Consider the following 122,538-nt stretch of genomic DNA (forward strand, 5'->3'; position numbering starts at 1 on the left):
GTTTGACCTTGCTCATAAGTGTGCTGTTACCTCATTTCCAGAAATGCCTTTTTCTAAGATCCTAATTAGGGTTTAAAAAATGCTATGTTTCAAATGTGTTTAAAAAGTGCTATGTTTAAATCCACACTCTCTTTAAACATAAAAGGCCAGTGACTAACAAAATTTTACCACTATGCAAATAAAAATAAATAAACTAACCAAAAGCCAACAACAAAACCCCACCCACTTAATTGGGAATATAATATTGTTTGAAAGTGCAGTTTTGCTGACAATGTTCCACTGCTCATCTTGCCTAAATATGCTGTCTCAGACAAAAATCCCTCAAATGTTACTGTGTTCCTCTTGCTCAGTTTAAAAAGTAGAAGTGGATGGGAGGCAGTACCGCAGATCTTAGTGTCAAAGGGACTGGTTTACATATTTTGGGTTTTTTTTACTTCCTGACTGTCACAGATGGTTCAACTGCGTTATGTGGATATTCCACTGTGAAAATGGTCACACAAAACTCGTTGCAATTGCACAGGCATAGGTAATATTTTGAAATGCTGTGGAAAATTCAGAATTTGCACCACAGACCCCAGGAAGGTAAACAAATACACACCTGTGCAAACAGTTTGCTCTCCCAATCAAGCCTGCCTGGTGATACAAATAGAAATAAGCAGGACTAAAAATAAACCCAAACAGTTCTGTTGTGAGACACTACTAGGTATACTTGAGGTAAATTTAAGTATTTGTCAGAGGGGGAATCCTTTTTATCTAATTCAGAAAAAAAAAATCTTTTAAGCAGTTCTTTGAAATTTGCAGGCAAATCAAGATGGCAGACATGGATGATCTGACAAAACACTGTAAGAGGCAGTAACCTTTAGCTTAAATTTTGGTTGTCTTCAGAGTGATTCTTTTTTTCATGGCTAGGCTTTGCAAACAAAGATTTGGGTCAGAGTGATACCTGGAACAGGAAACTCTTGATAGAAAAGACAATACTGAATCTACCTTCTTGCCTTCTTAAAATGAGGAAATCAAAACACTTTACAAACACCCATCTGTTTGAAGCCCCTAGAAAGTCCTTCAAAAAGCTTGGCTTCAGTCTTTGATTTTGAACCATGCTGCACATCTTGCAGCTCCTGTTTCTGAAGCTCCTGTTTCTGAAGCTCCTTCCAAAATTCTTCTTTATAGATTCCTGTATTCACTACAAAAAAAAATTCAGAAATATGCTCTGTACTTGGACATTCATCAGACTGAAAATCATCAGCAGTGTAAAGATTGTGTGAGGTTCCTGATTCAGATTTCTCAGAAGAAACACAAGCAGAAAGATAGATGAAAGTCCTTTCCTGCTTTCAAGCCACTTCTGCTGGCTACCCTTGGCTGTGCATACCCTCGGCTGTGCATACTCTCCTGTCTGATATATAGAGGTTTTTCTTTTCTAATCATTTCATTTCTCCAATTAAAAAAATCCACATCCTTATCTTTTGGGGGTTACTTCTCCACGATTTGACTAGCAATCTCAGTCTCAGAGTTTGTAACTGCTGTCATTTATCCATTCTGGTTACTTTAACTTTGTCCCAAACGACATTAAATCTCTTAATCCCATACATATAAGCACGTTTGTTGTGTTGTTGAATGACCATATTATTCTTCCTGCTCTTCGAAATAGAAGAGTCTGCTGGGTCAGTGAAAGCACATCTTGGGATGGGCATGCACACCTAGTGAGATTACCTTTGTTAATCTTCGAGAAAAAAAGCATTTTCAAAAATTAGCCTATTCTTTAGCTCCGAGCACATTGGTGACAGTGTAGGAAGGACTTTACCAACATGGCTGATAAGAAAAGGAGAAAGAAATGAGACGCCCAGTGCCCCAGAGAGCCAAAATGCATCAGAGCACACAGCCTTGCCCTAAAGATCCGCCCATCAGTGGGGTTCCCCTGGGGAGTAAGCTGGCAGCCATATCACCGTAACTATGCTCGTCCTCAAAACTCCAAAATAGGATGCACTCATGTTAAAATCTGTTCTTGCATTATGATCTCTGTGTAGTTCATACAGTGACTGGAACTACCTACTCTGAGGTGATGATCACAAATATGTTACAACACTGTTTGACGTGGGAAGCTCCCTCTTTGGGTTAGAACACCATCTTCCAAGTGTTCATTTGTTCCTTAACAACCCAAGTTGTTTCAATGAAAAATGTTAATGAAACTTTATTTCTATGTCCCTGCAGACCAGAGAGCCCCTAGGTATGGGATCTGTTGATTCTGGTAATGCTATTTTTGAAGAAGCCATATGGACACCTTGCAAAACGTTAATGCCTGTGTCAATAGAGGCTAGTGAATAACCTTGTAGCTGGCATCAGGTGGATTAACTTTTTAACAGTAACAGAACACACAAGGAGCACAAACACTGGTTCATGCAAGAATGAATGTTGAGAGACTTGGATAACTAACTCTCTTCTCAGCCATTTCTATGTGCAAACTGAGTAACACCCAGTACAAACACTCGCTTTTCTTCCTCATAAAAATGAAAGATAGTAGCACCAGAAGAAAGAACATCTAGAAGTTCTGCCATTTGGTTTTAGTGTCTGGAGTGATAACTCTGAGGTATGCCCAGCTATAAGATAAATGCAGTAGGCAGAGGTCACACTTAGTTTTTGTGTGCTTATCAGATTATGTTCTCAGGTGGTTATAGCCTGGATAGAGTTAGAAAGTGTGTGCACGTTAGGCTTGCTTTCATAAAAAGTCAGGCCATTTAAAGCTCCTTCTCCGAAGCAAGAAGGAGATTCTGGGTATTCATCTCTGTGAATTCTCTGCTCCTTCCCAGAAACCCCCTCCCCTACTGCATATGGTGCTCCTCAGTGGGTGACCATCCCTGTGGAAAGCACCTTGAAGGACCCAGGCAGAAACACAAAAAATCTAACTCATGTCTCAGCCACTTCTGAAGGGTAACAAGAATGGTCCAGATGTGCTTGCAGTAGGACTTCACTCCAGTATTATTCATAGCAGTTATTTACCCTGAGTTGGTTGGTTGGAGTTTTTTGTTGTTTGGGGTGTTTTGTTGTTGTTGTTGTTGTTGTTTGTTTGTTTGTTGCCGTAGTAGATGATGGCAAGTTTTGCATCTTTTTTTTTTACTAAAAAATATCTTCTTCCACAAGGAGTTGAATTTGCTTACACTTTGAAACCATATACTAGGTTCAAAATGTATTCCATTCTTAGGTTAAAGGAGTGGTACCTAGTACTCCTTGATGGAGTGCACAGGAGGGCACTGACGTATCTCCTCTGACTGGATTCAATGCTCTTCACATGCCTGTAGTCCAAAAATGACTCTACAAAACTGACTCACTAGTTCTCTATTTTTGGCATTCTGGATTTCAGCAACTTCCAGATATAATCTGTCAAGTTAAGTTGTTTTGGGTTTTTCTTAAACTTGTTTTCCTAACATCAAACCCTAGAAGCATTGCCTGCCATCTGAAAGTTGCAAGGGGGTACCTCACGTCAGTAAAAGTAAAGTTTTGGCAAGGTTTTTAATGGTACATGAGTTGACAGAGCTCTAGAGAACCTACAAGAGGGCAAGAATGCTAAGACAGAAGTTATAGATGGCAGGAAACCAAAATTGGTATTTATTAGACATCCTTTCAATGTGTCACACCAAAACACTTAATCACGTGCCTAAGTAAAGCACTTTGTTGGAATACAAGGATGTTATTACATAGGAAAAATAATTTTAAAATAGAAATAAAAGGAAATAACATCAGTGTGTCCAGCCTTAAAGTTCCTGCCTTCTAACTGTAGACTTTCACTAGTTCAGCTTCTGCTTTTCGCTTCCATTTTCTCTCCCCCTTCTTTCAACTGCCTTCATTCTGGTTTTCACCTGATCTAGGCCTGTGGCTCAATTTCTCTTCTGTTATGAAAACTAAGCATGAAATGTATTGTTCAGACTTACAAATATTGTCTGTCACAGTATTGTCAAACCCAGAGGAGCGTAGAAACTCTGCTGCAAGGGGTTACAAAGAAAGCTCAGGCTACAAAAGGAAAAAGGCTACAAAAACTTATTTCCTCTCGTCCCATTCCTTTCACCTCTAACACGCAAACAGTATCACCCAAACTATGCTGTACTGGGATGGAAACTGCTCTACCAGATCAGCCTGGAATTACTCGGATGACGGGATATTCCACATTCTCATCTCTTGCGCAAATAATGTGAACTGAAATGTGGAATTCCCCAGACTCACATAGTACGTGATCACTTACAGGAGCTTCACACTGCATATAAAGGCTGTCCTTTCAGCTGTAACAGCAAGAACTGCAAGTGATAAAAGGGTTGACTACAGGAGTAACCAAAGAGACCTTCAAAGAAGAATCCCAGTGTCATTTTCCTTTTCCCTTAAGCCAAGATGTTTATGTCTCTTTTGACAAACTTCAGTGTTCCCTTTTAGACATTTTAGTACATTCAGGGACAAAGTTAATGAACGAGACAACAAGTTTTTAACAATGTGTTTTGATTTTGATCTCCCTTTTCATTAGGCATTAGGTCACCTGTATGCACATCCTGACAATGAAACTGACTGTAAGCTGAATTTTCATTACATTGCTGACAACTTTCCATTTTGATAAGCAGCTAACCTTGTAAACTATGAGCATATCCCAGTACTCAGCCTCCTTTCTTGAAAAGGAAAGCAAAAGTACTCATTTTACACTTCTTCAAACCTTAGCCAACTTCTTTGATTTTTGCACCATAAAGCAGAAGCTCTAAAATAACCTGCTTCAACTTCCACCCCCCCAACAAAGGTACCCAAATTTCAAAGCTGCTCCTCATTTGAATGACTGCTGTCTCTGTTGGTCTTTACTATGGCAATGACATGTTCCTCACCAAACTGGGTCTCACTTGTGTCAGATACTATGTTGGGTGCCAGGGGAACTCAGCACTGTGATAGTGTCAGGAACTAAGTTTAGGTTGGAAAACCCTTGTGATGACTGAAAACTCAGTTTTATGGTCTGGAGAGTGACATGCCTACTTCTCACAGCTGAAGAAGTATTTGCATTAAGAGACCTTTTAGACTAGGCTACAAAAATGCTTGCTGTGTGAGGACTTCTTTTTCCTCTTTAGAAAAAAGACAAAAAAAAAAAGTTACTTTAGTACTAGCTGAAAAGAAAAGACCTTGTTTAATAATTTGAAGGGACTCTTTGCCTGGCATTGCGCCTTTAGTGCATTTAACTCAATGGACTCCTCTGAAGGAGGTGTTTAGTGTTCTGTGGTAGGGTGAAAAGTTTAGGTTTTTCATTGAAGTGGAAATAAAATAAAGAAGCTACCGCTTTAAAAATGCATATTTGTATCACTCCCATCTGTACCCTCTCCTTATGGACACCACATTAGGTACCACCTCAAGCTGCAGTTCTACAAGAGGACGAACTCCTCGCCAATGAGTGAGGCCATTACTAGGCAGGTGTTACCTGTATGTTATCAGCTCAGACCAAATAGTGTAAATGAATAAAAGTCTGGTGATTGGGAATAAGGCTTCCCACAACAGCTGCAACTATTTTTTTTTCCTTTTTCCCTGAAGATATTATTTTAGGATGAGCATAGCCTTGCAGATGCAAAGAAAAAGTATATAATGGCCACCCTGGATACCACTTCAAAGTGACTTAATATCATACTTGTTAGATGCTTCCATGAACAGGCATTTCTTTTAAAGGTTCTTCTAATTATGGGAAAATATCAGCAGTGTGGAGATGGTAATTTCAATTAATTTTGTTGCACTCCAATTTCTTCTCTAAGTGAATTAATCATAAAAACACGCAATGAGTTTGCCCTAATTCGCAAGTACTCAGGAAGCAAAACACCTTTCCTTTTTTCATCTATTCTTTTTGAATGCAGAGGTGACACCAGAGCCTTTTTGCTTTGTCAGAATCATCACTGGCCTTTCTTCTGCTTTGCCTCCCTTTTGCTTTGCTGCCACTGATCCTATCTTCCCTGCACCCATCTGTGCTGCTCCTCCAGCCCGTGTTTCTTCTTACCCACGGCAACGCTGCCTTTCTCCTGTGAAAACCAAAACTAACTGACAGGCGAAATGGGTGTGTCACATCGGACAGGGACAGTCTATCGCAGCCTTCAGCATTCCTTTTCGCTCCTGGGGTTTTTCGCTTTTCACTGAGCGTGATGTCCTCCTCATAATGGCTGCGAATTACGGCACCTTTGGGAAGCCTGCTGCCTCCCAGGGCCCAGCGAGGAGCAGCCGGCATGGTGGCTGGGACAGCAGCCCTCTGCTCCAGGGCCCAGACCAAACCACAGGGAGGCAGCCGAAGGGAGGGCACTGGGAGGGCAGCAGCTCTGAGTCCAAGCTCTGGGTTTGGTGCTCCCTTGAATCGTGGGAAAGTGGCACGGCACAATCTGGACTCTTCCCAGCATAGGAGATTTCAACATCACAGAGATTCTCTGGGGGAAACTGACGCAAACTCTCCACTGGATTCGAAACGCCTGCCTGCGCTCTGGTTTTTCCTATTATCTATCCCTCCCACTCACCTGTGGACTTCCAGCCTTTCCCACCTGCCACAGGGCCGAGGCACTGGGCTCCTCCAAGGGACCGCACACCATGCCCAGAGCTCTTTGTCGGGCTCGTTGAGCCAAACCTCACGTTTCCTTATCACTCACTTCATTACCAAAACCCAGCAGCGAGAACCAGCAGCTCCCTGCTTGCCAGCTCCCATCGAGTGGCGCGGCACCACCAAAACCCAGCAGCAAAGAACCAGCAGCTCCCACTCCCTCAGCTCCCGTCGGGTCACCCGACACCACCGCAGGACGGTCATTTAGGACGTCCTTCGTGCTGGGACTCCCCTCTTCCCCCCACGAGCTCCGCTTACCCGAGGGCCTCCAGCTCCTGGTCCAGCGGCTCCCGGCGCTGGGTCATCCTTGCCCCCGCTGCCGCTTCCCCGCTGCCTCCGCCCCGCCAGGGAACGACTCCTACCCGCGACCGCCCCCGCGGGACGCCGAGGAAATGCGAGTGGCACCTCCCCGGGCGGGTCCCGTCTCATCCCGTCCCGCCCCGCCGCCGCGGGGCGCCCCGGCCCCGAGGAAACGACCCCCGCCCGGGGCTTTGCGGACCCCTCCGGCCTTGTTCTGTCCCTACAATAATTCGTATTCGCAATCGCTTCGGTCTTTACATTCCTGAAGTGCACATTCCGAAGTGTTTCGTTGTACGTTCTTCTTTTTTTTTTTTTTTCCCCCTGCAGTCAGTGAATGTCCCTCACCTCTTGTTGTGTCCGACAAAGTACTCCGCGAGGAAATCTGTGGAGGTGCGCTCTGTTTGCAGCTTGCCCCTCCGAGCGCAGCTCTCCGCGGTCTAGTGCTGCCGCTGGCTTGCCTGGGAAGGGGCACTCTTCCTGCCCGGGGCCTGCCCTGCCACAGGCACCTTGAACTTCTCTGATCGTCACCCCTCTCCGTGCAGGCTTTGAAGAGGTCACGGTGCCCCTCGGACACAGTGATAGGAACATCAACTGCTGATAAGATACTTCTGAAGAGGGAATGAGGTTGCATCAAGAGGATGAGATATTTCTGAGTGTTGTCTGCCATCCACCCTTTCCAGTGCTTAAAACGATTTCCCACAATAATAGAGGTTTTTTGTATTCCCCGATACTTGACGGGCTGTAATTACTACAGGTGTGGCAAATTCTTTAACGAATTTCTTTGGCAGAAGGACAGTCTCCAACGAAAAAAAAACCAAACAACAGAATGCTGTTTTCCAGTCACACTAAAGTTTTCACCAGGTATCCAGTACTGAAAACATGTTTTTTTTTCCCAGAAAAAGTGGTAGTTAAAGAAGACGGAACAGCTACTTATTTTCTCATACACTCAGTGTGAACTGCTCAGCGGTTCTCACACTCTCATTGTGGAGCCAAGAGTCACTTGAAGCAGGCATGCTGCCTCCTAAACGGGAAAAGCTTCAGAGAGATTCCATGTGTCAGATCAGACTATCCTGTTGTTTGAGCTTCCGACTGCGGCTGCAAGGTGCTCTGCTCCTGAACTTGATTGTTCATCTTGAGAACCAAACATTCTAAAGAGTTTGCAAATAAGCTGGCTTTGCTTTTCCTTATTAGGAAAAAATATATTTTTTAATGGGGAAAAATATTTTTTTAATGGGGAAAAATATTTTTTACTCCTTCTGAGTTTGCTCCTTCCTCTGTTGTTTATTGAAAGCTTGTAATCTGAAAATGTCTTTGGTAACCTGACCCTGAAATCCACAACGTTTGGTTAAATAGATGCTTTTAAGGTCTTCACTGTTTGCTTCTGTTTGCTGGATAGATTTATTTAGATTTATTGAAATAGATTTATTATTGTTGATCTCCTGTTCTGGAAGATGCTGTGTTTGATTTCAGCAGTGATGAAATTGGTTATCCTGAAGGTTTTCTCAGTGTTATTGATAGAGGTAGAAAAGCAGTTATCAAAATTTCTGAGTTACAGAGGGAAGAGAAATTAAAATTAATTAAATTCCAAGCAATGAAGAGCCCCGACTAAATTTTAGTAAATTCCAATTACATCACATATGGTCTAAAAGTTTACCAGTGCAGACTCAAAGGTGGTTTCCAGCCGTTCTGTACACCATCGTGTAGAGATGTGTACATGTTTTGTGCACTGGTGTGTTGCGATGGGAGGGGGTTCCCATCTAGGAGCAGGTGCTTCCTCTTGCTCTGCACCTGCAACGTTTCCTCTTCATTGCAGACAAAAAAAAAAAAAAAAAAAAAAAAAAAAAAAAAAAAAAAAAAAAAAAAAAAAAAAAAAAAAAAAAAAAAAAAAAAAAAAAAGGCAGAAATTGTACTCTCGTGCAGCACAGATCCACCTTTCCCTTTAAGGAAATCTGCTCGATTTGGGATCTTTAACACAGGTTAGCCGCAGGGCAAGAGAGGCTACAGACTGCCAGCTTGCGTTTCGGCAGAGTCAACATACTTTAGTGTCAGGGTTTCGATCCCTTTCCCAATCGGGAGCATCCCGGCGGGAGGACTTGGTTCCGTGTGCGGTTTGAGCGCTGCGCCGAGCAGACCTGTAGGCAGCAGCACTGCTCCAGTGCTTGCTGCTCGGCCCGGAGCGCTGCTGAGCACAAAGCATCCCCAACAGAAATGGCAGGATAAGGTGCCTCTTTGAAAACCAGCGGGCACTCGGGCTTTCTACTCATCCCCTCACAGGTGTCAGTTATTGTAACAGTGTGATTTAATTTTTTAAAAAACTGGTCTCTTGAAGCCTTGCTTGAATAATTGAATCTCAGGGGAAACAAAACAAGCAAACAAACACATGGACACCAAACCCTATCGTTTTAATTTCAGATCGCGAAGAAACAGAGGGAAAACTATGACCATCAAAATGGGAAGAGGAAGGCCAATAATGACTGATATATATGCCATTATTCCTTGCCTTATGTTTTACACTAAGTTATTCCAGAACTACACATTAACCAGCAGATTTTAAAATCCAATAAATGCTCTACATTGCAGCCACCAGGTCTCTCAGAGCAGCGTGTGCTTGCCTTTATGGTAGTGCTTTTTGAGATTATGTGTTCTGTTTGGACAGAAATTGTGGGATTGCTAGGCAAGGTTGCATCACATGTGTCCTGCAAGTGGTCAAGTCCCAGGATCATGGTGGTTCTTCCAGGTTTTCAACTTCTTGTGCAGTAATGCTTAATACTGAAAGTTTAAATTTTTTCAGGTGGCTGTAATTTTGTACTTGAGTTTTAAGATATATTAAATTGATAAAGGAGAATTAGGATTAGACAGCCATGTGACTAATAAATAGACATGATTGTTGCAAAGCATAATTAAACAACTCCGGTTAATTGACAGAATTTGGTAGGAAAGAGTTGAAAATTTAATTTCTTTCCTTTTACCATTCCACCTTCTGATAACCTGAATAGATTACAGATAGCTGTGAACCATCCAAACTTTAACCTAAAGGGAATGGCTTCATCCAAATGAAACTAAAAGGAATGGAAATATCACAAAGCCATCATTAACACTATTAGGATGAGGGCCAGATTGGGATGGAGCAGAGTGGGCACCTGCAGAGCACAGGTTTCCTATACAACACTGAGCTGCCAATTAATTTATTCCCTGTAAGGTAATTGCCTCTGAAAATTTTGCAGGGTCCAAGACATCTAATCGCTATTACGCTCAGGTACAATCTCATACTCTGAATACTGTGAAACCCACTAAAGCAACTACAGAAATCTTTCCACTGTGTTCACACACAGGATGCACTAATATCATCTTCTAAAATTAACCTCATTCTTCCCTCCTGAATGTGTCACAGATTGTCTCAGGGTGTTTATTGAAAACAATTTTTTTGTTGGAGAACATTTCACATACTGGATATCAGCCTAGTGATAAGCTTACTTTGTGGATCTTGAGGCACATTTATTTAATGTGTTTCTAATTTCCATGGTCAACAAATTTTCAAAACATGACAGGTAGCCTCATGTTGTCTGCAATCTATTCAGGTAGGAAACACAGAACAGAAGTAAGAAAAGGGGTTTGAAATCAGCTGAGTTCCTAGGGAAAAAGGCTTGAAGACCAATTGTGCAAAAGGAAGGGGTGTTCCTGCCCCATTTTCTCCTACAGTTTGGGCTGGCCAGTGCTTCTGTATTTAAGATCATATTGTGTTGCTGTGAAGGTTTATTCCCCAGACGTGGAGTAGGAACATGTCTCCACCAGGCACAGCAAGAGATGCAACAACCATGTCCTCTCAAGCCTCTGTAGAGTTTCCTGCCAAGCAGGATGGGCACAGCCATGTCACATATGAATATGATTACATATAGGATCCCAGAGATACTTATTTAATAATTCAGCTTTTTAAATCTCTTAACTCTGTCCTTAGTAAAAATGCTAGTGCTCTCCATACTCTTAAGGATGTGTCTTCTGGGACCAAACATAGTTAGCATTTCTAACCAAATACACTTTCTCCTCTTGTTTGCTCTAGGAAACTCAGCTACCACTCTAGAGCTAAACAAAGGAGGATTTTTCCTGATTTGTGAATTTACACAGGGACATGGGAATAAGTACAGGAAGTTGATGCTTGCTAAGTTTTTTCTTAGCCCTTGCTTGCTGTGTGCATAACCAGGAGCTGGAACATGTATATTTTGAGATGATAGTGGGAGATTAAATGCCTCTAGCTAGAACAGCTGTGTTATTGCACGTGGTTTGGTTTTCACAGTTTCAATAATGTGGATAATGATGTGAAGGTTATCTGTTTCCAGTTTCAGTTCCACAAGGAAAACTTTCTAGGAACTCTGTCAATCCGCTGTTTAACGTACATGTGCGCTTGAAGCCTTCGACATGTTTATCAGATCTCCTGAAACATAAAGTCTCTTTAAAACTCCCCCTTTAGAGCAGTGTTGTTCTCTCTGAGTAGATTATGTGTGTTGCAAATGCTTTTTCTGTCCAGCCAAACCCCAAGATAATCTCAAGAAATAAATCCAAACATCTAGAAATTATCTTTAAATTAGAAAATGCGAGTTTCGGTGGTTATTACTGGCAGCACACACGGGGAGGTGGAGGAGAGCGGCTCTTGTTGCCAAAGGTCAGGGTGAGAGACATGGCTGGAGACAGGCAGCTCCTCTTGTGGGCCAGGTGGAGCCTTGAGCCAAGTGACCTGCTGGCAGTTAAGCCTGTGGCCAAGAGGAATCAGACCTGGTTGGCATGTCTGTGCGCTGTGACTACCCAGCAATTAAAGATGATGAGAGGAAGAGCCTCTCCAGACTCCCTCAAATCTGGGTCTGTGCTGTAGTGATCTGGGGCGAGGAGCAGCTTCAGGGTTGGAGACCCGAATGTCTTCACACCCGCAGTTCCTCCAGGGATTTCTGCTCCTCTTTTGCTTGCATGTGAAGCCAACCCATAACTCTGCCCTGCAGCAGAGCCCAGGGTTCCACCTCCACATCTTTTGTGGCTCCCACACGTGGGATTACAGTACCTGTCTGACAAGCTTAGCTAGAGACTGCTGGTGCATCCAGAGCATAACTGACCACAAATACTGGTGTCCAACCATATGTGACAAAACTGATGGAGATACAGCACATGCTTTTAGGCTTAGGTAAAAGTGTCTTAAAATACAGAATGAAACTAGAAGGGAGGTTAGGGGAAAAAAGCTGGGAATAGTTTTACTTGCTGTTTTGTAAAACTGTTTCCTATTACATCTCATAAGTTTTTTATTTATTTCATTTTGGCTTTTTTGCAGCTTCAAAGTTTGCATTCAAATAGCATATGAAATGTATACAGGCACTGTCAAACTTGATAGCCCTGTCACTTTATGCAACTGTTTGTGGAAACAGGGACGAACTTTAAGAGTAACACTGAGAACTGAGAAGAAGGGAGCTAAGGAGAAAAATTATTTTACCCAAATAAAATTACATTACATCAGTAGCTCTGAAAACATTTGAATGTTGCATCATTTTGCATTTTATGACACTGCTGATGCATAAGCAGGATACTGAGAATCTGGGTCAAAAAGAGGATGCAGATTACTTTTTGACAACAGTGATTACAATTACAGTGCCTTTTCCTTGCTGCGGAAGCATGGGTTAATATGTTATCATAATATGAGCAAAATATGTTATGCTCACATCTGCATCATAGAAAACCAGAAGGCATCTTGCTGGAATTATGGTGGGCATTTTCCAGTGCCTTTTCAAAAGCACAACTCACTGCCAGTTGCAAATGTAAAGATGTATATGCCCTGTGGCAGGTCAGGGTTTTTTTTTCTAAAATAAATAAGAACCTAACCTTAGAAAAGGTGCAGGTGCTCTACAATTAATATTTTGTGGACCCTAATTGTTTTAATTGGTGCTGGGTGTGCTGCCAATGCCCCGTGTGGATGGCTTCTTCTCTTACCAGCACATGGCATGAATGACCATTTGCCAGCCAGCAGCAGTTTCATCTTCCATTCCATGTTCAGGCATTTCAGCGACTTTAAAAACCAACACTCTGTCACATTAACACCCAAGACCAGTCTCCTGTCGGGGTCCAGGCTATAAATAGAGATCCTCTCCAGAAGCCTAGTCTTACCTGAGACATCCATCTGCTGGTGCTGCCAGGCATGATCCTTGCATGTCCATTTCGGGGTGATCTCTCCTGCAATGGTGGGGGGAGAGGTTGTGCAAGTTATTGTGCATGGCACGCTCTCCTGGCTCAAAGGGGAGAGAGCACGTGACCTGCTGGTTTTGATAAGTGGAAAGTCGAGCTTGGAGAATCTGTGGAAGATTGCATGTGAAGAGGAGAGGGGAGTGCAGGCAGGCAACCGTGCCGTGCTTTCCTACAGAACCTTTGACACGCACCAGGCCAGTCATTTTTCTGCCATTAAACTGACCTTTTTTTATTTTATGGTTTTTTTTTTCCCTACAGGGCGAGTGCATTTGTCCAAGTAGCACAGTAGGTGGTATTAAAAAATCCTGCCTGACTGCGCCGCTTCCCTATAGCTATTTATTGTACCACGGACTCCAACAGCTGCACTGGGCTTCCACGTGACATACATGTCTGGTCTGTGCCAACATATCAGCCCATCAGGTCCTCTTATTTATACTGCGACTTTCATAGCAGCAATCTCACCCCACTTCACGTGTTATAATTAGACCTTGAAAACCAGTTGCAGATAAACATAACTCAAATGTTAAAAATCTCCAAACTGATTGACATAAACAAGTAATGTAGTGAGGGGCTGGAGAGTTTGGTTTTGATGTGTCCTTGTCACCGTGACTTTGGCAGAGTGGGCCAGCTCTGGTTTGAATGAAATACAGCTTTCAGGTAGTGCTCTTTGGTTCTATTACCTTAAAGCAGAGCAGGGTTCACTCATGTTTAGCGGCTGCAAGGCTGATACAGCTCAGACCTTGTCAACACTGTGGATGTGCTCCAAGTACAGCCACTGATCTAATTTCATTGCAGATAGGCAAAACTAATCAAAAGACAGTTGTATCCTGTCATAGAGGTGCTTGAAAGACAAGCTGTAACAAAGAGACAGTTTGTGTATGACCCAAGAATGAACCAATGAGGATTTTTTCTGGTTAAAGAGGAAGAACTAAGGAAACTGAGATTTGAGACACAGCCTTGATACTGCAAAGAAAATGGAGGAGACTCTTAGAAACATGAGTGGTTTATTGTTATTATGGCCTGGTTTGGTTTCAGGAAATTAAGAATCTCCTCTTTGAACTCAGAAATTCAATTTGCATGTTTATTCAGTCAAGGAGTTTGCTTTCTTTCTCAGTTCTGACATACTGTAAGTTGTAATACCTGAAACCAGAATTTGGGACCTCTTGTTGACCACTTTTATTTCCTGGCATTTCTCCAGTTTTTACATTTAGGTCATGACATGGGTTGGAAGGGGAGTGAACCATGTGTGAGCTCTGAGGAAATCCTAAGTTTGAGACAAGAAATTCATAAGACACTAGCTTCTACATAATTATTTTTATGAATGTTAAAATTTAATTAACTTCTTCCTTGCTTTGAAAGGATTTGATGGTCTGGGAGTCTGTTTGCCAGACATGGAAAAAAACCCACCCCTATGGCCTGAAATCTATTGAGAAGTGGAATTACGCACAAAGGCAAAAAAACCCCCACCTTATATCTAGGAAATTTCAGTTATTTAAACTACAGTTCTTGTCTAGAGTAACCCAGACCTTTGCAGACTTAAAAAAACCCCATAGATTGTCACTTCAGCTGGTGCCAGCCAAAGTAAATATGCTATACCCACAGAAAGCATTTTACTGACCGGTGTAAAAATTATATATTGCACACGTTTAAGTTACTGTAAAAAGCGTAAGAGTTTCATATAGAAAGCAGAAGGCTTCCTTGCCATATTTCTGTAAGTATTATAGGATTATGCCCCCGGGAATCATCCTCACAGTCTTGAGAACAAGATAGAAGTCACACTCTATTACAATCAATAAACGTATACCAAAGCAAAAGGCTTTACTGCAGAGTAAATGTATGCACCACATACATGTTGCTGTTTTAATTAATGCATCCAGAAATATGTCAACTGGTGTTTTCACAGGGCCAGATGGAAATCTCTGAGGTTTTGTACCTGTGGCACAGTTCAAAACAGTGCATACTCAGAAAATGATCTGCATGGTTTGGGAAGGCCAAGCAACCCATACCACAGCTGGGAGCAGAACTCAGGTGCTTTTACAACTAAATCCCTTTCTGTACCACTAATGAAAGTTTGAAAGTCTTTGACTTCAGGGAAGGAAATGGTATGGCAGAGAAAGGTATTGATGAGGTCAAAATTATTTTTAAACTGCCAAAATGAAGTTCAGTTGTTTAGGAAATGCTGATGAAATTCATATTTGGGTTAGTGCAGGTTTAATAGCAGTCCTGAGGTGACAGAAATAAATTGAAACTCTGTAAAGGAAAAGCCAATTGAACAAAGCAACTGCATAAAAAGATGCAGAATTGATGTAGAAATCTCAGAATAGGGCAAAATACTTATCTGCCTGAGTTAGTGAGCAATATTTTGACTTTTGTATTTGTTGTTGCAGGTCATCTCAGAGTGTTCCTGGAAAAGGTGCAGACAAGGAATTTATAGCAATTCATCTGGATGCAGCAAAGGTCCAAGAAGCTGAGCAGCAGTTATTCTGTGGTATATTTTGCAAGTGATAAAAATCCTCTTTAATAACATTTACATGTTCATAATCATGTTCATCAAAGGAGAGATGCACATCCAGCATACCTTGGAGATGTCTCACCAGTGCACAAATAGGGATCTCACTCAGCATCTCCAGAAAAAAAAAACCTGTGGAGTCAGATGCAGGGGTGAAGGTGGGGGCAGTTTAGTTGATGCCAAGAAGGAAAATGTCACTTTGATTCTTCCTCTGCTATCACGGTTACATGAAATAACCCAGACAGCAGCAGCCTCTGTCAGCACTCTGAAAAACAAGCTTCTGCTTGTTCAAGATTCAAGGTAAAAACTGGTTTGGGGTTTATAAGCAACATGTTCTGCTCACATTTTTTGGCTGCTTCGCATTGTGGGAAGGTCTGACTGGCTGCCCTGTGCTACCAGCATGTAGTTAAGTACTGAAAGCTTCCTTTAGGATCTAAATAGAGGGAGTGTAAGCTATCCTCCTTGCAAGTTAAAAAGCCAGACACAAAAAAGAACCCTTTTTTTTTTTTTCCCTGCTTTTAAGCTCCATTTTTTTTTAACATTAAAAAGGTATAGAAATACAATACATCAAACAGAGCTGTCTCAGGGATGTCCAAGCATAAACACATACAACCCCTGGTGAGTAACAGCAGCAGGGGAGGAAAGAGGAAATCTTATCCAGGAGGAGCTGGAACATTCCTGTTATGAGTACTGTGGGTCTGTCAGGTCCTTCAGACTGATTCAGAGCAGGTCATTATCTACAGGAGCGGTACACTGCAAAGAAAATACTGGCTGCATCAGACCTTTCATGATCAAACCCCATGGTTTCAGGGAGCCCTTGTACTGTCAGGCTGATAAATAGATTTTTCTTATTACAGATTTTTTTCCTTGCAAAAAAAAGTAGCTGTGAAAATGTGCTCTGATGCCCGCTGCAAAAATGGGCAGAAGACGGCTGGGACTGAGATATTTTGGAAAGCTCTCCTGTACTTGCAGGATATTATTGAGCATGCACTGCAACCAAACCAAGGCAAAGTAAGCTGGTGTTGTGGCATCTTAGAGAAGTGGGCTAAGAAGCTATCTCTGTCAGAGAGCTCCTCCAAAGAGCTCTCCCACTGACTGTACACTGAGAAGCAAGGGCCTCACACAGAGCTGGGCTTGGTTTTGACTGTCTTGGTTATCTTCTAATAAAGAGTTTGGACTGCCAGATTACCAGGGAGGGAGGGTCCTTAGCCAGGTTATTAAGTGAATCAAGCCAGGACAGATTGAAAAATGCTGTTTGCACGACGTAATTTCCGTATGTCCTTCCAAATGCAAAGAGATGAGTAGTAATTATAGTGCTTTCCAGCACCATTACTCTATAATTAGTAGAATATTCCTTTGGAAGGGCAGAAATAACTCAAATTAGTCAAATGGTAATAATTCCATAAACCATGGTAAGATTTGCTCTGTAAGTGCAGTCCCATGCACTCCTCTGTTTCCACTGCTGCAGGCACAAAGGGGCTCCCAAATCCCATCTTACTGTCCCAAATCCAGTCTTACCCTCAAGAACAGTTCACTCCAGCCTTTTCAGCTGTGCAAGAGGCTCTGAGGGAGTGATGAAAGGTAGTTGCTAAGTATTTAATCTGTGTGCTGGGGTGCTGCTGAGAAGTCCAGCTCCCTGCAGAGCAGAAGAGTCCAAAAAGAAACCATTTTTGAGGGAAATTGCAGCAAGTAGGTATGCTCCTGTAGCAGTCATATTGCTTCAGAAAAAAATACAGTATCCTGAATGGAAAAAGTAGAGCAAAGAGCCCTCTTTTCTCTAGCAAGGAGGGGTACTCAAGCATTGTTAGAAGAGATGGGAAGAAGCTCCCCTAAGCCAGAGGCGTGCTTGCAAAACCTTGTCGCAAATCCCCTTATTTTGTGATGGATTCGGCCCTGCATATGTTTCATTACAAAGGTTTCATTTGGGAATAGAGAACTGTGATTTATTTATCAAGAAGAAAGAAGTCAACATGCAAGGCTCATGTTTCAGATTCTCACTGACTTTACTGCTGAAAGTCAGCTGTTAAAACAGTTGAAAATACTTGCCTTTAATGCGTGTTGGGAAGAAAATAAACGTGTGACTGAGGGATGCACATCCAGGAGTTTTTCTTGAACAACCATTTCCTTTTCCCTTGAATTTAGACCAGTTTCAACCTGGTGTCTTAAAAGCCCTGTGAGTGGATTTTTGAGTGAGAATATGAACCTCTCCACTTTGGGAACAGCCACGGGTATCTGATGCAAGGTAGTTTCCCCTTGCATGGATTTCCCCATCTGTAAGGCAGGGGTGACAACTCTAACCTCATCTGCTGAGTGCTGCAGGCTGGCAGGCGTGAGCCAGATCATCTCTTTAGAAGAAATAGTTACGTGTTTACTGTGCTTTATGCAGTGACACAGAGCGCTGTGGTTGGAAACTCAAATGAAGGACCTTACGGGCTCAAGCAAAGGGCGAGGAACAAGCTGTCAAAGGGGAGGGCAAAAAAGAAAAATCAGTTCTTTTAATCTTCCCAACTTCTAATCCATGGCAACCTGCTGCTGAGGACAGCTGAAGGAGATGCACTGAATCAGCACGTCTCTCAGCTGCTTTGGCCACTCACCCTCCTCGCCCACTCTTTGGGCTTTCCTGGCTATTGCTCGGTCTGTATTTATACCGCGCTCCCCAGATACTGCAGTGCCCGCTGGGGTATAAATACTGCTAGACAGCTATATATCATCCCTGTCACTGAGAGCTCCCAGTATGGCACAAGTATGATTTAGCAATGGGTTTCTGTGGTGGGAGAATTCTGAGCTGCTTTCTGACATGGTGACTTCTTCCATTGCTGAACTCCCACCTTGGGACCTAGTGCCTGCATGTTCGTTGGGGGGAGCTGGGACAAACTTGGGACAAACCTCTTCTGTTAATGACAGCATGTTTTGAGCTGTGCCATGATAGATGTGAACTGTAAGGCTTGCTGCTCCTATAGCAACTTTACATTGAAGGAGAGCACTGGGCTTCATGGGCCTGCTTATATAGCTGTTTAGTTTGGGTCCAGAACTGCCTTCCTTCCAGGTGGTGCAGAGCATAGGCTTGAGGCAGTCATGCTTCATCCACCTATGCTTTTGCAACTGGACACCTGGGGTTGAGCAGTGACAGTCAGCGCTGGAGAGTGGTTACAGGCTTCTGGATGGGTGATGGTGGTAGTGGCGGTGATGGTCAGGAGCTCTCTGAGCTCGTTTTTGGGGAGCATTAACCAGAAAGGCAAACAGTGTATGCACAAATGAAGGTACTTGCTATTTTGTTAGTGACCCTGAATATCATTTTAATATAGCCATATGAAATGAAGTAAGTCTAAAGGGAACAGACATAGAGTAGAGATAGCAATGACAGTTTGTAATTTCTGTGAAGGCTGTGAAAGTCTTGAAACTCTTCAAGGCAATACCTTCCCTTTCCCTTGGGATAGCCTCACAGCTATCCAGGTGGCCTGTCACTTAAATTTAAAGATCAGATTTAAATTTCTGCATCTGGGGTTAGCACATGACATCTGAAGCCAGAGGAGTAGAAAAACAGAATTGTCCTTCTTGGCAGGGCCTTGTCTGACAGCTACAGATTTGCCTGGTTTTTCTCATCACCTAGTCTGGATTTTTGTTTTGTTTTATGCTTTAATGAAGAGACAAAGACAGAATTTCAGCTAGCAGTTGTGCTCTTTGTGCAGTTGTCATATCACAGCATCCTTACCTCATCCCAACATCCTGTGAGCAGGAACAGAAAATAAAGGATGCATACTGCAGCCCAAACATATGTAACATGGTTGATGCTGTTCTTGGGTTTTCATCTAGACCTCCAAACTGCCTTGCTTTGGGCCATGAGAGGTTCAGAGGGTCACATCCATGACTTGGGCATTAGCCAGGGACTTCTGGTTTACCTTTTTAATGAAGGGTGAGCAGTCCTGCTTGCACCAGGCTGTGCCCCTTCCTTCTCCCTAAAGACCAGATAAAGCATGCCTTTCAAGTCAAGCCACCATAAGTCATTCACCAAAAACAGCACAAGCACCAGCCTTGCCAAGGGGGGGGGGAAAGTGTTATGCTCTTGCTTTTGTGCAAAGATTTTCTTAGAAGAAACTACCTGACAGGCATTTTGAGAAGGAAAAGCACAGTGAGCAGGTGCCAGCACAGGATTCTCCACCTTGCTCCCCGCCAGTCAGGAGTGCTCACAGGAGCCTCTCTCTTTCTCTTGATCCCCAGTAAAGCCTGCATGTGTTGGCATCTACAAAGAGAGCTCAGGAATCTTTCCTCTCACACAGTCCTGTGGAGTTGAGTTGGCTGAAGGGGCTCGTGTTTGGAGAGAAAGGCACTGGAATCAAAAAGGCCTTTCAGCTCAGTCACAGTTTTACAGTAGAATAGCAAAAGCCTAAGCCCAGAGCCCAGTTGTGCTCCTAGAAAGTACTTTTTCCAGAGTTTATTTAAGCAGCTTTCAGTATCAGTGGGTCATGGTATGAACAGCTCTTCCTCCTCCAAGCTAATGTCATTGAGGAGAAAGAAAACAAAAAAAGAAAAGGCGAATTTGTAAAAACATGTCAATCTGGGGGATCCTAGTGCAACCTATGTGCAACCCACGTGTTAAGAATATCTAAAGGATTTGCTTCTGGTTTTTTAAGTAAGGAGTAGCATTATCATTTCCAGAATGGCAGTAGGGAATATGTATTTCCATTAGAACAAGAGTTGAAATCCTAATCTTAGGCTTAACTAAAACACTAAGGGTCTTAACACTAAGGGTCTCTGGAACAGCACACAATCTGTGGTAGAGAAACTGGGCGTCCAGTGCAATCTGCAGCTTACAAAGTGATGTAGCATAACAAAGAAGTGGGTGTGTTCATGTGTGTGTACCCAGGAGAAGGTGCCTACACCCATTGGCACAAGTTGTGGAAAGTCATCTGAGGAAGATCCACAAATACCAGCCTACCTCTGAAGTGCTGCCTGGGTGCTGGCCAGGTAATAAGCTTGGTGGATATTTGGAACACGAGAGTTTGCTGGTTTTGGAGTTTATATGTCCAAAATGGGCTGTACCTTGGAAAACACAGGGACTACACAAAGCTTTATTGCTTGCACTCTTGGGAAGCAGGACAGGGATGGCATTAGCTTAGTATGATGTGAAAACAGGGCCCATCATTCTCCATGCCATGCTGCAGAAGGGCCTATCTGGACGGAACCATCACTTTTAACAGAGGTTCCAGAAGACAAAATGACATCAGAGCTCTTAACTCTTAATCCCCAGCATTAATATTTGATTTAAACCAGAACTATAAATCCCTAATGTTGCCCACTGATATTTGTGGGCTTGTATCTGGTCTTTTGGTTAAATACTCAAAATATGTTTTATATTCAAAATTATTTACGAAGTTAGAAAACATGCTGCCTTATTGAGTCAAATAGTGCTTGTTCACACTGGATTTACAGATCTTATTTTCCAAATAGTGAAGAGGCTGTGGAAAATGTTAATTTTTTTACAGTAGAGAAAGCATAATTGCAGAAACTTGCACCATGAATAATATGGTCATTTTGGGAAAGGGTCAAACTGTCTTTTAAGACAGGAAGTGTGGGACAATGGGCAATCAGTATTATTCATTGCATATGACACAAGAAGAAAAAGAAAATATTAAGGAAGCCTTCTAGAAAATTCTTTCTTTTGACATAACCCTTCTCACTTGTATGCAAGTGTACTCACACATCCTTTTCTAAGACTCTGCTGCATAGTACAAGCTTTGTTGCTGATACAGGAATTGTTTTAGGGTTTTTTATGATTTTTTATTCCGTTGCCTACCATGAGTCCTATTAATCTCACTGGAATGCTGATTCTTGAAGGAGCATGTTGCCTTTGTGTGTAGAGCAGCAAGGCTGTATGGGATCCAGAGGTGAATAACATCTCAGGGTTTAATGCAGATACTAGTGCAGTGAGGAGCCAGAGCCCGGCAGCTGGAGCAGAAGAGGGCTCAGCATAGAGTGGTGCTGAAAACAGATTGTAAAAAAAAAATAAAAGGCCTCAGAAAAAATAGCCTGAGCAACAACCAGACATAATTCAGATGAGCCCAGCGCAGACTTCGTGGCCCTGTGGTGGCTAATCCACTACAGAGGTTAATGAGAGATGCTTATTTGTTTGCTACCTGACTATCCAGAACCACCATAGCCAGACTGAGCATCCATCCCCCCAAATCTCTAATACAACCCCTACATTACATGCTTTGATAGCCCTGAGGCAAACACATCAATTCCCTTTCCTGTGTTATTCATCCAACAGGAGAAATGCTTAAAAAAACCCAAACTCTAGAGGGAGTACAAAGTATTTCCTGGGGATCCAAAAGTGCAGGATAGAAAGGTGTCAAGATGGAGAGAGCTGCAACCCTGCTCCCCATTGTCTGTCTTCCCTGCCCAGCACCTCCATCCCAGTGAATATTTTGCTCTGTGAAAAAGCAGGCCATTTGAGATGTAAGTTAAAATTTGGATACCTTGCCATATGACAAGGAAAAACATAGCCTTGGATCTGGGTAGCTAGCCATTTATGAAAGCACCATAGTAAGTTCTGTGATGGTATCAGCAGGTAGCTCTGATTTATGTGTGACATAACTGGTTGTGGTTTCTTCCTGGATGGATATCTGCATCTAAAAATAAACGTGACACAGTTTGTGTTTTTGGCAAGATGGCACAAATACTTTTCAAATTACTCTGTTCACTAGAAAACAATTGCACTTCATCCTCTGATGAGTGCTGGCACCTGCTGCCTTCTGAAGTTTATTTGCAGCGTGAATCATCAGCGGGGCCTTGAAGTGCCATCTGTCCATTTTAGGCTCTGGAGACCTGGAATGCATGAAGACCTGGCCTTTTATGGACTCCACCTGAAATCTCATCTTCTGCTGTAGCATCTGAATCTTTGTTTTGTTCCTCATCCTCTATGTTCCTCCCATGGGAAGGGACTATAACCTGCATATCCAAATGATGGAGTGCATGTTGCTGCTGTCACAGTTTCTGTTTACTCAAGGGCAGTGGGTGCTCCACACGGCTTTACCAATCCAGGTGCTGAAGACCTCAATTTCCAGCTTGTTATCTTGCTGTGCAGAAGCCAAGCACCAAGCACTCTTTGCCACCTGTGGTTTGTAAAGGAAATTAATGAAATGTGATAACATCCCTGAACTATAAGAGCGGTGAAAAGCATATTTCTGTACAAAGACATATAAAATTTTCTCATCACAAATGTGGTGAAAGTTGGTCTGTTACTTTCAGAGAGCTTGTATGTGTCACATTCTTCCTCAAACTGCCGGTGACTTTGTAGTCATAATCTGTCTACTTCTTTCTGCATGCATTTCCCCATAGTCAAAAATTATTTACACCATAGAGGTATAAGAATCATAAATGTCTTTACCTCAGAGCTGCAGAAACTTGATACTTTTAAGTGCCCTTGGATATGAACGAAGCTGTACAGTGGGCACTAAGTGTTATTATAGTAGCATTTACTCAGCTAGGCTGGCCTGTTGAACACCAACAGGCATGTTAAGAAACATACTGTCACTATGAGTTCCTTAGGAAAGGAAGTGGAAGGCAAGTCATGATGTGACATAGTTTCTCAGGATGTAGGGAGAAAAGCTGCATAAACTCCATGTGTTTGTGTGCCTGTCTGTGGCTGTTTGCATTGGCAATAAATTCAGAGTTTCCTCTGAGTGAAGAGATAAATCAGAAGCAACGCAGACACCACCTCAAAGCACTGTGCAGGAGGGTACCTTGGCTGAGATGCATGTGATTACAGTGCAATACAGTCTTGCTTCTGGGGTCTGTGCAGCTGCACATCAAGATCGTGGGGTATCTGTAAGGACAGGGGGGGACACACTCATCCTGCACTGTCTTGCACAGGGTGGGCAAGTTCTGGGTGTCCTTGTGTACCTTTCCTCATGCATGCTGCACCCAAAGCTGGAGCCTCTCCAGCAGCTCCCTGGGAGCTGCACATGCACCCTGCGCTCCTCCACTAAGACGAGACAGCTGCAACTCATCTCTCTTCCCCTTTGCCACCTACGGCAGCAAGGCACAGCTTTCCTTAAAATTCCCAAACGTCTTCTACCTTGAATGAACATGACCCATCTAGACCTTGATTAGACCACCTACCGCCCCCGATCCTCTTGTGCAAAGCATGTCAATATGATTGACGTGAACCCTGAGGGCTTCAAACCCGCTCTTCCTGACATGGATTAGCGCTGCTAAAATATGGGCGCAACAGATGTCTCTTCTGTCCCACAGGTGCCAATCTGCCCCTTAGGTGCCACTAAGTGCATCTCCCTTGTTGTTATTTAGCAAGGGACTCTGCAAGGTCCCTGCAGACACTGGCCCCATTTTGGACAATGCCAAGCATTAGCTTGTTTAATGTGTGGTTACATCATGCAGTATTGCGGTAATTTGCCTGCAAGAGGCAAACACCTAAACTCGGTGCAAGCCTTAAGTTACAGGTGGGAGACAATGTGGTGTTGCAGAAATGTACAACAACCCAATTTTCTCTCGGACTTCCTGTGGGGCTATCAGATCCGTTTGAAAAGTTTCAAATAAAGCAAGTCGCCATTCTTACCCCTCAAAAGCAAAGGCAGCTCAGCTTTGCCTCATTCCAGGCAAAAGTAGTCAAGGCTTTTTGGCAGAGGCCACTTGCAACCCCTCAGTGGGAAACTGTGCCTTCTGTCTCTTTGTACCGTATGGAAAGTTTTAAAGCACCAAGGGCTGTAGTTTAGGTTCAGCACAGCAGAAGGACAGTGACCAGCTGATGAAGGTTGCTGAAGCCTCAAGGGGACCTTCTAGCTAGAAAGGTTTCCTCTGCCTCTTCTATGTGCCACTGCACAAATGGACCACATGAAGGACCCAAGCAGAGCCTGGCCACACTCAGGGGAGAGAACTAGACCAGCCATACTCACAAGGTTCACTGAAATCCAGAACTGGGGGTAATTTTGCTAATGCCCCACTGCCCAGGGTGTACAGGCGACTCCCATGCTCATGGGTCTGACAGTGTTCATACTGAACCAGATCCTGCTACTGTTCGTAGATGAATATGGGTTTTTCTTGATCATGGTGTTGCCTAAAGGTGTCAATGGAAATGCAATGGAAATGTGCAGGAAGCTTCAGAATCCGAGAAAATTGTATTTTGCCTGAACACAACATACACTATTGTGATCTGCTGCTCAGACCAGCAGAAAAGGCTTATTTTCCTTGAGTAGTTTAAAGAAAATTTGGGTTCTTTTTTCTTATAGACTTAATTGAAAATTAAAAAGGGAGGAACTGGGTCAGATACATCAAAGCTAAATTTAAAATTTAATGTGGTCAGAGCTGCCTGTTTCATGCCTGCAGTCTAGCAGGACGTGCTACGTTTACTTTGATCACTTTCTCTTCTGGTTGTCTCCAGCCCGTCAGAGCTTTTGTTGGAGATCTTCTGTGAGGTTTAGACTCTGATTTTACAGCACCTAGACCAGCTGGGACCCTGTCCTGAATGGAGACTTTCACAGGTACCACAGTATGACAGCAGGGCACGTGTTCTGCTTAAAACAGCTAAGATGCTTAATTTCAGAGGTCTGCTAACTTGGCAATTCCTCATCTGATGTGCAGAGACACTACATGAGTTTTATGTACCGCCATTCAGGTTAATAACCTGGATAGGTGTGGAACAAAAAAGGTGTGGGCAAAAAGGAACAGAATGTCCTATTTGGTGTTTCATAAAATGCCAAGTCTGCATTTCAGGCACCACAAAACTTGGAGGTATTTGGAGCCAGGATTATAGTTGTGTTCGTTCAGTTTAACAGTAAAACCCTTCTCAGATTCCACTCCCGACCTGGGTCCTAGGAGGTGTCTAAAAATTAAACCCTGAAATTCTGAAATTGGGTGTTTCGTTCTAGGCTTCCTTCAAGTGCAGGAGGTGAATTTTGTCGGGGTGCTGGTGTAAAGTTAGCCGCTTCTGGCTCAGGGCTCTGCGAATGTCTAATGAAGGTCAGAATATTCTCTGATGGTTATCCATGCTGCTCATCAGACGTAATGAGAAATTAATGAAAGCACGGGCTCCATGTGCTAAACTGAGCGCTGGGAAGGTATTGTACCAGATATTTCCTCCCATCTGGCAGCTCTGAGCGTGAGCTCTGTTTAGAGAGCTCACTTTCCATATAAGAAAGGTCAAATGAACTTCACACTTACTAAATTTTGTTAGCCAATTTTTGACATCCTTCCTGATGGCTCTACCACATGGTTAGCTTGAGCTCTTCATCCTTCATTAACAGCGATAATGATGTTAATTTTCACTCCTAGCTCCCAGTCCCTACAAAAAAGCCTTGACCGTATAGAGATGCCTGATGAATGTTCAGCCTGCACTACTTATGTTTTTGTGCAAACATGGTGCATATACTTACCATGCAGACTAAAGCACTCTGAAATAACTTAGTGCTTAGACAGCTCACCCTGAAAATTAGGCAAGTGTCTTTAGCATCTGTAAGCACTAAACAAGACTGGGTAAAATAAACCCAACTTCAAAGATGAATAATTATTCATTTGTACTGACTTAGTTGAAACTCGCCTTGGGAAATTTTTGCAGTCAGACTGGCATAAAAAGGTGTCTTGTTTTGAGATAGATATTTTGTACTATATGTTTTTTGAGCAAAAACCCACGGCTGCACTGCAATTTTGCCAGGACAGTGGTAGAATCAGCATTGTGTTTTGGAATGTAGGTTGGTTTTTAGCACTTATTAAAAAAATACCTGTGATTTAACAGTAGAATTTGAGTGACCAATGGAGGCTCCAAACCTGTCTATCTACACTGTTTTAAAAAATCTGAATAATTTTGAATTTTAAATGTTTGGGATTGACAACGTGATTAACTTCTGATCAAGTGCCAGGAGTTTAACACATACCTTGTCTGAAGTGTTGCTGTGACTTATTGACAGCATCACCACCTTTGGCTTGCTTTTTCCACACTTCCATGTTTTAAATTGATATTGATCAAAGATGGAAGCAGTCTGCAACAGTCAGACTAGAACAGCAATTAGCCAAAGGGACAACAGGTGGATCCTCCAAAAAAACCTCAGCAATTTCAGGTGTTTATTTTTGAGTTTCTGAATTACAGTTTTTTCTAATGCTTCAACTTCTCTAATGGAAATTCATTGCAAGTAACCATTAAAGTACATGGGTGTGCTGAAAACATCTGTTAATCTTTATACAGTGCCTCTGTAAATAGCCAGTGCAGCTATTGCATCCCCATCTTAACACTTATGTGACAAAACCACATTAACGTGACCAAGAAAAAAACCTTCCTTGGATAATAAAAGGTTCTTCAGGGAAAAAATTTCTTGTGTCTCATTTATCCTTCCTATCTTCTACTGAGACATATTTTGGTCTTGTTCAGCACGCAAGACATGATGGGGATCATTTCATCGGTACACTGCATTTAAAATTAGGCTGAGGAGAGCTGTTAAAATGCCGCCTGATTAATACAAATCCAACATGGTACACTGCCATGCTATTTTGTTTAGAAACTTGAAATCTTCCTCTGCTCTAGGGAGGTCAGGTAATGTCCAGCTGGGTGGAAATCTCCATCTTTTGCCTGGTGAAAATGCTGAAGCAGCGCTGCAGGTTATTCAGCAGGTGGAGAGAGCATTCCATTCTGCTTTCATGCTGGTGTAAATATGCTTTAAAACCAACAGGACAGCTGTCATTCAGGGGCACCTGATCATTGTGAAGTTCTCAGATATGAGCCCAGGACCTAGTTTTACTTCCCTAGTTTGCAAATAAAGAAATCAGACAAACTTATGGTTAAAAGGGCATTGCCTTCTCTTGCTGTGCTTTACTTCTATATATGCAGCCAATTATCTATTATTTCAAGTGTTAATTTTTTTAACAAGTCTGTTCTTTTGCTCTGTCTCACTGGCCAGCCATTACAGCCATAAAGTACTCACAACCACTTTGTCTTTAAGAAGACCAGATCGCCTGCATTCTAGTAGGTCAGCTGATCACTCAGGAAATTCTGGCTTTATTTTCTCAGGATTTATTGATATTCATACACGGAGAAACACCCTGTGCAAGAAAACAGCAAAGTTATACAATTGCAGAAAACTTTGGGCTTGATGATCCTTGTGGGACCCTTCTAGACCAGAATATTCTGCTAATCTTGAATCAGGGCATTATCAGGAATACTAATAGCTCTGCTGACTTTTCTTATTGCTAAAGAAGAAGGGGGGGGGGGGGGAGGGTGTCCCTCCAAAACAAAGCCCCAATATTCAGCTTCAGTCATATGCTGTATCATCCTCTGATAAGCACAGAAGAAAAAGCTATCCCTTGATTTTTTAGTGTTTTGCTTTTGGAGATGCTTTGTTAACACAGGTGTATTTTTTGTGTGTTCTTACTAAGTATTTGTTCACTACTTCTAGTGCTTCAATTTATACACATGATATCTGAAAATAAAATCTGTGCAGAATGTAGTAAAGGACAAGCATGTCTTCATCTCTTCCAGCGGCACGCTGTGACAATATTGAATTTTGAGCTCCCCAGCCATTTCCTGAGTAGCAAAGCTTGGGAACCAAAGTAATTTGTCAAAAACAAGAATATAATGAACTTCCTCTACACTGATACCCAGAGGCCTCTCTGTGAAAGCCCAGTGTGACTTGTCTTCAGCAGGCACTAATGCATGTGGGGGCAAAAAAGGTTTTGTACGTGTATCCCTGTTTTATCTGTTCAGCTTTTGTGCCAAGTGCAAAGCCATCTGCTCTGGGGTAGAAAAGACTGCCTAACAGACGAAGGCAGCTGCCATGAAAGCTGTTGCATGCTGATCTCTCAGCTACTTCTCCTGTAACCTTGAATGACCATCGTTTCTAGGTACAGAGAGAGAACATGAACCTCTGGGTTAGGATCTGATAAACCGTGCCTTTCCCCTAAACATACGTGATTAGTTCTATCACTCCTGGTAAGCAACGGACTAAACTGTGTAACTTAAGAGCCTGGCCACGTACAGTAGAGATCAGCTTTGGTCTGCTTGGCTCAACCTGTGGGCTGTACTCTCTCCATCACTGCACAGCTCTTCTCAGGTTGCCATCATATTCCTGTAACTTCTTTTTGCTGTCTCTGGTCACTAAAACAACTGTACAGCCCCAAGAGGATTCGTGTTAACTGGGGCTTTATCGTCAAGTGATGCTGGACTTTTGTCTGATCACTTTAAGTGCCTTTCCTCTTCAACATATTCACAGCAGGAGGTATGAAGGTTTCAAATGAGAGCAGTCATGTAATTCCTTTTATGAGTCAGGGATGGAAAATCATTACTCTGTGTTCTCTGCTTGCTTTATATATTCAATTCATGTGACTTGCTGCATGGAAAGTTAACTGTCTTGGACTGCTGGTGCAACAGAATAAGACCTCCATGGACTCATCTTTTTCCAGCATGGAGATGAATGTGCACTACCTTGAACAGCATTTGAACCAGGGCTCAGGAGTTCATTCAAGCTAAATATATCATTGCAGTGCTGTCCAGGCACTAAGGTATCCAGCTTATATATAACTACTTTTTTTTTTTCCATACAAACACACTTGAATGGTTTAATACCATTCAAAAAACCAGCCAAAAGCATAAACTAGTTTTTATTTGCTTCTCCTTTAGCTAGATAAGCTCACCGAGACCACTGATCAGAGCTCAGATGGAGCTACCCATCTGGCAGATCTTTTACTGAAGCACAGCAGTGGGTTTCTAGAACATCACATATCTCTCTGAGACCCAAAAAATTACTCAGGGCAGCAGTCCCTCTGGAAACAACATTTGCTTTTCCATATAAAAGGGAAGCAAAGCAGCTATGTTGTGGCCAGATGGGGAAGTTTACCTTTACATATGCACATACACACACACACACATAAAATACACGCCTTATGCACCAAAGTGACCTGTCTGAAGAAAGAAGCTAATTACTGTCTGCTAATGACAAACCAGCTGTGACTTCAGATGGTTTCAATTCCCCCTTTGCTGACTAAATAAGGAGCCTGTGTTGCCAGTCTGAGCTGCTCAACCAAGTTCCTGGTGTAAAATGGGATGAAATGCAGATTGGTGAACCTTAATGTTTGGCCAGAGAGGCATTAAAGTGAGTGTCCCTGGAGTCTTTTCAGCTTTAGGCTGGGAGATTTCTAGAGGCATGTTTCCTGTTTCCTTTGGATCAGATTATTTTGGATTTATGTGGTGGAGGGGTTGCTGTTAGTTTTGTTTGCTGTTCTTTAAGGTTTAGGGAAAAGTCATACTCTAGCAGAATTTTCTCCCTTCTGGGCCTAGTCCTGACAGGGTCAGGAAACAGGAATGGAAATATATAAAGTAAAGGGATAAAACTCAGATACAATTTCAGTTTTTCACTTTCCTAAAGCATAGAATAGTAGGTGTGAAACAGCTTTTGTGGGGGCTTAAATCTCGTCTTTTTTTTTTTTTTTTAATCTCTTTCACATCACATATGCTAAAACAAAAAAACTCTCTGTCAAGGAGCACATTCTCACATTGGCACTTGAGGTTTTCACTGTTGCAGAAGGGATTGTGATGTGATGATGAGACAAAAAATGCTCACATAAAGATACCAAAAGATGGGATATCCCAACTTAACTTCTCTGCTTTTGCACATGAACAAATGGCCAGCATCCCAGCTAGCTAATTTAAAGCTGTCTCAAGTATCTCTCTACTAGGAGCTACGCTGCAACCAGAAGCTAATATAGTTGTTACTTGTCTCACTGAGTAGCAATCTTTTGTGTCATCTGGGTTTGTACTAATAGTAAAAAGAAAATAGTTACTAGAGTGTGGCCAAACAAAATTCCCGGCTGATCACTTATTTACTGAACACTTCAGACCTCTTTGTTAATTTGTGTTAAGTTCAGCAAATAAATCATAAGGGGCGGAGAAAGAGTTAGTTTTTAAATTTTCTGAAACATAGAGGAGTTTTTTGTTTTCCCAATTTCAGTTCATCCAGAGGTTTGGAAACCATCCATAGACAGGAGGGGAAGTCTTTTTCTCTTATTTCTCTCAACCTTGAGAGTTATCCAAAGCTGAATATGATCCACGCTCAGTTGCATGATTCTCCAGCCGTGGTGTGCGGATGGAGGGATAGGAAGCCACCTGGCAACTGCAGGAGTCTCTGAGCAGAAGAGACTTGTTTGGAGGAAGAGTGTTGCCCCATGGGTTTTGTTTGGCCCTGGGCTCTGAGGCTGAGGGAAGGGAAGCGACCTGCAGTGTCCAGCTGGAATGTACAGGCAGCCAACCACCCCAGAGGGTTTGCACACCAGCCCTCATTGCTGAGGAGCTACGTCCAAATGTACTCCAGTCAGCAAGTGAACAAATACTTCAGTGTTTTGGCAGAGTGATCTCCACAGTAGTCAGCATTTGCCCAAAATTCACCCCGCCTCGTTACCAGGATGAGCAATTTATTAACTGAGAACTTCCACAAAGGCACCGCTTGAGGACAGGGCTGGTGTCTGCTGCAGAGCAAAGGGTTCCCAGGAGGGTGTCGGGGGAGATGTGGTCAGTGTCTGCCTGGCCTGGGGATCTGAATCGCAGGGATTTCAGAGAGCTCATCGCTTCCTGGGAAGCACTCAACACTTCACAGGATCAGGCCTGCATGCTGGGTGCAGAGCACCCTACTAAACCCTTCAACCCCTGGTGCTGAGACATCACCCGCGTTTTCAAAATGCTGTGGTAAAGGGAGTCAGAGAACCTTGGCATGCTTGGAGAAAAGAGAATAGACAATTTTTATGTTTAAAATACTCCTATTTTTCCTGAATCACTGTTGATTAAAGAAATTGTGGGAAACACTGAAGTATATAAGAAAAATCTAGCATAGATAAAGATAGATATTGTATGTTTTGTATAACTACAGACAGATAATCTGTTACAGCATATCTATAGCTATGATTTAATAGATAATGTATGTTTTGAGGTCAAACTTGAAATTGCAGTTTAATGAAAATTGCATTAAGCTTCAGCGTAACAAGAACTGCTCAGTTGATGAAGGATGTGTCCAGGGCCTTACACTCTAGAAGGTGAATTAACTCTTTGCACAACAATTAGGACACAGTCAAGAAGAAAAAAAAAAAAAAAAACAAAACGAAAAAACAAACTCAGACTTGGTGTTGACACTGCTTTTTGAAGTATTAGGATGAGAAAGATTTTTAGACTGCAAAAGGAAAAGTACTTTTGCTTTGGTTAGATACACTAGGGCCTATTCTTAGGATGCACATGCATCTGTTAAATGTATACATTTGACTATAAGCTCTTCTGGACAGGTTGTCCTCCTGTACTACTACAGAGAAATGCAGCTTCTCTAATTTAAAACTGTTAAAGTTTGTGTGGAAAAAACTCTTACTATTTTTGCTTGAGGCTAGCTGTTAAGTGTTGATGTTTTATGTATTTTTTGCAAAGTATAGGTATTAAAAATTGTATAGCTTTCAATAGTATATATTCTACAAAAAATATATAAAACCTTTGGAAAATAAAATTACAGCATAATGCCTCACATAAATAACCTTTTCTTACCTCACTTGTCAGCTGAATGTGGAGAATTACTTACACATTTTTCATCTCAGTGAGATCTGGAAGGATCAAGGACAGAATAAAAAATAAAATTAAAAAAAAGGTAGTCCAATTTAAATAAATCCCTTCCTCTAGTATTACTCAGCTTCTGCCAAGCTATCATTTTCCAGCCTCATAAAACTGTCATGTCATTAGCGTTTTGGGATGGTCTTCTTATAAACCTGACCTTTACAATGGATTTTACACATGGATTTAAAAATCTTTTTCTTACTTTCCCTTCCAGCTGCCTCACGTACTGACTAAAGGTTTTTTTCAGATGGAAACTGACTGGATTTCTAACTCCTCATTATGTAGCTGGCTTCTACTTGTAGTTCTTTTATTTGTCAGCTAATTGAGCCAGTGGAGAAACGTACACAAAAGTCTGTATGTGACCTTAATTCTGGGCAGGCGGATCGCATGCGGTTCATAATGGTGTTTATTGAGCTCCCCTATATATAGAAACTCCATCCCAAGAGAGGCTTCACTCCAAGGGCTGCTTGATCCTCCTTTTCCATTGCCAGGCGGTGGGAGGCACTTCATCTGGCTTTTACTGTAAGCCCAGTGAGAAATACCTCCAAGACATTGGCTGCACGGACCTCCGCTGGGTGACCAAAGATAGGCCCCGTGGCAGGGAGGTGTGCATAGCCAACAGGGATCGCTTTTCACATGGCCCTCCCAACATTATTTATTGAACGCTGTGAGCAAATTAATCCAAATCCAACGCTGGCTGCTCTCCAAAGCATGGCAATTTCATGTTACACTCTCATACCAGATTCACGATGTACTGCCGGAGTGCGCATTCATCTCGAGGAGCTCTTCTATGTGAACAACTTGTTGCCAGAATTCAAAACCCTTCTGCAAAGCAGTTTATGGCTTAAAGAGATGGTGTTATCCTATATAAAACCCAGACTGACTGCTTGCATTTTGACTTCTAATCTACGAGGGGGGAAAAAAATGGTACCGCTTTATGTTTTCATGTGATGGTCCCTGGCTAGTAAAAATTGATTTAAAAAAATATTAAAATAATAAACTAGATTTAACAAATATATTAATAAAATAATAAATGAAAAAGCTGTAAGAAAAACTAATTAAAAATCTTGACAATAAATAAGGAGATATATTTTAAAATATAATACAAAACATAATAAAATATAATCCAGTTACATTCACATTGATTCAAGAGATCATTCCTTGTTTTCCCACGTCCGAACACACTGAACTACAAAGAAGACAGGTTTTAAGCCTGAACTTTTCAGCTGAAGTCTACCTCTGTAGCAAGTTTTGTGTAATTTTAATGAATGGTCATAAAGCAGCTCTCTTTCCCCCCACCAGCCTGGCTGATAACAACTCAAGGAAAGGTCACGGTTTTGGATTTTGTGGCAATGGTCTCCGCAGTTCCAATAATCAGATACATATGCTGTTCTCGGGTTACCCAATAATACTGTACAAGTAACACATTCACTACAGAAAGTTCATTTCCAAAGGCAAGTCCATGATGGGAGACTTGAACAGACCCAGCCACCTGGAAGACGTGGTCCTGTGGCAGAGGGACTTTGAGACACCTGGGGAAAGGAGCAGCAAAGTTTAAATCTGTCGGTGTAACTTCAGTTCCTGGGGACATATCAGCATGAACTCGCAATATAAATATAAATAACAGCAAGTGTAAGTTTGATAGGATTTGTTCTTGATGAGTCCCTCTAATGTCCTAAAGCAGGGCAATGGGCTTTGCAGAGACAGCAGAAATGGCGTTTACCTTTCCTGTGGCATGATATTCTTCTATTAGCCAGCTAGGGAAGCACTGAGCAGGTGAAATTATGAGGTGAGAAATGACTGTTTGGATCACGCTTTTGAAGGTCAGTTACAAATATTGCATTATTTGTATTAGTAGCGAACTTATGGGGCTCAACACAACTGCATGTTCAGTATTTTCATTAGTAAGTGGAGGAAGAGTGGAAAACATGTTCATGGTAGGGCCTGAGCTGAAGGACACAGCAGTGCCAGTGTGAAAACAGTGGGTGTGACTCTGGGGTGTATGAGGAGCAGGACACAAAGTTATCTCTTCTCTCTTCTCACCAGGGGGAAGGCTCCACCTGGCATCCTGTGGGCACTTCTTCACACTGCACACCCAGATGGGCTAAAGAACATCCAAAGGGCAGCAATGGGAGATCTACCTGGTGTGTCCCATGGGTAAAGGGTAGCTGAATTAGAGCTGTTAGGCCTAGTGAGAGATGAAGACTGAAGGAAACACACTGGTCACCCCTACTTATGAAAAAAAGCTGCAACATAGAGTGGCAGAAATAATGGCAGAAATAATGGCAGAAATAATGGCAAGAAGCCAAGCAGACATAAGGACTGTCTTTCTGATTGTATATGGATAATCAGATAGTAGGGGAGATGGCCTGGGGAAGCCTTGAAGTCTCTGCAAGCAGAAATTCCGCAGGACAGGCTGGAAAGGCACATGCCAGGATGTTCATGAAGGCAGTAAAGTGTTTATAATTAGTCTTATTCAACATGTTCCTGCAGTTTGCATGTGCTATTGCTGTCTACATGTAATAGCCACCAGAATATTCTCTTGTATCAATGACACTGTAGATACTGTTTAACCTGACATATGCAAAATCCAGCAAGTATTTAATTTATTTTGTCTGAGTAGCCAGCTCCCCATATAAATACATGAACTCAGACTGTATCTGCAGCACGACAGAAAAGTATGGAAGAAATCTAAGCTCGTTCTGGGATTATGTTCCTGCCTGTTTATTTTGGCATGAGATTTTGGGGTCTGGAAGAGAAGGATGGGTAGCAAGGGGGAGGATCTGTTTGAAAAACGTATGCATCTTTTGCAGACCTTGTAAGGCGTCCAGCAGGAGCTGCTTATAGCAAGGGCCAGAGAGAGCTGCGGGGAGGGTGGCGGGGTTGTCGTTCAGCAAGCACTGCAGCCACTGATTCTCACAGGGGCTCAGTTACATGGGAATGCAGTACGGAGTGTAAGGCTGCAGCCAGAACCCGATCCCGTCTCATCCTGGAAGGAAAAGTCGCCCCCTGTTTGGAGGGGGTGTCAAGGTCTTCAAATCCTGCAAGCTCCAACACTCAGGTTGGGGTCTTGAGTCTGTTTCTTTTGCAAGGTCTGACTTTCACCGAAAAGCAGAGGTCTGCCAGGAAGGAGCCCACATATGGTTTACATTTTCTGGTTGAGTGTTTAGAAGAGCTCCCCAGTCTCTCCAGAAGGCTCGGGATGGAAAAGGAAAGATCCCTTTGAGTGGCGTCATCTCTGCGAGATAAAGGATTGAGCTGTCCAGGTGTTGGCTTTCACTTAGGACTCAGTACTTTTTCAGGCAGTCCCCCTGCTAAATCCCAGAAGAGACACCATTTTAGTGCCAGCTAAAAAAAAAATCTTATTTTATTTCCACGGGATTTACTATAAAGCTTCCATAACAACTCACGTGCGCGTCAGTATTGTATTTCCTTTCAGTATATCTGGTAGCGCTTGGAGATTTATAATGTGTGCTGGGCTTCACTGTTTATTGCTAAACCACGAGTACACTTCCTCTTTCCCAAAGTGTTTTTTTCCTCCCTCCTTCCTAGTCTGAGAGAAGATCAAGGTGCTGTTCTCAGTTTTCCCTTCTCCTTAACACACACGCACATCTAAACTCCAGTCAAGTATTTATTTGTTTTGATTTCAAAGATGATGTCTACCACAGAGCTCATTTTGACAATGTGCAACATTATCAAAAAACTACCGGGAGAAAAACTGAATCCAGTAGTATTCAAATACTACTCAGGAGAATAATCAGCCAAAATTTAAGCTTCTTTCTATGACTATCATTCTTCACCTCCCTCTGAACCTATAGCAAACACGTTTTGCTGTGTGCACAGAATACAGCAGAATCCTTGTGTAGTTTCCTTATTTTCTGTGAAAGCCATCATTTCTTTCCATGTGAGAAGCTTAACCACTCCTGCAGACCATCCTAGGTGCTGGATGTGTCTGTCTGTTCCATGAAAATAATATTTTCATTTTCCTTCTGTATGAGCCTGATCTTAATAACTCCTTCGCGATAGTTTTTCCTACTTCAGTTTTTTAAATCTGTGGCTTAACACTGTAAGAACTAAAATATGTAACGCTGTATCAACATTTCCTAAGGTTAAATTAAGAAGATAATATTTTACCTTTCCCTGTTCAGAGAAAGCTCAACTAAATCCTCCCCCACCAGTTGTTCACCTTTCTGTCTGTCACAGTTAGGAAAAACAAAACAAAACAAAACAAAACAAAACAAAACAAAACAAAAAAAACAACCTATGCCTTCTTCTGCATGGTCTCCCATGCAGGATAATATTTCTAGTCTCTCTAACCTCATCCTTAATGTCTTGATTCTGCTTTTAAGTGCCTCTTCTCAAATCCCTTTTAAATCCCACTTTCCTGCTGCTTTCATGAGTGATGTATTTTAAGGTGCACAGATAATTCAGCCTATCTGCATTTTTCTCCGACCTTTACCTGACCTGACCTATATCACCAAAGGGAAGAATGTGGCTAAACAGGGTGTTCTGTTATTTTTACCAGAAAGAGCTTAAAAGCAGAGTACCTACTACATTATGAAAGGCATTAAACATACAATCCTGTGATTGTGAGGACAGCTCCAATAGCATCGTGACACATTTAGACACAAAAATCTTAGACACGGGTAGCTCTAGTGAATGAGAGAGATGTACAGGTGGAAACCACAACAGAGTAACTAGTGGTAATGAATGCCTCAACTGAGTACTGCTACGATCATAAGGATGATGTGTTAGTTACTGATATCGAATATTATTAGTCAAATCACATCGATCTGATTACTAATCAGTGGAGAAACCTTGCCAGCACAGAGTGAGAAATTGCTATTTGCAAGAAGGTGTGATGGAGCCAGAGTTTTCCAGTGTACTCTTGGCTGATACCAAACAGGTCTCTATCGCTTTACTTTCCTTGCTGTAGGGTTTTTCTGGCAACAGTAATAGGTATAGGAAAAGACTGAAAACAAACCCATTCACACCTTTGCAAACCCTTTGTAAGGCACCACTACAGGAGATCAGTCCTGCAGAGTCAGTCCCTGGGTTCAAGCTGTGCACCCAAGCTTTGGATACGAAGCATGGAGGCTATTAGACACCTCCAAAACAGGCTTTACAAAAGCCGACACTAAGGTAGCTAAGAGGAAAGGCTGAGGAGAAGGAATTAAGCCTAAACCCCCATGGAATGTTACACTTTGCTCGGGGCCAGACTCGCAGCAAAGCACCTCTCAGGAGCTGGCGCCATGTCAGTGCAGTAATTTCTGATACAAAAAAGTGAGGAGGAAATCCTTCTCATTTTCCCTCCCTCCCCTAATACCATACAGCGATTAGAGCACTTAAGCTGGATGTTACAGATTCACTTTTTACAAAGGGCATTAGGATTTGTGTGGCTCTGTACACTATGGCAATGTCTTAGTGCCATGGGAAATACCCTGATCTGACTGCCTAAGGCATGCAGGCCTCCAGGGCTAGCCATAACTGAAAGTGGAGAAGAACAGGTGTGGATTTTATGTATGTATTTTTGTCAGCAGGGGCATAAATTCCCTGTGCTGGAGACACAAATATTTTATAAACATACACACATGAGTGCCCCATTATGGTCTCAGTCTCAGCTGTGAGAGTCATTGCCTGGTTTTGTAAGACTGAGTAGATTAAGTTCAAGATATTACCAAAGGAAAATAGCAAAAAAAAAAAAAAAAATCTCTGAAACATAGCTGAAAAGTAGACTGTAAAAATAGATAAATAAAGAGTCAAGTTTCGATGCTCGTTTTGGTGGGGATCTTGTCTGGGGATCTTGGCAGGAGTATACGAACAACTGTCACAACTCAAAAAACCACCACCGCTTTTAATTGTGCTGGTTTTGGGAGCACAGATCTGATTCACTGTGTATTCTTAATGCAGGAGAACAGAGTAAGGTGTGAGAGATTTGACACCTTAGACCTTGGTTTAGGGGATCAGAGGGTGGGGGCACTGAGAACACGGGGTGGAGACCTTGCTTGACAGGAGGCATCTGTAGAAGGCAGAGGCAGAGCAGAAGGCTGGGCTGCTACAGCTGCCAGGACTCACCCAAGTGCAATGAATGACTGGGGTTTAAAACCCAGTGTTCCTCTGCACCCCAAACATTTGGAAAGGAATGTATTCAAGGATCTACTTTTGTCCCATCATCAATTAAAACCAAGATGTCTCTTTAATAATATGCTAAAATAGTGTCTTTCTCTAGTTATGTCATGTTTTTATTGTGGGTGCTTGGGACAGAGGGGCAAGTCTAAAATGTGTGTGGATGGGACACAATACCCAGTGAAGTTGTGTTTAGGGATGATGATGCCATTTGCAACAGCTCTGTGGAGAACTGCGGTCGTGTGTACAAGGGGAGTTGAAGCTACGTAAACCTGAGCTAAGACTAAGGCTGGGTAAGCCTAGTACTCCTGACAGCTGCTGCCCAGCTTCTCATTAACAGCACATTGGAGGCAGGACAGCCCCAGCAAGGATGGGAATCAGTTATCCCTGCTGCATGTGAAGAGCCTCGCTGCACGTGACCTGACTTATTCTAAACTTTCTGAGTTTGGAGAACGTGTCTGTTAAAATATCACCTCCTGCTTCAGTAATATTTTCCATGCTGACAATCTGGAGCCTAACAAACTACCATGTCTCTATGTAGGTGCCACCTCACTTGTTTTCCTCCATGCAGCAGAGACCCTTATCTGAAACAGGATATGAACCTGCCATTGCTGCAGGGACCCTCACAAGACTCTGCTGGCTTCAGTAAAGGAGGGAGCTCACTTTTCCTGGAGACAGCAGGAACAATGCAGCCCCATGGGGAGGATGGCAGCAGAGCATCCTGGCTACGGCATAGAATAAGGAGCTGGGAGGACTGGGAAACCCTTGTTTTAACATAGTTCTGGGAAACGGTCTGGGATGGCATCTGCTCTGCCTCTTGGTCCCTGTGTCCCTGTGGCATCCCTGGTAGAGCTGCACACCATGCCAGAGCATGCAGCCATAGGGTCATGGATCCCGGTGCTTGCTTTAGGGATTTCCACAACCCTCCCCTAAATCAGTTCAGTGTTACCAGCAAAATGACCACTTGCTCACCCAAGCATTCAGGTGCTGGTTTTTTAAGCTGTAAATTTAGGACATTATCTTCATTATATACCTGAGGGCTGCTCAGGTATGCATTACTTGCTTGCTTTCCATCATTTCTCCTTGGTGCTTAACAGCTTGCCTTTTCCTTCCATGGTGCTGGAGTGATTTTTGGTGTGTCATCTTGGGGACTGCTCAGGAAAGCTCTCAGCCACCAAAGGTCAGGCATGCCATAAATGCCTATTAATAGGTCTTATGTGCTGGTTATGTCTAAACCTGAATTTCTTGGAAAAAGGCAGCTTGGGTCCCCTGACCGGTGGCTCTCTGGACTACTGTGAAGGTGCAGGGCCAGACCGGCATCCGACCACACTTCCTGCGAGTTGGGACACAGGGTGCAGGAAGATAAAAGCTGTTTAGCCACTGCTGCGTGTGGGACGAGGGTGCACTTGCTGCAAGCCGGTGTCCTGCAAGCTGTCTCTTCCAGCCAGTGCCGCTGGCTCCCGGGGAAACCGGGCAGCAGCAGCATCTCTGGAGGCACGGGCAGCTCTCCCCTTCCAAGGGGTGTCCGGGCACCTTTATTCCGGCAAACACAGACGTTTAAAATAAGATTGTGTTCATCCGTCCAAACGACGCTGGCTCTATGTACAGTCGGCGCCTGGGGCCGGCCAAGTGAAGCCGAAAAACTGGGAGCGATCTGGGCCCGTCCCGGGATCCGCAGGGCCACGCTCCTGCGGTGACCAAGAGGTGTCCCTCGGAGCTGCGGAGGGGGGAGCCGAGCCCGGCCGGCCCGGCCCGACCCCTCCGCCCCCCGGCGGCGATGTCCGCCCGGCCCGAGAGCCGACGCGGCGGGCGGAGGAGGGGAGGAAAGAGGAGGGGAGGGCAGGACAGGGGGTGGGCGGCCCGCTGCCCCCCCGTCCCCGCCGGCACGTGCCTGCCCGCCCCCTCGGGCCACTGCCGCGCCCCGACGGCCCCGGCATGGACGCGCCCGGCCAGCAGCCCGCCAGCCCCCGAGCCGGCCCTGAGGTCGCGGCGGCGGGACGGGCTCCGAGCCCGAGCCCAAGCCCAAAGCCGAGCCCGAGCCCGAAGCCCAGCCCGGAGGAGGCCATCGAGGAGGCGGCGTACGTGGAGATTCGCGGCTCGCCGCGGGAGCCGGAGGAGAGCCACCAGAGCCCCGAGCTGGCCCCGGCCGGCGGCGCGGAGCGAGCGGCCGGCCCCGCACCGGACAGCGGAGCCGGCGGCACTGAGGATGGCGGCTCGGCGAGAGGTGGATCCCCGGCGGAGGCGACGGGGCCAGCATCCTCGGACAGCGGGCGGGATCGACCGCCTTCCCCGGCGGAGGCGGCGGGATGCGGGGCTGACACCGGCTCCGGCCCCGGCTCCGGCCCCGGGGGAGCGTCACGGAGCGGCGGGCCACCGGAGCCAGGGGGCTGCCCGGAGTCCTCCTCCTCCTCCTGCCCTTCGCCGGTGACTAAGGCGGACGGCTTTCTGGTAATGGGCGACCCGGTGTCAACGGAGGGCAAAACCTCCTCGTCCTCCTTCGGATATGAAAGCGAGGAGGAGGACGAGGTCGCGGGGAGCAAGGCGACCCCACCCGGACCTCCCCCGGGCACCCCCCCCGGCGGCGGCCGCGACGAGGCGCACTATATCAGCACGCAGGAGATCCAGCTGAGCGAGGTGGACCACGACATGGACTTCGACGCGGGGCTGGCCGCCCGCTGGGACTTCGAGGATAACAACGTGATTTACTCCTTCGTGGACTACGCCTCTTTCGGGAGCGACGAGACCCCGGGGGACACGCTGACGGAGGAGGAGGAGAATAGCTGCTACCTCAGCACGACCACCAGCGACCCCAACAACCAGACGGACAGCATCGACAACACCAGCAGCACCGAGATCGTCAGCCTTACCTCCGAACACGACACCCCCGGTGGGGACAAGCGCGCCAGCTCGGGGGAAAGCCGGTCCAAGCAGCCCGGCCGTCCCGGCGGGAGCCCGGCAGCCCAGCTTCTCCTATCAATCAAAGCCGCTTCCCGGGCTATAAATGAGTCTAGCAACGTGCGTGGAAAGCAAAACACTGTTTACGCTGCCAAGCATGAAGGCGACATGAGCCTCCGTGTCGCCGCGGCTCCCGACCGCAATGCGAGTTTAAAACAGGACGCGGTCCGCGACCACGCGAAAAAGTTCATCGCGGTCCCCGCTCGGCTGCAGACCCGGTGCGGGGCCGCCAGGGCAGGGGAGCACTCGAGCGGCGCCTCCAGCGCCGTCAGCGAGCTGGACGATGCCGACAAAGAGGTGCGAAACCTTACGGCCAGGGCTTTCCGCAGCCTGGCGTACCCCTATTTTGACACCCTGCGCCCCGGCTCCCGCGCCTCCTCTGCCTCCCTGCCCGACAATGCCCTGGGCATCAACCGCTGGTCCACCTACCTGGACCTCAAGTGTGGCAGTCTGGGACCGAGAGCCGAGCCCAGTTTGCTGCGCTCCGGCCGCTCGCAGACCAAAGCCCTCGAGTTCGTGGTCAGCAAGCTCGACGGGGAGATCGCCCACGTGGAGTCGCCGCGGCGGCTGCGAGCGGGCTCTCGGGTGGTGACCCTGCTGGACCTCGGCGATGCCGCCGAGGCCAGGGAACCGCCGGCGGCGGAGTGCGGCGGGAAGGGATCCAGCAAGAAGTCCAAGTTCGCCTCCAGCCTCCTCAAAAACGTCATCTCCAAGAAGATGCAGCTGGAGCACGAGTTCAAGATGGAGCGGGGCGAGATCACCGATACCTCCTACACCGGGCCGGGAGCCGGCCGGGAGCCGGAGCCCGTCGGCGGCGCCGGCCGGGAGCGGCAGCGGGAGAGTGGCGTGCAGCGGCAGAGCTCCCGGCACTCGGAGGGCGGCTCGGACTGCACCGCGGCGGCGGCGGCGGCGGCGGCGGCGGAGGATGCGGGCGAGGGTGGCGGTGGCCGATCGCCGGCCTCCAAGGCATCACCGCCCCGCGAGGGGAACCGCAGCCTGGATCGGGCGCTGTCGGATGAACTGTGCGAGGTGAAGCGCAGCGCCTCGGAGGCCATCAAGGCCACCTTCCTCCGCAGCCAGAACAGCGCCTTCAGGTCCTGGAAGGAGCGGGAGGCAGAAAGGAAGGAGGAGAGGGCGCCCGTCGGCAAGCTGAAGCTCCCGCACAAGCAGGACTGGCGGGCCGACTTGGGCGAGATCTCCGCCGGCAAGTCCACCAAGATGTCCCGTCTGTTCGTCCCCGCGATTCAGCACACCCCCCGGGAGAAGGAGCCCGGCAAGCGGGCAACCAAGTGCTCCGCCGCCGCCGCCACCACTTCTTCGCCCGCCGTCGCCACCACTTCACCCACAGCCACCACCACCTCGTCCCCCGCCGCCAAGCCCAAACCCCCCGAGATCAAGATCAGCCTGGGCAGTGTGCAGCAGCCCAGGGACGCCGCCTTCAGCATCGCCCAACTGCTGACGCCGCAGATCGCAGGCCGGCCGCTGGAGGAGGGCAGGGGGCAGCACATCAAGCCGCTCAAGGCCGGCGACGGCCACGACAAGGTGCCGCAGTTCCTGGTGCGCGACGTGAGGGACAGCAAGTACAGAGCCCAGGGGATCCTCCACCAGGTGCGGGACGTGCGGAAGCTCATCAAAAGCTCCTACAGCGCTGACTCGGGGGATAACAGCAGCGACAAGGGCAGCGGCGCCTCCGAGCAAGGCGGCCCGGAGCAGAAGTCCCGGCAGCAACTGGTCATCGCCGGTGTCCCCCGGTCCCTCTCCCCCGTGGTCATCACCTGCCAGGCGGTCGGCCACGCTGGCACCAAGCCCACCGAGGCGGGGGCCAAGGCGGCGAGCAAGGCTCCGGCCTGCCCCGCGGAAGGCGGCACGGTCCTGGTGCACCGCACGTCGGGCAGGTTGCCGGTGGCCACCATCGCCCCCAACAAGAGCGATGCTCGCCAGCCGGCCGTGCTGAAGATCGTCTCTAAATCCTCCGCGCCCTGGCGGCACCAGCCCCCGCCGCCGCCCGCCGAGAGGGGCCGGGGGTCGGAGGAGGACCCGCGGGAGGAGAGCAAGGCGGCGCCCGTGCAAAACGCGCTGGAGAAGCTGACGGCGGCGGTGAGGAGCATGGAGGAGCTGTACAGCTTCAACAAGCGCGAGTGGAAGCGCAAAAGCGACCCTCTGCCCATCACCGACAGCCACGTCCTCTCCCTCATCGCCAGCCAGGAACGGGACGCCGGGTCCCGGTCCGCCGCCGCTGTCGCTCCCCCCGCGCCGCCGCCGGCGGATAAGGCGGAGGAGCCGTCGAGCAAGGGGCCGGGCAGCGAGCGGCTGCCTCGCCGCCCCTCCAGCAACACGGCCGACAAGGTCTCGGCCAAGGCGGCCGCCTTTGAGAGCCTGGCCCGGCAGCGGCAGCGCGGCCCTCCGCCCCCCCGCGCCGAGCCCCCCGCCGCTCCCCGCGCCCTCCTCACCCTCCGCGGTGCCGGAGGAGCGGGAGCCCCAGGGCCGGGCAAGCTCCCCTCCGCGGCAAGCCAGGCACCGCCGCGCTCGCCCCGCCTGCCCGGGGGCGGAGGCGCCGGCGACGCGGAGCGGGGCCAGGACTGCGGGAACTACCTGGCGCTGCCGCTGAAGGCGCCCACCGAACCCGGCTCCCCGCCCTCCCCGGTGCCGGTGTCGGGGGCGGGCGGCGGCGTCCGCCCCAGCCCGGTGTCGGCGGCGGCGGCGGCGACGGCGCTGTGCAGCCTGCAGCCCTTCGGCACTGCCAAGCCCCCCGGCAGCCCCCGACCCCCGCCCGGACCCCCGCCCGCCGAGGAGCCCCCCACCGCTGCCCCGCCGCCCGCCGAGGGTCCGCCCGCCGCCCTGTACCGCCCGCCTCTGCCCTTCGCCGCCCTGCCCGGCGCCGCCCCGCCGCTGCTCTGCTTCTCGCCCTCCGTGCCCGCCGCGGCCGCAGCGGCCGAGCCCTTCCCGCAAACGCAGCGCAAGGTGCTGCTGGACGTGAGCACCGGGCAGTACTACCTGGTGGACACGCCGGTGCAGCAGCCCCTCAAGCGGCGCCTCTTCGACCCCGAGACCGGGCAGTACGTGGAGGTGCCGGTGCCCCAGCAGCCGGCCGTCGCCCCCGTCCCGCTGCCCCTCTCGCCCCTGGCCCTCAATGCCGGTGCCTACGGCGCCACGTACATGCTCTACCCCGGGCTCTTGCCCGCCGCCACCGTGCTGCCTGCCGGCGCTCTGCAGCGCCCGCTGTCCCACTCGGGCAGCGATGCCAGCGCTCCGGCAGAGCCTGGCAGCCCAGCAGCAGCAGCAGCAGAGGCAGCTTTTGCCGAGAGTCCCTACTACGTGGCTACCAGCAAAGGCCCGCCGCCGCCACAACACAGCGCAGCCGAGGCGAAGCCGGTCATCAGCATCACAGCGCCCGCCACCGGCCCGAGGATCGTCGCACCGCCCTCCTTCGACGGCACCACCATGCGCTTTGTGGTAGAGCACCGGTGAGGGGCGCAGGTGAGAGTGGCTGGCCAGTGATGGTTAAGGGCAGAGTGGGCTAATTGCCAAATGACAGCTGTGCCACAGCTTCTCAAGGAGGAGAGGGTCCACTGACGGGCATTCACCAGGGCTTAAAATACAGGCATAAGATAGAAACACAAAGGTTAGACACACCTCACAGCAGTAAATATCACCTTTTTTTGGCCTGGAAGCAGTTTCAGGAGAAGCACTCCAGAGCTGCTTGTCACACAGCCTGTATTTGTGCAGCTTTGGGGCTGAGGCACCTCCCTTTGCTCCTGGGGAAGTGTGTTTGGGCATCTCCTCTGGAACTATCTTCCAAGCCATGAAACAGTCCCTCCACCTCAGCAACACATCCTCCCCTTCTCTCACCTCTTCCTCCCAAGGGGAGGTGAACACCTCTCGCTTTGCCCTGACCCCTTGTTTCTCCCCAGCCTCAAGAAGAGTGGAAGAGGGGTCTGATGGAAGCAAACCCTTATTTCAGGTCCCTCTTGTTGGTGGGATGAGGGAGCGGAATGCATGGGGTGGACCCTGATATGCTCTCCCGGAGCCACGGAGCTGCTGGCAGGGGCCTGTGCTGCAGGAGAGCTCCAGAACAGCCCACAGGCACTGCTGCTAAGCACAGTTTTGCTCAGCTACTCTGAGCTTGGCCTGCCACAGTCCTAACAGTGTCCAGTTACTTAGGACTATAACCCAGGACCAGCCTTCAAATTCAGGGATGCATGTGCAGGGGCACTGAGTACCTGTCCTGGAGCAAGGAGGAGGGCGTGGGACTGGGCGTACAGCATGCATTGAAACCATGGTGCAGGATGGTCCAGGATGTCTTGTACAAAATAACTGAGGAACAATGGCATGGCTCATCTTTATCAAGTGCAGTATTGGGCAGAGCTACCAAAATCTTATGTGGCTTACCAGAAGACTCACAGCGCTGGTTTTTGGTGTATATGAAAAAGCAAAGAGAAAGAGCAGCAACAGAGAGTCAGAGTTTGTCACCAGTTTATGTTGAGCTTTGTCCAGTTGGATGCTTGAGGGTTTCTTCCAGAACTTGGGTTATCTTTTTTGTTTTAACAGTTCTTTTAGTTCGCATCATCTACTACTGCATAGTAGATTATTTGTTGAATGAAACCTTACTGACATGATTTATACACTTACTTTTTCGCTGGTTGTAAATATTTTATCTTGAAAGTTCCATTCTTTTATCCTGGCTATAAATGAAGTTGTTTTCATTGGCCCTTATGGGTCACTCAGGATAGACAAAGTGCTAATTTAACTTGAGCTCTGCTGTCCTACTCGAGTTCATCTTCTCAGTAAAGTCTCCATAGAGTATCTAAAGAAAATGGCAAAAAGTAATTGATTTTTTCCCCATTTGGTCTATAGGCTGAGTTGAGACTGCCAGCAGAAGGAATTTGTAAGACTTCAGTTTAGAGGCTTGATGTTTTTGAAAAGGTGTGGTATACAGTACCTATATTTCCAACAGCAGCTATTTAAACAAAAACCTCTAGCTTTTCTTGTATCACTCTTTAAAAGTGAAACCTAACATATTTCCTGGTGTGGCCTGCCCCTCGATTCCCAGGCGGTTATCCTGCTGTGTTGTGTAGCCAGCTTGCCTACTGTACCTGTACCTGGTGAGGTGGGTCATGCTCTTGGCAAATTGCTGTTTCTCAGTGGTGAAGTTAATAACTGCATCAATACCCTCCTTAACTGTGTTACGCCAGAGCTCTACCATTGCAACACAGGTGTGAAAGCTGCCCCAAAAGACTGGTGATGCAAAAACTTGTGTACTCATTACAGAAAGTCATTCAGCAGTATGAAGACGTTAAGCTGATTTTATCATTCTTTTAATCTTTTAACATGCCATGGTGCATGTTGTCTAATACAGACAGGGATACCCTCCTCCAGGCTGTCTCAGACCTGCTGAGGTAGGTGTCCTGCTGGAGTATGATGGATAAGGTGTACAGTTTTTTTTTCCTTGACCTGTTCTGAAAGTCAGTAAAACAAATAACTTTAATTTTGTGCAGCAAGACACATCTAGCTTGGCATTAGACTTTGGTTATTCATGTGATTCTCAGTGGAAAATAGGGTTTATGCCAGAGGGGAATTGCATCTATAGCCTGCTTCCCATTATTTTCATTCACCTACATAACTTCTCTGTCCATGTGGATAATTTTTCCTCTTCTCTCCTCTATTATCTGCTTTTGCTTTTGTTTTCCATTATTTTCCTCTATCTCTTTTGTTGTTCCCTTCCTAATTAAAACCACTTGTTTGCTTGGGGTAGTGTTTTTCCCCTAACAATAAGGGCAGTATAATTGCATATGAATCAGAGGGTGAACTGTTGATAATTTTTTCATCCCAGTTGCTTTCACATCAGAATGGATTTTTTCATTGCAGCCATGCTGTGCAGATCCTAAAACAGATTTTAGACCAGCCAGATTTCATCAGTGAGAGTTGAATAAAGCACTGTCCTTTCAGGTCCCTATTCTTTACTGGCCAAAATAAGCTGAATGAATGCTTTCTTTCCACTCTTGTGTCCTTTCTGCACTGCACATAATATCTTCTTCCCCTTTGCCCTATTTTTTTCCCATCTTCATTTACAAACTGTGCCACTGGACTTCTCCCTCTTGATCTCTGTCACCTTTTGAAGACCGGGGTGACTTGTAGCTTTGGTGGTGGTGTGATGCCTGTGATGATGTTGGCACCGAGTCCTGCACATCTGCTGCTCTTCCAGGACTTCTCCCTTTATCTGGTGCTCTTTTCTGCATAGTCAGTGGGATAAAATGGATCCCATCAAATTGTGTTCTGGCAAAATCCAAGGAGCCATTTCTGAACTATTATTTAATAGTTTATATATGGCAAATATTAGAGAATATGTGCACGTTTCTCAGAGATATTGTAAGGTCATTTTTCTTCCCCCTCTTCCTCACTCACAGTAGCTGAGGAGCTTTAGCAACATAGTACTTGCTTGCTGTACTTCTTTCTTCATGTAGGGGAAAAATTATGCTAATTTCCAGTGCAAGTAAACTTGCCAATCTGCTTGCATCCAAACCTAGACAGCACCATCCCGTGGTGTGCAGACTGCCTGATGGGAGCGCATGCCCAGCCTGGATGACTGAAAATGTAGTTATAACTTTAGTAGCTATTCTCACCTTATACTCTGTAGAGTTTCTGCCTTGTGTTAGGTAAATAAACAAGAAAATAACAGGTAGCAAAGTAGAAAGCAACTGTAGTACATTGTAGTGCCAATATTAAAAGGGTATTTTTCATTGTTCCATTCAAATGTGCATAACCACCTTACAGGAATATGCATACAAGTATACTTATCAGTTGTGTTTTCTTCCTAACTATCATCAGACAGTCTATGCCTGCCTTTAAAAACTAATTCTGTTTGGGTAGCATATATGTATGATTTTTAAAGGTTCATAAATTGATGTTTTAAACTTTATTTTAGTTGTTCCCCGTTCGGCACAATGTATGTTATACATTATCAAGTCAAAATGTCAACTTACAAGGAAATATGCAGTATATAGGATTTATTTATGCTGATGCCTTTGCTGAGAATTTAGTAAAACATTTATCTAATTTTAGTGGGAAGTACAGGAATATTCCAAGAACCAAAAAGGCTTCAAAATTTGATCTAGCAAATCAGATTATGAATGGAAATAAGCATGAGCTTGTGTTCAAAATCATAGCTACTTAGGAAAGGCTTAAATAGTGCTTAGCCTTGATACCAGTAAAAGTTAATGGTGAGCTTAATGACTCGTCTTGACCAGGATGATTTCCTGAGCCAACGTTTAAGTCTTAACTCCACAGAAGTGGAGTTGTGGTTGTGGGTTGTTGCCCTTTTGCTTCTGTATGCCATGCTGGATGCTGTGCTGGTAAGTGAAGTGCCCAGGTCTTTAACTGAGCAGATGGATCATTTAAATCCTGGATAGATCACATTTGCCCTCTCTCCACCTATGCTCATGGCGTTCCTCAGTAGCAGTCCATAAGGAACTGTGGCGTTATGAGGCACCACATGTTGCACACCTTGGGCAGCAAGGATGAGTTCTGCTCGGAAAATAAGGGTGTCTGACCACTGACAGTTTAAAAAGTTGGGTGCTATTGCCTGATTCTTGGCAGTAGCTTAGACAGTGAGTAGCAGGAATGGTGTTGACAACAAAGAAGATATTATTCACTTCTTTAGAAGAGTAAAGATTGTTCAGATGTTTATGGCATCTCTCTAAAAATCTACTTTATATTAATGATGCTTTTCTGTTTTTCTTTGGGTTTTTTTCACAGGGATAAGGAAGAAGAATTACACTTCTTTAATTTAAAATACTCTTCGTAACTCTTAAACATTCATCCTAAAAACTGCTTTTACAGTTTTCTCGATTTTTTTTGCTTCATCATATGAACCAAGTGTGTAAGTTTCTTGTTTTCTCCTAAATGCCCCCCAGTTTTGGAGTATGCCTGCATTTAATTATGTGAGCAATACTAAATGACTGCATTATTTTGTGCAAAGTTGTTTTTGTATTGAAGCCAATTTGCAGGCTTTAGGCATTGCCTCTGTGCTGGTAGCTAGTGGTAGTAGTGCCACCACAACTGTTTATAAAATGCAGGGTGTAAAGCAGCAGTGTTTTGGTGTGGATCGATGCACAGATTCGTTCAGGTCCCTCAAATGTGTTGTGATGATCCAGCGCAGCCCTGCAGCTCTTCAACAGAAAAAAAAATAAAGCCCTCAGCTCTCTCCCATTGCAGTAACGAGGGTCTTCTCTATAGGTTTTGGTGACAATTTGTGATCAGATGGCTTTTTGTACTCTGTACTCCTCACTTGGAATTGCAAACAGAGAGAGCTGTAGTGGTAAAATTATCTTTCGTGTTTATTTTTTGGCATGGTTCAAAACAAATTGTGTAAATGTCAGAAAACACATTTGATTGCTTTTGTTTTTTGTTTGCTCCTCTGTACTGTGTTGAACATCACAAGTTGCCTTAATTATGACAGTGTTTAAATGCTGGGAAACCAGAAATTGAATGTAATATTTTAAAATCCTGGTTCTAAAGGAGAGGACAGCATTTATTTTTCTTTAAGACTGCAGCCTATTCTTCCTTAATTGCAACATTGCTAAAAACATAATCCTAGCCATTCCCCCAGGACAGGAATTTTTAAAATGTTACAGCCACAATATGACATAGCTGTTTTTTTAACTGTTGTTTGACAGGTTTATCTGAGGGCTACAATTACACTATCTGTACTTGCTAAGAAAATATTTGTCTTTTGAACAAGATTACTCATATAAGATTACTCAAAATGCAGTGATGCATATGTTGAACTCAAACTGATTGTTTTGTTACCAGCAACTAGTTTGTCTCAGCAAAAGACAATTGTTATCATGACAGTAAAACTAAACTACAGTAATCTGCTCCCTGCCCAAAATGTCAGTTCAGCGAAGCACTTTGGGAAGCAAATAAATGTATGAGCAAGCCTAAATTATTAAGCATAAAGCTTCCCTGAGGTAACAGATTGTAGTTTTAAATTCTAAATGCAAAACCCAGAAGTCTATACTTAAGCGCTTGCCCACAGGCAGAATTTTCCTCCTCCTGTTTTTGAGGTTTCCTGATGCTGAGGAAGTTTCAGTGTTTTCCATTTTTAAAATAAGCCCCAAGTTTTCATTTTCCTGAGTAACTCTCAAGATACAGAAAACTCAGCCAGAACTGTCTTAACCATATGTGTGAGACTGTATTTCAATGCAATTTATTTATTCACAGGCACAAATTGAAATTGCCCTCAAGATGAAATGCACTGCAAGTGCATTTCTTCTCATTTATCTTCATCATTGTGGAAATCCAGTGGAAAAAATATTATTCTAAACCTTTTTAAAGAGCTTGGCAGGCCCAGCTAGAGCGTATAACGTGTAGGCTTAATCCCTGTGCTCCTTGGTTGTACATTCTACAGTTACGAGCTTTAACTTCCTACTGGGGTTCAGGCTGAGTGCCTCTTAAAGGAAATGAATGCTTCCTCCCTGTTTTCTTGACTGATAAATCTGTTATGACTAGAGTATCAGTGTTAAATGAAACAGTACTTGGGACTGCAGGACAGTGCAGGTACCAGTGTTGGTCGTCCACTGTGACACACACGTGTACAGTACGTACACTATAATACTAGCATCCGTGTTTTAAAAGTGTTTCTGTCCTATCTTTCCCTCTGTCGGTGCTCAGAGTGAAGTTTCACATTGCAGTTTACAAGATATAGGTTTGCACACACAAACTCAGGTTTACAGTTTCACCCAGTGTACTTGAAAGGAAACAAACAAACAAACAAACAAACAAGCGTAGAAAACAAGTGCCCAGGGTTTCAGCATGTATTTGTTGGAGGAAAATTTTGCAGGCTTTTTCTTTTACCGCCCATGGAGACGAAAGCAATGAAAGGAGGGAATACCAACAACTATTTTTTTCTCAGGGGAGATTCGATTGAATGTGTCAGTCATAATGTCAAACAGCGTTTACTTAATTTTGTCTGTTACTGAAGCGACTTTGTGTTTGCATCAAGGGGTCAGCTTTGGAAGGTGCTTCGCTTTGCAGACCCAGTCCAGCAAAGCCTTCATGTGCATCTCTAACTCCAAATATTTGAGCAGATTGCTGGGGACTTCAGTGGAAACCCAATCCTTTTTCTTTTCCCTTCTCCCACCAATACAATGCTTTGCTGAACTCGGCCCAGAGCGCTGAGTGCCTTGCAGACCCAAATACTGGGTTCCTCACTTTATGCATATAAAAACAGAGCTCTGGGCTTGAGTGTATCTGAACCCAGCAGATAATCCCACAAAAGGTCACCAGAAAAAAATCTGGTAATATGGTGCTCCTCCATGTATACCCAGTGGTGAATTTCTCCAGTTGATGGGGTGATGTGTGACCACATATCTTGATTATACGCAAGCCCTCCATGTCAGGGTTCACAAGCTGCTAGTATTATATGTTTCACGGTGCAGTCATAATATGTTACAGCTGAAATTCACCCCATGTGCAAAGCAGGGCAAAATCCTGTGCACCACTCGAGTTCTTTCCCAGCCCCGCTGTCAGGGTTCAAGGGCTGCAACACCCAACTATCCACGTGTTTTAGGTCAGGATCCAGTTAAAAGTTTGAGTGGAACTGGAGTGATGCACCAGAATGTTGTTCTGGTGTTTTGCAGCAGGGTTGGTTTCACTTAGTCAAATTTAACCCTTGGTGAATGAATTAGTGAATGACTTAACATGTATTTATGGATTTTGTGGGGTGTCTTTCCCCCTTGTCTGCATTCAAAGCTACCTTTATTCTCTAGTGTTAAAGGCTAAAGTGTCATTCCTTATGCTTATAAATTACCATTAACTTGTGGCTACCTGAGAACACATACTTTAAAAATGCTTGTGCTTTTTTCCCTCCTCTTTCTTTTTTTATTTCTTTTTTCTTTTCCCTCCCTTTCTTTTTCCTCCCATTTTTAATGGGGTGGGTTAGTTATCGGTGTAAAGATATTTAAAAGTGCAAATGTGAAGTAAAGACAATGATTGTTAAGAGGATGTGGGTGGTATGTCTGATGAGAGAGCAGTGGTCTATAAGGCAAAGGGGAAAATGCCATGAACGTGATGTGTTGATGGTTGTTGCTTGTGGAGGAAAAAAAAAAGAAAAAGAAGATATATATAACTGGAGAAAAATGGACTCTTTGAGCTGCTCTCAATGTAGACAACACTGCGGCAAGTGCTTAGACAAAACAAGAAGTGATCCTGCTTCAGGATGCCACGAGCCTGGGATTGAAGGACAGCGGAGTCACTCTCAGAATTGCACTAGGAGCGTGTTGCGCATTGGGAACATTTTAGTACATCACAACCACGGGAGAACAAACTGCCTGAAACCACCAAGTACCAAAGTTTGTAACTGAATGAGTTAGCATTTGTATTATGTTGGGGGTTTTGTTTTTGTTTTTGTTTTTTTCCTTTTTTTTTCTTTTTTTGAATGTTATGATAAATAAAATGTATTTTTCAGTAAAAGACACACTGCAAGTGAGCCTGAATTTCCTTGCTTGGTTGTACGTTTGCAAAGTTACCTTGGCTATTGTACAGAAGAAGTTATAATAGAGGCATCACTTGTTTCAACATTTAAACAGTAACAGAAGATCAAAACCCTCTCACTCAGAGTCTCCCCAAGTTTGTCCCAGTGTCGTAAGTCTCTTTCTGACCTGATCTCACTGTTTATTTTTCCCTCTTAGGACAAAGGAAAGCTGGGGGTATTACTTCATTTTATTCTCTGATTATATTTTTTCCCCTGGTATAACTTACATGAAGAAAGAACTCCCCAGTTTCAGTGGGTTAACTTTGACTGGTATATGAGTTTGGTTATCCAAAGAACTGCCTCTTTGTCTGTTGCAGTATGTTCAGAGAGAGCAATTGGTGGGGTGAAAAATGTTTTTTTCGGCTCATTCTCTATGTTATTTTCATTGTCTAATATTGCTATAAGAGCATAGATAAGACGACTTTATTAGTGGACAGCAGTATTGCCTGAATTATTGCTAGGAAAAAATTTGTGCTGCTTTCGTGTGTTCCTTCTACCCTCATGAAGACTGAGTAGCCTTCTGTTGTTAAGAACAAGTGTTTAAAAAAGTATGAGTCGAACACTGAAAAATCCCCAAATAGACTTGAAAGCTAAAAGATTACTTTTGCCGTATAAAAGAACACTTTCACTTTCCCGTTTTCAGTATGTAAGGGGCACATTATAATGATCTTCCTTTTAACGGTGTGCCCCAGATGCTTAAAGGAAAACAGATTCCCATCTTATTATTTACCTGCAAGTAATACAGAATGAAGACATCTGCTGTGAATTTGCTTTATCTCTCACAAGACACGGCTACACAGTCTTCCTACCTTGCTGGAAGCACAGGTTTGCTGGTAAAACAGTGGTTTGGTGTTTGTGACTTTCTCTCTCTTTTTCTTTCCAGATTCTTTGAAATTTGTACCTTAGCGCTGTATTTAGGATAGACATCATCAGTGACTTCACTCCCAATGTGATTCCCATACAGAGATACACATGGCAGACCCAAAAGACTTAAGATTGGAACAAGCATAGATGTTGAAAGGAAGAATGGGGAAAGGGGAGGATGAACTGGGAAGACCACAGCACACAGGCTTAGCCCAACGGGAGCAAGCTGGGTGACCGCAGGAGATCAAAGGATGACCAAAACAGAAACAAATTATTAGTGGGTGTGTAGAGAGAGAAAGGCCTTAGATCGCTTTGTTGAAATTAGAGGAGTTCTAAATTGCAAAGGGACCTGCATTTGCCAACTGGAAAACTTGGGAACTCTCTCCGAAGAGTGCTCCTAGAACCTGATTTCAGTAGACTCCCCTAAGTAGGTCTTCACAGGGCTGCTGGTTGTCACAATAGATGTAAAATTTAAGCTGAAAACTCTACAAAAGAGAGGTCAAAAGTAAATAAATTGAGAGACATGAACTTTAACCTTTCCCTAGGAGGGGCCCAGTCTTGCAACCAGTGTTTGTCCAGCAGCAATGTGCCCCATGCCACAAGAATCCACTGAAATTAAAGTAAGAGGATTTCTTATGATACCTTAAATAAACTGAGAGGTGGAATATGTCTGGGATTTTCAATGATTGTTGGAGAAAATCTTACAAGTTTCTAAATATTCTTTTAAACATCACTGGTAGGAATGACAAGACCAAAAACGTAAAAATGCAACTCTTTTGTCAGAAGGAGTGGGAACAAACTAAAATGAGAAGCAGGTAATTCCCTGATGTCAGATCTAAACAAGCTATCTAGGATAAAACATAGCACTTGAGATTAAAAAAAAAAAAAAAAAAAAAAAGAGAGAGAGAGAAAAGAAAAACCTGTTGTAGAATCGCTATCTCCTTGGTTTGTTGCTATTGAGAACATGTAATCTGCTTGCCAACCCCCAAACTGTACACTTAGTTTATCCAGCTGTTTTATTTTTGAGGTACCTATCACCTATTTACCATATTTGAATCTGATGCTGCAGAATAGTTCCTGCCAGCCCAGCTCTGCCACTGCCTGGCTTTCCATTGACCTCTGTTGGACAAGGCACACAGTTCAAGTTAAAAATGTGCTTAAAAACCTTGCTTAATCAGGGCTTCTGTTTACTTTGCTATTTTTAACAAATCCTCCTATATTTCAAAGCTAGCACTGCAGCATGCATTATATGGGCTTGTAACTCATGAAATATATGCAAAGTTAAGGACTGCAGTTCCTTCTGTGATGTCCAGCCAAACAAATTCTCTACCAGATGCTCTCAATAAGTCAGAATTGGCTTTATAAGTAGCATCTACTCATTGGAAATCTGGTCTAAGTATTTTACAAGTTGTTGCCTGTGTATTAACCCTAGCACCTTTCACCAAGTATCAGTTCTTATCAAAAGTAAGATAATCGATGATCCTATTTCCCCTAACAAAGGCATAAGAAGATGCTATCAGCATCAGTTGTGAGATTATGCTGATTATGCTGATTTACACCCATGCAGCTCTGAATCTTATTCATTACTAGTAGGAAGCAAAGCGTTTACCAGCACTTATTTTTGATCAAATGTTACAAAAATAATGACTTCATCCCATCGTGTGCTAAACTGTACTGCACAAATGGCTTCATTCATAACCTCATGAAGAACCTTTAATCTTTGTATTTCCCAGTGCTTTCCACATCAAAATACATTGAGGAATGGAGTGAAAAACTGAATCCTGGAATTTGAACACTTTTTTTAAGAGTACATGAAAAATAATCCTTAAAAATTAGCACTCCATGAAACTTTAAGAGGAAAGTTTCAAAGTTTCTTTTTCAAGTGTGTTGCTTTTTGGACTTAGCTGGAGTATCATTCCTTCTGGGCCTTCCAGTTAAAAAGGACTGAGCATTTGTTTGCTTCTCTAAACTTCTCATATGAATTATTGTTTAACTGCTACCATTGTTGATTATTTATAAGTATGCATAATGCCATTATCAAAGATGCATGTTACATCTTTGTGATTAGCCCCTGCTGATTTGGTAAACACGTATAGAGTTTGCTTTGGTTGTAAGCCTAAGTGTGTTTTCATTTCAAGTGCAGGCTGGAGCAATGTATTAATTTCACCTTATTTTTAGAAGTTTGTTAGTTTTGTTGTTTCCATAGCTATGGAGCCCAAGTAAGGAAGCCATGGCCTTCCATTACCCAGCTGTTGGACTAAACCTCTCCTGGAATCCCCATTATGTCCAGCTGTTAGGGTCAGATAATTTCAGAAGCAAGTGTCTTGCTGCCTTGCTAGGGGGTATCCACGAAGACTCGTATCACTTCTGAAGGAGCAATGTGGGTCTCAGAGGCTCTGATTTAAGTTTCAAGGGAGGTTGTCAAAGGTGTGGACACCCCACCACTGCCCTTACAGGCTGGTTTTGTCCCAGTCTGAAAGACCAGATTTCAGTAGTGAGGATGAGCACATGATTTTCCTCAACAAGCTGTGCCAGGGGTTGAATAAATAAAGCAAAAGACACAAATCAGCATCTCTGTGAGACATGATGTTAAATGTTTAACTTGAAAGAGAAGCACACCCGGTGGTGTTGGCCAGATATTTGGCAGTAGCCAAATTATCTTTCTCAATTGGGTTGTAAAGTCATGGGAAAGCCTGGCGGACTGTTGAAGCAAATGATAGGCTGCAGAGCTGAGGTTGTCACCTTGTTGATATCTCAATTCTCTACAAGTGAAATAGCGATGATAGCTATTCCTCTGTGCCACTCTTTGTCCTCCTCCTATATTTAGCGTGTCAGATCACTGCAGGAGGAGAGTGCCTCTTTCAAGGTGCGTGAATACTTAGCTCTGGTCTTACTTTTGTTTTGTATGACACAAATAGCAACCAGTAATAACAAATATAAAAGCTTGTCTCCCTTTTGTTCCTTAAACAGTAGTGGAGGTATCAAGGAGTGTCTGCAACACACAGGGTGCAGACTTTGAGACTGGATACTGAGGTAAGTATTGACACTGTAGAGAGGTGCCTAGGTCTTTCCTCTGGGCAGAGGACTTGGGCAGGCACCTCCAGCACGTGGCGCACGCTGCTCTGGTTCTACACCACCCTCGGGAGACACCTTTGTCTCCTGATTAGAGGGGAAGCCCAGGACAAGTGAGTGTCCTACTTATGTTATTGCTTCATATGTGAAGGTGAGTAAAATGGTTCCTCTTGCCCCTGTCAACACCATTCCTTCCCCAATGAGAGGCTTTCCCAACCCAGAAGGTAACAGACAAGAAGCAAGACTGAAAACAATTTTGTCACACTGTATTTTTACAAGTTTTATTTATGCTTTGACTAGAAATGTATCAGCATTTTCAGGGAAGACAACATGCAGACTGTTTCATCCCATTGACAGTTTGATTTTTGCAGATTTCTGCACTCTTCTTTTTTTACAACACAAAAGAATTTAGATTTTTTTCTTAATCTTGTACTAATTTTTTTTTTCATGACAATCTGTGAGTTTTTCCTGCCTGCTTTTTGTTTGGTTTTGGTGTTGTTTTTTTTTTCTAAACAATTGTTCCTGGCTTTCAAGTTTACTTTTTTGTGACCAGCACTCACCCACCTCGTCCTATAAAAATTAAATCAGATAGATCATGTCAGAGATCAGCTGAGCTGGGATGAGGTATATTCTTTCTTAACCTGCAATGCTGATGTAAGTATAAAACTTTTTTTTTCACAGTTACTATGAAGACACTACTTGAAGTGTCTAAGTAATTTTAATCAGAGAACTTGTATGAGTAGTGATTGCTTTTTGGCATTAAAATACAAGCCTAACTTGCCTAGGAGAAAATGTTCTGGCTTGGCACAGGCTTTGTTAGACTGTGCATTCAAAATGTATTTCTTTCAAGACCTTTCCGTCATCATAGTTCAGAATTGCCTTAGTGGGTGTTCATGTTTTGGAAATACACCTGCCTTGATTACACACAGGGACACAAACTTTTAGGAGGCAACCTTGAAGAGGAACCAGTGTTGGCTTAACTCTGCTCCTGGTGATAACTACGGAAATCATACCATGGATTTCAATGGGAACAGAATTAAGGCAACTGTAAGTACTTCTGAAAACATTACTCCACATTGTTAATCAATTGTATTTAACTACAGCAGCTAATAAAAAACTCCAAAAGATAAATAACAATAATCAAACTCTGCTTAAAAAAATGCAAAATCTTTTAAAATCCTGTAAAATAAAACCTGCTTTTTTTTGTAAACAGGCAATACTGAGTAAGCAGGAGTTCATGGTCCCATCTAGGTGTTAATTGTACTTGAATATTTGAATGGGGATTGGTCATAGGCCTAAAACACCTATATACTTTAAAATATATTCATAAATAATCATTCTTTATACATCATAATTGTCCTTACCGAATGTCAAAAACACGGACTTCTGTATTTCCCAAGAAAGAAAAATGAAGCATTATTTTTGCTTTTGGCACCAAAAAAAAGTAAAACTAAAGAACAAGCACCACCCTTAAGGGAGTGCATGGAAGGCTACCAAATTGGTCTGTATTTGTCTTAGGGTTTTTTTTACAAAAGTTTTAAATATAGGTTAACATGTAAACACTGTGCACGCACTGAGAGTTTGATCCTGGCCCACTGAAATCAATGGCAAATTTCCCATTAACTGCAGCAGTGCAAGATCAAGCTCCACGTTAGTATGGTACGTACAAGCCTAAATCACTGAGGGAGCCATGGATTCAGGAAAGCCAAAGCTCAGGTTCTTCTTTCAAAACCAGCCGCCGCCGGAATCAGACTTTGCGCCGAAAACCCTCCTGCACATGTTGGAGTTTTCTTGGTGGAGAGGGTATTCGTTGCCTGCCAACATTATTGCTTTCCCTTTCCTTGCAGTGTACCGCCTGCCAGATGGCAGACTTTCATACTTAGTCACGTGACTCCTGCAAAGACACAACACAGAGGTCTGGCATTAGCAAATTCATGCAAAATTTGCACCCTGTTCCAAACACTTTACACACAGATGAGATTACACTTCCACAATGTGCAGATGTAATCAGAAGGTGTTTCAGGAACAGATACTGTTTCCTTAGGATTTTCTGAAGATCCTCAAGTTTTCTAATTTCTTTCAGGTTTTTAATATGTTTTGGATGAGAAAAGCCTGAACGGGTATCTGGTACAGGCTCTGCAAAAAATGTTACCCTTCTGAGGTCTTAGGAATAGGGATCAGGAGGGAGTAGTAAGCCCCTTAAACCCAATTCCATTACTATCCTTTGGCTGCTGGAAAGTATCTTTTGAAATCTATTGCACAGTTGTTTAGTTTTCAGGAAAACTGGTGCCTTAATAAAGTATTATAGGACACAGTGGATGCAAGAGCTTAACACACCAGGTACTTTTGTTGACACGAGTAAACACCAAATGCCAAAGAAAACTTTCCACTTCAGCTAGCTTATAGCTATGCACTTCCTATCTCCACAGTGGAACAGACAACTACTGCTGGCAAAGTTTCAGGTCACCGTCAGAACTGATTGTACATGAGGGGACCAGTGTCCTTGCACTTCAGTTATTTCACTTGCAAAGCCAGATGAAAAAATTTACTAAAGTGTACATTTAGAGCAAGTTGTGATCTTCAAAAAGGTTCTTTCTGAATCTCAGGGCAGAGGGACAGGGAAGAATGGGTTAGCAGAGAGGTTGGTGTGTGTAACAGCCTACACTGCACCTGATCGTGTTAGGATGAAATTTGGCCTCAGTTGTTAATTTCTTATTGCTCTCAAAACCAAAATGTCCAGTTTCAGCAGCTGACTGGAAGGACACCTCAGAAATTATGAGCTCTTAGTTCTTACCTGAACGGAGACTCAATTCTGTCCATCTGCATACAGACTAAAAATGGGTACTGTGAAAACTGCACCGTGGAGATGAAGTCCAATGCCGTTTCTACTTCCAAAGTGGTTTCCATGCCAGCTTTTACAAAGAAGGAATCCACCTCGGTGTTACCAGCTAGAAACACGGCTACCCTACAAATAAATTCAGGCATTACAATTATTTCAAAACACAAAAATAAAGAGGAAATTAAATTACAAACACGCAAATATATATATGCACATAACTATTTAATTCTATTTATTTAATTATTTAATTCTAACTCATCTGCAAGGTCTTTTATATTTAAATCCTTGTCACTGGGACTACCAAGGCTCAGGAGCCTGGGCTGTCTACAACTATAGCATGTGCTGTGAGTGTCTCACCGGTTCTTGACGTTGGTTTTGGATTCCCTGTACCACAGGCTGAACTCCATCCCTCCTGAGATGTCAATGGCCAGTCCACCCAGGAACTCCGCACTGGCCACCGGCCCAGCCTGCAGCTGAATCTCCTGGAGCCATCAAAAAGCACAGGTTACTGACTGCAGACCTCAGAGGTTTCCTTATGCCCTTTTGTAGTGCAATCACACCACTTGTCATTTTTCAGGAGCAGAAAGGAATAGAGTGCTTTTCTGGAAGGGTGGAACAAAACATCCTGATGTACCTCACTCCCTCGAAAATGGGATGAAGCTACGGCAAGGTGCTTTGCATCCTTCCCCTCTCCCCTGTGTGCCAGCTGGCATTATTGCTGCAAGGAGTATCATGCAAGGAATATCAAGTCTCCAAGAGCTACCACACAAGCCTCACGGAGGCTCTGATGGCAGTCCAGCTTATTCAAACTCCTTGCTGGAACCCCAGCAATGGTGTGGCGCAGTGTGACTTCTTGAGCTTACCTGAAGGCAGCCCTGTACTGGCAGTAGGATGCAAAGTGCTGTCACCAATTGTGCCATGTGTAGTGGCTCCAAGCCCACCACATGAGAGGGATTACGTCTTCAGTGGCTGGGTGGCCAAACCCATAAGCTAATGCACTTAACTGCCTCTGTAAATTTGTGTTTAATGCATTTTCCATCCACCATCAAGTGTGCTGATGGTTTCGTGAAGCCTCTGCGGATGGACTAGAAACACATCACGTGGAAGTCCATTTCGGAAGCGATAATATAGCTCAGGGTCATGTCAGTTCATTACTTTTAAGTTTTGACTTACAGCCAAGATTTTAAGGTTCACCCAGCTTGGCAATTTAACTCACTTTATACAGTTGTTCTGCTTCCCTAAGAACTAGTGGATAAACTCATCATTTTAAAAGAAACTTTACTAACTTGGGAAAGTTTATTTTGATCATGTGCCTCAATTATAGAGCACCTCCTCCTCCCAGGTTTCTGTGCCTGTAATGCTGCAGGCATTTGTAGGACATGTGAATACTCAATTTCCTCCACTGGTGCCCAGGCACCTCAGAAGTCTCTTGTCTCTTCTTAGCTATTCAGTAGTCCAGTGGCTCCAAATAATGCTGTCCCAAGATTTAAGGAGGAAGCAAGCAGAGACAGGCAGTCTAGCTTCCTAATCCCTATAGCAAGGAGCAACACTGAGGAAGGTTTTTATTCAGAGCATGAGAGTTTTCCTGCTGTAATCAAAGACTTGGATAATTACAGTGGCTGTACATGTTTACTTAACCTTTTAGGGTAATTTCAATATCTTCAAAATTATTTCCTTGAAAGAACCGACTTGGCAGAACCAACTTGGCCGTCAGCTGCTGCTAAAGTGGGCTTGAGTTTTAAAGAATGCAGTGGGCTGGCTATGGCTTATAAATCCAGCACGCTCTCTGCAAGTGTGGTCATATGATGCTCTGATTTCTAACTTTCACCCAAATAACAATCATTTGATTGCTGAAATCAAAGGGAATTTTTCCACTGACTGCAATGGGGCATAAAATACTTCCCTTTTCGGTCTGTTTAGGTGTGGAAATAAAGCTTGTTTTACTTTATCTTATTTTGCTTTTAATTGGGACTGAATTGGTGGATAGCTGCTAGTGGGTGAGGATGTAACAGTATACGTGCTGGCAGAGACATATACACACAACCAGAGGAGCAGATATTTTTGGATGCATTGTCAAATTGCACCCAATAACAATAAAGTAGGCTGCACAGTTTAAGGCTTAAATCCTACCTAGAATTAAGTCATATTTGTCACTGAAACCAGCAGAGAAGCTAAGGAGTGCTTGTCTTGTGTTTTACTAGCTCATCTATTTCCTTATTTAGAGTTCAGTCCTGTCCTTCGTCTCATGTGCAAATCCAATCCAGGCGGATGGGAGGTGTAAATCACAGAGACCCAGCCTCCTCGGGAGAAGTATTTTCCTTTCCCTTCCTATTTTAAGCTTTGTGTCTCATTGGCAGTGGAAAATGTGATCCAAAAGATCAGAATTGGTCGTTTGTTACCGTTTTAAATGATCCAACATGCTATGTTTCAATTAAAAAAAATCTTTATGTACTGCACTGTAATGCAACACAGAGACAGCTGAAACAGGCACTTCTTTGGGAACTGGCTATCTTCCAATGGGGTCTAGCTTTCAAATGGTTTCTCTGACCTATTAATATAGTATTTAATTTCTCTGTGCTTCTGGCAGGTCTGTTGCCTAGGAGAACTATTAACACTACTGAACTTTAATGCAGGTGACTTAGGAGTTTCAAAAACAGTTTTACGAGAGCTGTTTATTTCATAGAGAGAGTATAACTTCTGGGCAGTTATTCTTAGACCTCAAACAACACAGCAATGGCTGGGAAAATACACTCTGATTTCAGTTTGTGGAGTCGTGAGTAAATATGTCATAGATGATGGGCAGGAGTGTAAGCTTTAGAAGCAATATTGTTAATTTGGAAATCACCTCTCCTAAATGAGCCTATTGTGACTACTGCTTGTTGTAAGGTCAATGAAAGGAAACTATTTTTGGGGGGAGGTGGTCTTATTTGGTAGATTTTACAGCACTTTGAGTACAATCCAGTTTTGGTCTTTCTGTGCAAAATGATCCTTATAAGCAGCAATAGGGGAGCAGAACTTTTCTAGTATTTAAAAATCATATCTCTCAAAATCGGGCTGTACCAATGCACAAACTGGAACCCAAATATGACATTAGTTCTTCTATGACAATTTTATTGCCCCATTTTTAAGCTCCAGTCTTGGCTTCCAAGCTGTCCTTTTGATGTTTGATTTCATCTGTCCTGTATGTGTCTAACATTTTGGTTTGGTTTTCACCTGTTCTGATATAAGTGTGTCCAGCTGTGGCACACCGAGTTTTGGTATTACAGAATGAGCACTGTTTCCCATGCCTTGTTTTCTTCATTGAAAGAAGATAATGCCACATTTGACATGGTTGTCTACAGTATGAATTTGTAAAGGGGGCTTATGTTCTGGGCAAGGCCTGTCCATGCTGGCCAGGGAAAGTGGAGATAGTACCTAACTATCAAGAAGCTATATTAATTATGGCTCTCTTGCATTGTCTTTTCCTCAGTTCCAGTGTTGGGTCATTCGCACTTCCATTCTGACAGCGTTTTCTCGTACAGATGTAAACACTGTTCAAGAATTTGCAGGGGAAGGTGTTTCTAATGAAGCTTAACTTGGCCACGTGGAAGTGCTTAAACCATATTGATGTGCTGTTGACACCTGGAGCGTGGCTGTAAGGCCATGCTTAGAAAGACAGGCTGTGCTTAAAACACAGCTCATCCTGAAGCTGCATTCAACAGTGCTTTAAACAATCCCTGCCTTTGTTGGGTGTGGAGGTAAGAACAAGAGCCTTTTTGGTCGTGAACATGCACTTTTGGTTGTGTCCACTGCTTGAGCTTAGGCACCCACTGTGGTAGTGACAACCCAAGAGAGAAAGCAGGGTGAGATCCCATCTCACCACATTGCTGCCCAAGCTTCCAGAGAGGCAGCAACCCACTGAAAATATTACACCCTGATATTGTTAAAAATGACACAAAGTCCCAGCCCTGGTGTGCCCCAGACTTTTGTGAGGTTCTCCAAAGCCAAGGAGTGGAGAATTTGCTGGCTGACCAAGCTCTAGGGGTGTCTGGCCAACTGATTCAGCCAGAGTATGTGTGGAGCTTGGTGCATGCACAGCAGTTGGAAAATACTTAGTTCTCTAAATGCTCCTGTGCTCAGGGCTGGACATGACTATCTTTCTCACCTCTTCAGTCTGTTTACTGAATAGGTCACAGTAAAGTTTTTGCCAGTAATCTGTGTGTGAACTGTAAAGCATTGCTGGAATGAGCTTAGTTAGTCAATTTGTGCCCTACCTGGGAAGCCCTCTGGACTCATAATATCATAAAGGGCTTGAGTTGGGTTCAGATGGGGAAAGCTGTCATGTGCAGAGGGTGTTTCTATGTAATTTTGATCAGAGTGGATTGTCTCATCATCATCTGCTTTTGGCACTTTCTTTTGACAAAAATTAAAGGGAAAAAGTAAAAAGTAAAGTTTGAGACTGCAGATGTTTCATAAGCTGAGTACAGTTGTTAAATTCACAGGTTCTAAAGAGATCCCTGCTTGGGAAGAGCAAAAATATCAAACCAAGTGCTGACCCTGCACTTTGAAAGAGATGTCTAGATTCTTGTCCTCCAAGAATACATTATTAATACATAAGTAGCCAGTTATATTTGTATGTGAATTTATTTAAGCATAAAATTAGCAGACCGTTTGGGGTGACAGTTGCATAAAAACTGTGTAACCCTCATTTTATTTCCTTGTTTTGCCTAGTAATAAATATTTGAAATTTGGACCTCTTAGCATTATTCTTTGAATGTTAGTTATGTGGGAAAGTTTGAGTACCAGTGATTCATTGACCTGACATTGCCTAAGTGGACATAAGGTCCCTGAACAACTTGTGCAGAGGAAAACTTAGGTGGCCACATGGGACAATACTGTATTATAAGAAACTGTGGGAGGGGAGCTCATAGCTAATAGCCCTATGAGTTAACAGAAAACTCAGTTGGATTTGCTTTCATTTAGTGTTACTTTGTTTTCTACAATATGTGTCCTCACCTTTGTTCTAAATTGTTTTAATGTAATCTAATTCTGTTTTTTAATACCGATGACTTTCCTATAGCTCCCACAGTAAGAGGATCCTGTGTAACATTGGTCAGGTTAATCAGCATTGAAAGGAAGAAAATAAGATGTCCTACAACAACAGTGTGGGGGAGGGAGCATCTGTGCTCAAGAGACAGAAAAAGAAGCAAATAGTGTACTATTAGTACCTGTGAGTAATCTGTCAGGAGGATAAGTCCTTTCACCACGTTCATGGGATCTCCAGTTGCTGAGAGCATTTTAGACATTAAATCACCATACCCTTGGAAAAATGTAACTGGCCTGAGTTGGACATCGAACAGAATGGCTGACATGCCAGCAAAGGAGTCCAGGTTTTCCTCGCCCTCATCAGGAGTTGCAGCTATTATGGACTCCAGACCCTGAGCTTCGATCACCACCTACAACGCAACAGTGATACAGAATCAATGGAAAAAATTCTGCCTGACTCAAACTATCAACAACCCTACATGTCTTCCTAATGTCCAAGAGCCTAACTCTAATTTGTCTAGCTGCAGATGTAAAAGTATGAGGTTAAGACTTAATGGAACTAGGTTGAGCAGCTAGAAAAACAAAAAATAAAATAATTTCATGGCATGTTTTTAGGTGCAGGCAGGATTTACCCACATGCAGATCACAATCCTGAGACTACTTTTCTTTCAAACAAATTTCCCTTCCATCATAAGACTATTTTCCTCGGACAGTTGGGAGGAAAACCCAGAGATGTCCCACCGCACAATTTTTGTCCTGCATAGATTTAGCAGCATTATAATATTGAAAGTTCTTGCCAACTTTAGGAGAAATCTCAAACACTGGGATCTCATTAAAATCTGTTTGATTTGTGCATTTGATCTACTCCTTGTTTTTCCATTCTGTGACATACCAGAAATAGGACTTAATTTTACAAACTCACAAAGCTTTTACTGATTACATCAAATAAATAGCACAGAACTTGATGCAGAACAAAACACCTGTCTTTTTGTTCAGGGTAAACACTGTGGGGTTTTTCCCAGTGTTGGCTTGCTCTCTGCCCAGTGCAGCAAACCTTAGGGTCTTAAGCATTAGCTGAATTGATTTAGAAGCCGTAAGAAAAGGACCACATACTGGCTTTAGTTTTTATGTACAGTGTGACAGTTACCTGGCTGGCATGAAGTTCAGCATTTCTGTCAAAAATATGGATGTTCATGTTACTTCTCCTTAAAATGCCAGAGCCTGAGTAGAGGATGTCAAGGCTGTATGTGGATGATACATCAGGACCACCTTAATTAAAAAAGAAAGAAGGTACCTGTGACTAAACTAGTGGATTAATCAAATGTTTGGGAACACAAACAGGGTTAAAAGGCAGTTTCATGGTTACATACGTGTAATATAGCCAGAGTAGGCAGAGGAAGAGCCCGTCTTGGAGAAGCGGTCATAGTTATGAGTACGCATGTCCTTCAGAACTTTTCGAACTGTTTTGCTGTGGTATTTCAAAACAAACAATCAAAACCATTTGGATACAAAAATTTTACAGTAAAAAATGTATTATTTTTCTGTAGAAACATCAAATTTCAGAGAGGGTGAATTTCCCAGTAGAAGAGAGGGTCTTCAAAACCATTACCTTTTCCAACTAAAAATCTGCCCTAACCCAGAGTCTCTTTTCCAGTTTCAGGTACTCCCTACAGTCATAGGAAGAAGGGCAGGAAAAGTTCTTGCTTGCAAATTAATGATTTTGAAAAGAAGAGATATTTTGATTATTTTTGTTCTCATGCTGAGATGTTTAAATTTTTTTTAAAGTTCACTGGTTCTGAAAATATAAAAACAAGTGATCCACTGAGAGAGTTAAGACCAATAGGTGACATTTTTCACAGTAATGCAAGTTAGGTGCCTAATTCTTATTTGTGCCTGTGAAAATGTGACTATTAAAAGAATGTCAATTAAATTTATTCTGAATTAACAACACCCAAAACTGACATGAAAATCAAGCATCCTTTTATACTTCCCTCAAATTTTAGTAATTTGTTAGAATCTGTGTGGTTTTTTGTTCTCTGCAAAGAAGTAAGGAAGGGCTGTATTTACTCATACTGAACTTAATGTACCTTGCAGGCATTTCGAAGTGAATTATGTCTTGGATCATGGAGAGCATGTACTTGTTCATTTCCATAGGCAGTTCACCAATGGAGAGCAGGATGTTTTTCACTTCCATGTAGGATGGGTTGCTGTTTAAGATGATAGCAGCTGCAGTGGTTCGCACTGTCTTTTCGTGGACTTTACGATTCTGGTGGTATATCCTGTTCATTGTTTCCTTCACCTGGTCAGGAAACACATTATTCACTCAATGCTCATACAGATGGCTGGGCAAAGCACAGGTTGGAATCTCGTTTATAATATCAGCTTAAGTTAGCTTAAGTTAGCTCCATAGCTAAGGCTAATACATAAGGATATATTTTCAGCACCCTGTTTTTCATGGTCCTTTTGGAATGTACGAGACATGTATAGCTCAGTGACCACAAGGACAAGTGGGACATCTGTTATGTTCTCTCAAGCCACAGACCAAATACAGCCTTCCACACTGGTTTTCACAGCGGGGCTGTAAATAAGCAGCAGCACTGAGATCAAATTAATGTGGCAGTGGTAAGATCAAGAGAGAGATTTCCTTGACAGTTAAGGAAATATATACTTTTAAAAGATCAAGAATCTTGTGGTTTTAATTTTATAGATAGTGCCTGTGATGGCTTCACATCCCTGAGAAGATTGTGCCACATCTCTTTTACAGGTAAGTCCATGGAAAGCCATGTAGCCCCACTGACAGAATGGCCTCCAGCATGTTAGTTGCAGAGCAGCACCCTGACAACCTTGGTTCTGGTGGCCAGCAGTAGGTATGAAATGAGATGCCGGGTAAAGATGTTTTGTATGTCTTCTCCTACTCTTGGAGGCTGCAGGGTAAGATGCAGCTATTTTATCCTTGTCTTGTTTTGTGCATTCTTCCTGGCTTTGTGAAAGCACAAGAGAGAACAGGGGTTGCACAGGTGCCCAAGTGTTCCCTCTTGGGAAGGGAGCCCAGTTTTCCCTGCAGACTGCATGCCACCTTTGATGGCTGTGGGGGACTCTGGAGCCAAAGGCTGAGTAGCACCTGTCCACCAGACCATCCCTCCCCTTCAGTATGTTGACTGCACCACACAGATTGGTGTCTTTGGCAAACTTAATGAGATTGCACTCAATCCCACTGTTTAATACAGTCTCTTGCACTTCTCTTCTTGGGCAGTATGTTTTCTTACCTCTTTGGTGAGAAAAGAAGGATCATATCTCTGTAAGGCAGTGGCAGCAAGACTGCTAATGTGCCCTTCTTCTGACTCGGCATACTTCAGAAGCAGTGGAATTGCTTCGGGAAGGAGTGCATTCTTCAGTGCCAGCAGGTACATCCTCACATTGTCATCTTTCTTGGCCTTCTCCAGTCTATTCAGAATCAACCTTTTGGCTTCCACAACAAACTAAAGAAAATCAACAGCACATTTAAACGGTGATCATAAACCTACTTCTTTTCCCCCTGCAAAAGTATGAGGGGCAGGGCTGGGTTCTAGCATGTTTTTGTTTGAAAGTATCATCTCACAGGGTTAACAAATGTGTAAAGCTTATGTTGATGGCTTCCTTCAAGCATAACCTTCAAGCATAATCAAAGTGACTACAGATACAGTGACACCTGGTCCTGTAGTCCAGATAAACCTGGCAGTTTTATCATTTGCTAGCTGCTCCTGCCCTGATTCAGGGGCTTCACAGGTATTCCTTGTGGGGCCAAGATGTCCCCACAAAAAAAAACCAAGGGAATTGTTCTTTAGTGCCTCAAAACATTTTATGAGAGTGCTTGGCAGTTAACAAGGGAAATTAAAAGGTATTCCTAAGGCCTGTTGAGGTGCTCTGTGTCTTTTTGGCAGTGTGCTGCAGTTCCAAATAGCACAGATCCAGCAGGCAGCAGTGCCTTATCTGATCATCCTCATCCTAGTCCTCTAACACCAGCATCTACTCAGTCTATGTTCAAGGGAATAGTCTTCCTCCTAGGTTGTTCTATGCATGTCTGGTACACAGTTGAGTATTTGAACCAATTAATTTTCTTCACAGAGGAGAAATTAGCTAAGGTGATTGAAAATACTAAATGGATCTTGAGTTTGCCAGTGTTTCTCTGAGGACATGCAAAGGTTTTGGACACGGGAGCACAAGTACTGCTTCTGCTGACAGACTAGGCAGTGAGAAAAAAAAGTTCTGTCAGACAAAGGAAAACTAGAGAAATTTAAAGACAAGGGAAGAGACCAGATGAAAGCCTAAAACTGACAAAGTAGACATCATTATTTTAAAAAGTATTCCTCTCTCTATCAAACATAGGAGTTTAAGAACTTATTTTAAAATGGGAGAATATGCTTCCCATGTCTCTCATGCTCTCCCAGTAATGTCAGCAGGGATCATTCTCTTGTGTTGCAGACCAGGATTTAGCCAGCAGTGCACAGCAGATACTCACTGGGAGCTTGCAGCCTCCTCTGTCACACAGCTTTCTGATGAGTGCTCCCATGACAATGACCACAGTTTCTCTGATTTCTTCATTTGCAATATCACCCTTGAACTTATCCTGTTATGTAAAAGCAATGCTGTTAGTCTCTTGGTCTAAATGTGACGAACCACAGTCTGTAGTGCGTTGAATACACTCCCTCATTTCCTGTAAACATTAGTTCAGTGCAAAGGCAGTGATTACCACAATGGCCTGGGCTCAGGTTTAACAGAGCACAGCTCTATCATTACATATAATAACTGCCATTTTCCTCTTGTGTTACATTCAATGTCTCAAATAGTATATTCATTTTTGGATCTATGTTTAAAAAAAAAAAAGAAGAAGAGAGTATTTATATGGTCACAGGACTTTGATAAGGCAACAATCAAACAACACTCAAATGGTTTCCCAACATTCAGTATTATGTTTCTTTTCCAAGTGGTAGATATCGATAACATTTTACAAAGTTTCAGTCTGGACCTACAAATGTTTGTTGTTTGCAGGCTCTATGTTACTGGCACGCTTAAAGCAAACCCTGCGAGGCATAAGGAAAGGAAAACTGGAAACAGCAACAGTCATTTCTCTTTCCCTGCTGCTTTGACTGGGATGAAGCTTAAGAGTATTAACCCTGTTGTATTTGTTTTGTCCCTTGACTTACAGTTAAAGATTTCAGGAGCATTTCATTGGGGTGAGAAGCGAATCCGCAGGCATACAGGAATCGTTCCTGCAGGATAGAAGTGCTTGCATCCTTAAAGTCAAGAAATTCCAGCATGGCCTCCAGTGATTCTGGTGTCTGAGCAGAGGTTACAGCATCAACAACCTGTGGACTATAAAGAAGTGGAAATTAAATGCACATATCATTGCAATGAGCTAGACAATACTGAAAAGACTTTTCTACATACTGAAAGAAAGAAGCTAATTTGGAAAGGTCTCTTCATTGCAGGTAAAAGAATCTTTTACTCTTGTTGGAAAAAAATGTGTCCCTCAATTGCTTCAGGAAATCCAGCTAATAATAATATCCATGAGTAATATTTAAATTTATGCAAATAGGGGACCAAAATAAGTATTAAAAAATGAAACTATGCCAAGTGTATCAAAGTTTACAGGACAAGGTCGTAAATGTAGAAAAGTGGTTTAGTACTGCATACACAATGGCACGTAGAGAAAAGCCTTCTATGCTGCCTGAGTTACTCTCAGGTTTATCTCTACTGCTAACAACTGCTATAATTTGTTTGAAAGATCCTGACCATATGAATCAAAAATCCTTTTCAACTCTCAAGTCTCAGTGCGCATACTGTACACAATCAAACTCCAATATTAGGACAATATCCGGGCATGAACCTTTCCCTTCTTTGCTCTATTTCTGATTGAAAGAAACAAATGGGCAGGTCAAGAACAAGTTATAGAATGTTTCAGAACAAGCAGGTGGGATGAGAACCTTTGGCTATACTACAAACCATGTTGCCCTTGCACTGTAGATATGATCCCGTTGGCTGAACGGTGTGCTGAAAATATATTATACTACAAGAATAAACACAGCTGCTTTAAAAAAAAATCCTTTTCCTGTAGTCAGTACTGACCACTGGGTTTGCATTGCTAGCACAACACCAGCAGAACTCAATCTCTTTGAATGTAATTTGCCCTTCTGCAGTTTCAAGTAACTTAAACCTTTTGGAAGCCTGTTCATGATAACTTACAGAAGATCTTTGTTTTCACTTCTAATAACTTGCAGTATCTCCTCTTTCGTAGCTGTTCTGATGCTCTTAATGAAGGACAAAAAGCTTTTTGCAGCTTCAGCTGTGGAAAGTTTTTCAGGATGCATATGTTCTCTGATGCTCTTCCAGTGTTCTGAAAGCTGCAAACCAATTCACATTATGTCAAATCTCAGAGATTGTGGTTTCAATTCTCAAAATCAGGCTTACAAAATGCAGACATGTGGGCCAGCTATTGCTCAAATTAGCTGAAATCCAATAGATTGATGATCCTTTAGCTAAATATTACTTAATTTATGTTATCCCAGAACAAATATCTTTGAAACATTTCTATAGTTGTCTCTCTTCTAACGCTTCAGTATTTCCCCACAATCTAATTTGGAACAAAACAAGTTTATTTATACTGTAACTGGAATAAAGTGAATTCTCTTCTCTTGCAAATATACTGTGCTGTCTGGTAAATATGCTGTTTTCTTTCCGCTCCCATTTTCTCCTAAGTAATTCTTTTTTAAGTGGGAGATGCAAAATCCCCAGTACACAAATTAATCATATTTTCCATGAAGACGGTAATTTTTAAGTGGTTAGTGTAGGACAGGAGTAAATGTTCAACAAGTAATTCCCATTTTTTCATTCATAAACCTGCCTACAGATGGATTTGTAGCTATTGTACAAAATGACAGGTAATATGGTATTAGAACAGGTTTTGGCTTCTTCACACATTGCTGCTGTATTTATTCCCACACCACATTTTTTACCCAAATGAGCCAACACGGTACCAAAGCACCCATATCTGTCCTTCCAGATACACTCCCACAAGAAACTGGTGCTGGTATTTTGACCTTTCCTCTCACACTTGCCTTGCCTCTGTTATCTCAAATTATCGAGAACATTCCTTGGTGAAAACTCAGCTGTTCTTTGCAGCAGTGTTTACTGCAGTTTTCCTGAGTGGGAAATAACACTAGCACCCCATTTGACCTTTACTAAAATACTTCCACTCTTTGTGGAGTTTGTATTGGGCAATAGCACTTGAACCTCCTGGCAATTAGAAGTATCATTCATCAGTACAGAGTGCAACTTCTATCGACTGTAACAAACAATAATTAGGCAACAATGATTGAGACATAGGATATTTCCTGAGGATTAATGACCAGCTGGGAGGAGCTCATGTTCCGAGGCACAGATGGGTCTTTTAACCTCAACTGGTGATTAGTGCTTAGCACCAAGGTCAGTGTTGCTATTATAAGCTGAAATTGGATAATCATATGGGGCACTTTCTATTCCCCCTGTTGAAATTGCACCATAGTCCAGCAAAAAAATATCTAACCTCATTTTCTCCTGTGCAGAGCCTGGCTGTGTGGGTTGCTCTTAGCCAGTTTAGCCCACACCCTGGAGAAGAGCGAGGTAGGAGATGAAAGCTGGAGCCATTTCAAGCAAAAGAAAATGGAGAGCAATTCTTCCTCCTCGCAGGGTGCTCTAGCCATTCAACTGCTACAAGGAGTAGCTTCCATCTCCTGCAGTGACCATGGCATTAAAAACAGCATTCACAACTGGCTTTTGCAGGGGCTCTCATTCTCCTGATGTGAACGTCAGGCAGTTTGGATTGAATGACCCAAAGAGTCAGGCACAAGATGCACGCACTTCCACATGGCAACTCAGCAAGCTTGGTCAAGCTTCCCTAACCGGAAGATCAGACCAGAAGTCTTGTGGGCACCCTAGGAAAACTCCAGCCAAACCAAGAGGTTCTAAACTGAGGAGATGGGTTTGAATGTCAGTGCCTGACAGCTGTTTACCAACCCACAAAGGCTGGCTGCACTAGACAGAACAACCCACCTTAGAATAAAAAGGGGCAAGAATCTATTCCTGTAGGAACCATGAGCATAACAAAGTGTAAGATGCATGAGCTCTTCAGAAAAGAACATGCTTTATGGTGTCTAAACACAGAAATCTAGGCCCAAATTTAAATGTAAACAATTGCCATAACCTCAGAGAAGCTGAGTGCTGCCATCTGTGAAATGAGGATAGTAGTGGTTATTACACCAAATTCATATGGACCTGCTATGATTTAAAAGGGGCTTTGAAAATGAAAACTCCAAGGCATAGCATGTCAGCAGGGCATTAATGTATACTATGATATATAAGCACCATATGTTATGTTGCTGCTTTGGATACAGTGTTCTGTTTATAGACCCCATCTTTTCATAGCAGTTACTGAAAAATACAGTGAGAAAGCAGGACTTCATTCTCATCGTGCCACTAAGTTTATAATGACTTAGCTCAGTCCCCAGGCAGTGCACTGGAAATATACCCCATGTTTGTTATCCTGGTCTGGAAATTTTAACTGTTATGACAAACTCAGTTCCAAGTGACAAATGGGTCAGCACAAAGCCCGAGGGGCAGAGTCAGGGAAAAAACACCTGTCTCTACTCTGTTTGAGATCCCTTGATGTTCCCTGCTCAGAACTGCTCCAGCACACATGCACCCTCATTTCTGTATCACTTCCCCAAACATATTTTTTTTTGTCTTCTTTGTGGCTCAACAAGCATCAAACAAGAACAATTATTACAGTGTAATGCTGCTTCCAAATAATAAGCACAAATTCCAATATAGGAAGGTATTTGTGCTCACAAGGAGTATCTTTGGAGAATTAAAATTATGTGTGCTACGTAGAAGCTGTATTTTGCATATCAAAACCAGAGAATAATGATCTTTACATTAACGTTCACATTCACTGCTAAATTCATTCCACAACGGTAATAGCATGAATACTGTTTGCTAAGTAACTGTAGTAACTTATATTAGTTTATGATGCACTTACAGTACCCAGTAGTCTTCAAACATCTTAAATATAAAAAACCAAGGAAATTTTTTTCCAGGGAAAAATGACAACAGTATTGGACTTCCCAAGAATACCAGAGCCCCATTTTATACTTATAAAATACCTATAAAGTCTTTTAAATAAAAGATTTCCTCAGGGTCAGGCAGTAAGAAGAAGCTTAATATATTATCAACAAATGTTTACCCTGCCTAAGGAGTGGTTAATGAACTTTAATTTTTAGGAACAGTTCAGCTCCTCCATAACAGAACTGTTTATAAACACCAGCCAACCATCTTAAAAGTCATTTCCCACTCCATCACCCAGAGGAAATAAGCCTCTGCCAACTCATGGTCGGCAAAGGTAAGTTAAAACCAAAAGGGTGTTGTATTTTCTAGTGGTCTTGAGAAATAGTGCACTCAATCTTGGAAGGAGAGCAAAATGGTTGGTACTTCCAGTGGTAAATCTTGAAACACCCTTGTGGAGTGGAGCACCCAATTGCATCAGTTCCATACTCCCCACTCCAGGGAGCGTTTTATGTTGCTGTGTTAGACCTCTCCTAGTGGGCTGCTTGGACAGAAACTTCTTCTCACACTTGTTCTGCTCAGCCAGCCGACCCAACGTCCAATGAACCTGTGTTTACTTACTGAAGGACACTTCTTGCATTCGGATTTCACTGGCTCTGCTTCTAGTGGCATGGCAACATAGCTGGAGTCCAAGGTCTTGATCACACCAGCAACTTGCTTCCCAGCTATCAGTCCAGGGCCTGCCTGTACTGACTTCAGCTCCAGCTTCTGCCTGTGTATCCAGACAGTGAAGACACCATTAGAGCTCAATAGTGCACGAATGCAGAAATCACAGCAAGAGGAAATAAAAAAAAAAAAAAAAACACAACAAACCTCCACGGGCAAAAAATATAAAACACAAGTTTATTGAAGCACTTATTTTAAAATGTTCATAACATGGCTAACCTATGGGTTTTTTAAGGTCACAGAAATATCTGATACCAGCAGAATTACCGCTAGAGTTATGTGGAATAAAATACCGAAATAAGAGACTCTCTAAAGCATGGATTTATAGCTCCTGATGAAGAAACTTCAGTAACCATATACATTCTGAAATGTTTCATATATTTGTTCTTAAGAAGATCTAGAAAGTGAGATTTTGAATGTACTTTTTTTTTTTTTTTTTTTTTTAATATCTAATACTATTGAGATGCCTGAATCATTTATCTTGTATGAGCATCTCCAAACTTTCAGTGCTTTGGAGTCTGGAGTCTAACACAGATCTAGTTTCACTGGTATTTCCTTTCTATGCAGTAGATTTTGTTTTCTATACTTTCAAACTCTCACATACTAGAAATGGAGATCCATCAGAAGTATTTCTTAAGAAATGAGAAGACACACAAACAGAACACCTATAGCACTGATGGGTAGTTTTAAACGTTTTGGACAATTCCTTTGTTTTCAGTTAATTTTTTATGAATACCATTATTTATTATATGTGGCATGGTAAAACCCTTAATCAAAGTTGGACTAGGCACCATATGGATACAAAAGAGACCTGACTCCTCACCTGCAGAGTTTACAGCCTTAGATCTCAATTCTATAAGGCGCACACATATAACCTGACCTGAACCACTAGTCCTGTCAATGACAGTCAAATTGCTCAACTTACTTTGAAACTATTTTGGCACCTGTTTTTCGTCGGAAATTCAGAAGGAAAACATAATTTTCTTCTGCCTTAATGGATTTAATGAAACTGTCTTCCAGCACATAGATTGTGGCAGATGTGACTTTTTTACCAATATCTAAGATCTGAAAACAATTAAAAAATAAAACAGAAAGAGGGTTGGTCAATAAACAACAAAATAGGAAAAAAGCTCACAGTTCCAAATCAGGGCAAGACTTGTAATGAAACAGGGTCACATAAGGAAGGGGCATGTGGGCTGACATCTCAAGCTAAGCCTATAAACCAAGTTCTCAAGAAGTCCCTTTGCAATAAGAATCCACTCACTTCTGTACCACATGTTCCAAATTCAGTATGTACAGGAGGAAAAAAACAAGGAGAATGAGAGGAAGTTACGGAGGAGGTGGCAACTGAGAAAATGCCCAGTACTACATTTAGTTTAAAGTACACTTTAAATAAGATGAGAAGCTTTTCCAGAGAAATGTCTTGTAAATGAGATTGTCATGTTCACACTCGGGAAGCAAAGTCAGATTCCTTGTTTGATCTGTTTTGTAAACAAGATGAAGTCTTTGCAGTAAGTGTGAAAACTGGGAATTCAGTCGTAGTGTTTAAGGCCATTTACTAAGAGAGTGTGTGTGTGCTGCTTTTGTACTTCTCTGAGCTGAGAAAGGTCACCTTCTGATGTGGAGAATCTCAGTGTCTTCAGCATATGCCCTTAGTAGTAACTACTTAGAAAGACCTTTACTAGTAGTGGAGGACCATTAGGTCTATAGGGCTTCGGTTACCTCTATGGCACATCCTGTAATACAGGATGTATTACACCTATACATCGGGGAAGCTTGACCAGGCTCCATTCAGGAATCACCATCTTGCCTGGAATTTACAGCAGGTGTGGAAAAAGTTACTGTTATCACTATGACTGTGTCTGTATCTAGGATTTTCCTCCAAAGGAAAAAAAGAAGCCTCACATCATTTAAAACTTCAGTACAGCCAGGACAAAAGTGCTCTAAATCTGTATAGAAACTAAAATATGTTATAATGAGATTCAAAAACTATGTGAATTAGTATGCTGTACTCAATGACAGCTGAGTCAAGGTGGTTTATACAAGAGGAGAATCTATTCCCTGTTCTCCCCGGAGGAACTGCATATGAAGCTCAGGCTAGTAAAACTACAAAATTTACATGTAGAATTTGCTTTCTGTAATGCAAGAAGGATTTTTGAGAAGTTGAGTAATAGTTGCTAAGAATATAATTTAAATAGATTTTATTTTGTTAAAGAAATCATACCGGGTTGTGGCTGGTAAATCCTTCCTTGGCTATTTCACAGGAGTCCAGGTCTTTTATTTTAGTCACTTGATCTTGCCGCACATGATAGGTAGTATTGCATTTCCCAGAAACATCCACCTTAGAAAAAAGAGTTAGATTAGGACAGTTTCTTGAATTTTAAGTTGGGACCCCAGAACACCTCCCAGAGATGAAGCATTTTCTCTACTGCTGGGATCCTGTACCTGAGAAGCTGCACTGTTTGGGTTAATATACCAGTTTTAAGGATATCAGTGTTTCTAGCTACCTGCTTTGGATTGGCAGGGGTACTATTCAACAGACGGTTAAGAAGAAACATAACAATACTTGTTTAAACAAAAAATGTAGGAAACACCTGGCAGCTTACACTGTACTTACAAATTTGAGTTAAATTCCAGCTTTGCTCAAGTGGGCAGTTGTAGAAATTTAATAGTGGAACACAGCTGAAATGGATACAGCTGAACCACAGTTGATTTTGAGTGGATACTCTGATTTAAAATGGTCTCACCCACTGAATTGAATTTAGTAATCAACCAACCTTAATCATCAGTATAATCTCTTTTATAGTGATGTGGTTTAAGTTGGTTTATTACCAAATTCAGCTAAATCAATAAAGGAATTTTAAATCAAGTGGATTTCACCACTTCTTTATATTAATTGCTGTAACTTGACTTGTGTCACCAACTCCTTAGAAGACTGTCTTTACGTCCCCAACCTCAAACAGGATCAAAGGGCAGATTTCTATCACAGGTCACTTCTTCTGAAGTGAACTTCCTCAGCAGGAGCCACAGCTCTGCCGCCCAGAGCAGATCAGGCTCTACCTGTTTCTCTGGTGATGATGATCTTGCCTGACACAGCACCATACCTCACGGGTAGAACCAGAGTGCAGCTGTAGCTGAAAAAGGCTAGCAAGACCTCTCTTGATGTTTTGAGTAAAAGCAGGTTCATTTTGATACGAGTAAAAGGTTTTGACCTGTAGGAATAAAAAAAAAAAAAAGTATATAAAAAAGCATTCAAAAGTATATAACAAATCTAGTTAAACAAGAAAGGAATAGTGAGGATCTGCTCTGGTTCTCCCTTTAATTTTTTCTGATTAGGAAGCTGAATTGGGATCTGTTTCCCTTATTTAAGCAAACTCCAGGGGCTGCAGGGCCTGATGAGAACAGTACAAGCATGTTTTTGCCTTCAGTTGAACCTAACTACAGTTTCAGTGCAGTGAGCATCTTTCCTCCTGTAAGCGGGATTCAGAAGGGAAATGGGAAATTTCACATCATTTCACAAGCAACTACTTTTTCTAAACAATCCTCAGATAATCCCTCCCCACAGGGGCATAATATCTGTTGCACTTTAATCACAGGTTACAAAAACCCATAATGAATCATAGATAAATCACAGGTAGAATGACTTAAATGACGTGTCAAATATATCAGAACCTTTGCACTTCATGGTCAACTCTTGTGCTTGAGCCTCTCCTCTGGTAACAAGACTTTGCACCTCCACTTTGCATTCAAGGTGCTTTTAAAAGTGCACTTTTCTTCAGGAACTTTAAGTACAATCCATGTGTTATCTTGGGGCAACCCTGGAAAGTGAAATCACTGTGCCAGGGGTGAAAGTATGACACCACGAAAAAATTATAAAAGGAGTGTCCAGACCCTACTACCCGAGAAAAAGCCCAAGTTTTTAATACTACACCTCAGCCTCAGCATGTGAAAGTGCATAATGTATTAGGAGCAGACACATTCTGACTGTGCTCTTCTGATGCCTCTGTTCTCATTTAGGGATGTGTACAGTTCAGAGCCATTGCCATCCTGTTTCCTTTTATGTTGTGTAAAACTGATGACAAGGTTGAGTCTGAAAGTTACTGAGCAGGTCTGATAGCAGCTGCAATTCAGCAGGCTGAGCTGGCGGCCAGGGTATGTGCTCAGTGCCTATTTACAGCAGGAGGTAAAGATCCTGCTGGGATAGAGTGTCACAGCCCTCACTCCGCTCTGTAGAAGAGAAAAGGGAGTGTGACCTTCAACCTTCCTCCTTTCTCACAGCCTCTCTGCCCATGCCCCAGCTGCTGAGCAGTGCTCAGGCTGCAGAGGGGAGAATGGGGCTCTTGGCCTAATGCAACAAGCAACTGGAGGGAGGACCATGGACAGGAGGCAGGAGCAGCCATGGCTCAAGCCTTGCCACTCCTTGGCCAGAACAATAGGCTGAGTGCAAGGGGACACGAGAGGTTCAGCAGGGAAAAAGAGGGTGAGATGGATGTACTTGGATCCCCTTCTCAGCAGAACTGTGACTCTGAGAGCTACAAACGGACATTGGTGCTCCTGCCATGGGACAATGCTTTGGTGCTCTCTCAGGGCAGGCTATAAAACCCAGGCACGTGCTGAGATCCACCCGCTCTTTGATCATTCTCTTATGATTTTTGGAGACAGCTTCCCAGTAGGGGAAAAACATGTAAGGCTGTAGGTCTTTCAGCATCAAGCTCATTAACTTGGGACCATTGAAACTGCAGGTGAGACAGAAGTAAATAAGCAAACTAGAGACCTGGGAAAAGCAATCACACTAAAATATTTGATAAGGGTTTAAAGTGATTAACACTGTTCCTCACAGATTCGGTATAACATCCCTCATGACAAACTGTATCTCCTTTACAGCCTTCAGACCTTGGACACAATCCTGGCTTCACTGAAGTCAATAGCACAAATCTTACACAGCAGCTGTTCATATATCCACATGTATCTATATATTTGTGGCCAATCTGCTCTATACTTCCACACTGCATGGTGTTCTCAATGCACAATAGGCTTGGACTAGAAGGGCCCCTTGTACAGGTAAATTACAATCTCTTCTAAACTACTGTATTTCATACAGAAAGATAGAACATGATGGCTTATTAAAAACACTGAGAGGATAGTGAATTGGTAAATTCTCAAAGTCTCTAAGAAAAGATTTGTCTCAAGTTTCCTGAGGGATTAAATTTTAAAGTAAAGGGTCTTACTTTTCCACGGACTAGCTCAAGCACCATGGGCCTCTGTAGAGCTTCCAGATATTCCTTCCCGAGGATCTTCTCTGTGCTTTTTCCTTTGAAGATGCTTTTAGCAGCTGGACGTTCATTCACATTTTCAACCTGAACATCTTTTATCTAGCAAAGTAAAAACGGAGAAAATTCAGGTAGAGAACAGTCTAGCATTGGCCTGGGGTAGGCTGGATGACTAAATCACATAATAAGTATTTTTTATTTCTTCATTTCTGGTTCTGATCATTAATCCTCCATGATTACTATGTCTCGGTTTACAAAAGAAACCAGTTCTCTCCACTGGGGAAATAAGTGGCAGAAAAACTCACCATAAAGTTAAGTCCTAAACCCAGTTTGTATTTAGTAAATGCCGTGATTTGTGGCTAGAACTGAGAACTTCAGACAACCTATCACCCCTCAGGTATGTGCTTGCACACCAGTTGTTTGAAGCTATAGAAGCTGTATGAAGCAATTTCAAAATATAGGAGATACTCTGAAGTTCTGGCTTATGATGTTAGTTACATACTTGTGAAATCTCACTCTATAGGAATCAGCTTGCCAAAGAAGCTGGCTTTAGTTGATTAGACTAGAGAATGAAAGATTTAGCTTATCTTCTGAAAGTGAGTTCTCTGATACTACATTAGCAGCTAGATCAATGTAGGTAAGGTTGTGTGTGTACGACTTTTAAGTCGTCTGATGGCATTAATTACCGTAATTTTGATCAGCTGGTCATCATCATTGTCAGGATTTCTCCATAAGAGGTTGACATCCACACCAGAAGAAATCCGATAGCCTGCACTTTTTTGCAGTGATGCTTTCGCGCGATCAACATACACTTCAGCTGAGTAAGCAAACTTATATAGCTTGTCATTATTTAGGCTTGGTCCAGTAGTGTGCCCTGTTTGGAAAACAAAAACAGTGGTTTGAATAATCTATCATTTTCTCTAAAAACATCTATAGAAAAATTAAAAATACAATTACCAAGAAGAGATTTATGGGACTGATCCCGCTACCCTTGATACAGAGGCTGTCCCACTGGAGCAGCTGGGGAGGGTTTGTGATTAAGTTGACATTTATCCTGCATATTTAAGACAAGAATGGTCACAAAATCCTTTGTTCTAGACCTGCACTTATATAAATAAAAGACTGTCAGATCTTTTCTCTGGATACGTTAGCAGCACAAATTACTCCAAAATTATTCGCAACTCAAAATACTGTAATTAATCATGGAATTTGTGTGCTTAGCAATGTGAAATGCACTGATGAAATTTGTTGAAGACAACAGAAATTGTTCTCTGCATCTCCTGCATCTTTATTGTGAATCTTGCCATTGAGAGTCTGGCCCAGGGGTGACATGATTGGAATGAAAACATTCAGAACTTATTTTTTAGATTAAATAATTAAGCTCTTGTTCTTTAAACTAAATAATTGTCCCCATAGCTGTGTCTCTGCTGTTAACTCATGTATTTTAAGGAATATAAAAGCCAATTTCTAGCATAAATGCAACATGCATGCCCAATTTATGGTGTCATTTCCACCTGCATTAACAACTCAGACTTTCCCTAGGGATTCAGTTGCACCCTCATTTGTGTAAACTGAATCTGTACTATATAAGTTACTATGTAAGTTACTTTTATTTTTCCTTTATAAAACTACTTAATACCACACCCTTTCCTATCTTCTCCTTTTCTGTCATGCATGGCCAGGTGGGGAATGTATGGCAGCAGTGTCACAACTCTCTACCCAGACTCAGGAATCAAGACTGTGCCCCTAAAATCTGTGATCAAGGAAAATAAATCTCTTTCTGAACACCCTTCAAACATTTTGTTGCACAGGTTATACACAATATCCCTTTTCACTGCTTTCAAGGGCTTTTCTCCTCTGGTGTGGGTCACTACAAAGTTCTCATCCACACAAGAAAAACTGATGAGAGGGAAGGAAAGGCAAGGTAAGGCAAGTGAAGGCAAGGGAAGGCAAAGGCAGGCAAGAGAAGCTGGCTGTACACAATGTGCTTTTAAGATTCATAAAGCAAATACACATACAGTAACCTCAGGTGCTACCTGTAAGTAGCCCTGCACAAGACTCTACACCCAAATGCTGCACCACTGAATACACTAAGAATTTCTTCATGAAGTTCAGCAGGTACAGAGCAGAGACAAAAAGTTCACAACACAGTTAATCTAAGCAAAACAAAGTGCTGTCCTCGGGGACATGCATCTCTGTCTTACAACAAGTGCAGGGGGAGGGGGGAGAAGAAAAATCTATCAAAACATCTCAGACGAATTCTTAAGCATGCTGTAATGCAATCAGTGTGTTCAAGGTCCCTTGCAGAGAATCACCAGGGTATCTTGATTTGTATCATGTCCCTCTGTTTTATGTGACTCACTTGAATAAATGCCAAATCACAGGATTACAAAAAAGGAAAACCAGTCTTGTTTCACTCTCATATTTTAAATCCCATTTTAGGTGCACATGGTAGTTCCATCATGGCTAGATGGATATATTCTGCAGTCCTCAAAGAGTCCAAACCCCCCATTTTATTAAGATTTCTCTTACTTCTTTCCCCTGCTCACTCAGATGGCACAGCAGCAGATTGAGGTCAGTTTCAATGAACTTTTCCCTAAGCAAAACAGCCAAGTTCGGTTTGCAAGTTGTGTAAATTGGCAAAGATAGACAGAACTAAATTGACTTATATTTTACGCCAGCTAGAGAAGTGGCACAGCAAATTTGGTAATCAGAGGGGGAGCAACGTGTTTGCATGTGAGAGGCCAAAGCTGTAACTATTGATTTTTTTTTTTCATGGAGGCTAAAGGAGTAATGTTGGCACAATGGGGCTATTCTGGTTTTGCATGTCTTGTTTGTCTGGTTCAAAACAAAATGACCAAGAGGAATACAACCCTTCCTTCGGGTTTACTGTGAATTCCTAGCCACTTCCCAGTTCTGTTCACTCCTACCAGATCTGAAGCTACCTTGCCCTCAAGAGCAGAGGGTACTCAGTGCCCGCCCAGGGATAGCCTTTCATGGACATTCCTGGTTCCTTGCAGTACCTTGGAGCTGGTTGCTTCCTGGTTCAAAATGCCCTTCATTTGCATCAGAAACAGCAGTGCAAATGACTTAGGGCTGAGATTTTATGAACACTGCCCACTAGGTGCATTTTAAGCACAGAGGGTGACACAATCCCACCTACAGATAAAAAGTGGGGGAAGAAAATTTATCTGGGTGCTGAGAGACAAGTGCCTTATTAAGTTAAGGTGGATATTGTGGGTTTGCTCACTCTCTGTTTTCAGTTAAAATCACCTTTCACCTATTCTCTTCCCTTCCCCACAATTGAACACATAGATCTTTTTTTTTTCCTTTTGCAGGAGTTCCTTTGCTCTTCCTCCCTTTTAGCATTTGCTTGTCCCCACATACAAATGAGGTGTTCCCTCCTAAAGGAAACAGACAGGCAAATGGTGCAGCAGCTTCTTGCAAGCGTCATGGAAGAAATTAATAATCTCAAAGTATTCCTGGGAGCTAAAAGAATATTAGGTTCTGAAAGTTTTCACCATTTCATACATGGAAAACATTGCAAGAGCCACGACAGAATACACCTTTAGTTGTAAGACCGGTGTCATTGATGAGAAAAGGTGAGCCAGCAGTGGATACTAATAATGGAAGCAGCAGGGATGAGGCAGTGTTGAAAGCAGTCCCAAGGAGTTAGCACTTACCCCAGTAGAAATGGGGAAGCCAAGAGAGATAACTGAATATCGTGGTCAGATTGAGAGGCAATGGTAGATGAGAGACAGAGACACAGCTTCACTGACCAGAACCAGTAACAGCGTAAGTAAATTTTCACGCCATCTTTCATGAAGAAAACACCAGTACTATTCTAAGAGGAATATTCCTACACATTTCTGATTGAAACTTTTCTTAATAGAAAGCCCTCCCTTTAGAAGATCTTCCCTTTGTATTCAGCACAGCACTGGAATCCTTGCTGCCTGTACAGCCATTGACATTTCAGCTGATGGCAAGTGTCCCACCAGCTGAGAAGGGAGGAGAGATGGACATACAGACTGCAATCGGCCATGGTCTCCTGGGGTCAGAAGTGCTTGCTTTCAAGGTGGAGTGCATAACACATAGTTTGACTAGTAATGTTAAGTGTCTGTCATTATGGGTAACATGCCAAGTCTATAATTAAATCATGATACTGTATAATACAGAAGGTTACACTGCATGAGTAGAGACAGCTGTCAAGTCCTGTGCCTTTTATTAATACATATGGCATGCACAGCATGTGTGTCTCTAACTACTTGCTAGCTCTACCTTCATAAATCATATTTGCCACTGCCTCTGATACTGGATAGCTTTAAAAAGCAAACCCCATCCGCTTCTTTGAAAACATTTTTCAAGTGGAACTGCAGTAGGAGGGTTTTATGTGTGCCGATCTACCCGACTTGAAAAGAATAAGGCCTCAATATTTCCAAAAGGCAGCACTGTCTGGTCGAAAGGTAGAACACTCATCCTAATACTAGCTCTGTCACTGAGGCCCTAAGTGGCCTTTGTGCCAGTAATTTAGCTCTCAATCTCTCTGCACAGAGAGAGATTAGACCTGGCAGAGCTGAAGAGTGATGATTAATTAAAGAGAAAATGCTTGCTTAGTACCCTGGGGATGTAAAGTGACAAGCAAATATTACTTCACATCAAGAAGATTTGCTTAACTGACATGAAGGAGAAGCTGGGAAGAACAGACACCAGAAATGTGGCACACTGATATCTGGCCATAAACGGTACTTGGCAGTCTCATGAAATACACTCACAGGTAGAGGCACTGCCTGCAAACCTCTCCACTTCCTAACTCCTGTTTTGAGAGGGTACAGAGTAGGGGAGGAAGGTTACTGCTCTGGGCTTACACACACACAGTGTCCTGGACCCCCTGCAGGGAGCGGGAGGTGGCACCGCTGAGAGCACCTCTACGGCCTTTTCAACAGCCTAACCCAGGATGTCCCCCCTGCTGTTCGTCAGGACGAGGACATCTGAAAACTAAAAACTCAGCTCATGTTTTAAGGTTGCTGTTCCTCTACCTTTAATGTGAGGTTGCACATGAAGAATCACTACTACAGACACCTTTCCTTGCCTGGCACTGCTGAAGCGGGCAGTCTCCAAGACTTCATACCCTTGACTTTGACAGGACACTTGAGTAAAGCCCTGCTCACGGGGCTTCTGCAGGCATCCAGATTTTCAAGACTTACCACAGAGCAAGCTTCTCATGAAATTAACAGGATGCTTGTTACTGACTTCAGTGGTAGCCGAATCAACCGCCAAGAAGCTGAAATCAGGAGAGCCCTGAGCACTCCTGGCTCTGCTCCACCAGGGCATTCTGTGTGTTTAACTTTTGAGCGTGTGAACAGTACCTTTCAAGTCGGTGCCCCCACAACATGTCCTGATTAAGCAAGGTCAAGATCCCTGGTCTCCTGGCTCACACTGCCGTCCCTGTGCACCTGAAAACATTGTCTCCATCACCTCTGCTGAGGTGAGTGCCACAAGCGCTTAAACCTAACTACCAAATGCATTTCACATTACTCAAGGATAGCTGAGTAAAGCTGACAATTTTTGATGCAAACCAGATCTGCATACACACACTGGTTGTGCCTTCACTGATGCAAAAGCTGAACCAAGCCCGTTACAGACCTACCTTTAACAGAGGCTGAGTAGGTGGAAATGATGCAAAGGAACAGCACAGTAAGAAGAATCATGCTGGACTCTGCTGAGCTCCTGACTGCAGCATGAAGTGTGAGAGCCTTCAGGAACTGAGCTGCTGAGTGGAGGGGAGCTTGCAGAGAGAGCCACCAGCTCGGCCACACTGTTTATCTAGATGTAGTAAAGGTCAGATTCCAAATTCCACACTCAGGTACTAAGTTCATGAAAGGACTTCCAGTTAATTATTAAGAACTAAGGTAACTGGCGGTTTCTACCCCATTTTATCGATAATCTCGGCTTTCATTTTTGAATACTGAGCCCACACAGACACAACTCTGAGCAGGAGAGCCCACCTCCAGTTCTGGAAGAACCAGGAGATTCTGCCACCTCTCCTCTCCCTGAACGAAAGGGCAATCAGGTCTGTTGCTGCCAGGGACCAGATCCTGACCACTGTCTCTACTGACTCGCATCAACTCCATGAGCAACCCCAGAAGCAGATGCTTTTCAAGGGTCTTCCTGGAAGCAGAATTACATGGGGTTTATCAGTGCCATCCCAAAAACTGATGGTACGTTGTTACAGAGACTCAGATGTGATGTCAGTATCTGCTGTATTGTACCATACCAAATAATTTTTTTTTGTTTCAGCAGTCCCAGCCCCCATCTGACATCACTGCAGTGGCAGAGGTTAGAGACTGAGAGATGAGATAAAATCAGCCATTTTGTTACTTCTCAGTGATGAGTACCTGGTTGGCAGGGTCTGAGAGAGGGCAAACCAAGCCATGCTTCACACCCTTATTTTCCCCTTTTCTTGTGCTCATTTCACCACCTCCCCTGATATGCCCCTGGCTGACTAACCCACATGGCTTCCCTGTTTCCTCTGAGGGTAAATCCCAGGCCATCTCACCCTAAGCCTCATGGCCACAGGGCTCACTAAAGGATCTCTTTTAGGTGTCACTGTGACAAGTGTCCCATGGGCCAAGCCCCCATGTTTCTTGGCACACCTGGGTGGCACAGCCTGCGAGGGGGGTACACCTCTACCCCTGCTTCATATGAAGCCTCCCCAGCTCTGCAAGGAGGGAGGATCTGCTCCTGCTTGTGGAGGAAGCACACGTGAGCCATCACCACACCCTTTCACTCCACTTCCACAGGCTGCTTTAGCAAGACTTATATCTACAAACACTCCAAATGAAAAAGTGCCACCCCAGGCTGCATTTAGCTGCTCCCAAAGGGCCCTTTCTGCCACCAAATCCTTTGTATTAATAAGGGATCATGGTAAAAGAGAAGTTGAACACCGTGTATGTCAATCATGGCCCAGCAGTGGGAAACAACTGGTCCATGCCAGTGCATCTCCCTCATGCTCATCTCTCTGCACTTTGTGGAAGTTCCCCCCGGAGATCTTCCTGTGGTTTTTGTGTGTGTGTGTGTGTGTGTGTGTGTGCACGTGTGGGAAAGAAATTAGGAAACCCTAGGGTCTGCTAATTGCTTATTCCCCATTTGTGGTTATTTATGCTGCTTTCCCAATGTAGGCTGTGACACGCTCCTGAATTCAAGGGACTGAGGCACAGGACTCCAGCTAATCCTTTTGCTGCACTTAGTAAACAGTGAGTTTGACAGGTTTTCTGTGCATTCTTGAGAAAAATAAGGACACTATCTTGGTGCAAAACCAACTCTGGCTAGAGAGAGACCAAAGGTATGGATCCTGATTTGGAAATGCAGCACTGACACTTCATTCAGGAGGAGGAGTTGATGTTGGTCTGAAATCTGGAGATGAGGAATTGTCCTCTTCTTATGCTCTTGGGATACAGGAAATTTATTTCTTCCTTGAAAGAAAGTAATTTTTAAAAAGGGCTCTCTTAGACACTAGAATATCAGAGACAGACCCCCTGCTGTTGTAAATCAGCATATCTTTTTGGCCACCGCTGTAGCGGTGCCAATTACAGAACTAAGGATGCAACCATCTTATAGAGAAATTGTGTACATACATTGCCACGCGCATAAATGTTTATACACCCATATGCATTTCCACAACACATTCTTGGAATGTTCTTCAAATGTCTTAAAAAAAGACATTTCACTGAGCCTCACCTCGGTTATGGCTGGAGTTAATCAGCAGTGACTTCCTTTAGGTGAGATTGCACCAGGGAAAGAAGAGTTGTGCCCACCAAAGTCCACACCACGCAGAGGTTGCAGGATCAGCCTCCAATGTACGTTTCACGCCATGCTGGCATATGTGCTGAGGTCAAAGTATTTCTGTTGCTGCACATTTTCCAGAGTCCAAACTATATCTTTATACAGCCTAATAAAACTAATGAGGTTTCCTCCCAAGTTCTGAGGCCAACAAAACGTTTCTGTCTTCTCTTCACAAGCGACAGTGTGAAGATCTTGGTTTTCAACTCAAACCCTTGGGTATGTACATCAAAGTACCCAAGTTCATCTTCACCCTTCAGCTGATGCCTGTGTGCCCCAGCTCCCAGTGTCTGGGTGAATAAGACTGCCCCATTTCTGCTGTGACAGGGGGTTGGAGATGCCCAGCCACACCAATGGCCAGAGGTGGGTTATGCCTGTCATTTGCACCCTAAGTCCCTCCTCAAGAGCACTGCAGTCAAACCTGGCCCACAGAGAACTATGTCAGTGTCCACACCTGAGCCCCCTGAGTATCTTTTGTCTTCTCTCCATACTCTGCCTCTTGACCTGCACTTTTAAGCTGTGGGGTGTTCAGTACTTTTTGTTGCTGAGGGGAGAGAGTGACTCATCACTTGGATGAGCATCTTGAAAAAGTCACATTAAGGCTCTATCAAAATAATGAAATTCAGACGGACAGCTCTTTCTCAATATTTGCAACTGCTCAGGTCTTCATTTGGCTTTGTCACCGCTTGGCACTTGGCAGACTTCAGAAAACATTGCATTACCCTGTGTCAGTGTCTGAGGACATTGGGGTCTGGATTAACAGTACTGACGCTTTGCAAAGTGCGGTATGAGAAAAACAAAATGCGTAAGCAGTTTCTTCATTCTAAGAAAAAGCACAACTATTATGTGAATTTGTTAGATGTCTTTTGCTTTTATTAAAAAAGCAAGCAAGCAAGCGAGTTTATACTGGTAACTCTTCTGCAGCCTCCCAATGACCAGAAGAAAATGAAGGATTCTCCATGTGGACAGTGGAGCATTTGGACTTGTATGATGCTGGCATGTCAAGCTAGATATTAATAGTAACACGAGTAAGGTTTTAAATAGACCCTAGCAAATGCAAATCTAGCTATTTTTAAAGTCATGTGCAGAATAGGAATCACAAATTAAATCAAATATTATGGCAAATATTGAATTCCAACAGCAGTTAAAAGGTCAGTGTCTTACTATAGTGACACCATACAATTTTCTGACTTCAACACAGCTGTAGCAAACCTGAAACCAGCACTAAAACTGTAAGAGTGTGTATATCTGGAACCAATGAAACCTGAGATAAGCATTGATGCAGATGAAAAGGGTATTATGGTAGTGCGCACTCGTGTGTTTGCTAACTTTGTGTGCCTCGTTAACCAGGGGCAAACAGATATCTACATACTTGGGCTGCCCAAAATATATAATTCTCATACAACACAATCCCAGTCCCCAGAACGGACTGCTCTGGGGAGCATTCGGACAGCATTCTTCCACGGAGTTATGCGGAGGCGAAAGCACGCTGCCCTTCGCTGGTTACTGACACTGGAGTTTAAAAAACCTATTGTCTGCGGCCTTTAAAAATAGGAAGCCCGGAGGCGAGCACCCTTTTTCGGGGGGGGGGGGGGGGGGGGGGGGGGGGGGGGGGGGGGGGGGGGGGGGGGGGGGGGGGGGGGGGGGGGAACGCGGCGCTGCCGGGGGGACCCCTGGGGCTCGAAACCCGCCCTGAGGAATGCCACCGGCTAAAAATACTCGGCTGGCCCCTGCGCGAACTCAGCGCAGCCGTCAAAACCGCTAGACAAAAAAACCAAGCCCGCCGAGCTCCCCCCACGCCGTGTGTGTGTATGTGTGTGTGAGGGGCGGCAGCCCCACCGCCCGCCGCCTGGGGGCGCCCCGCCCGCCGCCATCACGTGACCGCCGGGACCCGGGAGGCGTGGCGGGCGCGCACGCGCCTGCCTGTGCGCGGGAGGAGCCTGCGGCTCCGCCCCCTCCCCGTGCCCGGGCGCGCGCGCGGGGCTGCTCGCGGGTACGTTGCGGCCCCTCGCGGGGGATGGGGGGAGGGGGGCGGGGGAGAGAACATGGCGGCACCGAGGGGCCCGCGCGGCGCGGAGACCGCTCACCGCCGCCTGTGGGAGCGGGGGGGCACGGCCCTCCCGGGCGCTGTGGCCGGCCCTGTGCAGCTGTGAGGGACTTAACCGCGTGTCTCGACACAGACACACGTGTGTGCAGATGTGTGCGTGCGCGTGTCCGTGCGCCTGTGTACCCGCACACGGGTGTACGCGCAGCGCTCGGCGTCCGCACGCCCTCAAGGCGGGGAAGGCGGGGGGTGTGCCGGCAAAAACGCCGCGGGTGCTCTGGTGTTCTTGTGTGTGTGTGTGTGCGTTTCCTGGCTCTGCTGTCCCTGCGAGAGCCGGGGGTGGGAGGTTGGTGTTCCCTGCCGGACGTACGTGCAAGTTTTCTGCGGTGGAGTGGTTGCCTTCGGAGAATTATGTGGGTGTCGAGTGCAGGGAACCTGCTCGGATGGAAAAGTAGTACTTGCCATTGGAAAGGAGAGGCTGTGATTGTAGTTGGTTTGAACTCAGAACGTTTTGCCGAATGACAGTTTGTCCCCTTACTCACTGTGTTTGTCCACTGACAGTGCAAGTCTCTGTCGCTGTGCAGTGTCTTCGGTTTTCAAAAGAAATAAAAAAATAATTTTGAAGGAGTGCCGCACGTTCACACTTCTTCTTTTTTTTTCCCCAGAAAATGGCTTCAGTGTCTTTAAAATTACATTTTTCTAAGTGCTGCCATAGCTACACTGTAAGATACCTCTTTAATTTTTTCTTTTTGTGTATTTGAGAACAGTTTGTGTACATGTACTGGTACTGCTAATGGTTTTTTTTATTTTTACATTAGATTCAGTACGATTCCCTACTTTTATGCAGTTGTGTTTTCACAAAGTTTTTAATTGGAAACTATTGACTACTTGCAGATGTGGCAGAGTTTCAAACTATCTGCATGCAGGTTATAATCTCTCTAGTATTTTCTATGTTAAGTGATACTTGTTCTAATTGAGCTTCCTGTTAATAACACTCGTACAATTGTTTTGTTTTCTAGAGAATTGGTGAGCAGAAAGCTTTCTTTTAATGAAATATTTAGCACATGTTGAGAAACAAGTCAGAAAACTCGGCCGAAAGCTAATGTCATCCGAAACGCCAACAGACAGTCCAGAGGTGCCCATGGAAAATACCCTTTTCCCTGAAGTTCCTGATGTCGAAGGAAAGGTGAAGTCAAGTGACAGTCCAGTAGAGAGACGGGAGGCAGGCTCAGACAAAGAAGAGTGCCCTGAGCCCATGTCCAAAAGGCAAAGGAAGAAGTTATTGAAGCAGAAACAGTGGGAGGAACAAAAAGACCTACGGAGGTATGGTTTGCAAAATACCTTTCCTAGGTTCACATGTAGTATTTAGTGCTAATAATAATGATGTGTCAGCAGAATTTTCTTGTAAATGGCTTTAGCAAATCAAGGCAGTTGAATCAGTTTTCTCCCACACCAGGTTTAAATTCAGTAGCCGCAGGCTACTCCATCTGCATTTGAAGAGGATGTAAAGGTGAGCATCCCCTCTTCCTACTAGAAGTGTTCCTCAGCTTGGAGAGAATGTCAGGAGGTATTTGAACATGCATGGTTTTGATTTGTCAGAGAGGAGAGAGAACTGTGGCCTTGTTCCCTTCTGAATGGGCTGCACCCTCTTTCCCAGGTGATGTCAGACTTGGTGAATCTTACAAAGACAGTGAACAAAAGCAAATACTTTTGACACGTGAAATGCAGTGCTATAAGTTATGTTTACTTACAGTCTGTTAGAATAGTTCTGAAAGATGATGATCTTTTGTTCTATTGTGTTGAGAGAAAGTGTATCTGCAAATGAGCTGATGGTGATTTATCCTTATCCTGCTGACTGCAAGGTGTTCCTTCCCAAGACAGCGACTGTTGCTGTCTCCGAAATTTGATCTCCCAACTGCCTGCTCCCATCAGGGGACAGGGGAAAGGAACAGTTGCTTCAGAAGCCTTTTAAAAAACTGTTCAGTGAAAAAGAACATAAATTGCCTTCCCGTGTTCTGATTCCGATACTGCGATTTTTGTCAGTCTTTTTGGTTAATTCTCTTATGAGACTTGACTCAGAGCACCCTTAAATCCACGAGACTCCCAGCAGTGAGTTGACTGAATTTGTGTCAGATGTCTGTCTTTGTAGGTACATACAGAACTTCACAAAGATGGGGTTGTGTTTCGTGCCGGTCTCAGCCTAGCACAAATGCAGGCAACATTTAACAAGTTTAAACTACCACAGTCACAGGACAACCTATCTTGGTCCTGGAAGTCTGCATTTGGGTGCATAACGTGTACCTCAGCAGATCTGGCAGCACTTTTTGAGGATTGATTTGTCTGTTTATTTAGGCAGAAACGAAAAGAAAAACGCCAGAAGAGAAAACTAGAACGTCAGTCAAAATTGGATTCCAGCAGGGAAGGGAATGACAGAAAGTGCATGCGCAGGGAAGTTGTTCCTAGCACGCTTCGCCTCATTGTGGACTGCAGCTTTGATGACCTGATGGTGTTAAAGGTAAAAGGAACTTACCCATCACTGAGAGGTTCTCCAGTGACAGTGCCGATGCGATGTCAGAGAGCAAAAACTGGAGAGCTGCTTGCAGAGCACAGTTACCAGGCTTCACGTTGTGGCAGCTCCCAGACCTGCTCATGTCAGTTGCTGAATTTTTTAGGCTTTGGGCCATACTTTATGTGAGTTTGACAGAGATTCTGTTTGCCTTCACAGGTAAGCAGTAAGTTGATTTAATTCCAAAAGCAAAAATATAGAAACGCTTTGTGCTAGGTGTTCACCATGACATTGGATGCAGTTCTACCTCAAAATGGTTTTGCTAAAAGGAACCACAAATGCCACATGCAGTTGCTTTCTCTTTCAAAGTGGTCATGAGGATCCTAACCCTCTTAGTAAGTGTCTGTGGACATTAAGATTTTGAGTATTGTGAGGATACTGGGCTTGTTCTCACAGTCACACGAGAGGTAGTTGGGACAGGAGGACACTCTTCAGCCCATCTCCAAAGTTATCTTAGGTAAGGATGAAAGAGCAGGTTCAATGATCATAGGATAGATAAATATGGGAAAGATCAGCGGGATACCCAGCCACGGGTCAAGATGCTTGGTGTGGTGTTTTGAGAAGAAAGCAGCTCTAACTATACTAGGAAAGTACTATGAAAGTTAATCTGCAGCCTCCTGTAAGTGCAGCCTTTGGTTTCTGAGGTAGACCTCGTGCCTCCCTGTGCCCGAGCCCTTCTGCTGCTGCCAGAAGAAGAGCTTGTAAGAGCTTGAATTCCAGCTTTTGCACAGCCCGTCTGGCTGCTTGGGGAAGCTCCAGTTGGCATTTTGGAACTTTGTTCCCCTCAGCAGTGCCCCGGAAGAGAGCAGAGGACCACCTTCATATTTTGAGAGATGCTGACCAGATGTTTCGTGCTGGCTTCATCCTTTGTGAAACACATTTTCTTCCTTGGTCAGGCAGAGCCTCGTTAGGCCTGATATAAAAACTAGCACTTCTGCAGATGTTTAGGAAGGGTGAAGCCCTGTAGGTGACAATGGTTGTGGTCTTTATCTGTGAGGTAAATTACAGGCTTTCTCTAGTGTCTGTGAAACTTGGGTTGCAATATTTTGGCAAGTCTAGTTTATTCAAAATCCTTTGAAGATATAAAAATATCAATGCAATATAATGATGTTTCCTTCTAAAATAGGAACCGATTACATTTGCAAAACACAGCTTTTGGGACACTGAGAATAAAACTGTGTAATGTACCTTACAAAAGCCATAATTAGCTCAAAAATAAGTCTGCTACATTTTAAATAGTAATAGTTTAACTGTTGTCGAAGTTATAATTCAAAATGCTGGAGCCAGACACTAGGCTGTTTGCATTGTTCTGGACTTCTTCAGTTTAATTATGCAAAATTAATTGTCTTAAATATGCACTTGTATATTCTCAGGATTTTCTCATGGGTTGAAGACTGAGTATTGTCACAGTGATAAATCTGTTTGATTCCTCAGATTAATTTTGTGTGTTATAACATATAATTAAATACCTGTGATGTTTGTTTTGGGCTTTTTTTCCTAGAATAATGCAAATCACATACACAGAGGGGCATGTATGGAAAGATGTGTGTGTTTTCTTGCCAACATAAACCCTGCACAGTGGCTGTTTCTTCTCTCAGGATCTGATGTCCACACTCTCTCAGTAGTCACTTTTGCCAGTTGAAAGCTTCCTTTTTCTCTCTTTAGCTTCTGACTGGCTCATGGTAAAGCATTTTGTGATGGTCTGTATGAAGGAGTAAGTAAAAACAAATTGTGTTGTGTACAGGATGTTAAGAAGCTTCACAAGCAGATTCAGAGATGTTATGCAGAAAACCGCAAGGCATTTCATCCTGTGCAGGTATGTTTAAACAAACTGACTGCTGCCATGTACCAAACATATGAGAGGTGGTGAGAACTGTGGTAGAAAAAAGTTATTTAAGCTGCCTGGTTTTAATAAGAAAATTACTTCTATTTTAACAGATTAAATTCCAACCTGTGTAATAAAAATCCCCATATATATGAATAAGTATTTGCATGCAGGTGAAGCGTGCCTGGTGCTGGCATGTTCCTCTAAGATCCTGTTGATACTCAGTTTTATCTGTGTCAGATTAAAAAAGAAAAGTGAGTGCAAATGCGTACTTGTCTTTTAATGTATCACTAACTGTATGAATATGGTCCTAGTATCACTTCCATCTAAAAAAATATTAAGAGATTTAGCTAATGGGGAAGGGTAGAAAAAGTCTTATATAGTTAAAGGATAAAAAGAGAGGAAACAGATTGTGGCATATTAACATTTCTGTATTTTGTACCTCTTTTTTGTTCTGTTTGAAGTTTTACTTGACCAGCCATGGGGGACAGTTGAAGAGCAACATGAATGAAAATGACAAAGGATGGGTGAACTGGAAGGTGAATAATTGAGTATTTCTGTAAAAAGGGAAAACAGTATCTTGATTGTAGTTGCTAACTAGATTGTTAGTTGTGAGAGACGTGCTTTTTCTGTGTGGGTTTTTCTAACACGAGAGCAATGGCATATTGGAAATGGTGTAGCTCTTTCTGCTTTTTAATTGATTTAATTTGCATAAGCCAAAGACTGCTTATCTTGAATCTAAATTTGATTTTTGCTTGAAAAACTACACACACATCTCTTTTCACCTGTTTTTAGTGAAAAATTCCATTCTCTGATAAACTAAGCAAGACTGCTTGATTTAGGCAGTTTTGACAGTCATCTGTCTTGGACAGTGCTCTTTTTTTCTTGACCACAGTAATACTTTGAATATCATGGTGTGATTCTCTTGCATACACCTTTGCCTTCATCACGTCGCCTCTCAGTACTGAAGTGTTCTTTAGAGAAGCTTGTCTTATTGTCAAACTCACGTTGGTTTTCCATGTAACTCCCTGTTAAACCACTATTCCAACAACATCAAAGGAAGAGCACTTTGCATGAATAAAACTAGACCTATTTTCAACATTTCTTGTGCAATAGCTGCTTTACAACAGCACAGCATAAACCTCTCTTAATGAACAATTAATGCTAACTAAGCATTTACTTCTGGTTTCACCGTTTTTGGAAAGGTGGACTTGAAAATCACTTGGATCCCTAAGAGAAATATGGTAACATTTGAAGGGAATCACAAGAACTTAAGGATTTGTAAGGTTCTTTGGGGGTTTCAGAAAATTTCCTGTTGATTTTTACAAGTCAGTGCCATAGGGACTGGATTGTTTTTGCGGAAATCAGTCTGCAGCGTGGTACATCCTTAAACATGAATGAGGGACGTGGAATGACCACAGTTCTCTTGGATTTATTTTTGCCGGTCCCATCTTGGGTCTGTAAAGCTTGGCCAGCAGTTCATCCGTTGAATGTAACTTCTTTTAACTACCTTTTTTTTGAGGACATCCAAATTAGAACAGAGCACTACAGTGAGCTAATAAAGAAAGAAGACCTAGTGTATCTTACCTCAGATTCCCCAGATGTTCTCAGAGAGCTTGATGAGAAGAAAGCCTATGTGATTGGAGGACTGGTGGATCACAATCACCACAAGGTAAGCCGTGGATCTGATTCTTTATAGCTTTTTTTCTTTTTTAGCATCTTATTTGACATAAATATTGTTTGTGTATAAACTAACAAAATAAATAGTAAGAAAACTTCTTCAAAAAAAGACTTCAAAAAAATTTTTTGAAGAAACGTGGAAAAAAGCTTTCGGTAGTAGCAGTAGCTTGTATTCCAGGGTGCAGGCATGATGAGCTCTTTTGGATTTTACCTTTTCATTTTAAATATAGGAATGGAATCAATAACAGTGCTCATCTTACTGAGAGCCATAGTTTCAAACAGAAGGGTTTAGTTTCCATTAATGCCCTTGCAAGTACACTTGCATCTTGGGTGTCGTTTTTTTAATAAGTTTGCTGCTCAGGAGAACTTGGCTGAGTAACGCACATGCCTCAGGGATCTGGTTCCCTACCTGTACGTGGGATCGTGCTGAGTGGACCTGGAATGTCATAGAGAATGCCGCTGCAAAATTGAAGTGCTGATACTGCTTTAGTATTTTGGTGGGACGCTAAAAAAAGGGATGTCTTTTTGTACCAAATGATACTTCAGCAGTTAGTCCACAGTGAAAGGCTTGGGGGGAGCTGAAGCAGATCCTTTACGTAGACATTGTGATATAAAGTGTTCACATAATTTTAAATACTCTTTTTTTGCCCACCTTGGGCACAGGACTTGTCAGGTATAAGGAAGCAAGCAACATTTCTTTAGCCTTTACTCTTCCTCTGAAAAAATACATAGTGACTACAACGTGAGTAACTTTGTGCTTAAGCATGAGCTCGCCTTTAAAACAGTCTGTGGCTGAATTGTTCTAGAGCTGCAGCTGCATGAAGTTTTATTTACAATCCTTCAGGCCATAGATCACAGTGTGACATATACAGAAAGCAGTGAGTTTTCCGAAAGGTAGCCCTTTTGAGGCAGGTAATGTCTAACCGTAAGTTTCTTTTTGCAACTACGTTCTAAAGCAAGATCATGGCAGCACCAGCAAAACTCATACCAGAAAATTATAATTGTAATAAATCTGCATGGGCTGATCCAAAGTGGTGATTCTGAATCCACTCATTTAGATGTCTTTCCCACAGGGAATAACTTACAAAAAAGCTGTAGAGCAGGGTATTGGTCATGCACAGCTCCCACTTGGAAACTTTGTCAAGATGAACAGTCGGAAAGTGTTAGCCGTCAATCATGGTAAGTTTTAAATCATAAAATAATGGCATTATTGTAGAATATACCTATGATATTCACAGTTTGAACCCTCAAATTGTGCTGTAGTGCAGGTGCCTCAACCTTGTTTTATTATGTTGATACTGCCTTTGGGATACAGTAATTGCTCTGATCTTAATTTAACCATATTATAAATATGGTTAATGTAAGTGATGGTATCTTAGCGACTCAGGAGTGCACCTCCTATCCTGTTGGCTTTTCTCATGAGTACTTGTGGCATTCTTACCATCCTGGTCTTGCTTCCAGGCTTAATGTATAAGTGTTGGAAATTATTCTGTGCATTTTATGTCAGGGTGGATAAGTGTCTGTAATGTTTTCACCTCCTTGGCAGCTTTGTTCAGCAGCAACTGCCTCAGTACCTGTAGACTCACCACAGTTGGTATCAGTGGTACTCAGTCTGCTGAGCTTTCATAACTTATTTTTACCTGGTTTCCTGGTTCTGATTGAAGTATTCAGTTGCTTAACCAGGTCTTGAATCCCACTCCTTTTAAACTTTGAATTTTATTACTAGATCATCTTTCAGTGTCATTAAACAAAAATACATGTAAAACAGAGCCTACTCAGACCTTTATGGAAAATTTTGACATGGTGTCAAAGGCTTTTTTGTGCCCCACTGCACATTATTTTATTTTATCTTGCGTTGCTTTATTCCAAGTTTATTTTTTTTATGTAACACATTGCTCAGTGATAACTTTGTTTTCTTAAAGTGCTTTTGATTGGTGAGGTGTGTATTTGCATGATAATAAAGACCACTTAAACATGGAGGAGACTGTAGTATGTCACTGGACTTAAAAATTATCAAACCTCATATATTTGTCATATTTCTAAAACTGGATCTTTAACTGTCACTTTATATAGAAAGAAAAAAGGTAATTATAGGAGTTTTTAGGAAGACTTTGGGCTGTCTATATGTTAGGGAGGGGTCAAAATCTTTGTTAAAGTGTATCCACATCAGTATTCCTGTCAAACATGGGATAGCATTGGTGCCTGTATAGGAGGCACTGATAAGACCTGAAGTACTGGGGGGGACATTTCTCTGTCTTTGAGAGAAATTAATTCAAACCTGGAGCTGCTGCAGAAGGGCAGTGCTCTAGGTACTGTCACGCAACTGGAGGCTCAGATCACACTTGGCTCTGGGCTGCAGCAGTAGCAGAATTGCCTTGTCTGTCCCTGGGTACACTTCATCAGCTTCCCTGTGAAGATGCCACAACAGAATGCACCTAAGCCTCTGTAAAAGATGGATTTGGGGGGGTGTTCCTATCAGCAGTTCACTTACCTCCCTGTAAGAGAGCTGATGGGTTTTCTTGATGTTGCAGTGTTTGAGATCATCCTTGCATACCTGGAGAAGAGAGACTGGAAGGAGGCCTTTTTCAGTGTCCTGCCACAGAGGAAAGGGGCTGTTCCTTTGGGAGAAGCCAATGATTCATCCAAACATGCTCTGTCTGGAAAAGAAGATGAAGACAGTGACTCGGACAGTGACTAGGCTTCAGAAGGAGATGATGGGGAAGATGAGACACACAATTTGTGGGATAAATCTGGGACATGAAGTAGTTACGCTCCAAAGACCATCTGCTGTCTTTGTAATACTGAATTGTCTCAGTGCTCAGCAGTTCCATAGTTTGCCTAAAGCTGTTTGTGTACATGAAGGGTAAATTTAAATGCAGTTTTTTACCCTGAAACTTCAATATTAATAGCTTAAAAAAAAAAAAAAAAGGCAAATGCAGCGTTTATTTTTACCAAGGAAGCTGTTTAATTTAATTTTTTAATATTATTTTTTTATACATACAAATTTGGGTGTAATAGCCAGGAGCATTAGTAGTAGTTACTATTTTAATGTATGCATTCTTCTCCGTTTCTACTCTTAAGTTTTCTTAAAAGCAATTAATGACAAGCATTCCCATGACTCCAAAGCCTGCACCACTAGTGCCTGTTGCAAAGTGTGCATGAACAGTCAAAACAAACAAACAAACATTCTAATTTTCCTGAACTTCTCAACAGACAGTCACAGTCAACTGAACTGCCCAGTTTGTGTATTGTGCTTAGTTAGGTGGGGTCAATAGATGAAATGTGAGTGTTGGGTTAAGCCAGTGCTTACACTTGAGCTTGAGTGGGATGAGTGTCAGCACAGGTGCAAATCATGTGCCTTGGTTGGCACATGGTACACGTTGAGTTGAGGTGACACAATGACCTTTAATTATTTCTTCATCTTCTTAGCAAAATTTATCTCACAGCCTCAGAACAATCCTAGGAGCCAGGAACTCTTCCTTACAAGTCACTTACTCAGATTCAGTATTCCTGTTTAGTTACATGATCCTGTTTGTATTTTATTGTCTGTCAAATATTTTTCCTTTAAAAAACAAGTCATAATCTTAGTCTAGGCTGGATATTCTGACTCATCTTACTTCTAACTGACTTAAAGTGCTTCTGCAAAGCAGTGAAGTGGATACCTTGGAAGTGAGGCTTCACCTCAGCCCCGTGAGCCTGCCCCATTGCTTTTTCCTCCAGGGACTAGCCAGGTAGCTGCAGTCCCTGAATAAGAACAGCTCTCATACTGGTTGGCTGAAGAGCATGAGGACATGGCATCCTAACTGTTCGTATCTGCTGAGCTGGAATCAGAGGGCTGATCCAAGTGTGACTGGGCTTAAATCCATTTTTCTTCCTCTTTTGTGGTTACTGTGTTCAAGTGGAGGCTAGAAGCAGGGTCCCGATGGTCTGTAAAGGGTTGGCAACCAACTGGTTATGACTTAACACACTTATTGCACTTCTCTCCTTACTTTCTAAACAACTGGAGGAAGGTTTCTTCCGTTAAAAATACTGATTGTGGTTTGTTGGCGAAATGCTGTGGGCATTTTTTGGGGGCTTTATAAAACCGTGATTGTTTTGTTCCAGAAACGAGATCAGCCTTTGCAGAAAAGCGTTGACGTTTTTGTTTCTGTAGCAAAAAAGGCAGCCCAAGTATACCCAGCATGTATTACACTGATTTCCCAATAGAAATGTGTAAAAGCATTAAAATTTGGAAGGAGTTATACTTCTACAGCTGAAGTGTGTGTGATAATGCACATAGCGCCTATGAAACCTGATCTAAGACTCCCAATCTATTAAACTTGATCTAAGACTCCTAATCTATCCAAGATTTCCTTAAGGCCATTTCATACATGTGTGCCACTTCCTGAGGCTTGAAAGTGCAGGAGCAGATTGCATAGACAAACAGGGGACTTGGGAGACATGCTGAAACCTTCTCACGGAATTGTTGTGCAGCTTAAAACAGCCTTAAAACAGTCTTACATCTTTCCCAGTGAAATTCAATAAACAGACACACCCCCATGTGCATGCAGGTGTTTCTAAATTAAATCTGAAGCTTACCTGTCTATGGAGACAGAGAAGACAAAGATGATCTGGTATGTCGCTCTTCGCAGGCTGCTCCTGCTAATTCCACAGTGTCACAACAGCTTGGTGGCCAGCTGTTGCCTTGTCTCAGTCACCTGGTCCTCCTGTCCACACTGGTGCCTCAGCCCATAGTTGGTGTTGCTGCTGTTCACCTGTTCTCCTCCTGTGCTAACCTAATCAGGTCATACGAGGCTGGAGTTCATGCCTCTTGCCACGAACTGGATGCTGTCCTTGGGATGTGTTCACTGGTGAGATGGAACAGTAAACAAGCAGAGTGGGATTTCAGTGGGCATGGCCCTTTGACTACCACTGCCATCCTCAGCCTTTCATATCCTACAGTTTTTCAGCTGTCTAGAGAAGGCTGTTCTTGGCAGACCTGGACTCGGACTGAAGAGATTTCTAGCCTTCTCCTAAATGTTCTTGGTGCTAAACTGTTCACTGGTGGAATCAGCAGCACTGGACACGACCATACTACAGTGGTGATTTGCTTCCAGGCAGCAGGCTGCAGCTGTGCAGAAGTCCTCTCTGGAGAAGTGATGGCTCAGGAAGCCCTAAAGCCTCATTCTTGCTATGAGTTTGGTATAAAGTCACTGATGAGAACAGCTGAATTGGTTGTAGCACGTGGAAATCAGCCCAGCATCAGATCAAGTTTATTCGTCATTTGCAATCTCCAGACTTGGCTGTATTGTTCTCAATATTTTCAAGATGGACACACTTGCTTATTTTAGGCATGGCCAACTAATGCATACACTGTAAACAGTACACTGTGAACACTGTACTGTTTTATAATAGGAAAAGACAAGGAATTAGTTTCTGATAAAAGGAATAAATATTTACATGGGGTGCTCTCGGGCATTTCTTAAAGAAAGGTCCTTTTTTGAAGCAGCTTTAGCTGTACAAAGTTAAAAAAACTGTAGAAAAACATGCAGGGAAGTTCTCTGCTTCACTGTGCTCTCAGGGAAGATCAGCTCTGACATGTTTGTCTAACCAGGCCTTACAGACCTCCGAGGTGATGGTGCCACAGCATCTCCAAGCAATTTTTGCTATCTGTGTCCAGATAAATTTTTTTTCTGAAGTGTAATTTGAATCTTCCTTTGTTTCAGTTTAGGTAGATTTGTTCCCTGGCCATGATGGAGTTGAGGAATAGGACGTGAAAAAAGAAGCTACACAGCTCTAGAAGAAGATGATCCCTTTGTTTCACCACCAGGTGTCATTGCTGTGCTTAGGAAAGCTCCGATTTTCATCATTGAACTTTGTGAAGTTTCAGGTGTTGCCAGAACTATTGCTTAGCAATCCTGAGCAGGTGCTGAATGGCAGAATACAGCCAGAGATCTTTACACCTGTCCTGTAAAGTATTAGAAAGGCAATAAAGAAGGTATAGTTCAATGAATCTGAAAAGAAAGTCTCAAAATATGAAGGGTATATGGCAGAAAGTCAAACCTTCAGGCAGAAATGGGCAAACTTTCTTTCAGCATGGAGTGGGGAGATCACAAGAAGATGCCACAAGTAAGCCTACTGTCTTGTTCCCTCCCACTGAGCCTCAACCCCCCTGATTATGGGTGGGATATGACAGTGATAGCAGATTTCCAAAGTCATGCAGCATTCATCTACATCCGTGTTGTGGCAATTTCTCAAACACTGCATTACTACAGGTTAGTGTACTATCCTCTTGCAAGTCCTTTTCCTGGATTCAGGTGAATTTGTGATTTGGTTTCCACATGTCCCATGTCATACATGCTCATTGACTCTCTGCTTGCTTAGGGAGCAATAGTGTTTGATTCTAGATACGACTCTGCAGGAGGGCACCTGAATTATTTGAGTGGCAAAAAGCCTCTCTGAATACCTCCGTCTTAGAGGTTTTGGTCTAGAAGGTGACCACTGATGATGTTTTTTGCAGTGCAAGCTGGCATGCTGCACAGGGGTGCAGCTGCTGAGGGGATCCACAATGACCAGTTATTCCAAAAAAACAAATCACCACCTGGGCTCAAGGCCGTCTAGGGACAGTGTGACAGCCAGCTGCAGGAGTGCAGGATGTGGCATTCTTAAAGTCCTTAGAGCTTGAGGATAAGGTCAGGGACATTTGAAGAGTTCCAGCATTTCTTTGACTTAAACAGAGCTTTAGATTCCTCTTGCTGTGTTGTAGATCACACTGCAGATCAGAGGTTCACCACACAGTTATTGGTGCTCGTTCATATTATTGTAAAGTATCCATTTACTCTGCAAGAGGCTTTAAAATAAGCTTTGAGTAAGCCCATATTCTTGTCATCAGTTACTCTGAAAAGCAAGATGGACTTCAGTCTGACTTCCAAATCTAAAGCTGAATAAACTTTAGTCCATCTTTGAAACGTGTAGCTTAATTGTCTCTCTTCCAAGAAGGTGGCTGTGTTAGCTGGAACAACAGCATCTACTGCTGACAATCCTAAAGCCAAATAATAAAATGTTTGAGTCATATTCACTCCCTTTTGCTCCATTTTTACTTCAAGTAGTATAAGATGTGGGGTTTTTTCTTCTTGTTTGCCTTCTCTGGCTGTGATATTTTCAGAAACCTAAAAGGAAGAAAAGGCATTATTTAAAAAAGAGGTGTTCATACTTGATTCAGTGCTCCCTTTAGATATTATTTTTCTCTTCAAAATAGTGCTTGCTCTAAACTCACAAACTTTCAGAACCAATTTAGCTGATTTGCAGCTTCCAGCTTTGGCTTTTGTTCTTCAGCTTACTAAAATGAGTAAGACATTGTCCCGTGAGCAATTGACTTATTTTCTGTGTGTTATGGAAAGGGGTTTATTTCCAGATGTCTTTGTTTACATTCTCATGAAACTGGATGTCGTCATCCCGTATGTGTTTAATTCAGCTCCGCTGCCTTGACATGCATATTGGTATAATCTCAGATATGACTCCTAAGATTTTTGAAGAGCTTAACCTGCCTTGCCTGCAAGCTCTTGTCTCTGCTCTTCAATACTAATGAGCACCTACAGTGTATACAGAAGGGTTGGAGCAGTCACAGCTTCTGTACTGTGTAGGCTGGGACTTCAGAGATGTTGTTGGCTTTTTTCCTACCTCCTACTGCCGTGTAGATTCCAGAGCTGAATCCTTTGTGTTACCAAGTTTTGAACAAGAGACTCATAAAGAGTAACTTGAAAATTGCTATCACACAGTAGGAAAAAATGCTGAATTCTGAATTTAAACAGAAGGCTTATTTATCTTTTAACAGCTAAATCACTGTCTGAAAAGAAACATGCATGTACCTTGTTTTAGCTAAAGCTAATATAGATTTTATAATTTGTAGGGCAGAATGTGTAGTTGCCACTAAAATCCGTGATGTATAACTGCCCTTAAAGCTTTTTTTCTGTGAAGAGTTAAGTCACTTGAGCTGTGGTTAAAGTGTTCTCCTGTTAAATTGAGTCAGGTTTGGTGCAGAAGAACTAAGTTTATGTTAAAAGAAGGCTGTTTCATAAACCCCTCACTCTCCTTATCTGGAGTCAACATCATGTGTTGCTTCAGGAAAGCAAGCAGTGCAAGGCAGCTCAGCCCTGATAGGAGTAAGGAGTGGGAAGCAGGTTGTACTGCCTGTGAAGTTGTCAGTAAAGAAGAACCACCTTCTACTACAAGCACCTGGTACTCAGAAACTGTTGCTGTGGCTACAATCTGCTGAGCGTGGCCAATGCTTCATGGCATTTGCCCAGGTTACAGTCCCCAAGTAAAGATGGCCTGGAGTTGCACGAACAGGTCTTCGTGCACTGCTGCTAACTTGTGTGAGCAAGCTCACTGGCCATGAACACCTCCAACATGTTCTTTCTGTTTTGCCTCTGGCACAGCATTTCACTGGACTCTGCTGAGGTTAATAAATCACCAAAGAGAGAATATCAGTCCATCGTGTTCAGTTGGATAAAGTGGGACAAAAAGCTGATAAAGGAATTTTGTATCATATATCCATAGAAACATAGGATATCTTGAGTTGGAATTGACCTGCCTCAAAGTCCAATTCCTGGCCTTGCACAGGGCAGCCCCAAGAGTCACACTTGAGAGCGTTCTCCAAATGCTTCTTGAACTCTGTCAGACTTGGTGCTGTGACCACTTCCCTGGGGACCCTGTTCCAGTGCCCAACCACCCTCTGGGTGAAAAACCTTTTCCTAATATCCAACCTAACCCTCCCCTGACACAGTTTCATGCCATTCCCTCAGGTCCTTTCACTGCTCACCAGAAAGAAGGGATTTTAATTGCATAAGAAGGAATACAATATGTAGATAAGCAAAAAGGAAAGTCCCCTTCATAGTGACCTGCCCTAAAAGGGGAGAGGATGGGTCTAGGGATCAGTTAAGTAATCTTTGGCAAGTATTAGAGCAAAGGGTTGAGCCAGTGGGCCTATGCCAGCTAGTCACAAAGGGGCGGCACTGTAGATTGTAGATGGCATGCAAGGGCCATTGTACACCCCGAACTGGAGCCTCACCCTCACTGCCTTTAGAAGTTGGGCAGAGCAAAGCAAATAAAGCAGCTTTTGCAACACAGTTATATAAGTCAGCTTGTGCCTTGCTGGCACCACGTGCAGTTCCTTTTATTGCTACTTTCTTCCTTAAGACTGTCCCACCTACCACTGTGCGGGCTGCAGACAGGATCCACTGTCCAGTGTTCTCAGTTGAAGGCACTCACTCTGGCCAGAGGACATAGTTTCCAGATGGCCTCAGCTCCACTCCCTGGAAAAAAAGTCATGGCTTTGATATGTGTATAGCTAAAGAGATGAGGAAAATTTTGAGGGGAACTCAGGAGTATTACAAGGATGTTGTGAGTTTTTGCAGGGAGAAGATTAGAAGGGCCAAAGCCCAAATAGAACTTCATCTGGCTGCTGCCGTAGGCAACAATAAAAAATGTTTCTATAAATACATTAACAGGATTAGAGCCCCATCATGCATAACGGTGACTTGGGAAGACAAATGCCATCACTCCAAATGCCCCCACCTTCATCCTTCTTCCCCCAGTATATATACTGAACATGATGCCATACGGTCTGAAATAACCCTTTGGTCAGTTTGGGTCACCTGTCCTGGCTGTGTCTCCTCCCAGCCTCCAATGCACCTCCAACTTCCTTGCTACCTTGTCACTATGAAAAACAGAAAAGGCCTTGGCTCTGTGTAAGGCCTGCTCAACTATGACAAAATCATCTCTATATTATCAACTATGTTCAGCACAAACCCAAAACAAAGTCCCATACCAGCCACTGGGAAGAAAATTAACCCTACCCCAGCCAAAACCAGCACAGAGGTTCAACAAGGCCAAGTGCTGGGTCCTGCTCTTGGGTTTCAACCACACCATGCAGTGCTACAGGAAAGGGGGCCGAGTGGCTGGAAAGTGGCCTGGAGGAAAGGGACCTGGGGGTGCTGATTGACAGACGGCTGAACATGAGCCAGCAGTGTGCCCAGGTGGGCAAGAAGGCCAATGGCATCCTGGCCTGTATCAGGAACATTGTGATCAGCAGGACTAGTCAGATTACATGCAGCATTTTATCTCTTTTTTTGCTTGTTTCTGAAGGAAAAAATCTTAATTTCAGAATGCTGGGCATAATTTGAAAAGAAGTCCACACCAAAGGCATGCAGTGCTGACCTCCACCCAATCCCTTGCACCAGCATGTTGTGCCAGGAGAGGCTGTGTGGGCATGTGAGCAGTGGTGGGGCCTGTGCTTGTGGGTGTTGAGGGAACCGAAGGGTCAGGCACTCGCAAATCCAGCAGGGTGTTGTGGCTGGTAAGATACATGCATTCTGTCCCAGCTGTTCTTGCTGACTCACAAATATCTTTGCTTATTTTTGTTTTCCCATCAGCATGATTGGCACATTGTCCTTGGACACTGTGAAGTGAAAACCATTCCAACAGATTAATGAGTAGCTGGACTGCAAAACTAAGAATTCAGGAGCTGGTACAGCCACAGCCAGACAGTGAGTGTATGTTTCTTAAGCAGCTTGCACATGTTTTAATATATCAACTGAACTCTTATGAGCGTCGCCAAAGTTCATCAGCAAAGCCTTCATGTTCTGACTGTGTCCCTGTCACTGTGACTTCAAGAGCCACTCCCCTGTTTTCTCTTTGCACGTACAGCGCCACTGAGAGTAGTGGGATTGGAGAGCAGCTCCCAGGGAGGTGGAAAGAGGGAAAAAGCTTTCAGTCAGGGCTTTTGCTTTCTTCCTGCAATGCTGAAAGCAACCAAAAGTGGGATGCAAAAAGGGGTTAGGAAGAGCGTGACAGAGGAATCAGGAAGACGGAACCAATGTAGAGAGCGAGGTTTCATCAGATAAGTGGTTTATTTTCATTCTAGCACTTTTTCTGATTAAGGGGTGGGACTCTGAGCTGGGAGGCTTGGCTAAAAGACCGGAGCTCCACTTTCAGGAGCACTTCGTAAGATCGGCTTCCAGTGTGTTGGGGAGGACTTGTGGTGCCAGCAACCCGACTGCTTTGAGGCTGAGTGAATTCTTGGCAGCAAGAATTTGAAACAGACACACCAGTCAACATGAGCACAGCGGGAAAAGTAAGCAAAAGTTTGTATTAGAACAGTTTCTTTGCTGCAGCTGAGTAATGCATTTTTAAATGCAAATTCTTTGCAGGGACACTGTAAGTCCCGGTAGTATAGCACCAGATGAGAGTTTAGGATGAAGCTGGTACAGGAGAACTGCCTTTTATTTGCAGGCCACTGTACTCTCCTAGAAAATGGTTGTTAACTCTTCAAGGCAATAGTTTATTTGAGGCAACATGAAGTAACAGCACCAGAACAACTTCCTCTCTGGGTTAGCAAACTACTTTTCATCTCTGATTGGATAGTTTAAAATACGATAGAATGTAGTAAGTGTTCAGATCAATGTATTTATCTGCTCTATCAGTTTCCATTCTGAGATCCCCCAGCGGTTTAAACTATTTTTAGCCTATTGATTTATTTATTTATTTATGATTCATATCAATTTGTTTTCTAAAACAAGGACATGTCTTACATGTCTTAAATTTTGGGGTGTAATTGTGCTGACATTAGGACAGTCATTAAATTTGAATATACATATCACAAGTCTCAAGCTTAAGTTAATGAAGACCAAAAGTTTCACATGCAATTCAGTACTGAGCTGGGGCTGAAATGAGTAGTTACATCTTTCCTAGAAAACCAGTGACAAGAGAGATGTAGGTTAATACCAGTACCCTTTGCTTCTTGCACTACTGCCGAGATGCTAACATAAGAGACCTGCAAGAGAGATTGATGGACAAGGAACCTACAAATAGAAAACAACTGAAAGCACATAGCTTGTTGGAATGTGCGTTAAGAAGGTACCAGTATCATTTGCTGTTACTGCCAGCTGTCTTCACTATTCTAAATAGAATACCAAATAGAACAAGAGAAAGGGGGAAAAAAAAAAAAAGCTGTCCTTAACTCTGAATTACTACAAATGCAAAGTTAATTGTAGCTCATGGGTACATAAATTCACCAAGTTCAGTTCTCTACCCAGCCTTGGACTGAGCATAGTAAATGAAGGGTTGTGATGTAACTTAACTGCCTCGATTTCACCATATTTATCTTGGAATGATGTGGGAGCTACCATGCATTTTATGTAACCAAGCAGCATAATCCTCGTGCCCTGTAAAAGGGTGTGTTTCTGCGCCTACCCTCCCCCACCGCAGTAACTTGCAGGGTTGGTAGAACACAGGGAAAAAAACCCTGACTCCAGCCTGTGCTTGTCTTGACAGATGAAGTGGGTGATAGCGTGCTGGTGGTGCTTCTGTGGGATTCTGTCGTAATCCGTAAACAATTACAGGGACACAACCACCAGAACAACGCACAGTTAACCAATGTCTTAGAGATTTGTTTGTTCTCAGCAATCCACCATTGTTGGCTACCTTTGTTCTAGGAAACACTACATGTTCTTTGCATGTGCAAGTCATGAAATCATCATTGCGCTCCGTGTGAAATGCATAAACCACCCTTTTTTGGTTTTTTTAAACAAGTTTCCTGGAAAATGTGGCCCTTTAAAATGTGATCTTTGGTCTCACTTGTGAATATTTTATTAATCAGTCATTTGACACATGACCTGTTACATTTTGTGTAAATATCTCTTGAGGCAGTTTTTTTCAAAGCATTGTGCCCATCCCACTTTGTGTCTAGCTGCTGATAATGCACTACTTTATTTCATATGTTTAGTATTTCCTAGTAATTAATTCCTTTGTTACCAGTTTACAGTTTGTGGATAATTAGACATTATTTCTACTTCTACTTCAAAAGCTTTGTTACTAAAAATTTGTTTATTTGTTTTTTTGTTTTCCCCTGGGAATTTTGCAGCACACTGGAGTTCAATTGGCCCAGTGATGGAGGATACTCATGCATGTGCTCAACTTCCTGCATCATGGACTCAATTTCCCTCCGTTTCCCTCTCAAAATAATGCCACCCGAACACTCGAGTCAGTAGACTTAATAGAGTGACTGAGGACTTAATACTGTGTCACTCATAAGGTTGTCACAGAAAACCATATTCCAGGGCCTGGGGCTGTTTAAAGATCTGGGATAGGCTGAGACCACCAAGGAAGGACGAGAATAGATATGGGGACTGCTTTTGAATACACTAGGATTGAGACTGCAGGGAGGAAACCTTCTGTCTGAGAGCCTGGGAGTGAAAAATGCTCCTCTCTCTTCTCTCAGTGACAGACGATCAGAGCTGTCAGTACCTGGACAAACCTGAAGGACTAATGGACAAACTTTAACCTAACAGATAGGAAAAAAACCACCCAAATCCGGTCTTGGGTAGCAACCCCGCTGGAGTTAAATGTCCCTTCTGAGAAGGAAGGTACCTAAGCATGGATAATATTGTGCTGAAGGTACTGCTCAAGATCACCTCTGCCTACTGCTGCACCATTTTGCATAGGTGTCCTTTCAGCCGTCACCTCATGGCTGAATTTGGGCTCTACTAAAACATTTATAAACCTGTATTAGGCTCCGAATTCCATTTTTAGCAATTCTGTCAGTTCCCAACACAGGCAATCCTAGGCAACACAGACTTTATCACTACCTGATATGTGGCATCATTTAGTGTGCCATCTCCAAGAAGACACAAATATGCACAAGTAATCCCCAACATGGCAAAAAAAATCCTCCAAGGAAGTTAGAGAAGGATCAGTGAGTATGAACAAGGTATCCAGTTATCTTGGAGACAATACATGCTTCAGAAAACTTGATGTGACAGAAATATGAGCAAAGTCAGACATGATCTTGGTGGAGCTAATAAATTACACTGTCCTTTGGTGTTGGCTCTTTTGCTATATATTGTTTGGTTTCTTCCCCTGTAGTTTTCCCTCTCTTTTCCACAGATATGAGCAGGAGTTTCACATGCAGAAATGTAAGAATCTGCCTGTGTGATGAAAATGCAAGTGCCATTCCTGTTTTCTCTGCTCTGTTTGCAGGTTATTAAGTGCAAAGCAGCAGTACTGTGGGAAGCCAATAAACCATTTAGTATTGAGGAAGTGGAAGTTGCCCCACCAAAAGAACATGAAGTTCGCATAAAGGTGCTAAAAATAAAACTTAAAACAACTCTTATGACTTGCATTCTGTCTTGCTTTTTATCAGAATTATTTTTATAAATTTTAAAGATCCAGTCAGAAAACATTCTACTAGTGAGCAATTACTAATCAGTGAGCTCCTATGGAACATGTTTAAAGTCCTAAATTTGATAATGAGTTTCCAAAAAAAAAAAAAAAAAAAAAAAATATGTTTACTGACATTTGTTTTTCTAATAAGCTGAAAAAATTACAGTACAAGACAAAAAAATCAGAATCTCCTGCAGAGTGGAGCAAGAAATTTTCTTTGACTTTGTTTGAATCTGTGCTAGGATATAGCCCAGTAGGGCTAGGAGCTTCCTTTTTCACCAGGATATTGATCTCAGTGGAATTCAGCAGCAGTTTTAAGTTTTCATTTTAGAGCAGTTTCAAATGTTACAGAAGTGAGAAAACCCTCTCATGGGGCTGACAACTCCATTTGTCAGAATAAAAGTTGTAAATACACACCTGAATGTTTCAAAAGAAATACTGCTCTTCTAGCTGCAAGAAAAGGCAAAATGTGATATAAAATTCTACATGTAGCTTAAATTTTTATATATGTAGCATATACAAATATTTAAAATATAGAAATAATATGTAATAATTATTACGTAATTATCTATATCATTGTATAATACATAATTTATATAACATCTATTTTATTATTTAGTGTGATCTAATCTAAGTATAATAAATATAAAATATACACAATATTTCTATGTTTATAAATATGTCGTTAATTTACATAATTTTATAGTAATTCTGTAATATTACAAATCTTGTATGTATTTATATATAAATATTAGGAATAATTTAATTTATTCTCTTCTTCCTATGTAATTGTATTGCTAGAACATTGGTTCTGCCAGATAGTCAGTGTGACTCCCTATACAGCCCAGTACTGCAGAGAAAACATTCACAAAGGAGCCTTGCTCTGTAGATTAAAGACCAATACATACCATGAAAATCTTGAATCATGCTACCAAAATTGTGTTACCTGTAGTTTTATTGTATGCGTATTGGATTTTGGAGGAAAGCAAGTGACTTCTCCAAATGTAAGATAGCATTTCACTTCCAGATATGACATGACATAGTTAAATGCTGAAATATTGTTGTCTTTCCTGTAAATCAGATCATGGCCACAGGGATCTGTCGCTCTGATGACCACGTGATAACTGGTGCACTGGTTATGCCTTTTCCAATAATTCTTGGGCATGAAGCAGCTGGTGTTGTGGAGAGTGTTGGGCAGGGAGTGACTTCGTTCAAACCAGGTATGGAGCAGCAACTCAACACAAACCCTGTGCTGAGTTTCCTGACTCCTCTTTAAGTCAAATATTATTACATTTGTGAGTATTCGTATTGCTGAGGAAAATATTCCAACTTCAATTCTTTTCAAGGATACCTTAGAAGACACTACCTGTGTTTAGGTCTTTCTGTGTTCCCAGTCTTGGTTTATTTTCTGATTTTCTCTTCAGTTTCTTTTGGTTTTGGGAAAAACACCTGCAGCTTGCTTTCCACCTACAGAGCGCTTTTCCTGTCATGGGACTAAGAACATAGATTCTTTGCTGTTGGTCACAGGAAATCAGGTATTAGCTGCAGATTCTTTGAACACAGTTTATACAGCTAATCTCTCTCAAGAATAAGGCAAAGCAAAGCACTAGACAATACATCAAAGTACCTCCTTTCAGTTCTCCTAACAGCTAAATAATCCATTGACTTCAGTAAACCAGAACTTAGGTCTGTGTGTTCAATTACTTCACTTTAAAAACATCAGGGCACGATTGGAGTGCCCACCCTACTGCAGGCTTTGCATGTGGGCAGCGCCAGTGCAGGTGAGCCAGTGCTGCTCCCTGAGGGCTGCGCTGCTCCGAGGACACTCCTCTGGACCAGCTGCTCCTCTCACTACGTTCTCTTTGAGCAACACTGCGCAGATGGTCAGTGAAAGGTGCCAGTTTTCCTCCAGCTGCTGCAAGATGAGGTGGGATTTCTGTATGCTTTTATAGGACTGAACAAATTCCAACAAGGGGAAAATTTTAAAGAGAAAATATGCAGTGAAAAAAAAATCTGCATAGAAATGCTCAATTTCCAGGCAGCTTGGTATGATACCTAAGTAGTTCGCTTTGAACACCAACGTACTTCCCGTGTCTTTGTCCACATTGATGAGTAAGAAGTCTGTCCAAAGCAGGTTGGTATGTATAAGAAAAAATTTTATTAGAGATTTCTGCTTTAACTCCACACAAATATGCATATTGCAAAATTCAGTGGTAGCTCTGACTGCTTTTTCTCTTATGTCTGGGTTCATGAATCACTCTGTTGTCTCATTCTAGCTGCCCCGTGTTTCCAGGTGAGATGAAGCAGCAAGCCTGAACACACAAGTGCACCAAATCACATTTCTCATATGTTGCCTAATTTACACCTTCAAGTTCTAAGAAAGGCTCCAAGATGTGCAAAGTTTCTTTAGCAGAATGATTACTAAGCCCATGTCACATTTCTAAGTTAACTGAGGGTTGGGGTCGTGGTGGCATTTGATGTTCTGTAGGCATTTTCCATTTTTAGTGGAAATAAAAAAATTCCCTGGACTTTCAGTGTGTCAAGGATTAGCCAAATTTTAAAACTGACAAATCATAAACTGATCTGTATTAGGAAATGCCTGTTTAGAGATTGTTAGGGATTTACCATACATCGTTGCTGTGGAAATTGCGCAGGAGTGAAAAATTGCACTGGGGAGCTATGTCCTACTTTGCTCATCATATAATTGGGCTAGAGAATTACAGATTTTGGCTTAGTTTGTGTGTGTTACTGCTTCTCTAACAAATATTTTGCCTACCTTTACTCCAGTGCAACAGTAATAGGACTGCTAATAGCAAAGAGGCTCAAGAGGACTGAAAAATTAATGCTTAATTACTCATTCTTTGTATGCACATTTACAGCCCTGTTATCTTAGCACTGCAGTCTAGGGGATGTCAGGTTTTATTTCAGTTTCTTTATTTGTGTATTACTATTTTCCTTTTACACAGAAGATGGAATAAACTGCTGAATAAGTACTTCAGGAATATCATTAGCAAAAATGGTTTTATGACATAAGCCAGAGTCAGTTCTATGGAAAGACACCAGGAATTTTGCATATCAAAATTAGTTGTCATAACTTTGCCCTAAGGATGGCCTTTATATAAAACACAAAGAGATGGTTTATCTTCCAAGGGCAGCAGAAGGAAATAAAACCATCATTGCACTCCTAGTGAGCATTTGCCTGGCAATTAAATACACTTGCTTCATGTTTTTATTTGCATGCTTCTTGTTTGCCTTTTCTAATCCTCTGTCATTACTGTTTTATTTCTAGGAGACAAGGTTATTCCACTCTTTATTCCACAGTGCGGGGAGTGCAAGAGTTGCTTAGGCACCAAGGGTAACCTGTGCAGTAACACTGAGTGAGTTTTCCTTGGTTACTTACAATCCTAATTTGATTTTTCTTGATACAAAACTGATTACACACAACAAGATTTCACTTTCCATTCTTTCTGGTCATCTTTCAAACAGCCTTGCTTCGGGAGCTGGATTAATGCCTGATGGCACCACTAGATTCACCTGCAAGGGAAAAGCAATTCACCATTTTCTTGGTACAAGTACCTTCACTGAGTACACAGTAGTGCATGAATCTGCTTTGGCCAAAATCGATTCTGCTGCTCCTCTGGAAAAAGTTTGTCTGATTGGCTGTGGATTTTCAACTGGTTATGGGGCTGCTCTGCAGACTGCCAAGGTAAGTATTGTGGTGGGTGTTTCTGATATCTCGTGGGGTCTGGTCAGGATTGTGTGGCCTGCAAGTGGGTCGTCGGCATGGCAGCCAGGAGGTATAGACTCTGCTTACAGCAGGGTGGAAAGAAGACACTAGTTCTTTGCTTACTTCAGATTCTCCATCTCTAAGGTACTCAGAAGTCTTCAGCTCAAAATCCAGTAAAAATACTTATTACCAACTATCAAGTTTTCCCTCATAGCTTTATCATCCCTGTAAAATGTTACAGCAGAGCTTTTTTGTTTTATTGTAACTGAAGTGTAGGAATTCATAGAAGGCTATATATGTAACACTTATAATTCATAGCAATACATGAATGGCAGCTGGCACTGACTCCAGTGAAGTGACACTACAGATCTTAACACCGATGGAATATGAAGCATCATAAGAGAAACAAAAAGGTGTGTCTAAACCTGAAGCTGAGGCATATAATGAAAACCTGGTCTCAGAACTGTATTTCAGGGACAATTTCTCTTAGTCGCATGTAGGTTTGCAACAGTATAGCTGGCTACTGCACTAGTAGGTATGCATTTGCAAATTCCTCCTCTAATCTCTAGATTAAAGAAGTGTCTCAAGTGAAATCATGTTAATAATGAGAAAATGCATTGTACTTTCCCTACACTGTAACAGTATTCCATGTTTACATGGTTATTTTAGGTGGAACCAGGCTCCACCTGTGCAGTCTTTGGCCTCGGAGGAGTTGGCCTCTCCGTTATCATGGGCTGCAAGGTGGCTGGAGCCTCCCGCATCATTGCCGTGGATATCAATAGTGACAAGTTTGCCAAGGCCAAAGAGCTGGGAGCCACCGACTGCGTCAACCCTAAAGATTTCCAGAAGCCCATTCACGAAGTGTTGATTGAAATGACTGGCCAGGGCGTGGATTACTCCTTCGAGGTCATCGGCCGCACGGATACCATGGTAATGCAGGCACAGGGCACGGCCAAATGAGGCACTAGGTTGTCAGCACTCTCTTCACTAACCCACTGAGCACCAAGAATTAGGAGCTGAGCGCCACTGGCAAAGTAGCAAGCTAAGCTGTCAAGTCTGCGACTGAGATGCAGAGTCAGAAGCATGCTCCGGAACTTAGGAAAGGGAACTTCACTGTAGTGCCCTGGCTTAATCAGGGTGGCTAAATTTCACATAGCCCATTATCTGCTTTCCAACTGTGCCTTATGACTAATGACTGAGACAAAATGGGGAGGGGAAGGAGAACAAAGCTAAGAATACCTACAAGCAGATACAATGGTGTGAGCGTTTCGCCACGGAAATTTTCTTTTTATGTGGTCTCAGTTACAAAAAATGAATTGCAAGTAGAACCCTGGGAGGAGGAGGTGGAGTTCAAACTTTTGTGCACTAGCAGGAAATCTGTTATGGCTCTGGGTGTGTCCTTCTGTTTCAAATACAGACTGCAGCCTTGGCGTGTTGCCAGTACAACTACGGAGTCAGTGTGATTGTGGGAGTGCCCCCTGCAGCAGAAAAGATCACTTTTGATCCCATGCTCCTCTTCACTGGTCGCAGCTGGAAAGGCTCTGTCTTTGGAGGTAAGGACTTGGAAAGATGGGGTTTAATTGGCTTGAGAAACTTGTAAATTATCTTGGATGAAAAAAGGATATGTCAAATTCATTGCTTACGTTTTCTTATTGGAAGCAATACTGATAGCTATTCTGCTGACAAAGAAGTACGTAAGGAATTAATCATGGGAACTGTTAGTTTACAGCAAGAGAAGGAGGGAGAAAAACAAAAAGGGGGAAGAAAGGGAAGAAGAGAGAGAGAAAGGAGGAGATAAAATGTAAGAAAATAGAGAAAGAGGAAAGAAGAAAAAGAGGGGGAAATGAGAAAAAAAGGGAGAGAGAAAGAACAAAGAAAAGGAAGGGAGGGACGGGAGGAGAACCGATGAAAGTAAAGCAGAAGGAATGAGATAAAGAGAAAGATAAGGGAAGGACAAAGGGAGAAAAAAGAGAAAATAACAAAAGGATAACAAAAAGATAAACAGAGGAGAGAGGGAGTGGGAGAAAAAGAGCCACACCCAAAAAGAGAACAAGAGGGAGAGAAAGACAGCAGGAGAGATGGAGAGTCAGGACTGTAAAGGACATCAGGAGTCATACCCAGCTGATTTCTACATAGGTCAGACCCCAGCTCAGCCCCTTGCCAGCTGCTGACAGTCCTTTCCAGTTCTTTCTCTTTTTGGAGCTCTCCCAGCAGAGTCCCACACTCAGCAAGTCCCTCACTCAACACAAAGCTGAAGGACACAGAAAACTTGTTTCCAGCAACAGGTTTTCTCACTCATAGCCAGCTCCTCTGATGTATTCAGCAGACACTGAATGTAATAGCAGAGACCAATTAGGTTCCTCTGGAAGGACATCCTACTGTTTAATTAGATAAAGCTGTGACAGCTTTATCTAATAGTGCTTGTAAGAAAAAAGATATGCATCCACCATCCACCCCCAATTTTGACTAGACAATCAGTTTCCACTTAGCATGTATGAAATGGGATTAAGCTGAAACAGTATTTGATGTGGGGGAAAGCTTGGATTCTGTAAAGATTCATATTTTTACTGGTCTTCTACCAGTAAAGCACTTAATGGGTTTGTCACATGTGGAATAGCTGCACTTCATCCCATGTTTCCTGCTGGCATCCTGTTAAAAAGGTAAAGACATGCTGCAATATTTCATCCTCTTACTGTACTATAGCAAGTTTATCTAAAATTTAAGCTGCTGTGGGTTTTATCTGTTTTCACAAGCATTTAATGTTTCACTATCCATTGTCTCTTGGATTTTTTTCAGGCTGGAGGAGTAAAGATTCAGTCCCTAAACTGGTTGCTGACTACATGAATAAAAAATTTGTTCTGGATCCATTAATAACCCACACACTTACTTTAACACAAATCAATGAAGGATTTGATCTGCTGAGAACAGGGAAGAGGTAAACATTGTTTCACTGTAAATGTTCATGCAGTTCAGCACAGTAAAGTTTCTGTATAAATAGCTTAAAGGAGCTGTACAGTGAGACAGAGCCTGACTTAATGGCAGAGAATGGGGAAGGCAGCCCACTACGCCCTTTAATCTCTCCCAGTGTGTGCCCATGGGTTGCAACCATGACGATAAAGCCAGCAAACCTTCAGCTTTTGGAATGCAATGGGCCCTGGCCTTCCTTTCAGGGGTGAGAGTGAGAAAAGACAATGCCAGTGAGGAAGTCTTTGCCCACCACCCACTGGAAAAGAGCACACAGCCAAGGGAGTGTGGGAACGCCAAGCTGCAGAGTGCCAGGGGGTTAGCTATGTCACATTCCAAGAAACATTTCAGGATGAGGAGCAGGAACACAGTAAGAGCCTATCTTTATTGTAAGAGCAACTTGCCATTCCTCTTGTGAGTTATGTAATAGTCCCAGTGCAATTGGTTCCGAAGTCTCTGGGTACTCTACCTTGAACTTCAGAGCTTTTCAAAAAGGAAAGTATTTGGTGTATATATACATTACAAACTCAGAATCTGGCTCTTGAGCATTCCTCAAATATTGTGAAAGTTCAGCTCGGAAGCTGCTTTCATAGGGTATTGAAATTGGAAATATTTTTTTGCCAAAGACATTTGACAAGGTTCATCATGGGAATTCAAAATTGTCCTTAGCAGAAGTAGGAAATACTTTTGTATACCTTAGTGTGTGGGGACTACCCTTTTTGAAAGTTCTAGGTGTTTATAATTTACACAGTCTGGAGAATTACCTTCATGTTTCCTTTTAATTGTCATTTTCTAGCAGCTATTTTATGCATTACTTGCTCTGAATAGAAAAAAGCGTGTTACACAAGAATTTAAGGCCCTGAGGTTTTTCTCAGGCTCTAATGATGCAGCACACACTTCATTTTATGATGGTCCTTATTTTAGATGTATTATAAATGTTAGTTTTAGCTTTTAGTGTAACAAATTGGAAAGTGGTGAGGACAGAGATGCCATCAGCTTTGCTAGAATACTGATAGTCAACCTGAAGACAGAGGCACATTGCAGCTGATCATTTTTACTGAGTGAAATGCTTCAGTGTTTCAGCACAGAATAAGTTGTACCAGTCAGAGGTTACCCTTACAGCCATTTGTAACTGGAAGAATGGATCTAAGCCCCCCCTCCCAAGAACTTCCCAGGCTATAGTTGGTAATTAAATACCAGGAGCCCTGGGCCTCATCGGTGAAGGCTTTGCAGTCTTATGTGAATTTTGTTCTCTGCATCTGCAGCCAGATTTGCACATCTGCTCTGTTATTTTGCTGCAAGCTGGGATGGGGAGCAGGCAGGGAGGGAATACCCTGGTTGACAGCAGTAGCCTAGATTATCAGAGGAAACAGCAGCCTTCTGCTGATGTTAGCCCAGGGCTTTTCTACAGTCACTAACTTGCCATTTTATATTGCAGTATTCGCACTGTCCTGAAGTTTTAGGATTCTCTGATGTTAAGCAGCAGATAACTCAGCACCAGTACAAACTTCACCATCCTCCAATACAACTGATATGAAATACAAATCAAGATATTCTTGAAAGGTCTACCACCACCATCCTTCAATAAAAGGATCAAGCTCAAACTCCACACTTCAAGCCCAACATTTATAAATGAAATAACCTTTTTCCATCTATCTCCTTCTCCTTATTCTTGTTTTAAATCCTCTACATGGTGCTGTAATTTTTTAATAGCCAGTTATAAATTACAGAACTTGCTGCCACCACAGGTGCTATAAAAATTTTGATTTTTTAGAATTGCTTATAATAGGCAATCTTTTAATAAAATAAAAATGAAAAAAAGAAGGCTTCCATAACACCACAAACTTAAGAGACTTGTTCATGCAGTTCAGCACAGTAAAACTTTTAAGTTAGAACTATGTATCCATCCTGAATGACTTTAGCATTCCAGTGCCTGATAGGCAAGGAAATTACTGCAGAAATTAAAATTTATGGTGACCATGTGTTTGAGTTAATAATTTCAGTAAATGATATTTAAGTACATCACAGACTTAAGTACTGAAGAATGTCTCCTCATTGGACATTTTAGCAAATTAACACCTCCAGACATTTTATGTAAAACTGCTGTGGTGGTGGTTTGTGTTGTGGTTTGTCTTTGGTGGGTTTTGTTGTTTTATTTTCTTTACCTTTGTGCCTCTTTCTTGGGGTTGTTTTAGTTGTTGATCAGTATGGTTTTAGATCTTTGGCCACTTTATACAACTGCATCTGATGTTTGGGAAACAATGTGAAGAAATAAGAATGTGCATCAAATACTGGGTTTTGTTTCCATTACATAAAGGGGAGGTTTCTTAACCTCTTGAGTGTGAATACGGAGTAAAGGGGAAAAAGCAGGTGACTGGTAACGGTCTGCAACAACTCAAACATACAGCATCTTGCTGCTTTCTGCATTTCCAGTGTGTAAACAGGAATAGAGGCTGTTTCTCTCTTGACAAATATGGTCAATGTTGACTTATCTTTTGAAAGGACTAATCAGAGCTTGCAGGCACTCAATGCGTGGCAGCTGGGTAGAAGAGTCCATGAAGTAAGGGGACTCTGTGCTGATGGTGAGTTACTTGTTTGTGTCAGCAGAGTCTTTGAGCTGCTCAGCTAGTTTAATGAGTTGAGGACAAAGTTTACCAAGAGATTAGACTTTAACAGAAGAAGATCCTTGAACATGTGAATAAACTAAATTTACACAATTGAGACTTGAACTTCAGTCTTCAGAGTAGAAGAGGAAAAAAATAGGGCTAGAGAATAAATTACAACAAATCTCATTTCTGTGCTCTTCGGGATGATGCAAAGCCCATTTTTGTTGTTGTAATCTGCCAAGCATGGTAAACACCTACTGTTAGTATCTCTACTAGGATAGTTGCTAGTGTCCAAAACAATAAACATTAAATCATTCTCCTTAGGGACATTCTATAAGGCTGCCATCTAGTTCTGTCTTCACATGGAGGAATGAAATGTCTTCTGACTAGAGAAGAACAAAAAGTTCATACATACTTCCCTAGAGTATTTTGCCCTGCAGATCCTCATCAACACTCAGCTGAAGATCAGTTTGTTTATGTGATTGTACAGCTTGGACAGAAGGTTTCTGTCCATGTTTCCTAATGGCTCTCTGGCTCTGAGGTACTCCAGGTGGGTTCAGGGCAACATACAGCAGCTCTGTGTAAGCCTCCATTTAGGAGCTTTCCTAGGAGCAAGTAGAGACCACACTCCCCATCAGAGCACCAGATGTCCACTAGCACATGATGACGCCATGAAAAATCCACAAAAGAACATGAAAAATCCAGTAATTTCCCAAGAAACAAACTCTCTATTTGACAAAGCACAAATGGTGTTTCCTCAAACCTTGAACTATGCCAGTGTTTACTGAACATCAACTTGGCTTCTCATACAGCTGAGCACTCCCACGTTTCTGCTCTCCCACCACATCCCACCCACCCAGCCACTCCCCCAGGAAACAGCACAGGACAGTTGTGCAGCTCCAGCAGCAAATGCTGCAGCGTGCAGAGACATGAACTGTGCAGCTCTATTTCTACGTGCTTGTGAGATCACCCTCCCTGACAGTGCATGACGGACAATTACCACACAGCATAGTCCCCTCCGCTGCTTCCAGGTTATCAGATGGAGAACTCTGACCCCAGTAATAAAAGCAACTGTGCTACACAGATACCTAGGAGACAACAAGCCCATGTTTTGTTCAAGGGTTATCACATCTTTAGGGAAGTGAAAAAAATTTTTCCTCTTACAGATGCATAAATCATAAGTCATGACAGATTTTTATTTTTTTTTTTTTAATGCAGCAGGCAGGCCAGGCTGAATATTGACCAACTTAAAAACTTCATTCTAAAACTCTTTATTTCTGGGAAATTATACATCACCAGCATTCATGGTCTGATTGAGACTACAAAAAGTGCGCAAACAGTGTATGAAAAAGTAGAAATTTAATGGAAAAAATGGTAGATGTCCCTGTTCACCTGAAATACAGATCAAAATGATCCACAAGTGCATACTGGCTCCAGTGCCAACTGCTCATCTCCAAGACAGGAGCATGGCAGCACCTGGCCATCACCCCTAGAGGTTGGGCTTGACCAGCAGTGCCAAGAAGCAATTCCATGTGGCTGGAACTGCTGTCACACCAGAGGGCCACCATGCTCTGTGCCAGAGCTCATCCAGCTGCTGGGGTGTGGTAGTGCAGCTTGGCTGCATCAGTGAAGCAGGAGATGGGTTGAGACTTGGGGGCCCAACCTGCCAACAGCTGCTGCTGACCTTCCCCCTCGGCCCATGAAGCGGGGTTGGGACACAAGGTGGCAAGCGCCAACACAAACCTCTGTGTGAAGTACAGAACACAGAAACATGGGGCTGATGTCTTCCCAAATGCAGAAGCAGTTCCCAAACACAAATGCTGCTCCTCTCAGCCTGGCTCTCCAACAAGAAGACTTATTCTTACTCATCCATTGTCGTGGTTTTGCTCTGGGTTAATTTGCTTTCCACCCCCCACACAATTATTATTAGCTGAGAGAAGGTTTATGCAGACAAAAGAGACACGATTTGGGGAAAATAATATGATCATTTATTACTAGTAAAACAAAAACTACTAAAGAACTATATCTACAATAATTCTACTTAAGTAAAAGTGCTATGTATTTACAGAAATATTTCTCCCCCCTTTATACCAGTCCAAGGAGGAGAAGCAGTCTTATTCTCTATTCTCAGAGTTCCAGTTCTCTCTCCAGTAATTCTGCCGCACTCTCGTCACAACTGGAACTTTTTCATCTCTCTCTCTCGCTCGGTGTCGGCCTCCAGGGCTGGGCCTACCCCCCTCCTGGGTTAAGACTGAAGGCTGAGTGTTACCCAAGTCCTGAAGGGTCTTCCTTCCATAGGCTTGCAAGGGGACACTTGCTCACTATGGATCTTCTTCCACGGAGTTACAGGGAATAATGGCTTAAGAGTCCACCCCTATTTCCCTATGGAGGTCCCTCCCCATGGGAAAACAGTCCTTGACAGACTTCTCGGCGTGGGTCTAGTACGGATCCCACGCACACACGGATCCCAACATCCCTACCCGAGCCGTTATTTGCTCCAGTGTAGGTCTTCTCAGGGTCACAAAATCTTCAACAGCAGTATGGATCCACACACACATGGATCCCAAGCTTACCTAAACCATTCTGCTCCAGCGTAAGCTTCATTCCCCTCAGGGTCATATTCAGAGTTACAAATTTTCAACAGATCTCTGCTTTATCTCAGTCTTTCTCATGAAGTTTCGATTCTCTTCGGTACATCCACAAGCTCTTCTGTGAGCCACATGGGGGGTCTCCTCACCCCAACAAACTCTTACAGGTGACAGGGATTACTTTTCAGTCTTTTCCCTACTAAACGGAGAGAGCGAGAAGAATGGGGAGAAGAAGCAAGCCCCCTTTTCGCACTTTACTTCTCTCTCTCCTCTGGCTGCCAGCTTCGACCTTGGAAGTCCCTTATCTCTTCGCTGGAATTTCTCTGCAGCGGTTTCTGTCCAAGTAGTTAGTATTTTAAACTTTTTTTTCTTCACTCTCTTACCAGAGAGAAAGGAGGACTTCAATACTACACCTGCCCCCCCAGGCCCAAGCCGGGGGAGGAGGGGGCCTTGGCCCTCTCGGGCCCGCTGCTCTTCTACATGGCTGTCTCTCCTAATTTTAACTGCACAACAAGTCTTCTCTTCCGTTTTCTTAAAGATGTAATTAGCAAAGGCATCACTGAAGTTTTGATTGGCCTTTTTGTCCGGAAATCACCTGGACAAAACCATCCTCAGCCCCAAGGATGGGCTGGTGGGCAAAACCACGACATCCATTCTCCTGTAAATCATGTTGCCCAATGCCTCAGCAGAAAACAGATCTGTGGGAACCCAGAGAGCTTGGGGAGAGTGAACCACTCACAGACCACGTTACATGTCAGTGAAACAAATGTGTCCTTGGAAAAAATCACTTTCTCAGATACTGTCCCCTTACTACTCAGGTGAAAACAGCTGCAA

General features: G+C 43.2%; 5 protein-coding genes across 8 annotated transcripts in view; 3 read left to right on the plus strand and 2 right to left on the minus strand.

Moving 5' to 3' along the window:
• The window catches only part of DAPP1 (dual adaptor of phosphotyrosine and 3-phosphoinositides 1), a 21,140-nt gene extending 14,255 nt beyond the window's left edge, over positions 1-6,885 (minus strand). Inside the window, exon 1 of the mRNA XM_027894448.1 lies at positions 6,839-6,885. Within this exon, the coding sequence (XP_027750249.1) occupies positions 6,839-6,885 (47 nt within the window). The remainder of the gene's footprint in view (positions 1-6,838) is intronic.
• Positions 6,886-40,245: 33,360 nt separating this feature from the next.
• CUNH4orf54 (chromosome unknown C4orf54 homolog) lies at positions 40,246-49,214 on the plus strand. Its single transcript, XM_027894440.1, has 2 exons — positions 40,246-44,742; positions 49,018-49,214. The coding sequence occupies exon 1, from the start codon at positions 40,246-40,248 to the stop codon at positions 44,731-44,733; it is 4,488 nt and encodes a 1,495-aa protein (XP_027750241.1). The 3' UTR covers positions 44,734-44,742; positions 49,018-49,214.
• Positions 49,215-57,240: 8,026 nt separating this feature from the next.
• Positions 57,241-85,506, minus strand: MTTP (microsomal triglyceride transfer protein). The gene is made up of 18 exons (XM_027894446.1): positions 85,314-85,506; positions 80,353-80,540; positions 79,625-79,768; positions 77,501-77,608; positions 76,621-76,737; positions 75,322-75,461; positions 74,292-74,442; positions 70,818-70,975; positions 69,779-69,947; positions 69,094-69,201; positions 67,862-68,074; positions 66,683-66,894; positions 65,966-66,063; positions 65,743-65,864; positions 64,778-65,005; positions 59,928-60,052; positions 59,526-59,696; positions 57,241-58,625 (listed from the first exon to the last, which is right to left on the minus strand). The coding sequence occupies exons 1-18, from the start codon at positions 85,372-85,374 to the stop codon at positions 58,457-58,459; spliced, it is 2,682 nt and encodes an 893-aa protein (XP_027750247.1). The 5' UTR covers positions 85,375-85,506; the 3' UTR covers positions 57,241-58,456.
• A 3,893-nt stretch (positions 85,507-89,399) lies between these two features.
• Positions 89,400-99,206, plus strand: TRMT10A (tRNA methyltransferase 10A). 3 transcript variants are annotated; one of them, XM_027894436.1, is made up of 8 exons: positions 89,400-89,498; positions 90,569-90,872; positions 91,902-92,064; positions 93,860-93,931; positions 94,405-94,479; positions 95,463-95,612; positions 96,694-96,799; positions 98,152-99,206. In XM_027894436.1, the coding sequence occupies exons 2-8, from the start codon at positions 90,598-90,600 to the stop codon at positions 98,316-98,318; spliced, it is 1,008 nt and encodes a 335-aa protein (XP_027750237.1). In that variant the 5' UTR covers positions 89,400-89,498; positions 90,569-90,597; the 3' UTR covers positions 98,319-99,206. The 3 variants fall into 3 exon arrangements, with proteins under 3 accessions (XP_027750237.1, XP_027750236.1, XP_027750238.1); XM_027894435.1 differs by lacking the exon at positions 89,400-89,498 and adding an exon at positions 89,526-89,587 and having other exon boundaries at positions 90,568-90,872; XM_027894437.1 differs by lacking the exon at positions 89,400-89,498 and adding an exon at positions 89,947-90,000.
• Positions 99,207-106,594: 7,388 nt separating this feature from the next.
• LOC114062699 (alcohol dehydrogenase 1) lies at positions 106,595-118,326 on the plus strand. Of its 2 annotated transcripts, none has more exons than XM_027894434.1 (9): positions 106,595-106,733; positions 109,637-109,738; positions 110,901-111,039; positions 113,109-113,196; positions 113,306-113,529; positions 114,220-114,476; positions 114,964-115,099; positions 116,343-116,481; positions 117,949-118,326. In XM_027894434.1, exons 1-9 carry the CDS (start codon positions 106,716-106,718, stop codon positions 117,971-117,973), a joined length of 1,128 nt encoding a protein of 375 aa, XP_027750235.1. In that variant the 5' UTR covers positions 106,595-106,715; the 3' UTR covers positions 117,974-118,326. The 2 variants fall into 2 exon arrangements, with proteins under 2 accessions (XP_027750235.1, XP_027750234.1); XM_027894433.1 differs by having other exon boundaries at positions 113,306-113,525; positions 114,216-114,476.
• Positions 118,327-122,538: the final 4,212 nt, after the last annotated feature.

This window comes from Empidonax traillii, unplaced genomic scaffold (assembly GCF_003031625.1).
Source record: "Empidonax traillii isolate 1590-97213 ecotype Southwest subspecies unplaced genomic scaffold, ASM303162v1 scaffold427:size767076, whole genome shotgun sequence".
NCBI lineage: Eukaryota > Metazoa > Chordata > Aves > Passeriformes > Tyrannidae > Empidonax > Empidonax traillii.

Coding starts and splice junctions, on each gene's coding strand:
- CUNH4orf54 (XM_027894440.1), top strand. CDS start 40,246: ATGGACGCGCCCGGCCAGCAGCCCGCCAGCCCCCGAGCCGGCCCTGAG.
- TRMT10A (XM_027894436.1), top strand. CDS start 90,598: ATGAAATATTTAGCACATGTTGAGAAACAAGTCAGAAAACTCGGCCGA. Junction 92,065..93,859: donor ATGACCTGATGGTGTTAAAG/GTAAAAGGAACT, acceptor TGTTGTGTACAG/GATGTTAAGAAGCTTCACAA. Junction 95,613..96,693: donor TGGATCACAATCACCACAAG/GTAAGCCGTGGA, acceptor TCTTTCCCACAG/GGAATAACTTACAAAAAAGC.
- LOC114062699 (XM_027894434.1), top strand. Junction 109,739..110,900: donor AACATGAAGTTCGCATAAAG/GTGCTAAAAATA, acceptor CCTGTAAATCAG/ATCATGGCCACAGGGATCTG. Junction 114,477..114,963: donor TCGGCCGCACGGATACCATG/GTAATGCAGGCA, acceptor TTTCAAATACAG/ACTGCAGCCTTGGCGTGTTG.
- MTTP (XM_027894446.1), bottom strand. CDS start 85,374: ATGATTCTTCTTACTGTGCTGTTCCTTTGCATCATTTCCACCTACTCA. Junction 79,769..80,352: donor ACCAGCTGATCAAAATTACG/GTAATTAATGCC, acceptor TTACTTTGCTAG/ATAAAAGATGTTCAGGTTGA. Junction 74,443..75,321: donor GGTGCCAAAATAGTTTCAAA/GTAAGTTGAGCA, acceptor CTGGATACACAG/GCAGAAGCTGGAGCTGAAGT.